Raw genomic sequence first — 143643 nt, 5'->3', positions numbered from 1 at the left:
CACACACAAGGCACAGACACACAGTACACAGCACACACAGAGCACACAGGGAAGAAAACAGTCACAGCTGCTGCCCTCCTGGACCTGGAGTGGGTCGTGTACCCGCGGTGACGTCTCACACTTTCTCTCCCACTCCTCACCCCACACATCCTGTGCTCGCCCTGTTGGGTCTGTTTCTGATGTGGTGACCTCAAGTGCCGCTCCTGAGGTCCCTGCGTGCTTCGAGGTCCCACCTCTGCTGACCGCCCTGGATGTCCCCAAGGTTGGTGACCGGACGTGAGCGTTCCAGGGAGCACCCCAGACGTCCTCTGCTCCACATGCAGCCCCCTCCCTCCACCGTGCAGTGGCACCCCAATTTCTTCTCGTAATCAGTCGGTTACCCCTTCACTCTGCTCCCGGTTCAGCGGCATGAAGACCCCCATGGGCAGGGGGGTCCCTCGTCCGGTTCCGTGGAGCTGCAATTGTGTCCTGGTGGAAGCCAGGACCTCTAGCCCAGGCGCTCAGAGGCCGAGGGGTGGTGCGATCGTGAGAGGTGCCGCTCACCTCTGTCCCTGGCCTTGGTATTCAGGTGATGCAAGGGAAAGCGAACGTGGAGTTTCTGACCCAGTGCATAGCCGCATCCCCTATGACAGAATTCTACCTATTCTCCCTATTCTCTGTGGCTGCAGGCCTGGAGGGGTTGCCCTGTAGAGATCATGGGTTTTATCAGGAATCTAGGTGGTAACACGGAGTTGTCGAGGCAAAGACATGGAGGTGAGAGCTGAGACTTGAGACAGGAGAGCTGTAGGGAGAAAGCAAACAGAGGGGCCCAGCCTATGCCTGGCCATGGCCTTGAGTGAGGGGCGGGGGAGAGGAACCAGCTGTGGGGAGGGAGGACTGGCCAGCAGTCTCCAGAAGCTTAGGGCCAATGGCGCCATGAACCCAGAGATGCCGGCTCAGAGGTCAGCCACAACTAAGTAAAAAGATTTATTTATATATTTGAAAGGCAGACTTACAGAGAAAGAGAGAGAAAGGGGGGGGGGAGAGAGAGAGAGAGAAAGAGAATGAATCTTCCATGTTCTGGTTCTCTCCCAGAATGGATGCAATGGCCTTGGTTGGGCCAGGCTGAAGCCAGGAGACTGGCACTGCATCTGGGTCTCCCACCTGGTGGCAGGGGCCCAAGGACTTGAACATCTTCTGCTGCTTTCCCAGGCACATTAGCAGGGAGCTGGATCAGAAGTGAGGCCCCTGGGATTTGCACTGGTCCCTGTTTGGGATCCTGGTGTTGCAGGCGGCGGCTTAGCCTGGACACCACGACGCAGGCTCTCGGACGGCGGCACTGCAGGCCTGGCTCTGGCTTCCTTGCTGGGGGCCGTCCCATCCCTGTGACTCCTGCACTGAGTGGCATGGACTGGCTCTCCCAATCTCTATGTAACTGCCTTTCAACTATATAAATAAATCTTTTAAAAAAAAAGTTCATTCATAATGTTGGTCGATCATCACCATCTTTTCCAGAAATTTTTTTATCATCCAAAACAGAAATTCTAACCATTCAACAATAACTCTGTCTTTTTCCTCCCCTCATTCCCTGCTAACTTCTGTTTTACTTTCTGCCTGTATAAATTTCCCATATGACATTTGTCCTTTTTCATCTGGGTTATTTCACTGGGTATCACGTTTTTAAGGTTCTAACATGATTAGCATAGCATAATTTTCTTCCTTTTTAAGGGCTGAATAATATTCATTGTGTGTGTATATATGTGTGTGTGTGTGTGTGTATATATAATGTTTTGTTTACCTGTGTATTAGTTGATGGACAGTGGAGATTTCCACCTTTGGGTCACTGTGAATAGTGCTATGAGGACTGGTGTGCAAGTATCTGGGTCCCTGCTTTCAATTCATTTGGAAATACACCCAGCAGAGGAATTGCTGGATCAAATTCTACGTTTGGGTTTTTGAAGACTCTTCTAACCACAGCAGTTACATTTCTCCCAGCATGCACAGCAGCTCAGATTTCTCCACGCCCTTGGCAACATTGACACATTTCCAGGGTCGTGTTTGTCACCATCCTAATGGATGTGAATGAAGTAGTTTTCCACTGTGGTTTTGATCTAATGACCAGTGAGGTTGAGCACCTTCTCACGGTTTGTCGATCTTGGGAGAAATGGCTACTCAGAGTATGTGTACACCTGTTGGTTGGATTGTTTGCTTTGTTGGTGAGCTGTAGCTCATTACATAACCCAGATATTGATCTCTTATTAGATATATGATGATCTGGAGATATTTTCTCCCATTCAGTAGATTCCCTTTCATTCTCTCAATTGAATGCTTTGAAGCAGAAAAGCTTCCAATTTCCAAGAAGTCCAATTTGCTTATTTTTTATTGCCTACAGTATCCAAAAAATCACTTCCGAATGCAATGTCATAAAGATTTCCCCCTATGCTTTTTTAAAAAATGCATTCTTATAGTTTTAGCTCTTAAGTTCGGGTCTTTGATCCATTTTGAGGTTTTTTTTGTTTTTTTTTTGTTTTTGTTTTTTTTGTACCTGGGATCAGGTTAAAGCCAAGTTCATTCTTCTGCCTGTGAATTTCCAGTTTTTCAGGAACTACTGGCAGATAAAAGGTCTTTTCTAAGAATGATCTTGGCACTTCTGTTAAAACTCACTCTGTTCAAATTTATTTCTGGGCTGTGTGTTTGCCTCCATCGATCTATAAGTCTCTCTGCCAATATCACGTTGTTTTGATTACTGTGGCTTTGCAGCAAGTTAGGAAATCAGTCTTCCACTCACTGTTCCATATTGTTTGGCTTTCCAGGGTCACTTGAGATTCCATATGAATTTGGGGAAGGTTTTTCTATTTCTGCAAAAAATGTCATTGGGGTTTTGGGAGGGACTTGAATGGATCTGTAGACCCCTGTGAGTATTAGGATTGTAACAATATTAAATCTAATCCAAGGACACAAAACCCTTTGCATTTATTTTGTCTCTTTCAACATGTTTTATAGCCTTCAGCGTACCTAGCTTTCATCTTGTCTGTCTGTTCAAGTTGTTCCTGCAATGGTGTACCTTTGGTTTGAAGTGGCTCCCTGGAGGCACAGCCCTCTGAATGGCAGTGCTAAGGTGGAGGCCTAGTGGAAGGTGATTGGATCAGGGGGGCTGTGGCCCCGTGCAGGGATGAGTACGGGCCCCAGAGCGGGTTGTTACACAGACAGGCCACCAACACAGCTGTCCCCCCATCATTTCCCTGCTGTGTTGTGATGCAGTCTGGAGAGGCCTCCCCCCTCAGAGGAGGAGTGGATGGAGTCCCCCCATCTTAGACTTGCAGCCCCAAAACTTCCAGGTAAGTAAACCTCTTTTCTTTCCCAAATATCTAGCCTTAGCTCTTCTCTGTAGCAATGGGAAACAGGCTAAACCAATTCCTAAGTATTTTATTCTTTCTGATGCTATTTCAATGAAATTATTTCTTTTTTAGTTTATTCATTACTAATGACTAGAAATACAGCTGATTTTTGAGTTTCTCTGTATATTGCAACTTGGCTGCATTCATTTGTTAACATGTGCATGTGTGTAATGCGTACTTTTCTATATGTAAAATGACAAGTGGGGTTGGCACTGGTGTGCAGGTTAAGCCCTGGTCTGCAGTGCCAACATCCCATATAGCGGCCAGTTTGAGTCCTGGCTGCTCCATTTCTGATCCAACTCTCTGCTATGGCCTGAGAAAGCAGCAGAAGATGGCCCAAGTCCTTGGGCCCCTGTACCCACGTGGGAGACCCAAATGAAGCACCTGGCTCCTGGCTTTGGCCTGGCCCAGCCCTGGCCACTGTGGCCATTTGGGGAGTGAACCAATGGATAAAAGATCTCTCTGTCTTTGCTTCTCTCTCTGTAACTCTGCCTTTCTACTAAACAAATAAATTTTAAAAAATAAATAAAAAATGACATCGGTGAACAGAGGTTATTTTCCTCCTTGTCCAGTCTGAATGCCTATTATTTTTATTGTCTGTGTCTACCTAGAATTTCCAGTGCTGTGTTGACTAGAAATGGTAAAAGCAGGAAACACTGTCTTGTCACTGAGCTTACGCTGCACATTTTCAATCTTTCACCACTGAGGATGCCGTCATGTGGTTTTTCATGTATTGACCCACAAAGTTTTAATTCCATGGAGCTGTGAAATCTACCAGCCTGGAACTACTGGTGCAGAGGACGGCACATCAGCTTCAGGTCAGGAGTCCAGGAGCAAATAAAAGCATCTCTTTCTAAACTCCTGGGCACTTTCTGTTATGACGGAGAAATGAGCATCAAACCTACTCTCCACCCCAAACTGTACAACCGGGTGCTACAGCTGTAGGATCAGACAACAGGCAGGCACACGGCTGTGATACCCGAAACAGGAGAAACGCAGGGGGACGGCTTCATCGCCCTCACCTCCCACGTAGGAGGCACTTTCCAAGTGACAGCACAGGCAGCCGTACCCCAGAGCACTGACCTAACCTGTATGAGAAAGCAGACACAGGAGTCTGAGGATTCCGAGCTTACCGGGTTTTCTTGGGACTCTCTTGATTCTTCGGGCGCACACTAAGTTATACACACGTGGGGAGAATTTCTGCAACATCTAGCAAAGAGCTACTGAGGAGAGGCGGGGCTTCACGGATTCCAGGGATTGCTCAGTGTTGGGAGACACTGGAGTGGAGAGAGCCTGTAGGAGTTAAATTAAAACCTCATGGGAGACGTGTCTCAGGGACAGAGCTCCTTGTCCCTCTCAGGAAGGGTTACTACAGCCGGCACTGACAAAGCCTCCGCCAAAGGTGCGCACGACCAAGCCACGCTGCAGTCGGTTAACTAGGCAGCAGATTTTGCGGATAAGGCTCTGTTAACAAAGTTTGCTATTTCCCAACAATGCAGCGTTTCCAATGCCCGTGGTGGAATGAAAAACTTTCTGGACACCATAAAGCAGCAGAAGAATCCAACCTGTAATATAACAATTACTGTGAATGCCCAGAGGTCACACTGTGACGGGTTTAGCCAAGACTTTAACCCAGCTCTAACAAATATAATGAAGGACTTTTTTTAAAAGTCAAACACATGAGGGAATGGATGAGCCATCTCAGCAGAGACAGACACAAATATTATAAAAAGGAGTTCTACAGAAATTTTAGAAGTTAAAAATATATTATTTAAAATAAAATAGTATATTTTGAATTTCAAATAGAAACTTTCCAAACTGAAACAAAGATAAATAAGATGGGAAAAAATGAACCACGCTTCAGTGATGTGAGTGAAAAAAAGTAGTCTAACGTACAGGTAATCAATCATGGAAAATCTTAAAAGTAGTCAAAGGGAAAAAAGACAGGGAACAATGAAAGAGGTCCCTGGGGCTGGCGCTGTGGTGTATTGGGTAAAGCCGCTGCCTACAGTGCCAGCATCCCATGTGGGCACCGGTTCGAGTCCTGGCTGCTTCCAATCCAGCTCTCTGCTATGGCCTGGGAAAGCAGTAGAAGATGGCCCAGGTCCTTGGGCCCCTGCACCCACGTGGGCAACCCAGAAGAAGCTTCTGGCTTCCGATCAGCCCAGCTCTGGCCATTATGGCCATTTGGGAGTGAACCAGTAGATGGAAGACCTTTCTGCCTCTCTATAATTCTGCCTTTCAAATAAATAAAAAGTTAAAAAAAAAAAAGTGGTCCCTAACTGCTCATCAGAGTCAATGTAATATAGAATTTGATGGAACAAACTGCTTAAAGTGTGTCAGTCGTAATTGCCTCCTCAACTGTTACGTGTAGGTAAAGCACCTTTGGAGAGAGAGCGAAAGACAGACATTTTCAGGCGAACAGAAGTGGAGGGAACTCTACCAGCACATCAGCACGCAGGCCATGTTAAATGAAGCCCTTCAGTTTAAGGGAAAATAACAATAGACGGAAACCAGGTCTCTCACAAAGCATGACGCGCACCAAGAATGGCAAAGGTGTGGACAAGGAGAGAAGATCACGTGCTGGCAGACAGTGGGCTGCTGTTGGGAGACCCGTGCGCCGCGGCCCCCACTGCCGGTGCCACTTTGTGTACGGAAGCCGGCTGACGAGGCTCGCCTGCCTTCCACAGCCAATGGCGAGCGTGAGGACGCAGCAGGGCGGTGACGGTGCCACTCCTGGAGGGACAGGGAGCCGGCGCTGCGGTCTCAGTGTGCATTGTCCTCCACCAGCCCATGCGTGAGAGGCCTCGTCCCCAGGGAGGCGCCCTCGGGTGGGGCTGGGATCTTCGGGAGGCAGGGCCCAGAGGGAGGCCATGCATGGGAGGCTTCTTGCAAGGGTTGTTCCCACGACAGAGCTGTGAGGACACACCCCGTCTCTCTCTGCTTGAAATACATTATTTCAAGTTTCTTACTGCCGCATATTAGAATTCCTAGAGCAGCTCTCTCCCATAGAAATAGAATGCAAATCACGAATGTCAGCCACACATGGGATTTTCAATTTTGCAGCAGCCATATAAAATAAAAGATAAAAGAAGTAGAGGAAATTAATTTTTGGTATTATATGAGTATTTTATTTAATCCAGTGTCTTTAAAATAAGAGCATTTCCACGTGTAATCACTGTCATCAGTGAGGTATTTTTACAGTCTCGTTTGTACTAACTCTTCAAAAGCCAGTGTGCCTTCTACACCATTGCACGTCTCAATGTATTGTAGCTAGATTTCAAGTGCGGATGTCGGTCACGCTAGCCTACTGGACAGCATGCCCAGTACCGCCACCAGACAAGGAGGTACGGCTCAGAAGCCATTAGGGGAGATAGTACAGAACACTGGAGACATGCTTTATCAATCCAGAAGAAGGCAAGACAGAAGGAAAAGCAAAGACGAGATGGCACACACGGCATGTCTAAGTCTGGGAGGTCAACCTCTCACTTGAACCAGCGCCCGTATGGGCTGCTGGCACTGCTGACGGCTGCCTTCCCTGCCATAGCACAGCTCTGGCCATGGAATATAATATTTCTCACCCTGCATGTGCTCCTTTTTCATACGGCTTGTCTTGGATGTTTACTCATTTGCTTAGAGCAATAGAGTACTGTAGTTAAGATATTGGATTTGGATATTAACCCTAGATCTGAATCTTGGCTCTGCCATTACAAGACCTTGAATAAGTTACTTAATAGCTCCACACTTTAGTTTCCTTATCTGTATAAAGCGTATTATACGCCACCTGCTTCAAATCCACATAAAACACAGTGCCTGACACTTCAAAAGGTCTCCAAGATAAGCTAATTACTTATTATCTTTTTTTTTTTTTTTTTTTTTTTTTTTTTTTTTTTTTTTACAGGCAGAGTGGACAGTGAGAGAGAGAGAGAGAGAGAGAGAGAGAGAGGTCTTCCTTTGCCGTTGGTTCACCCTCCAATGGCTGCCGCGGCCGGCACGCTGATCTGAAGGCAGGAGCCAGGTGCTTCTCCTGGTCTCCCATGGGGTGCAGGGCCCAAGCACTTGGGCCATCCTCCACTGCACTCCCGGGCCACAGCAGAGAGCTGGCCTGGAAGAAGGGCAACCGGGACAGAATCCGGCACCCCGACCGGGACTAGAACCCGGTGTGCCAGCACCGCTAGGCGGAGGATTAGCCTAGTGAGCCACAGCGCCGGCCACTTACTATAATTCTTGTTCGATCCACTAACCACGAGGAAGGTGAGCTATGATCCAGACACCATGTAGCACGGCAAGGACCCCAGGGTGAATGACCAGGTCCTCTTCCTCAACAGAGAAGCCAGACACAGCAGCGCCTGCCTGCTCACAAAGGCCAGCACGGGGTGGAAGTAACAACACACAGAGAAGCACGGGGTGGAAACACACACGCCAGTGCAGGCTGCGATCTGAACACAGGCCTTCCCCAGAGCTCCACGTGCTGGGGGCCAGAACAGGAGGCCACTGGGCTCTGCCTTCTCGAACGGACTCCGGCTCTCCAGCTGGTGCGACTCAGGTCTGGCAGGAGGGACTAAGTGCCCTCTTCCATGAGTTGTAACCAGAAGAGAGCCAGGTCCAGCCAGAGGGAGGAGCCTGGCCCCTCCTGCCTCTTCGCTCCCTTCTGCACGCATCCAGACCCTTTTTTGTTGCTCCACACTGACAGAGCTGGCCCGGGTGCTGGTGCCGTGTTATCTGAGCCCTCTGGGCACTAAAACAGTGAGCCAAAAAAGCCCCTTCACTGGGCACCGTACCCAGTCTCAGCTGTCTTGTTGGAACAATACAAAACAGACCAAAACAGTACACAAGGGTTACTTGGCAAAATGCACAAGCCAGGGGTCACCGCTGTGGCATAGTGGGTAAAGCTGCTACCCCGGCATCCCATCTGGGCACTGGTTCATGTCCCGACAGCTTCACTCTGATCCAGTTCCCTGCTAATGGCCTAGGAAAGCAGCAGCAGGTGCCCCAAGTGTTTGGACCCCTGCCACCCAAGTGGGAGACCCAGCCCTGGCCTTTGCAGCCATCTGGGGAGTGAACCAAGTGAAACATCGGAAATGTTTCTCTCTGTTTCTTTCCCTCTCTCTCTGTAACTCTGCCTTTCAAATAAATAAATAAATCTTTAAAAAAAAAAAAAACAGCAACCAAACAGCCTGGGAAAATCATGGATATGATTCAGACCAAGTCATTCAGCTTAAAAAAAAAAATCTGCAGGTTTTATTCTACCAGCGGTGGGGAGTGAACAGTTCTCACTGAGGGACTGATATCCTGTGCCTGTTTTTCTTCTAGAGCGTTCTTTTTCAAAAGCCCCGTGTCTGCTCTCATACGTTAACCCAGCCCCTCATCTACAGAGTGAGAGTTGCTTGCAGATGAGGGCCATGAGAGTTTTAGTGCCAAGTATGTCCTAAGCATGTTCCACCCATACTCCACCTTGTTTTGTTTTCAAAGCGGAAATGTAGGCTTACCGAGTTTACAGCGGAGACTCTGGAACTGCCCCAGGTCACAGAGAGGTCGGGAGCAGGGCCAGAGAGTGAGCACAGGTCCATCTGACTCCACCCCGCTCCTGCAGCCCCCGCCTTATGGTGCTTCCTCTGCTGGCGGGTGCTTGGGAGGAAGCAACGTCCGAGCCGTCGTAGTTCCTGCTCCTTGGACGGATCAGGAACTGAGCACACATCTGCAGTTGTCCTTACCAAACACCCAGAGCTCTCCAGGGAGACCGTACGCTCCAAGCTGCATTTCCAACAGCCCCCAAGAGTCCACACTTGGGAGTTTGCTGACAAGAGGGCAGCCAGAGCGATCCTCCTGAAGAATTCACCTTTAGCCGTGTGACTTCCATGTTAAAAAATTATCTACAGCTGTAGAGAAATTACCCACGCAAATACAAATGTCCTATATCAGGCATTATTTTCATTTTTATGCAGTAAGCACTGTATATTCTATTACATGGTCTGAACCATCCTTAAACTTAAGTCTCAGACCAATATCAAGGCAGGATTTTCTTGGCCTGCATCAAATCATGAAAACGCTTACATGAGGATAAAGAATACTTTGCAATAAGGAGGGAATGATGTTTGTTGAATTTTCATAAAGGTCTAAATTCAGCAGCCTCTTTCACTTCTTTCACTCAAATATTCAAAAGATAGGCAGTATTTGTGCACAGGAATTTGAGAAAAAATACAAATGGTCAGCGATAATAATGTGAAAAAATATTAGTGCTAAAAGAAAGGCAAATAAATATAAGGAGAAACCAATGTTTATCTACTAAATTGACAAAAACAACAAGAGAACTTTTTAAGATAGAGACAGACAGACAAGAGAGCAGAGAGCTTCCATCCACTGGTTCATTACCCAAGTGCCCACAACAGCCAAGAGTAGGCCAGGGAAGGAGCCAGGAACTCAATCAGGTCTCCCACACAGGCGGCAGGAGCCTAACTAATCGAGCTGTCACTGCTGCCTCACAGGACACGCACTGGCAAGAAGCTGGAGTCAGAAGCCAGATGGAAGGCAAGCAATCAAACTCAGGAACTCCGCTGTGGGACACAGGACATCTTATCCAGGAGGCTGAATGTCCACCCCCCAAAATATTTGTAAATAATAATTCCTAGGTACTGATGGCATTGTTTAACTGTTCCATGTATCTAGAAAACAATATGACAGCATGTATCAAAAGCCTCAAAAATTTACTTTTAGGAATTTACCCTGAGAAAAAGGACGATGGCTACATAAAAACATAACAATAAGCACAATAATAGCACTATCTCCTATTATCCATTAACAACAGCCTAGCTGTCTAGAGCATAAACTGCTTAAATCAGTCATGGACGATCCACATGGTAGAATACTACACAGTCATCCCAAGCCACGTAATGGGAGAATTTAAAATAAGCAATGGGAAGCAGTGTGGTCCCTCGTAGTGCAGGCTGTCTGCACAGTGTGACTGAGTGTGTGAGCATGTGTGTGAACACGGGCGAGTGCGTGTGAGTGGGTGGGAGAGCATGTGTGCTGTGTGAGCATGCCTGAGCGTGTAGGTGTGCATGAGCACGTGTGAATGAATGTATGTGAGAGCGTGGAGATGCGTGCACACGCGTGTGTGAGCTGGTGCACGGGAGTGTGTGCACTGGAAGTGGATCTCACAACACTGTCAGCAGTGAGCATCTCTGGTGCCGACTGTGTGGGTGGTTGCTTTTCCCCTCCCTCCAGTTTCTGCCCCACAGGGGAAGGCTGGCCTGTATATCCCAAAGTTCTTCAGTCAAAAAATATCTCTTTAAAAATAAGAAGTAAAGAGAGAGAAAGGAGAAAGTGTGGCCCACTTTCGGAAAAAGATGGTGCCACTTGGACTTCTTGGGGGCACAGAGCTGAGAGGGTGGGGAGGACCCAGCTGCCCGGCCACAGAGATAAGCTCGCGGGACATACCATCCTCGGCATTTCATCCAACTGTGTTACCAACTCCGTGGCCCCGAATTGTCCCTTCTCACCTCGAAAGAAGGCCTTGCCTTTGCTACGGCTTTTGAAGTGTGAGACTGTAGACTCCCCTTCAGAGAGTATTTCATGGGCACCCATTACGTGCTAGGCACTGGGTATACAATGATAAGGGGAAGGGAAGAAAGAAAGAGAGAGAGAGAGAGAGAGAGGGAGAGAGAGAAGCAGCATGGACGGGAAGGAGGGGAGAGGAAGAAAAGAGTCCCTGGAATATTGTGCTACCCTGGACGTTGACTACCCTAGTCCACTTCATATTGCAATAGCAGAATACCTGAGCCTGCGTAACTCAGAAAGGACCAAGGTGTACTCCTTCCCACTCTGGAGGCTGGGAAGTTCAAGGCCAAGGGCCCACTCCTGTTGAGGGTTTTCATGCCGGTGGGAACTCTGCAGGGTACCACATGCTGAGATGCAGCAAGTGTGCATCTCAGTGAGAGATGTTATGAAAGTGAGAGCTCACCCCCTCAGTAACCCACTAGTCCAAGAATGGATGGGCCCATTCCCGAGAGCTGAGCCTTCCTGACCCAACCAACTTCCAAGGGCCTCACCTCCAAAACCCTTTCACCTAGGACTTGGAGGATGAAATCCCGAGGGACCACAGCACGCCCCTTTGTCAGATGACAAGGAGGCCCCCGGGCTTCCTCCGTGAGGGTGAGTTGTTCCCCGGCCACAGCGGAGCAGCTTTCTCTAGAAGGCGAGCACCGAGCAGAGCTCTCGAGGAATGAAGGCGAGGAAGGGGTACACGCGTTCTGGGCACAGGCCAGAGAGAGGCCAGCCAGAGAGCTGGGAGGCCGCAGGGGAGGCCCCAGAGCTGGCCAGACCTCCTAGGCACACTCGAGGGACACCACTGATGGTCTCCCTCCACCGCTTCACATTCCGACCGGGAACTCCAGGTGCAGACTTGAGAGGGATGTGGGAGCCCACGGGGAGCCCAGGCTGCGTTGCATACTACGGCGCTCAGGAGCCATCCTCACTCACTCAGACTGCTTTTCTTTGGCTCTCTGATGGAGAGTCTACCGTCTCACACTTCAAAAACCATAATAAAGGCAAGGCCAGCTTTTGAGGAGAGACGGGACAACTCAGGGCCAAGGAGTTTGTAACACAATTAAATTCCAGGTGAGCCAGGCCATGGCCATGGAAAACATTCTTTTGCCTGCAAAGTACAAAGCACTTTTTTCCCCACTTTCTTCACAGATAACTTTACAATCGGAGCTGACATATCCAAGCTTCAAAGGAAAAGAAAAGAACTCAAATTCTGAATATCAAGCAGCTCACCACAAAAAGACTCCGACCCTTTGTCTCACCCTTGTCCAGTGGAGGTGGGAAGGGGCCTCTCATTAAGCTCCTCCAAGTGCTTCACCAGCCCCTTCCGCGGCCTCTCCTGGGCTCTCAAAGGCCTGTTTTCCATTGCCAGTGCACACTCGCTAGGAGGAGCTGCTTTTGGGCTCTCCTCGTCCACCCACTCAGCACAGAGTCTACGACTTGGCTGCTGACCAGAGTCTGAAACCAGCCCATAACGAAGCCTGGAAGCCTCAAGGCCTCCTCACATCTGGTTTCCTCTAAAAACAGAACAGTCACTTTTATTTAGTTACCATGTATTGATTATTATTGACCATGCATAGGAAAACATGCATATTCATGGAGTTCATGTGCCGTGTCAATATTGTAAAGTAGAGGCAAGTTTTAGCCCAGGCCCATCTGACAGCAAAGCTCGCTCCTTCTGCACACCTCCGGCTGGCAGAGCCAGACGCCTGGGCCAAGTGTCAGCAGCGGCCAAGAAGTGGGGATGATTTACTTTGATCTCACTAGAGGGGAAGACAAGCCAGTCCACAGGCACCAGAGCAAACAGGTGGCTTTCTCAGGGGTCAAGAGATTGGGCTCTGGAATCTGTCTGATCTTAGCGGCCCAGCCACGCGTGTGACCATGGACAAATGACTGATCCTGCCTCAGTTTTGCCCATGAAGAGTGAAGTTCATCCTACAAGCCCAGAATCCTTCCCTTGAAATCCTTTGGTGCAGATGTGTTTTAGAGATCAGAGTCTCCTCGGGCTGGCATTGTGGCCTACTGGGTAAATCTACCGCCTGAAACACCGGCATTCCATACAGGTCCTGGTTCGGGTCCTGGCAACACCACTTCTGGTCCAGCTCCTGCTAACGCACCTGGGAAGGCAGTGGCTGGGCCCCGCCACCCACGTGGGAGACCCAGACAAAACTCCTGGCTCGTGGCTTCAGCTCTGCCCAGCTCTGGCCATTGGCAGCCATCTGGGGAATGAACCAGTGGTTGAAAGATCTCTCTCTCTCTCTCTCTCTGACTCTTCCTCTCTCTGTGTAACTCCAACTTTCAAATAAATAAATAATTCTTAAAAAAAGAAAGAAATTGTAGTCTTTTGATGCCAGAAAGGAAATTGAGTTTATACTTCCTCACAGCTCCAAGTGTCTGGACCCATTGCTCACGTAACCAATCACACAGCTATTTTTGCAGTCAAACAAGTTAAGAATCACCTAGGTGAGATAAATTAGAACTGTAAATAGTGTCATCAGTGCAGACAAGATTTTTTGCCACCAAAAGAAAAAAAAATCAAAGGAAGGAAAGAAGGGGTAAGGAACTGCTTCTTTCAGGCTCTGGGACTGGAGAGTTTGGAGCAGGTGCACCAGGAGAGGAGCTGAATATACCTGGTAAGGCTGTGGTGAGGCGTAGTCCACAAACCCAGAGAAAACTCGCCATCTCTTGCCAGTGCAGTCTATATACCGACATCTTCAGCTGGATGGGTGAGGGAGTATGTACCCATACCGAAGGTGCTTGCAAGAGTGTGTGGCACATAACTGGGGCTCGATACTTTTGGTCTGTTCTTACTCATTCCAGAGGAGAGAGAGAGAGAAAAAAAGATGCTATTTCAAGAGTATTATTTGTATGTCCAAAGGACTGCGGGGTCAGTTTCCTACAGTTCTGCACTGGAGCCCTGCAGGAGCATTATGGAGGAGGCCAGCAGCCACCGCCAGGAGACCGAAGTCAAGACACCCGCAGGACTCTGATCCAGAGCGTGGGTAAGTTCTTGTCTTCCAAATGCCACCTGTCAGTCCAGCCAAACGTGCTCCCCAATAATTTGGTTTACACGAGGCAAGCGGAAATCCCATGATGACAGCTGTAAGTTCTAGAAGCAACTGGAGATGGACGTACGTACGTACGGAAGCCGAGCCTAGATTTCCAGTCACGTCAGCAGCTCGGGGCCCCTCACTCACACCAACAAAGGAACTCGCCCAGTTCTCTACCACACGCCGGGAGTCCTCCCCAACAGATTCCTTTGGCTTCCTAACATCACTTCAATCCTATCGGGAGGAACCTGAGAGCGTTCTCAATTGGAGAGCAGAGCTGGAGCTGCAATTGTGAACCTGACCTCTGTTGCAGAGAATTCTGCTACAACAAGCATCAGTCCCGTCAGATAGGACCTCCCCTCGCGGGACCTCGGAGCAATTTCGTCTTCCGTAGTCAGATCCGCCAGTGAGCGCCCTTTTCCTCACTGGGAAAAGGATCAGGCTGAACTACAGTGCCCACCTCTTCGCACTCCCAGCAAACAAAACTTCACTTCTGTTTGTCATACAACTTATAGACCCAGCAGACACCAAGCCCTTTGCATGCTATGTCCCCAGAATAATCCAACATTAATAATGAAAACAAATTAGAAAACAACGAGGGAATGTGGAGGTGGTGGAGTTTCAGAAGGAACTGTTTCAGTTTGTCCAATTGGTGCAAGCAGCTATTGGGGACAATCTGAGTAAATTATGAAAAACAGGTGTATTTGTAAACATGCAGCAGCCAACTGGAAATATCTCAGAAAGTCCAGTTCAATTTCCTATGTGAAACCTGAGCAACTGTTTTCCACAAGCAAAGTCTCCTTTCTTTTATTAAACAATGGTACCAAACACATTTGTTTATTATGTGTCTCCTCCTACTAGAAACTAAAGTCTGTTTTGCTAGGTACCTGGTGCTTGGGACTGTAGCTGACATGTCTGTGATGCTTAATAAATATTTACTGACTAAATCATTGAATGACTCTGAAGCTAGTAGACAAATGGATGGCTTTTCCTCCCCGTTGTATAGAGAGCAGGCAGCTGCTTTCCCTACATTTCTATCAGAGACTAAGAGACTTTCTCAGCCATCTTAGGCTTTCTTGGGCAGAGTCTTGCAGGAGGTGAGAGGCTGTGGGAAAGACTGGCACCAATTCTACAGGATATTTGTGAAGCCCACGTAACACAGGGCATGACAATAGCCAGAACATACCCTCAGCAGTCAGCCAGGAGGTTGTAAACTGGCGCTACACAGGAAACAGTGCGGATTCCTGCCTTCTACACAGCAGGGAGCACTTTTCAGGGTGCACTCCATCTAGAAGACAGAGGCAGGCTGCGAGGCTGGCGCTTGGCAGAATGGGACGCTGGCACGCATATCAGAGCGCTGGGGTGGGGTTCCAGCTGCACTTCCAATCCCAGCTTCCTGACACACATGCAGGTCCCCACCACCCACCTGGGAGAACTGGACTGAGTTCCCAGCTCCTGGCTTTGGCCTAGCGCAACTCCCTGGCATTGCAGGCATTTGGGGAAGGGGGCAATCAATGGGAGTTTCCTTCCTCTCTCTCTCTCTCTCTCTCTCTCTCTCTCTCTCTCTCTCTATCTCCATCTCTTGAAATTAAAAAAAAAGAAAAAAAAAAGATGAAATCAAACCTGTCTCACCTCCACCATAGCACGGCAGACACTCATAGACAGGCCACAGAGAAAAGGAGCAAAGGGGTGGTATCCTACAAAGGGAAATTGCTGCCCAATACAATGAATGAATGAGGCCAATCAGCGGAAAGTGACCACGGTTGAATACCAATGACAAAAAACTCGCAGTGGCCGTGGGAGACGGCGAGCACCGTACTATCAAGGCATCGCTGCGGCTGCCTGCCTCCGCCGGGAGGTGAACGCAGATCCAAGTGGCCGGGACCTCTTCCCCGTCCACACCCTGCGGGGAGTGCAATGCCCTTCCCAAGACTGAGTGCTGTTCCCACAGATGCTGGTTTCTCATGGCCCTCACCCATGCTACACAAACATGAGCGTCTTCTATCACACACACACGCACACACGCACAGCTTGTGGCTCACAGAGTGCACAGGGCTGTCCCACTGCACAACCGACAACTCACAATCTGGCCTGAAGAGAACTTGGTCAGGCCCCTGCGGACCGGCTGTGCCCCGGCACTCAGCAGCACCCTGCGCCTGCTCCCCTCTCCCCTGCACCCTCTGCGGTGCTTGCTGCTCCCCTGCCTCTCTGGAACACCTTAGTTCCTCACATGGGGAACTTCACCCTCACTTCCTCACATGGCCGACTCCTGCACCCGCAGTCTCAGCTTGCAAATCGCTCCTTGAACACAAGAGCTCTCTTCTTAAGAACACCTTTCACACCAGCATCGCGGTTGCACCACTTTTCCTCTGCAGGAAACGAAGCCTCTGTCTCCACACCGATCTCTACAAAAGAAAGTGGCGTGAGATGCAAGGAAAGGAGTTGTCGAAAAGAGAAGAGACATCCAGGAAAGAGCAGAAGCACGGCTTCTGTAGCCGTGAATTGCTAAGTGCTGAGAAGCCAGATTCCAAAGCGTACGAGAGGACTTCAAAAACTTCACAGAGAAATGGAATTCAGCATCTGAAGTCACAGGGAACTCCCTTACCCAGCAGTTAGAGGCTTGCTGGGATGCCTGGCTCTAGTTCCTGACTCCAGCTTCTTGCTAATATGCACCCTGGCAGGCAGCAGGTGGGGGATCAAGTAGCTGGGTTCCTTCATGTGGGAGAGCAGGACTGAGTTCCAGGATCCCGGTTTCAGCCAGTGAAGTCATTTGAGGAGTGAACTAGAGGATGAGCTCACTCACTTTCTCTCTCTCTCTCATGCTCTCTACCTTCCAATGTTTATTTTTTAATTTTTAAAAATAGTTTATTTATTTATTGGAGAGGTAGAGTTACAGATAGTGAGACGGAGAGAAAGAGAAAGGTCTTCCATCTGCTGGTTCACTCCCCAAATGGCCGCAACAGCCGGAGCTGTGCCAATCTGAAACCAGGAGCCAGGAGCTTCTTCTGGGTCTCCCACTTGGGTGCAGGGGACCAAGCACTTGGGCCATCCTCCACTGCCCTCCTGGGCCACAGCAGAGAGCTGGATCGGAAGAGGAGCAGCTGGGACTTGAACCAGTGCCCATATGGGATGCCAGCACCGCAGGCAGAGGATTAACCCACTGCGCCATGGCGCCAGCCCCAACCTCCCAATTTTCTAAAAAAGTAGTGTAAAAGCATGCATTGATTTGGGTACAAAAAATGTTTTTTTCATGTTATGTGGCAAATGCAATTCATTTTGTATTGTGAAAAAACTAAGCATGGATCTCCAATTCAGTTTCACATCAAAATAAACTTATACTTTTAATTCCATTTTTCATGAATTTTTTATGTATTCTTGTATTTGGTTACCACTTGCATATATAACCATATTTTAAATAACAATCACAAACTAACTCTGTGTTTTGCTCTACAGTTAGAGTACAGGACATTCTCCAAGAACTCTCTCGTTTTCTCTATAAAGCTTCTGATTGAGGAGCTCCTCAAGACGTCACATGGGTTGACTTCTGACCTAGATGGGCCACAGCCTGCAATTTCAGTAAAATCCTGAATCTCAATAAACAGAGTAAGTGGAACCCCTTTTTCTAATATGATTTTTTTAAGATTTATTTTATTTATTTGAAAGCAGATACATAGAGAGAGGAGAGAGAGGTCTTCCATCCATTTCTTCACTCCCCAAATGGTCCCAATGGCCAGGGCTGGGCCAAGACAAATCCGGGAGCCAGGAACTTCTTCTGGGTCTCTCACATGAGTGGCAGGGGCCCCAGGACTAGGGCCATCGTCCACTGCTTTCCCAGGCAGCTGGATCTGAAGTGGAGCAGCCAGGACTCAAAGTGGAGCCCATATGCGATACCAGTGCTGCAAGTGGCAGCTTAACCAGCTATGCCACAATGCCAGCCCTTCTAATATGATTGCTTTACTTCTTATATAAAATGACACTTGTCCTATCACAAAACATCTTATTAAGAAGAATGTTTAATGTTCATTACAAAACAAGCCATACCCTATAACCTAAAACAAAGGTTCTCAAAATGTGACCCTGGATTTCCGGCAAGATGGCGGAATAGGAAGGGAGCACACTGATAGTCTGGGGAGAGATAGTTTAATAAAAGTGGAGATACTGCAGGTTCAAGGAAGAGTAGGGGAGGAAACAGCAGAAGAAACTCTTCCGGAACGCGTGACTCACAGCGGACCTGTGTGGAGAGCGTGGGAGCCCACAGTTCGGGACATCAGCGGCAGACTCAACACACCAGCACTGGAACGCGAGGTGAGCCGAACCTCAATAGCCTGAGACACCGGCAGGCAAGCGGAGAGAGGAGACTAGAGGGAACGACCCCCGGGGGGGGAAGTTCACAAGGCTAACTGGAAGAGAGAGAGAGAGAGAGAGAAAAAAAAAAAAAAGGGTGACTAGTACGGACACGGGTTTCTCTCTCTCCGCTCACCTCTCAAGGGCGAGCAAGACAAAGAGCAGGCGCCATCTTGGACATACGTCATAAGCAGAGCGACCTCAGGTCTGCACCGGCCCTGAGCCTAGCAGCAAAACCTGACTCTGGGCGGGGCGAATTAACAGGAGATTAGAACCTAGTAAATTTGTGGTGCTACTGAACTGAGACTGTGAAAAAAGAGACAGTGGGGGAGAGAACTCACGGAATTCACGTGAGCACTCTCCAGAGACGCTACAATTCCGTAACTTTGGCAACCCAGTGGGAGGCTGAAGGAGAATTTGAGCCCACTCTGAGGGCCGAACAGATTCCCTGTGGGGATCTTGGGAAAGAGCTTCCAATCTCTGGCTCCTGTGGGCATATCATTTACCTGCTAACTACCTCCAACTTCGTTCAGCTGTGCGGAATTACTTCCCTTTTGAATCAAAAAAAAAAAAAAAAAAAAAAAAGAAAGAGAGAGAGATTTACCACACCTAACCTGGGAGTGTCACCTTTGGCACACCAAACAGAGCTCTCAGGCCACACCCATCTCAAGCCCTAAGGCTCCATCAAAAACAGATAGTCCACTTAATCTAGAGTCATAGTATAACAAGAAAAAGCACCACAGTGAAGAAACCAAATATCTCCAATATGCCAAATAACAAACAAAAAAACCAAGGTAATAAAAACAAGGAAGTCACCATGAAGCCCTCAAATGAAAAAGACACCCCAATTCAAGATTATGAAGATGATGACATAGAAGAAATGCAAGAAGCAGATCTCAAAAAATTGATAAGAACATTAAGAAGTTCTCAAAAACAAATTCTTGAACTACAGAAATCCTTAATGGACAAGATAGAAAATCTCTCTCGTGAAAATGAAATATTAAGGAGGAATCAAAATGAAACGAAACAACTAGTACAACAGGAAACTGTGATAGTGACTGAAGTGAAGAATTCAATAGATCAAATGAAAAACACAATAGAGAGCCTTACAAACAGAATGGGTGAAGCAGAAGAGAGAATATCGGACTTAGAAGACAGAGAACAGGAAAGGATACAGTCAGACCAAAGAAAAGAAGAGGAAATTAGAAATCTAAAACATATTGTCGGGAATCTTCAGGATACTATTAAAAAACCCAACATTCGGGTTCTAGGAGTTCCTGAAGGCATGGAGAGGGAGAAAGGATTAGAAGGCCTTTTTAGTGAGATATTAGCAGAAAATTTCCCAGGTTTGGAGAAGGACAGAGAAATCCTAGTACAGGAAGCCCACAGAACCCCTAATAAACACGACCAAAAGAGATCCTCACCACGAAACATTGTAATTAAACTCTCCACAGTGAAACATAAAGAAAAGATCCTAAAATGTGCAAGAGAGAAACGTCAGATTACTCTCAGAGGATCTCCAATCAGACTCACAGCTGACTTCTCATCAGAAACTCTAAAAGCTAGGAGGGAATGGCGAGATATAGCCCAGGTACTAAGAGAGAACAACTGCCAGCCCAGAATATTATATCCTGCAAAGCTATCATTTGTGAATGAAGGTGAAATAAAGACTTTTCATAACAAACAGAAATTGAAAGAATTTGTTGCCACTCGTCCAGCCCTGCAAAAGATGCTTAAAGATGTGTTACACACAGAAACACAGAAACACGGTCATCAGTATGAAAGAAGGTAAAGGAAGGAAACCAAGGAAGGAAACCTCACAGCAAAAGATCACAGGGAATTCAAAGCATATATTAGAACTTCTCTTTGTCAAATGGCAGGGCAAAGTTACCACTTATCATTAGTCACTTTGAACGTGAATGGCCTGAACTGTCCAGTTAAAAGACACCGATTGGCTGATTGGGTTAAGGAACAAAACCCATCTATTTGCTGCTTACAAGAAACACATCTTTCCAACAAAGATCCATACAGACTGAAAGTGAAAGGCTGGAAAAAGATATACCATGCCAACAGAAATGAAAAAAGAGCGGGCGTAGCCATCTTAATATCGGACAACATAAACTTTACCACAAAAACTGTTAAGAGAGACAAAGAGGGACACTATATCATGATTAAGGGATCAATTCAACAGGAAGATATAACAATTATCAATGTATATGCACCTAACTACAGGGCACCAGTTTATCTAAAAGATTTATTAACGGACTTAAAGGGAGACTTAGACCCCAATACAGTAGTACTGGGGGACTTCAATACTCCACTCTCAGAAATAGACAGATCATCCGGTCAGAAGATCAACAAGGATACAGTAGATTTAAACGACACTATAGCCCAAATGGATCTAACAGATATATACAGAACTTTCAATCCTACAGCTAAAGATTTTACATTCTTCTCAGCAGTACATGGAACCTTCTCTAGGATTGACCACATACTAGGCCATAAAGCAAGTCTCAGCAAATTCAAAAGAATTAGAATCATACCATGCAGCTTCTCAGACCATAAAGGAATGAAGTTGGAAATTAGCAACTCAGGAATCCCTAGAGCATACGCAAACACATGGAGATTGAACAACATGCTCCTGAATGAACAATGGGTCATAGAAGAAATCAAAAGAGAAATCAAAAACTTTCTGGAAGTAAATGAGGATAACAGCACAACATACCAAAACTTATGGGACGCAGCAAAAGCAGTGTTAAGAGGAAAGTTTATATCAATAGGTGCCTACATCAAGAAATTGGAAAGACACCAAATAGATGAGCTTTCAATTCACCTCAAGGATCTAGAAAACCTACAGCAAATCAGACCCAAATCTAGTAGGAGAAGAGAAATAATTAAAATCAGAGAAGAAATCAACAGGATTGAATCAAGAAAAACATTACAAAAAATCAGCCAAACGAAGAGCTGGTTTTTTGAAAAAATAAACAAAATTGACACCCCATTGGCCCAACTAACTAAAAAAAGAAGAGAAAAGACCCAAATCAATAAAATCAGAGATGAAAAAGGAAACGTAACAACAGACACCACAGAAATAAAAAGAATCATCAGAAATTACTACAAGGACTTGTATGCCAGCAAACAGGGAAACCTATCAGAAATGGATAGATTCCTGGACACATGCAACCTGCCTAAATTGAACCAGGAAGACATCGAAAACCTAAACAGACCCATAACTGAGACAGAAATTGAAACAGTAATAAAGGCCCTCCCAACAAAGAAAAGCCCAGGACCAGATGGATTCACTGCTGAATTCTACCAGACGTTTAAAGAAGAACTAACTCCAATTCTTCTCAAACTATTCAGAACAATCGAAGAAGAGGGAGTCCTCCCAAATTCTTTCTATGAAGCCAGCATCACCTTAATTCCTAAGCCAGAGAAAGATGCAGCACTGAAAGAGAATTACAGACCAATATCCCTGATGAACATAGATGCAAAAATCCTCAATAAAATTCTCGCCAATAGAATGCAACAACACATCAGAAAGATCATCCACCCAGACCAAGTGGGATTTATCCCTGGTATGCAGGGATGGTTTAATGTGCGCAAGACAATCAATGTGATACACCACATTAACAGACTGCAGAAGAAAAACCATATGATTATCTCAATAGATGCCGAGAAAGCATTTGATAAAATACAACACCCGTTCATGATGAAAACTCTAAGCAAACTGGGTTTGGAAGGAACATTCCTCAATACAATCAAAGCAATCTATGAAAAACCCACAGCCAACATCCTATTGAATGGGGAAAAGTTGGAAGCATTTCCACTGAGATCTGGGACCAGACAGGGATGCCCACTCTCACCACTGCTATTCAATATAGTTCTGGAGGTTCTAGCCAGAGCTATTAGGCAAGAAAAAGAAATTAAAGGGATACAAATTGGGAAGGAAGAACTCAAACTATCCCTCTTTGCAGATGACATGATTCTGTATTTAGGGGACCCAAAGAACTCTACTAAGAGACTATTGGAACTCATAGAAGAGTTTGGCAAAGTAGCAGGGTATAAAATCAATGCACAAAAATCAACAGCCTTTGTATACACAGGCAATTCCATAGCTGAGGAAGAATTTCTAAGATCAATCCCATTCACAATAGCTACAAAAACAATCAAATACCTTGGAATAAACTTAACCAAAGACGTTAAAGATCTCTACGATGAAAATTACAAAACCTTAAAGAAAGAAATAGAAGAGGATACCAAGAAATGGAAAAATCTTCCATGCTCATGGATTGGAAGAATCAATATCATCAAAATGTCCATTCTCCCAAAAGCAATTTACAGATTCAATGCAATACCAATCAAGATACCCAAGACCTTCTTCTCAGATCTGGAAAAAATGGTGCTGAAATTTATATGGAGGCACAAGAGACCTCGAATAGCTAAAGCAATCTTGTACAACATAAACAAAGCCGGAGGCATCACAATACCAGATTTCAGGACATACTACAGGGCAGTTGTAATTAAAACAGCATGGTACTGGTACAGAAACAGATGGATAGACCAATGGAACAGAATTGAAACACCAGAAATCAACCCAAACATCTACAGCCAACTTATATTTGATCAAGGATCTAAAACTAATTCCTGGAGCAAGGACAGTCTATTCAATAAATGGTGCTGGGAAAATTGGATTTCCACGTGCAGAATCATGAAGCAAGACCCCTACCTTACACCTTACACAAAAATCCACTCAACATGGATTAAAGACCTAAATCTACGACCTGACACCATCAAGTTACTAGAGAACATTGGAGAAACCCTTCAAGATATTGGCACAGGCAAAGAATTTCTGGAAAAGACCCGGGAGGCACAGGCAGTCAAAGCCAAAATCAACTATTGGGATTGCATCAAATTGAGAAGTTTCTGTACTGCAAAAGAAACAGTCAGGAGAGTGAAGAGACAACCGACAGAATGGGAAAAAATATTTGCAAACTATGCAACAGATAAAGGGTTAATAACCAGAATCTACAAAGAGATCAAGAAACTCCACAAAAACAAAACCAACAACCCACTTAAGAGATGGGCCAAGGACCTCAATAGACATTTTTCAAAAGAGGAAATCCAGATGGCCAACAGGCACATGAAAAAATGTTCAAGGTCACTAGCAATCAGGGAAATGCAAATCAAAACCACAATGAGGTTTCACCTCACCCCGGTTAGAATGGCTCACATGCAGAAATCTACCAACAACAGATGCTGGCGAGGATGTGGGGAAAAAGGGACACTAACCCACTGTTGGTGGGAATGCAAACTGGTCAAGCCACTATGGAAGTCAGTCTGGAGATTCCTCAGAAACCTGAAGATAACCCTACCGTTCGACCCAGCCATCCCACTCCTTGGAATTTACCCAAAGGAATTTAAATTGGCAAACAAAAAAGCGGTCTGCAGCCTAATGTTTATTGCAGCTCAATTCACAATAGCTAAGACCTGGAAACAACCTAAATGCCCATCAACGATAGACTGGATAAAGAAATTATGGGATATGTACTCTTTAGAATACTATACCGCAGTAAGAAACAACGAAATCCAGTCATTTGCAACAAAATGGAGGAATCTGGAACACATCATGCTGAGTGAAATAAGCCAGTCCCAAAGGGACAAATACCATATGTTCTCCCTGATCAGTGACGACTGACTGAACACCAAGAGGGAAACCTGTTGGAGTGAGGTGGACACTATGGGAAACAGTGGCTTGATCAGCATAGCCCTGACTGTTAATGAACAACTTAATACATTATCCCTCTTAGTAGTTTTTTTATCTGTTCTACTTAATATGACTGGTTTAGATCTGTAATTGATGCACAGTTATTCTTAAGTGTTGAAAATTAACTGAAATGTGATCCCTGTTGAACATGGTGGTGGGAATGGGAGAGGGAAGAGATGTATAATTTGGGACATGCTCAGGCTGACTTGCCCCAAATGGTGGAGTTGGAAGCATACCAGGGGATTCCAATTCAATCCCATCGAGGTGGCATGTACCAATGCCATCTCACTGTTCCAGGTGATCAGTTTCAGTTCACAGTTGGTCATGGTGGAGGGACTGGGAGTCAAAGGGAGCACATAGACAAGTCTAGTACCTGCTAACGCTAACTGATGGAGTAAATAAAGGGGAGAGTGATCCAACATGGGAAGTGAGATACTCAGCAGACTCATAGAATGGCAGATGTCCTAAATAGCACTCTGGCCTCAGAATCAGCCCTAAAGGCATTCGGAGCTGGCTGAAAAGCTCATGAGAGTATTTCAGGCATGGAAAGCCAAGACACTCTGGCAAAAGATCTCTGCGAGTGAGATCCCAGTGGAAAGAACAGGTCATCAAAGAAGGAGGTAGCTTTCTCTGAAGGGAGGAGAGAACCTCCACTTTGATTATGACCTTGTCTAAACAAGATAAGAGTCGGAGAACTCAGAGGGCTTCCATAGCCTTGGAAACTCATGACTGGAGCATAGGGAGATTACTGATGCCATAGACAGGAGTGTCAATTGGTAAAGTCAACAACAGGAGTCACTGTGCACTTACTCCTCATGTAGGATCTCTGTCCTTAATGTGCTGTACATTGAGATTTAATGCTATAACGAGTACTCAAACAATATATTTCACTTTGTGTTTCTATGGGGGTGCAAACTGTTGAAATCCTTACTTAATGCATACTAAACTGATCCTCTGTAAAAAAAAAAAAAAGAAAAAAGAAAAAAAAAAGAAATTATCAATTCCCAACTTGACTCTCACTGGGATTAAACATGACAATAGGTCTGCTCTGATTTCATCATCATTTAAAAAAAATCATCTATTATTTTTCACTTTATGTTTCTGTGTGGGAGCAAACTGTTGAAATCCATACTTAATGTATACTAAGCTGATCTTCTGTATATTAAGATAATCGAAAATGAATCTTGATGTGAATGGAAGGGGAGAGGGAGTGGGAAAGGGGAGGGTTGTGGGTGGGAAGCCATTGTAATCCATAAGTCGTACTTTGGAAATTTATATGCATTAAATAAAAGTTAAAAAAAAAAATGTGACCCTAACCAGCAACACCGGCCTCGCCCACGAGTGTGCTGAAACTACAAGCTTCCAGGCCCGTGAGCTTTAACAAGCCCTGCAGTGGGTGCTACTGCCCATTCAAGTCTGAAAACCACTAATATTTATTTTATTTATTTGAAAGGCAGAATGACAGAGAGAGGGAGGGAGAGATCTTCCATCCGCTGGTTCACTCCCCAGGTAACTGGAGTGGCCAGGGCTGGCCCAGGCTGAAGCCAGGAGCCCAGAACTCCATCCAGGTTCCCAACATGGGTGACCCAAGCACTAGGGCCATCTTCTGCTGCTTTCGCAGGCGCATTAGCAGGGACCTGGGACAGAAGTGGAGCAGCCAGGACTCCGATAATGGAACACCAGTGTCGCAGGCAACGGCTTAACCCACTGTGCCACCAGGCTGGTCCCTAAAAACTACTGTCCCAAGGTCACTGTGCCACCAGTGTCTGAAGTGTCCTTAGTAAATATTTCCCAACGCCAGTCTCTGGATTGTGGTGCTTTTCATTGTCAGTCCTGTCATTCACCAAAGTCTGTGACCCCGTGCTCAGGTGACAGGGATTCTGCAATGGACTGAATGCTTGTGCCTTCCAAGCTCATTTGTTGGCATCCTAACCTCAAAAGTCACGGGCTTAGGGGGTAGTGTCGTTCCCCGTCTTCGTGGAGGAACGACACAGGACCCTGCGCTGTTCTTTTGTCTGCTCGGCCCTCCCCGGGTTTGCTGCTGGTTCTTCCCGGGTTGGCTACCGACCCTTCCACCTCTGTGGAAGGGCGGTTCCCCCTGCCACATTCCCCACTTCCGCGGGGGAGCGGCACACCGCCGGCCGGCTCTCTCGGGGGCTGCTCAGGTGTTCCTTCAGATAGATGTTCCTGGTGCATGTTGTCTCTCTCCTCCTTTATAGTCCTCTTCCACCAATCCCAACTCTGCTACCCACACGCCGAGTACGCTGCTCTCCTCCAATCAGGAGCAGGTCCTGCTGTTTATTGGTTGAACTGGAGGCAGCTGTGTAGAAGCTGTTTCCTCCTCTCCCAGCGCCATATTGTGGGAGAGCAGATGCATAGAATAAGTCTTAATTCCAGTAACAGTCTAGTCCGAGTTGCTCCCCACAGGGTAGGGCCTGCAGGGATACTTGGGTCAAGGGGCTGCAGATGTCCTGTACGTTGCACCATGTGAGGACAGCAAGAGGTGCCATCCAGGAGCCAGAGAGTGAGCCCTGACAGTCCCAACCTGTATCCTCATCTTGGACTCCCCGACCTCCAGAACAGTGGAAATAAATGTCCATAACAGGACAAACTAAAGCAAGACAAACTAAGACAGCTGCCCGGAGCCAGCTCTGTGGCATAGCGGGTTAAGCCACTGTCCACAGTGCTGGCATCCCATATGGGCGCTGTTTCAAGTCCTGGCTGTTCCACTCCGATCCAGCTCACTGCTAATGTGCCTGGGAAGGCAGTGGAAAATATCGCAAGTCCTTGGTCTCCCATACCCACCTGCGAGACCTGGAAGAAGCTCCTGGCTCCTGACTTGGGCCTGGCCCAGCCCCGGCTATTGCCACCATTTGGGGAGTGGACCAGCAGATGGAAGAACTCTGTCTTGCCTGCCTCCCTCTCTCTCTCTTTCTCTCTCTCTCTCTAACTCTGACTTTCAAATAAATAAATAAATCTGTTAAAAAGAGAGAGAGACAGAGAGAGAGAGAGAGAGAGAGCGCTTCCCACAGCTCTCTGCCCTCATGCCTGGCCCTGCTCTGCACTCTTGGTCCCTCTGCTGGTGTATTGGGCACACTGTGACTTACTCTCCTCACTTCCACGTTCAGTATTCTCTCAATGACTCCTGAAGCGCCCGACTGTCCCAAAGGAGAGCTCTGGGTTCTGCCTTGGGACCTACCCATGGTTACAAATCTTCCACCGTGGCTCTCACCATAATATCAGATTCTCATCTCCTGAGGTCTCACAGCTCAGCTGGTGAGCGCCCACTCAGACCAGGTGGGGTGTGTGAGTCCTGCTCTGTTACAGCAAAATATCCGAGGCTGGATAAGCTTCGAAGAAAAGTTTTGTTTAGCTCATGGTCTAGGAGGCGGAAAGTACAGAAAGCACGGTGCGGGCTCTTGCTAGGGCTGTCCTGCTACAGCACAGCCCGGAGGATGGCATCATGGCAGAAGTGCACGCCAGAGGAGGGATTGCAAGGCCAGATGGGAGTCCGGGGAGTGGGGACAAGCAGTTGCCCTTTTACAACCTCCCTCAGTAGAAACTAACTAGGGTCCCCTGAGAACTCTGCCAACTCCTTCTTCAGGCAGAGATCTCAATGACCTAATTATTTCCCACTGGGCTCCACCTTTTAAAGGCCCCATGCCACCTCCCAACGTCACCCACCAAGTTTCCAACACATGAACCTTTGGGGGGAAAAACCCTAGCCAAGTTATAGCATGGGACTGACGTGCCTTCTCTTAGAGTGACTTGCCCATTTCTCCTGTGGGACTTGATGTTCAGCTTGGGTTTTGTAAAGCCAGTGGTTCTTAAACTTGGTCTTGGGGCCAGCGCTGTGGCATAGCGGGTAAAGCCATTGCCTATAATGCTGGCATCCCATATGGGCACCGGTTCGAGTCCCGGCGGCTCCATTTCCAATCCAGCTCTCTGCTAAGGCCTGGGAAAGCAGTAGAAGATAGCCCGTCCTTGGGCCCCTGCGCCCATGTGAGGGACCTGGAAGAAGCTCCTGGTTCCTGTCTTCAGATCGGCACAGCTCTGACCATTGTGGCCATCTGGGGAGTGAACCAGCAGATGGGAGACCTCCCTCTCCCTCTCCCTCTCCCTCTCCCTCTCCCTCTCCCCTCTCCCCTCTCTCCTCTCCCTTTCCCTCTCCCTCTCCCTCTCCCTCTCCTCCTCTCTCTGTGTAACTCTGACTTTCAAATAAATAAATAAATCTTTAAAAAAAAAACTCAGTCTTAGGTCAGACTCCTCTGAGAGATTATGGAAACAGAGCTGGGCCCCACCTGCAGAGCTTCTGATTCCGGAGTCTTGGGTGTTGCCCACAATTTGCATTTCTAATCCAAGGCTGTAAGCCCAGATCACTGATGGGTGATGTAGATGGGTATAATGAATCCAGACTCACCCCTTTCCCAAATGACTATTCCCTGTCTCCCAAGAAATCCAAATCATCCACCAATGAACTCAGTACATTGATCCATCTTCATTGTAATTCAATGTGCTGAATAAAAAACCATTTTGAGGTGACTTTAACTCTTATTTGGCCATCAGAGAAGAGTTTCTACCCCATGAGCTACGAGAAGCGCTTTTCCTCCAGGGGAAATGGTATTCTCTGTCACTCCTATGATCTGCTGTTCTTGGCACTGACTCGGGCTCTCGTACACCAAGGCGGAGGCTGGGTAGGGGGTGGAGAGTCAGGGTTGAAAAATCCTGAAGCAGGAAACAGAGGCCCAAGGGAGGAAGTGAGAGGCTAGGCTCTGAGAAGCAAGTGGGATGTGACGTTATCATTCCCACCAAGGACCGCAAGAATTCAGTGAGCCTTCAGAGGGAGACCCTGCCTTCCACCCTGGCGGCTCCGTCCACCAAGGCCGACCCAGAAACGGAACACTGCAGACTCAGGGCTCTTCTCTCATCTCGACACGGCAGCTGCTGCTCCCAAAACAAGGTCAACTGGAAATCCACTGCCAGAACCCTCACCCCAGCCGTGGAGCCACGGCGATGGGACAGAACCATGCCCAGAGGGCCAAGTCCCCCTGCCACATTCCAGGTGTCATTCTGCCATCTGCAAAACACTAACCACGCTGCCTTCTGACCCTCAGCCCTAGACTCAGACACCAGCCTCAAGCTGATGACTCAAATGCCAACAGCTCTGGCGGAATGGTGTTCAAACGCCCCCGCTCATGGTCTCTTACTCCTCCCAGTGGTTCCCCAGAGTCTAGAATCTGAGAAGTGAAACTGAACCTGCTACCCCTTTTCTTGAAGGGTGAGGAAGAACCTTTCACGACTTTATATCAGGCCTGCTATTTTTCCTTTGGTCACACACATGCCCTCGCCATGAAGGGCTTCACAGCTACCCTCCTTGTCTGCATGTTGCTTGGGGGCAGCCCTGGGGGAGCCTGGCCCACACACCTTGCCTGCAGGAGCGGTGGCTTGGAGGTGTTCTACCAGAGTTGCGGTAAGGTCTTTTCCAAATATCCATTGGCGTTGATGGGGGAAATTAAGGCCCAGACTGGAGCTGCGGAAGCATATGGTTGGGGTGGGTGAGGGTCGGGGGGAGGGACCAGCGGCTGGACTCTCTCTACCTGCAGTGGACCTGCAGAGGTTACTGAGGGCCCTTGGGAGACTGGGGTTGCAGAGAGCAGCAGAGAGCATAGTAAGACTAACATAGAGCAATTCGCTGATAATACTACAGGGCCAAAGAGCAGCGTGAGCAATGAGTCTCCTAAATCGTGACCCTCGCCAGCTGAACGTCAGGGAGAGGTCTCCAATAGCCGCACCCCCCCCCCAAGACTGTGCAGCCACCATGCCAGTGCTTCTCTGATGATAGAGATCCCAAACGCGGGTGAGACACGGTTGTTACCCAGTGGGCCGCTCCAAGGGGCCTACGGGAATTGCAAGCCAATGAACAGAATGTATGAGTGGCCTTAATCAGCCAACATCGGAAGCCACCCCCTGGGTATGGCTTAGTCGGCTAGTGTTCCCAGAGCACCAACCACTAGGGGGCGTAATCACAGAAATGTGTTGGCTCACAGTTCTGGAGGCTGGAAGTTCAAGATCAGGATGTCAACTGGGTTGGTATCTTTCTTTGTAAAACAATATTTATTTATGGGACTGGTGCTGTGGCGTAGCAGGTAAAGCCGCTGTCTGCAGTGCCAGCATCCCATATGGGCACTGGTTCGAGTCCCGGCTGCTCCACTTCCTATCCAGCTCTCTGCTATGGCCTGGGAAAGCAGCAGAAGATGGCCCAAGTCCTTGGGCCCCTGCACCTGCTCCTAGCCTTGGATTGGTGCAGCTACAGCCATTGCGGCCACTTGGGGAGTGAACCAGTGGATGCAAGATAGATCTCTCTCTGCCTCTCTGTAACTCTGCCTTTCAAATAAGTAGACAAATCTTTTTAAAAATAAATTTATGTGCAAGGCAGAGAGACAAGAGACAGAGATTATCTACCTGCTTGTTCACTCTCCAAATGCTGGCAACAGCCAGGGGTGGGCCAGGCTAAAACCAGAACCTGGACACTTAATCCAGGTGGATGGCAGGGACCCCCGTGTGTGAGCCACCACTGCCGCTTCCCAGGGTGACCTTTTAGCAGGAAGCTGGAATTGGAAGCAGAGCCAGTCCTCGAACCCAGGCACCCCAGATGTGATGTAGGCATCCCATGTGGCAAATTAACCACCACATCAAACACCAGCCACCAGTCAGGTTGGCTGCTCAGCCTCTCCTTGGCTGCGGATGGCTGCCTTCTCTCTTTGTCATCACCTGAGCTTCCATCTGTGTCTCAATCCCTTTTTGATTAAGGCCCATCTCGTGACTTCCTTTTAACTTAATCACCCTTTTGAAGACCCAATGTGCAAATACACACACACTCTGAGGTGCTGGGGAGTAGACTTCAATACAGGCATTTAGGGGGCCACAGCCCATCCCACAGCAAGGTTCCTGGGTGGGAAGAAGGGAGCTCAGGCTCGGGCTCATATCTTGAGCGGAGATGAGTGGAGCTGGCTGGTGAAAAGATTTCTGCCACTCTCAGGGGGAGGTGGGGGTATTGCTGTCTGTTCTGCAGGAGGGGAAGAGGAGCTGCCACTCAAGCATCTAAGTTGGCCATTCTATGAGCTGGAGAGTGGCACAGTACAGCTGCCACCACCAGGCTGCCTCAGAGAGGACGGCACAGAGAGCCCAGTCTCAGGCCCGCGCCTGCCCTGACCTCCTGGAAAACAGGAAGAGAGGGAGCAAGAGGAGCTGCGGAGAGGGAACAGAATATGCAAAGCAGGGAGACAGAGCCGTGAGCAGGCTGAGAGCTCAGGACACTTCAGAAGGGCTGGGAACACAGGAGGATGAGAGATGAGGTGGAAGATGTGGACCGAGCCCCAAGGAAGAGCTGCCAACCTCTGGCCTTGAGGAGGCTGAGTTTTGGAAAGACTCCTAGGGCAGGGAGTGGGAATCTAGATATGCAGCTAGAAGCTCTCTGTGGCTGGAAACAAGGTTCACAGCCAGGACAAGCAAGCATTTAGGAAAGAAACCCTAGACCCCAGGGCTAGCAGCATCTCAATAGCCTTAATTAACATTAGGGGGTATCTTCGGCGCACTGTGGGGTCAGCAGAAAGGAGAGCAGCTTGTTCCTGTAGCTCCCACCTGGCTGGGCCGTGCCTCAGCTCCTGAAGGCCGTGGCCTAGCCTTTACACTGATAGTGTTGCACACACTGCCTGCAGGAGGCTTGTCCAGTGCACACCAGGCTCCAGGGAAGGTCATCTGCCAACAGAAGGGCCACTGCGTCCCCGTCAGTGCTGAATTTGTCTCTTCTGCTTGCACTCTGTAATTTGAGTGAGCTGTGGGGTGGAGACCTGGCCAGTACAAACACCCTTGAGGCGAAAGAAGGAAGCAAGTGCAGAGTACTGAGCTCTGACCCCTGACCAGGAAGTGAGCAAAATCTGAAAAAGCAGAAGTGCCGCCTGTCCAACTGTCAGAGCTGTGGGAAAAGGGACAGCCGGAGGGGAAAAGCAAAAGCAATTCAGGGGGCCTTATCTTTTTAAATTTATTTTCCCCCAAAAGAACCTTTTATTAAAGGACTAAAGACCTCATGCATTCCATAAGTACAACTTTAGGAATATGATTTTTCCCACCATAGCTGCCCTCCACCCACACTCCCACCCCTCCTCCTCCTCCCTCTCCCATTCCTAGTCCCATTCTCCACTAAGATCTATTTTTGATTAACTTTATACACATTAGACCAACTCTCTATTAAGTAAGGAGTTCAACAATTTGCATGGAAAACAAAGCAAAACAACAACAACAAAACTTCCTCAACAGCTGAGGCAGGGCTGTTCAAAGTCATTGAATCTTGAAGTTAATTTCATTTTTTTTTAGAAATTTAATTAAATTTAAAGAAGTACCCAAGAATGATACATCTTTTGCAGGCACATAGACACAGGTCCTGCATGGGAAGTTAGTACACAGTGACTCTTGTTGTTAATTTAACAATTAACGCTCTAATGTAGGACATCAGTGATCACCGGAGGCTCTTGACATGAACTGCCTAGGCTAAGGAAGCCTTTTGAGTGCACAAATTCTGTCATTACTTAGAAAAGGCCATAGGAAAAGTGGAAGTTCTCACCTCCCTTCAGAGAAAGGTACTTCCTTGGATGACCACTTCTTTCCACTGGGGTCTCACCCACTGAAGTCCTTCATGTAGGACATTTTTTGCCACAGTGCCTTGGTTTTCAATGCCTGAAATGTTCTCATGGGCTTTTCAGCCAGATCAGAATGCCTGAAGGGTTGATTCTGAGGTCAGAGTGCTATTGAAAGCAGTTGTCATTCAGAGTCTGCTGAGTGCACTGCTTCCCATGTTGGAGAATTCATTCCTTTTTGACTCTATTTATTATTATTACCAGACCTTTAATCCTATCCATATGATCACTTTAACACTTAAGATGATATTTTTACAACCCAGCTTAAGGAGATTTGGGGTCCAATGGCAAGTTTTTAAACTGTACCCTTTGAAGTAAGTCCATAGGAATGTATGCAGAACTATACAGCTTTACAGTTACAAACTTCATACACTTCATAATTGCAACTGTAGGAACATGGTGATTCTTCCCATCCATACCTCCCACCCATACTCCTAACCCCTCCCCCTCCTCCCCCTCTTAGTCCTACTCTTATGTTTTACTGAGACCCATTTTTCAATTGACTTTATACACATATGTTTAACTCTATGTTAAGTAAAGAGTTCAACAAATACTATATAAAAAAATCCTGTTCCTCAACAGTCAAGACAAGGGCTGTCCAAGTCAGTGCTTCTCAGAGTGTCAATTTCACTTCTACAGATTGCCTTGTAGGTGCTCTACTAGTTATCACAGGTCAGGGAGAACATGTGGTACTTGTCCCTTTGGGACTGGTTTATTTCACTAAGTATGATGTTTCCCAAATTAATCCATTTTTGTTGTAAATGACCAAATTTCATTTTTTACCACTGTGTAGTATTCCATGTGTACATATCCCATAATTTCTTTATCCAGTCTTCAGTTGACCAACATTTGTGTTGATTCCATGTCTTAGCTATTGTGAACTGAGCTGCAATAAGAATGGGGGTGCAAATAACTCTTTCATATGCTGATTTAATTTCTCTTGGGTAAATTCCCAGGCGTGGGATGGCTGGGTCATATGATATAGGTCTATATTCAGATTTCTGATGTATTTCCACACTGTCTTCTATAGTGGCTGTACCAGTTTACATTCCCACCAACAGTGTATTAGGGTATATTTTTCACCACATCATTGTCAGAATTTGTTGTTTGTCGATTTTTGTATGAAAGCCATTCTAAATGGAGTGAGGTGAAACCTCATTGTGGATTTAGTTTGCATTTGCCTGACGGCTAGTGATCCTGAGCCTTTTTCGTGTGTCTGTTGGCCATTTGGATTTCCTCTTTTGAAAAATGCCTGTTTAAATAGTTTGCCCATTTCTTCACTGGGTTGTTTGTTCTGTTGTTTCTGAGTTTCTTGATCTCTTTATTATATTCTGGCTATATTATATTCTTGACTGTTTGCAAATAATTTCTCCCATTTTATCAGTTGCCTCTTCACTTTGCTGAGTTTTGGTTTTTTTGTTTTTTTTTTGTTTTTTTTTTTGTTTGTTTGTTTGTTTTGCTTTTTTTTTTTTTGCAGTACAGAAGCTTCTCAATTTGATTTAATCCCAGTTGTTAATTTTGGATTTGATTGTTTGTGCCTCTGGGGTCTTCAGCAAAAAGTCTTTGCCTATGCCAATATCTTGCAATGTTTCCCCAATGTTCTCTAATAATTTGATGGTTATCAGGTTGTAGATTTAGGTCTTTAATCCATTTGAGTGGATTTTTGTGTAAGGTGAAATAAGAGGTCTTGCTTCATACCTCTACATGTGGAAATCCAATTTTACGAGCACCATTTGTTGAAGAGACTGCCCTTGCTCCAGAGACTGATTTTAGCTACCTTGTCAAATGTAAGTTGGTTGTAGATGCTTGGATTTCTGGTGTTTCTATTCTGTTCCACTGGTCTATCTATCTGTTTTTGTACCAGTATCAGGTTGTTTTGATTATAACTGCCCTTTAGTATGTCTTGAAATCAGGTATTGTGATGCTTCCAGCTTTGTTTTTGTTGTATAAGACTGCTTTCGCTATTTGGAGGTCTCCTATGTTTCCATATGAATTTCAGCATTATTTTTATATCTGAGAAGAATGTCCTTGGTATTTTGATTGGTATCTCACTGAATCTGTAAATTGTTCACAGAAATATGGACATTTTCATTATATTGATTCTTCCAATTCATGAACATGGAAGATTTTTTCAATTTTTTGTATTTTCTTCTATTTCTTTAATATGTTGTAATTCTATTGTAGAGATCTTTGATATCGTTGGTTAAATTTATTCTAAGATACTTGATTTTTTTTTTAGCTATTATGAATGGGATTGATCTTAGAAGTTCTTTCTCAGCCATGGCATTGTTTGTATATACAAAGACTGTTGATTTTTGTGTATTGATTTTATATCTTGCTACTTTACCAAACTCTTCTATGAGTTTTAATAGTCTCTTTTGGAGTCTTTTGGATCCCCTATATATAGAATCATGTCATATCTGTAACTCTTTGATTTCTTTTTCTTGCCTAATGGCTCTGGCTAAAACTTCCAGGACTATATTGAATAGCAATGGTGAGAGTTGGCACTCTTGTCTGGTCCCAGATCTCCGTGGGAATGCTTCCAACTTTTCCCCATTCAATAGGATGCTGGCTGTGGATTTGTCATAAATTGCCTTGATTAAGTTGAGGATTGTTCCTTCTATACCCAATTTACTTAGAGTTTTCGTCATGGAGGAGTGTTGTATTTTATCAAATGCTTTCTCTGCATGTATTGAGATAATTACATGGTTTTTATTCTTCTATTTGTTAATGTGATGTATCACATTGATTGATTTGTGAATGTTGAACCATCCCTGCATACCAGGGATAAATCCGACTTGGTCCAATTAAAAGATCTTTCTGATGTGTTGTTGGATTTGATTGGCTAGTATTTTGCTGAGGTTTTTTGTGTCATCACAAAATTTTCATCAGGGAAGTTGGTCTGAAGTTCTCTTTCTCTGCTGCGTTTCTCCAGGTTTAGGAATTCACGTGATGCTGGCTTCATAGAAAATTTGAGAGGAATGCCTCCCTTTCAGTTGTTTTGATGAGCTTGAGAAGACTTGGAGTTACTTCTTCTTTAAATGTCTGGTAGAATTCAGCAGTGAAGCCATCAGCCTGGTCTTTTCTTTGTTGGGTCTTTATTACTAATTCAATTTCTGTCTTGGTTATGGGTCTGGTTAGGTTTTCTATGTCTTCATGGCTCAATTTAGGTAGGTTGTATGTGTCCAGGAATCTAACCATTTCTTCCAGGTTTCTGTCTTGGTAATGGGTTTGTTTAGGTTTTCTGTGTCTTCATGGCTCAATTTAGGTAGGTTGTATGTGTCCAGGAATCTATCATTTCCTCTAGGTTTCCCAGTTTGTTGGAAATACAGCTCTTTGTAGTAATTTCTGATGATTCTTTTTATTTCTGTGGTGTCTCTTGTTACATTTCCTTTTTCATCTCTAATTTTATTAATTTGGGTCTTTTCTCTCTCCCTTTTTTGGTTAGTTGGGCAGTGGTGTGTAAATTTTTTTTTCAAAAATCAGCTCTTCATTTTGCTGATCTTTTACAATTTTTTTTGTTTCAATTTTGTTTTCTTCTCTAATTTTAATTATTTTTTTTATCCTACTAGTTTTGGGTTTTGCTTGCTGTTGTTTTCCTAGATCCTTGAGATGCATTGATAGCTCATTTATTTGGTGCCTTTCCATTTTCTTGATGTAGGCACCAATTGCTATAAACTTTCCTCTTAACATTGCTTTTGCTATATCCCATAGGTTCAGTATGTTGTTCTGTCATCTTCATTTGTTTCTGGAAAGTTTTTGATTTCTATTTTGATTTCTTGAATGACCCACTGTTCATTCAGGAGTGTGCTGTTTAGTCTCCATGTGTTTGCGTATGTTCTAGAAATTCCCGAGTTGCTGATTTCTAGCTTCATTCCATTTGTGGTTTAAGATCCATTGTATGATTTTGATTTTTTTTTGAATTTGCCTAGACTTGCTTTATGGACTAGCATGTGGTCAATCCTAGAGAAAGTTCCATCACTGGTGAGAAGAATGTCTATTCTTCAGCTGTGGGATGAAAAGTTCTGTAGATACCTGTTAGGTCCATTTGGTCTATAGTGTTAACTCTGTTGTTTCCTTGCTGATTTTCTGTCTGGTTGATCTGTCCATTGCTGAAAGTGGGGTATTGAAGTCCCCCATAACTACTGTATTGGAGTCTATGCCTCCCTTTAGATCACTTAACATATCTTTTAAATAGCCAGGTGCCCTGTAATTAGGTGCATATACATTTATAATAGTCATATCTTCTTGTTGAATTGATCCCTTAATCATTGCATAGTGCCCTTCTTTGTCTCTTTCAACAGTTTTTGTGTTGAAGTCTATTTTGTCTGATATTATGATGGCTATACCAGCTCTGTTTGGTTTCTGTTATTATAGACTATTTTTCCCATCCTTTCACTTTCAGTCTGCATGCATCTTTGTTGGTGAGATGTGTTTCTTGTAGGCAGCAAATAGATGTGTTTTTTTTAATCCATTCAGCCTGTGTCTTTTAACTGAAGAGATGAGGCCATTTACATCCAAGGTGACTATTGATAGGCAAGGAATTTTCTCTGCCATTTTTCCATAAATATTCCTATTTTTTACTTTGGATTTCCTTTGTACTTTTACTGGGAGATTTTCTTCCTTTACCTTCTTTAATAGTGATAACAATGTTTCTGTGTTTCTGTGTGCAGCACATCCTTAAGCATCTTTTGCAAGGATGGATGGGTGATAACAAATTCTTTCAATTTCTGTTTGTTATGGAAGGTCTTTATTTCACCTTCATTTATAAATGATAGCTTTGCAGGATATAGTATTCTGGGTTAACAGTTTTTCCTCTTAAGACTTGGACTATATTTCACTATTCTCTCCTAACCTGTAGGGTTTCTGATGAGAAGTCAACTGTGAGTCTAACTGGAGATCCTCTGAAAGTAATCTGGTGTTTCTTTCATGCACATTTTAGAATCTTTTCCTTCTGTTCAACCGTGGAGAGTTTGATTACAATGTGTCATGGTGAAGATCTTTTCTGGTCACGTCTATTAGGAGTTTTATGTGCTTCCTGGAGTTGGATGTCCCTTTCTTTCTCCAAGTTATGGAAATTTTCTGTTATTATTTCACTAAAAAGGCCTTCTAATCTCTCTTTCCACACTTTCAGGAACTCCTAAAACTTGTATGTTGGGTGATTTGATATTATCCTATAGATTCCCACAGTGTATTTTAGTTTTTTTTTTTTTATTTTTTTAATTTCTTTTATTTTTGACAGGCAGAGTGGACAGTGAGAGAGAGACAGAGAGAAAGGTCTTCCTTTTGCCGTTGGTTCACCCTCCAGTGGCCGCCGCGGCCTGCGCACCACGCTGATCCGATGGCAGGAGCCAGGTACTTATCCTGGTCTCCTATGGGGTGCAGGGCCCAAGCACTTGGGCCATCCTCCACTGCACTCCCTGGCCACAGCAGAGAGCTGGCCTGGAAGAGGGGCACCGGGACAGAACCGGCGCCCCAACCGGGACTAGAACCCGGTGTGCCGGCGCCGCAAGGCGGAAGATTAGCCTAGTGAGCCGCGGCGCCGGCGTATTTTAGTTTTCTAATTTCTTTTTTTTTTTTTTTTTTGTCTGACATAATTTCCTGTGATATGTCTTCTACATCAGATAGTCTTTCTTCTGCTTCACTGATTATGTTGTTAAGGCTTTACATGCATTTTTTATTTGTTCTATTAAATTGTTCACTTCCAACATTTCTTTTTGGTTTCTTTTTAAGATCTCAATTTTGTGGGAGAAATTTTCTTTCATGTCATATATGGACTTCATTAGTTTGTGCATTTGCTTCTGATTTCTTCTAATTAATCCTATGATCAATTTTTTTGGATTCCATTTCTGGCATTTCTTCAGACTTCATCTTCACAATCTAGTACTGAAGTGTTGTATTCTTTAGGGGGCGTCATGTGGGGTTCCTATTTCTTGAATTGGCATTTGTGGAGATACTGCCGGTTTCTTTGGTTTTTTGCTGTATCTTTGGCTTTTGTCTTTGGACTATATCTGTGTGGATTAGTGGAGTGTCTGCTTTCAGGGAATATCTAGATGCCTGTGGTAGGTGTGGCCAGGGAGCTCTGTTCCACAGTCACGAGTACCCAGCCCCCTCTCAGTTCTCCCCGCCAGAGTCAGGGGTCTCTGCTTGGCTGGTTACTGGGCATGGACATGAGCTGATGTAGCTGTTATGTATGTTCAGAATGGCACCCACTCTCTATCGGCTTGTTACAGGATGCCATTGCAGGGTGATCAGGGAGAAACGTGCCCCTCCCTTTTTCTCCTCCTCTAGTTTGGCAGGTACACTGTCCCCCACAGGATTCCAAGTCAGAGTCCCTCCAGGCTTTTCCTGCAGCTTGTCGCCAGTGGCTCGGGATGCTGCAGTCTGATCTCACCTCACTCTACAAAGCATGTGTAGAGGCTCTCAGCTGCTGGGCTCCTGATTTGTGTGCGTCTACACCCTCTACATAGGTCTGCTCTGTCCCTCCAACCTGCGTGGACTTTCCTCTGCTGTTTTATTCCCTGAGACTGCACTCTCTCCACTTTTTTTGAACTATCTTCTCCTAGACTAGTGCGGTAAGCTCCCTCCTTACTCCACCATCTTAATCCCACTCAGGGTCTTTCTTTAGTGAAATCACAAGACAATGCCCAGAGCCACAAAAAGCCCAGGGACCCCCCCACACACACACACCTGCAACAAATGCCCTCCCACCAACGTGCTTGATTCTATGCTGCCTCCAGTACACCAGAAATGGAGGCAGGTCACAGAAATACATGCAGCTGGAAGAAAAACAGGCATTAACAAGAGACACAGAGTGAGAGAGGGTGGTGTGTGTCCCTCAGCACTCCAGTATTGAAACCCTCGCAGCCAAGGTGATGTCACTGGAAGGTGGGGTGTTGAGCAGTGATTGGGTCATGAGGGTGGAGCCCTCAGGGATGGGATCAGTGTCCTTGAAAGTGCAAGGCCACTCTCTCTCTGTGCCTCTCAAATTAATCATTTAATTAAAAAAAAAAAGAAAGAAAACACAAGGGGTCATTTCCTTGTCAATAAGAACAGCAAGCTCAGTAGGAGCCTTCCCGCTCATGCCCTAAGGAGGCCAGTTTCGCACACTCGACAGTCTCCTATGTAGGGTAGTTGCTGGATGCGGTGGGGGCTCGTCCCATCTCAGGCAATCTGTGGAGGACTGTGGGTGGTCTGCAGGGAAGCTGGCCCACCCCTGGGGGCATGTGTGTGCAGGTTACCATGGCACCTGCTCACCACGCTCCAAACCTGCGGTCAGCATCTGCTCTTGTCCCTGAAGGCACTGGGTCCTGTCCACATCAGCCTGAGCAGGTTTTCTGTGCTGCTGAATTTCACCTGACCTCTGAAAGGTTCCTTCGTTATAAGGTCTAAATCACAGCACATGGGTAGGAGCTCCCTCCTTGACCCGGCGGCTCTACCAGGTTGGGGTTCCTTCCTTTTCTGCCATGCCTGGTAAGGTCACCTCTCAGGCCCGTCATCCAGGTACTTTGTTCTGGGGCTCTAGAGAAACCAAACAGACCACAGAAATCTCTGGAGCCTACTAGGAACCAAATACAGTTGGCTCTCCTTATCCATAATTTCACTTCCCTTGGTTTCTGTAATCTACAGTTAGCAATGGTCTAAAAATATTAAATGGAGAATTCCAGAAATAAACAGTACGTAAGTTTTGGGTAACTTTATTTGCAGTGTGTTTTTGTAATTGTTGCTTTATTATTAACTATTGCTATGTTGGTAGACAGTAAGAGGTCCACTTGCCTGGGGTGTTGCCAAATAACCAACCTCAAGAAGGAGGGAACCTTTACTTACTTGGGACACATAAATGGAGCAGCCAGAACTGGCAGCATGAGATGTCCGCCCCCCCCCCCCCCGCCCCGTACCACATCACTGGTCCCTTAGCCACGTTTTAAGTCAAAATCCAATGTACATTCTGGAATGTGAAGCAACCTTTTGTTGGTCTAGCCTGCAGCTATTAATTGGTTAACTATGTATTCCCCCATCTCTTCCACTTCCACCCTCCAGCCTTCATCATTCAGTTTAGGGCATTTCAGGATTTTTCTTTTACCTTATGTAGATACAAACAACACAGTCTGTGCAGGGCTCAGTAGCACCCAGTTTCAGGCATCCACGTGGCGTCCTCACGTAAAGGAGAGAGTGGGAAGGTTCAGTTCCCTAAAGAAATCACTTCCCCAAGAAGGAGTTTGCAGGGGCTGGTGCTGTGCATAGTGGCGTAGGCCCTCACCTGCCATGCCTGCATCCCATATGGGTGCCAGTTCAAGGCCCGGCTGCTCCACTTCCAATTCAGCTCTCTGCTACGACCTGGGAAAGCAGTTGAGGATTGCTCAAGTACTTGGCCCCTTGCACCCAAGTGAGAGACCGAAAGAAGCTCCTGGCTCCTGGCTTTGGACTGGAGTAGCTCCAGCCGCTGCAGCCATTGGGGAGCGAACCAGCAGGTGGAAGGGCTCTCTGTCTCCACTGCTCTCTCTCTTAATTCTGCCTTCCAAATAAATAAATAAATCATAAGAGAGAGAGTGAGAGAGAGTTTGCCTTTTACAGCAAAGGTCAGAAGAGAGCCCACAATGCAACCCGGTGCTCACACAGTGTGTTCCAGAATCTAGTTCAGACTGGTCGCCTTCAGCTTTCCTTGTCCGGCCCTGCTGAGTACAAGGCTGCAAGATGAGCTTCGCTGTGGCATCCTCTGAGAAACAGGCTCCAAGGAGCAGAATGGGTTCAGGTTCTCTGCCCCTGCTCCTGTGCCCAAATCCTGCACTCTGGCTGGCACTCTCTCCTACTGTGCCTAGTTTACAAGTTAGCCTGTATCACAGGGGTGTGTGGGTATTAAAACAAAACTCCTGAGGTCAAATAATCGCTGAAATAAAAGGACTATTGAGTCCTGACAGATGCTAACCAGAAAAAGAACCAAGAACCAGGATAAGTTCCTATAACAGCCGGCATCAAAGGTAGACAACAGTTGGAAATAGGCCCCCTAGACCTGGAGCGGAGAGTATTTTTACAATGAAAAGTTGGGGAAGAAGGCATAAATTGTTTACATTGAACCTACATTGGTTATAGACAAAAGGTGGAGGACAGTATGAAGCGAGAGGGCAGGGGGGCTTTGAGCCAGGACAGACCCTAAGAAGAGGGGCCTTGCTGCTTCTGCACTGGTTGGGCCAGTCCGAAACCAGGAGCCAGGAGCTTCTTCCAGGTCTCCCATGTGGGTGGCAGGGGCCTCCAGTGCGGATGGCAGGAACTTAATCACTTACGCCATCACCACTACTTCCTAGGGTGTGCGCTAGCAGGCAGCTGGGCTCAGGCACTCTCGGAGGGGATGCACGGTCTCAGCCAGCATCCTAACGGCTAGGACAAACACCATCAGGAGCTTTAGGAGCCCATGTACAATTAGAAGGTCATCTAAAGGAGATGGTAGGTTTTGCTTGCATAAGCGAAGTTCAACTTTGCAACCGTCAGCTAAGTCAGTATCTTAGAACGTAGCGCTGAGCTGTCTTTCTACTTAAGAGATTCTGTGTGCTTACCGGGGCTGACTTGACTGGTGTCTAATTTTCACGTGGGACTGCTTGACTGACTGATCTTGTTCTTTTCTGGGGCTCTCTGACCCAGCTGCAGCCCTTGGTCTTTGTCCTGTTTACTTACAAACAGGGAAAACCACAGAGCCGTCACTGGTGTACCCGTGTGCATGGAGACACTCCGAGTCTCCAACACAAACGAGGCTCACGTTCATCCAGGGCTTGGGACATGACCTAGTTTCCTTCCTGTCTTTGCTGTCTTCCAGACCTGCTTGCTGCCTAATTCTTCCAGAATCTTGAAAGACGAGGTCTTCAAGAGCTCGATACAGCAGCCACTGCCTTCCTAGTCCCAGCCACTGCTTGGTGTGGTTAATGGCATTCACCCAAGCACAGAGGGGCACGCACTGGAGTGCCTGCTCCTGGCCCACCCTCTCTATCAAGATGCATGTAACAGGCTCCACCAGACCTGGCTGTTTCTGGTTCTGTGGCCAGTGCAGTGGGACAGGACCTTAGACTCCTGGGTCACAGTCCTCACTGGCTGCAGAGAACAGGGGTGCATGGGCCAGCAGGGGCTGAGGCCTGCGAGCAGCCTTGGATGTCGGCTTGGGGCAGAGCCACAGGGTTTTTGGGTTTTGACAGCCGGCCTGTGGCTGCTGACCGAACATGGGGGTTGGGCAGTGACACACCTGTTTCTCCACATGCCTGGTGTTCTGCAGCCTTCGGGGGAAGGGTCAGCATCCTGGCCAGTCTCCGCCCACAGACAGATTGGCAGTTATTTGCAGAACCGGAAAATGTGCAAGCCAATCCAAGCACCTCTCTGTTCAAAGAGGAACCTCTGAGCCACAGGGCAGTGAATGTGTCCTAACCACCAACCATGGTCTCAGAGCACAGCAAGAGGGGGCTCGCAGGCAGCTCCGCTTCCTCTTCAAGCACAAGGGCCTCTGTGTGCCTTGCCCAATGTCAAGTCAACGTGAACACAGAAACCAAAGCCAGGGCCCTCCCACGTCCCCAGAGAGCCAAGGATCCTCTTCCTGTGCCACTCTCCGCTAAGGCACTTTGCCCACATCCCCTCTTGCCCAAGACCCTGCAAAATAAAAAGCCTTGACCTACACAGGCGATCTATGGAGGTTCTCTTATAATACTGAGAGGGCCAGTCATTCCATAAATTTACTATGACTGCAGACTTTACGTGGAAGTGACACACCATGGCTCCTTTCAGCTGCAAGGGATATATTCTAAGATCTCTAATGGATACCTGAAACAGAAAATAGAACCAAACCCTGTACGTACCGAGTTTTCATTCATAAGTTAGTTGCAGTAAGAGATTAATCATAACTAAAACTTCCATAGAAGAATGGTAACAACATACTGTAACAACATAGCCACATCACCACTCTCGAGCTTGGGGGGAGGGGCGTCGGTAAGTACAATAAGAGTGCTTTGAACGCAAGCACTGTGATACCGCCGAGCGGATCTGACGACTGAGACGGCTGCTCGGTGCCTAACAGGGAGCTGCAGAATTGTCCATTCCACATTGCTGGACCACAGTTGACGGGTGGGTGACTGTTGAGGTGGATTCATTCTGAGAGGAGGAGTGTGGTGGGGGCAAGAGGCACGGAGTTACCACACAGACCCTGGGAGTCGGGTGAAAGCAGGCCAGAGGCGAGCAGCCCACAGACTCATTTATTTCAGTTGCTACAGCAGCTTATATAGCCGAGGCAGCCAATCTGGTCAAGGGGTGGTCTATGCCCTAACCAATCACACCCTGTTGCCGAGCAGTTTCCAAAGTAATCCAATCACAGCCTGTTGCCAGGCAGACTCTGCTGTCATGTGGTTTCCAAAACCATCCAATCATAGCCTGTTGTCAGGCAGTTTCTGTTGCCAGCGGCCATCTTGGCATGGCCTTCTCATTCCACCACAGGTGGCTGACTCTGTGGGTGAGTGGAAACTACTGTATTTTCGTAGCACGGCGAAAGCAAGTGCTTCCTTAGATCAAGGGCTACTTTCTGAGGTGCGAGCCTCACTAAGGACCCCAAGAGCCTTCTGTAGACAAGTAACCATGACAGGGGACAGCTGATGAAAACGTGACAGGTGGCATGGGCCAGGAAGTCTGAAAGCTTCATGCCACAGCCTGCTTCTTCTGGTCCTTTCTCCATGCACAGACAACCTTGCTGTGGACACCAACCTCACCCATCAGAGAGACGTCATGACCTTCCCTCCTCCGCCATGGGGATCACCTGCCCTGGGGCTGCATCAGTGGACTGAGGGTGCTCCTAAAGGGACACACCAGGACCCTCCAGTCTGCAGAGGCTAAATTCTAGCTGTTTGCAATTCAAGAGGAATGGAGAGCAGGCAGGGAGATCCTGATCCCAGAGCAAACAGGAGCTTCTCTATCTCACACTTGGCTTTGGTTTGAGTAAGTTAAAGAACCATTCGAGTGTAAATCAGCAAGGGCATGTCCAAAAACCACCTGCAAAGAACACTGCTGACTCTCGGTTTCTCTGAACCCACGGCTGAGCAGAGCACAGGATCGCCAGCAAAATGCCCAGTGTCCAACAAAAATGTTCCTGAAGTTTCGGAGCCAAAAGCTTTGCTCAAAGGAGCAAAACACTCACGAGCAAACACAGCCTGCCCTCGGGAGCTCAACGGGGCCCCCTCCTGGGGGAGCGGACCTTCAGAATTCTGCAGTGTGGCAGAAAGAACAAGATACAAAAGGCCAGAGCTACCCTCCTGCAAAACAAGTCATCCACGTCTCGCCCAGGTCACAGGAAGTCAAGCCAGAGCTCAAAATGCAAATAAAGAAAATAATTGATTTTTGTTTAAAAAAGCAAAATAGATGGTAAAAGTAAATATATACTTTATGGTAGTCAACTCAGAAGGCTTCAACTTGGGAATTTTTAACCTGCCAATGATGGGACAGCTATCCACATTATGCAGAAACTACGTGGAATGTTGAATTTGATATTCTCCCAGACTTGCACTATGCAGCCCTATCCTCTCTGGTGAGGCTGGGCAGTGGCAACCATGCAGCTCCCATGCAGCCTGACGGTCACCAGGGGGCAAAGCACTGCTGAGCCAGGGCACATGAGAGGTCAGCTGCATTCAATGCACTTTCCACTTACAAAGTTTTCTGCTTATGATGGTTTGTCTGGGAGCGCCTCATCATAAGCCAACGAGCAACTGTAATGAGTGGAGAGCATCCATGGTGATCTACAACGGGAAGTGGCAGGGACTGTGCCACTGACCTCTTCTCAAGAAGGAACTGCCCCCTACCTCCCTCAACTGCCACGTGGGATTACAGGACCAGTGATGCCCACGCTCCTAATTTTTCAAAAGAAACTAGTGTTCCGGGGCTGGCACTGTGGTGTAGTGGGTAAAGCTGCCACCTGCAATGCCTGCATCCCATATGGGCATCGGTTCAAGTCCCAGATACCCCACTTCCAATCCAGCTCTCTGTTATGACCTGGGAAAGCAGCAGAAGATGGCCCACGTGGGAGACCTGGAAGAAAACTCCTGGCTCCTGGTTCCTTGCTTTGGATCGGCGCAGCTCCAGCCATTGCAGCCATCTGGGGAGTGAACCAGTGGATGCAAGACCCCCCACCCCAACCCTGCCTCTCTGGAACTCTGCCTTTAAAATAAATAAGTAAATCTTTAAAATGAAAGGAACTAGAGTGCCTACTCTGAAGCTGCAGCCTCCCCGTGTGTAAATACGGTAACTAGCCTGGCATCTTAAACACTGCTCAGGTCAACAAAAACAAGGAGCAACACAGGGTTACCATGGCAGCCATGGCTGTGGAGAGGGAAGAGTTCAGCTGAATCAGGCCTTTTACTCCTTCCCCTCCTTGACTCAAAGCTTCGCCAGGCAACATCTTACAGCTCCGTTTTACCACCATCCTCTTCATCAAAGAGATGCCACCACATAAATCCCCAAGAATGCAAGGCAAATGGTAGCGACAAACGCACTTGTTCAGAATGGATTAGTCTCATCAGCCCACTAGTCAGGCATTCAAATCTGTCTGGTCCATGCCAGCCCCATCACCACCCAGACTCCTGGAATTGTTAGAGTTGGTGATTTGGACACAAATCTATTAAAATGCTGTCTGTTACCTACAAATGTCACTAAACTATGTTTATTTTTCTTTTTTTGAAAGATTTACTTATTTATTTAAAAGGCAGAGTTACAGAGAGGCAAAGGCAGAGAGAGAGACACAGGTCTTCTATCTGCTGGCTTACTACCCAAGTGGCCACAACAGCCACTGGCTCCAGGAGCCAGGAGCTTCTTCCTGGTCTCCCACACAAGTGCAGGAGCCTAAGGACTTGGGCCATCCTCTACTGCTTTCCCAGGCCATAGCAGAGAGCTGGACTGGAAGAGGAGCAGCTGGGACTGGAACTGGAGCCCATATGGGATGCTGGCACTACAGGTGGCGGCTTTACATGCTACGTCACAGAGCCAACCCCCTAAACTGTGTGTTTCTAAAAGTGAGTAAAAAGCAAGAGACCCAGCATATTTTATGCTGGAGAAGAAGCCACATCTGACTTCTGTTAGTGCAGGACACATAGTCCATACTCTATGTAAACTAAAGGGGTTGGCCTAAATCTGGCTTAAGTTAGTTTCCTCCGGATGGGCTCTGGCACAAGGAATCAAGAGCAATTTGTTTGAGAAATGACCCTGGGAAGCGCAAGGGGGACAGTGAACAGGTGAGACTGCGCAGCAAGGGCCAGCAATGTGGGTGCCACTGTGGGCAGCCCAGGCCCTGAGGGGACGTCGGGGAGCGCCCACGGTGTCACAGGGGGCTGGGGAGAGGCTACCCCTGCTCCAGCAGTGCCCAGCGGCTGCTGAGTGCTCGTCCCAGAGGCTTTGACTCCTGGCCCTCTGCCTTCACTGTGCATGGGATGAGCAGAGACGGTCCTGGGGGCTGCAGGAAGAAATCTTTCGTGAGCACAAAAGCCCTGTGTCTGAGTCCATTTGTGCCACTCTGATAAAACACCTTGGACTGGGACACTCACGGGCAATAGAGGCTGACGGCTCACAGGCCTGGAGCCAGCTCCGCACTGGCAGAGCCGGGGTCTGCTGAGGGCTCAGGGTGCACTTCCTAGGCGGCGCCTGCTTGCTATGCACTTGCACGGTCGGAGAGCAAACAAGCGTCTTCAGTCCTCTCTGGAATGGGCACCGATCTCATTCATGAAGGTGCCTCTCCTGATCTAATCAGCTCCTGGAGTCTCCACCTCTGATACTGTTGCAGGGATGAATGGCAACAGTGGGGGGAGTGTGTGGGGAGAGTGGGTAGTGAACAGGCATTCAGGCCACAACACCCTGCTACAGTGTCCCGGTGTGTGTGAATTGCTGGCGTACACAAACACCACAGCATCCATCAAGAGAACACTAGAGAAAGACAGAGCAAGCCAGGCCACAAAAAACTGAAGTACACACCTAGGGAAACTGTAGACTGCAGGCAGTCCCATCTATATATCATGAGGAACTGTACCGCTACAAAGTTTCTGCAAACAATGTATGAAATGTGACACAAATCTGTTCAAATGCATAGCTTGCAAGCAAGCAGGAAGAAGTCTCCAGGAGCTAAAAAAATAAAACAAAGATTAAGCTGAAAAACAGAACTGAGGAGCAACAGCTAAGCGCCAGGCTTCGGGAACAGGGTCAACCTCCGTGAACCAGGACCTGGCTTTGCAAGCTGCGCGGGAGTACGCACCAGTGACCTGTAGCACTCAAGGCTGAAAGTGTTTGCCCCAGGGAGCTACAACCTTCTAAGAGTTACGGCCACTGTGGGGGAAAAGGGATAAGAATAAAGTGCACCACTAGGCAAAGCACAAGAGGAGGGAAATTATTGAACTCTGCCTGGTCTCTAGGGAAAATAGGTCTTCCATGAAAATCAGTAGCTCCACACCCAAATCACATAGGTTGGGAGCCCAGATGTACACCTATAGCATTCTCGGCTCAGGAAATCCCATGCCTAGAAATTACAGTGGTTCAGGCCGGAAGCATCAGAGCACGCTGGCAGAAGGAAGTCACCTCTAGAGGGGCACAGACCCTCGATTCAGGTTTTACTGGACTTCTATAAAGCAACTGTGAACAAGCAGTGGAATACTTAGAGAAGAAACAAAGGAAATAAGCAAAGTGAGGGAAAGACAGCAGAAGAAACAAATAAAGTCATAGTCCCAAAGATGTTAGAAACTGGAATTATCAGATACATTTAATTTTGTTTTTTTAAAGGGGGGGACCAAAATATAAGAGAAGATATACCATAGGGAAAAGATGAGGGGCAGGCATTTGGGGTGCCTGCATCCCATGCATGGGTGCCTGGCTTTCAGTTCTAACTCTCACCCCAGATTCCAGCTTCTGGGAGGCAGCAGACGTCACTCAAGTAGTTGTGTCCTTGCCACAAGATGGGCCGTCTGGACTGAGTTCTAGGTCCCTGGGGTCAGCCTGGTCCAGTCCTGATTACTGTGAGGATTTAGGGATTGAACCAGCATATGGGAGCATTCTCTCTCTCTCTCTCGCTCTTGCTCTCTCTCTCTTTCTGCCTTTCAAATAAATAAAAACAAACACATTGTGGGGAAAATATCAGAGAGATCTGAAAAGAAAATAAAGCCCCTAAAATGAAATGTTTATTGAAACTTAATTAAACTAAAACACGGATTTTAAAATAGTCAGAGAGAGAACTGATAAACTGGATGAAGAAGTCTGGAGCTACACTTAAAATGAATCATAGAGAACTAAAGAGAAAGAGAGAAGGAAGGAAGGAAGGAAGGAAGGAAGGAAGGAAGGAAGGAAGGAAGGAAGGAAGGAAGGAAGGACAAAGAAGGAAGGAAGGAAGGAAGGAAGGAAGGAAGGAAGGAAGGAAGGAAGGAAGGACAAAGAAAGAAGGAAGGAAGGAAGGAAGGAAGGAAGGAAGGAAGGAAGGAAGGAAGGAAGGAAGGAAGGAAAGAGAAAGAAAATCCAAGTCACAGCCACAAGAGAAAATACAGAAAGCGGAGAAAAGGCATTTTCAGATGAAAAACACAGGAGAATTCCAGAACTAATGAGATGATTCTTCACGTTCATTAAACACGATTCTCACACAGAATCATAAAAGGAATTCCACAGTCAGCCCGATCAGGATAAAGCCACAAATCGCCAGCAAGTGGGGAATGATATAAGTAGGAAGAGTGACAGCAGCAGCTTGGTCAACACAGCAGCACTCAGAGGAAGTGGCAAGTCCACACGCAGCCAAATGCCACTTGAGAGTGGACTGAAGGCTGTGAACCAGTGTGGTCTGCAGCCTTTGCCACAGAGGACTCTCACTGGCAGAGCGCAAAGGCTGCTACCGAAAGAAAATGATCCCAGGAGTAGGTTTCGAGCTGCAAGTCAAAATGGTGAGCAGAGACCTGGCAGATGTCAACAAGCGAGGCCGGGAGTGGTGAGAACATCTAGTTCGGAGCAGCAGTGTGTCTGTTGTATTGCTACCTAACGAATTACGCCCAAGGGTAGCAGCTTCAAACAAAAAAAAACATTATCTTTTTTTTTTTATATATTTTTCTCTGGCAGGAATGTGGATAAGACTTAGCTGGGTGTCCCTGACACGGGGCAGCCAAGGTGGGGCCACAGGCACCCTCAGGCTCTGCCAGGGGACTGACTGCTTCCAAACCTCTATGCACGTGTCTCTATTAGCAGGATGCAGGGCCCCAATGGCTGCTGGCTGAGACAGTGGTTCCTTGCCTCTCCCCGGGGTTACACCAATGTGGCCATGTGCTTCCTCCAGGGTGAGGGTCCTGAGAGAGAGGAAGATACAGCAAGAAAGCAGGTGCCAGTTTCTCCGGAGCTTAATCTCCAAGGCAACATCCCAACACTTCGCCATGTTCGGCTTAGAAGCTGGTCCCCAGCCAGTCAAAGGGCCTGGGTTACAGGAGAGCATGGGTAGCAGGAGGAAGGGTCAGTGGAAGCAGCCTAGAGAAGCAGTCACACAGCACAGAAGCACGGAGGGCAGCAGCCTGTGCAGGAGGCGCTGGGGACTGGACAGGAAGCTTCCTGATGGCCTGTCCCTGTATTTTGCAGGAAAGAGAAAAGATAGCACCTAGTTATGCAAGGTGGAAAATGTGTAGAGCTATGTCGCCAAACTATGTTAATATGTTTTTTAAAGATTTACTGGGGCTGGCGCTGTGGCTTAGCAGATAAAGCTGCTGCTTGCAGTGCCGGCATCCCATATGGGCACCGGGTTCTAGTCCCGGTTGCTCCTCTTCCAGTCCAGCTCTCTGCTGTGGCCCGGGAAGGTAGTGAAGGATGGCCCAAGTGCTTGGGCCCCTGCACCCAAATGCAAGACCAGGAAAAAGCACCTGGCTCCTGGCTTCAGATCGGCGCAGCGCCGACCGTAGCAGCCATTTGGGGAGTGAACCAACAGAAGGAAGATCTTTCTCTCTCTCTCTCTCTCTCTCTAACTCTGTCAAATAAAAGGAAAAAAAATCAAGGATGGGGTGGGCATCTGGCCTGATGGTCTTGATGCCCACAGTCCATACTGTGGCACCTGGGTTCGATTTACAGCTCCTGCTCCTAACTCCAGCTTCCTGCTAATGCATGCCCTGGGAGGCAGTATGTGATGGCTCAAGCCATTGGATTCCTAGCTGCCAGGTCTGGCTGCTGCAGGGATCTGGGGCATGAACCAGAGGATGGGAGCTCTCTGTGTTTCTCTGCGTCTCAAATAAATAAGAAATTTCAAGAGTAACTACTACCAATCAAGTAGAAGAAGGAAAAATTTAAAACATTTGCATCAATCCAGAATGAATGCTGGAAAGGAAGGAGAAATGGGGCATTAAAGAAAAAAAAGAAAACCCAAACTGAGAAGTAACTACAAAAATAGCAGGGGCCCTAATAAATATAAATGGACTAAATTAACTTGATAGATGAACAAAGACTACCAGATTGTATTTCAAAAATCAGCCTCTGCTCTTTAAAGAAACACACCTCAAATACAAATCTGCAGTGAACATTTTATTTAACGGTGAAACCAAGAAGGAGACAAGAGTGCCCATCATTGAGTCCTGGCTGCTCCACTTCCGATCCAGCTTCCTGCTGATGTGCCTGGGAAAGCAGCACAGGTTGGCCCAAGTCCTTCGGCCCCTGCATCCACATACGAGACCTGGATGAAGCTCCTGGCTCCAGGCTTCAGAATGACCCAGCCCCATCCACTGCAGCCATTAGGGAGTGAAGCAGCAGATGGAATCACTCTCTCTCACTCTCTAACTCTGCTTTTCAAATAAATAAATACATCTTTAAAAAAGAATGTACACCACATGGGAGACCAGGGGGAGGCACCTGGCTCAGATCACAATTTGTAATTGCAAAAAAATGGAAACAATGTTGGGTGGCATCATGGTGCAGTGGGCTAAGCTGCTGGCACCCATGTTGTTGCAGTACTTTGTAGCTTAGCTTTTCTGTATAGACACATGTATCGTGTCTGGCTTCAGATCAGCACAGTGTCCACCGTAGTGGCCATTTTGGGGGTGAACCAACGGAAGGAAGACCTTTCTCTCTGTCTCTCACTAACTCTGCCTGTCAAAAAAAAAAAAAAAAAAAAAGAATGTGCATCATCACCACTCCTCCTTGATGCTGTGCTAGACTCTCACCAATGATCAGACAAGACAAAGAATATTTAAGGATTTGAAAGAAGGAGAAAAATGTTATTCTGAGTACATGATACAAGTGTCTATACAGAAAAGCTAAGCTACAAAGTACTGCAACAACATGGGTGCCAGCAACACAAGCAGCAGCTTAGCCCACTGCACCATGATGCCACCCAACATTGTTTCTATTTTTTGCAATTACCAATTGTGAATATTACGTCCCAAGTGTCAGAAAGTAGTCCCCAGCATAGGGCTTTGCCTTCTCCACTTCTCTGAAGCATAAACCACAGCAAAGGTATTTAGAATAATCATTCCAGCTGCATCCACTCTGCCTAGCAATGCTGCCATACAGACCACCAGTTTTGAAATGTTATGTTCTGAAAGCAAATAACAGAAGGCAAGGAAAAGACTGAATGACATCCAAATGGCTGCATCAGTGGTGTCCAAGAGAAGGGTGTTGTGTAGGGCCAGCCCCTCTTGCAATTTTGCTGGGAAACAGATAAATTCCTATGTTGCATTTGTGTGTGTGGAGGGGGTGTGAGCAGGGCAGGGGAGCTGTGATTATCTGACAGGTGCACTGTCTTCATTTATTCCTCTGAAGTCCGGTTTCCTATCTGATTTCTCATGGCAGCTTTCTATCCTTCAATACAAATTGTTTTTCTACTTAGCAAAAGTATTTTTTAATCTTCTGGTCAGGATGGGAACATTAGGGTGCGCTGTTCCAAGAGGCAGAGAACCAGTCCCTTCCTTGGGTGGGAATGAATTTCTCCAGCAGAGGCCAGGCCAATGGCAGCTGCCTCTTTTCTCCCAAAACAGCAGTGTGCAGGAGCTTGCAGTCCTGTGTTATTCATGCACACGGCCCCTCTTCCCGGATGGTCTGTGTTACATGAACAGAAGTGCAAATGAGTACTTCCTGCAGGAACCTCTCCCTGCTTCCCAAGCGGGCAGTCATTCAGACTCCTCGTTGATCTAGGAGACACAGGGACATGCAGCTGACTGGTTTGAGGACAAGGAACAAGACTTTTCTGTTGCAGTTCAAGAGAGACACCCTGGTAGAAATTCCTATAAGGTATCCACCTTGTCCTCTCTGGAACATTCTAAAGGATCTTTAGGAAGCCTGGGATCCCACACTGTAGAGATGCTGGGCCTCTTTTACTCTGGGGAGACCTGGTCTGTGACGCTTCTGGAGTGGAGGGCCTCTCGGTGGGGGACTCTCCTCTACTGATAAATTAGGATGGCCACGGACAGAAGCAGTCTCTCTCCAGCCCACGCGCAGCATGCTAACCTAAGAAACCGGCTCTGACCGAGGCAGTTCTGTCAACTGGATTGGTTCCAAGGAAAGGTGTAAATTGGTTTTCTTTTTCCTCTTGTGGGTCATGGAGGATTGCAGCCAGCAGTGGACAATTCATGATCACGTTAGAGAGCGGGACAGAAAAATAAGATCTCAAGCCAGGGAGCACTTGGGGATGAAACTTCATGAGCCAAGGGCCAGCGTCGTGGCACAGAGGGTTAAGTAAACGCTAGTGACACCGCCACGCCATGTGGGCGCCAGTTTGCATCCCGGCTGCTCTGCTTCTGCATCAGCTCCCTGCTAATGCACCTGGGACGCAGCAGAAGATGGCCCAAGTGCTTGGGCCCCTACACCCACATGGGAGCCCTGGATAGAGTCCCCGGCTCCTGGCTTCATCCTGACCCAGCCCTGGCCGTTGTGGCCATCTGGGGAGTGACCCAGAAGATGGACGTTCTTTCGCCCTCTCCCTCTCTTCCTGTTACTCTGCCTTCCAAATAAACAAACAAATAATGTTTTTAAAATCTCAAGAATTAGCGCTTGTTCTTTAGGCCTCTCTTTGGTGTGGCCAAGTAGTCTAAAGGGCCTTGAACTCAGCACTGGGGAGGAAGAGGAGTGGCTACCGAAGGACTCCAGCTGCCACAGCTGTGCAAGTGGCCCCCTCCTCCACACAGCATCAACGGCGCCTGTCCAGAGCTGCTTGTGCACCTGCAGCTCCTTGTGTTCTGATTGCTCCTGGGAACGTCCTTCTCACTTCATAGAGGGAGTCACGCCAGGTCCCTGAAGGCTGGGTGGGTACAAAAGTTGCCGGCCTCCCGTGGGACCACAAGGCCCCCTCTGCGTTCTCCCTGGGGAGCCAGCCTGTCCCACAGTGTCGCTGTGTGAAGAGGGCCCTCGCCTGCTGGATCTCTCCCACGTTGCTGGTAGAACATGCTAAATGCACAGCCACTCTGGAAAAGAGCAGCACAGTTTGTTGTAAAATCAAACACGCATTTTTCCACATGGCCTAGCAATCCTGCCACTCCTGGGTATTTCTCCCACGGAGATTAAAAATGACCATACAAGAACCTATTCCTGAGTGATCATGATGGCCCCAAGCTGGCCAAACATCCATCAACAAGTGAATGTTCCAGCAAACAGGCAGTCACACCCTGTGCAATGCCACCCAGCTACAAAGAGTGACTTGATACAGCCAACAGCCTGGAAGGATCTTAGGGACATTGCACTGAAAAAACCAGTCTCAAGAGGTGACCTACAGTAGGACTGCGCTTACAGAACTTTCTGGAGATGAGGGAACTGTGCTGATGGAGAACAGATGAGGGGTCTTCAGGGCTGGGGCTTGATCATCAAAGGCGGCAGGAAGGAGACCCTTCATGGGGACAGAATAGGCCTGTACCGCGATCATGGTGAGGCCTGCATGCAATAAAAGGGCATAGAACTACATGTGAGAACACAGGCGCACACAGGAGCCTGTGTAAGAATCGCAGAGATCTGGATGAGGGCTGTAGACCACACTGACGTCAACGTCTTGGTTCTGGTATTATGTAAAATAACTCAAGGGGGAGGTGGGGAAAGATGCACAAGGCTTCCCAGTCCTCTCTGTGTAACTTCCCGCACCTGTCTTTATTTTAATATAAAAAGTTAAAAAAAAAAAAAACAATAAAATGCCTCCAGCTCCTGACCCTATGGCCCTGCACCTGCTCAAAAGGGTACTACAGTCAATGCAGGCCCCAGGTCCCCAGAGTCTGGGCTCTGTTGTCTTGGCCTCCAGGGCACCCAAGAAGCCCACTGCTGGAAGGAAGTGTAAAGCTTAAAACAATGCCAGCCCCTTCCTTCCCAGGAGGGTGAGACCACCTGCCCCCTGACTTCATTTCTGAGCGAAGCAGAAGTAGCTGATGCTAAGAGCTTATCAAGATAGAGGGCCCTGAAACGGCCAAACAGGCCCAAAGCCACACCCAGGGTGGGGGCTGGACTCAGGGGAGGAGGGGCATGTGCATGCTGTGTTAAGGGCTGCAAAGGTGAACTGTTTGGTGTCAAATTGTGGGCATCATGGCTGTGCAGTGCAATTCAGTTCAGCTCCTTGTAGCGGGCAGAGGGTCAGCAGAGTCAGTAAAAGGGCAAGAACCTTGGAGCTTACTCTGCAAATTCCTCCTCTCCTCAGAAGCCACAGAGATTTGCCTTCTACCAGATTGGCCCTTCTTGAAAATATAGGGAGAAGAGGCTGGCATAGTGGTGTGGCGGATAAAGCCACCGCCTGGGACCCCAACATCCCATGTGGGTGCAGGTTCCAGTCCTAGCTGTGCCTCTTCTGATCCAACTCTCTGCTATGGCCTGGGAAAGCAACAGAAGATGGCCCAAGTTCTTGGACCCCTGCACCCACGTGGGAGACCAGGATGAAGCTCTTGGCTCCCGGATTTGACCTGGCCAGCCCTGGCTGTTGCGGCCTTTTGGGGAGTGAACCAGCAGATGGAAGACACCTCTCTCTTTCTCTCTAACTCTGGCTTTCAAATACATAAATAAATAATGTGTGCACACACACACACACAGGAACAAGACAGGTATATATCTTCCCAAAGCCACTGGAAGTGAGAGAGGAAAGGAAGCCCTTGGCTTCCCAGGATCCTTCTGGTCGTGATTCTAGGGCCTTTGAATACTTATTTACTCATTTATTTACTTATCTGAAAGGGGGAGAGAGAGGAAGAGAAATCTGCTATCCACTGGTTCAGTACCCAAAGCCCATGACAGCCAGGGCTGGGCCATGCCAAAGCCAGGAGCCAGGAACTCCATCCATCCGGGTTACCCACACGGGTGGCATGTTTCTGGATGTGGAGGAGCCCTGGTGATGTGCCAACGACTTAACCAATAGTGTGGCTGGGTGAACTGGTCCTGTCAGAAGTTCCCTGGTTCCACACGGGCCAGCATGACATCCAGCACACAACTGACCACGATGAATACGGCTGAAAGAATGAACAGTAACACTGCCAATAAGATTGTGTTTAAAACAACAAGGGCGAGGGGCCAGGCCAGGTAGCATGGAGACACTGTAAAATGTTGGCTTGTGTTGGACTGGGAAATGAGAGAATTAGAGAACACACGTATCTTTTCTGAGTCTGTTTTTAGGTAGTGTGTTATCATCATTATTTTTGGATGTAGAGGTTAGGAATCCCTTGGGATCAGAAGTATTTGGGGTTTCAAAACATGTTAATTGTATTTTGGAAGGTCTGTATATACATAATGAGGTATCTCGAGGATGAGACCCAAGACTAAATATGAAATTTATTTTCACATATGCCTTATACGCATACCCCGAGGGCAATTTTATATAATAGTCTTAATAATGTTGTGCATGAAACAAAGCTCCATGATGTGAAATGGCCACTTGTGACATCGTGTTGGTGCTCAGTTTCAGACTTTGCAGCATGGCAGTTTCTGGGCTTTTGATTAATTCAAAAAAGACGCTCGACCTGTTAGAACAAGGATGAGAGCAGAGGCACTTTCTGATTTTGCTTCCTTGTTGCTGACCAGGCCCAACCCTCTTCCTACCACATGGCAGGTACTCAGTAAAGTGAGTGAGGGAGTAGGTGCTCTTCCTGTCCTCAAGCCACTAAGACGCACTGTCTCCCACAGACAGCCTCTAGTGTGCCCTCTGTGCCATGTGGAATCCTGGAGACCCCTGGCAGCAGACAGTAAGATCATGGACCTGGTGTCCCTTGCTGATGTGTTCCCAAGACACTAAGCATCAAGTGTAACTGCCTCAAGTGGGCCATCATTTCTGTGGAGGCATTGGCAAGGCACTTTGGACAAGAGCTCGTCTTCACTGCCACTTCAGGTCACATGGTTTCTGCTGTCCCACCAACCTGTGGGGGACAACTTCCAAGACTGCCAGAAGATGCCCCAAAACAGACAGTAGCAAGTCCCACACATGCTGTGTTCTTTCCTAAACATATGTGCCTATGATAAAGTATAATGTATCAGTTACACATAGTAAGAGATTAGCAACAGTAATCAAATAGTGATTATAACAGTATATTGTAATGACGCTTATATGAATGTACACTTTCTCAAAGCATCTTACTGCACCTGCACGTGTCACTTCAAGGAAGCCCTTTCAGCTTCTCTCTGGCGTGTCTGAAGTGCTCTCGCACTTCGGGGTCATCATGAAGTAAAAGTCGGGTTATTGGAACATGAGTGCTGCCATGCACAACGGTGGATCTGATGCCCACGGTGAATGCTGGGCGATGAGCAAGCAGGTAGAGCGCCCGTGTGAGGACGCTGGACGCAGGGCAGGACAGGGGAGGTCAGTGCAGGATTTCATCGTACCCCTCCGAATGGTGTGCAATTTGAACCTGTTACCTGTTTCTTTGTGGAATTTTCCATCACCATTTTTGGCTCGTGGTTGACTGCTGGTAGCTGAAACCATGGAAAGCAAACGCAGATCAGGGGGAACTACCTATCGTGTGAGGAAGCCTGGGGCCCCAGTGCTGTCGCACGCCAACCCTCAGTTATTCTGGGGCAGTGAAATTCAGGGCTGAAGGGATCATGTAGTTTCCTTCCTCTTTGCCATCAACAGAAAGATTATCACAAGCATAGCGTCAAGAGTTCATGGGAAAATGAAATTAAAAGATAAGTTTATTTTGGTACAAACCGCTGTGAAATATATACATAACATTTGTATCATGTTTTTTCCATGAACTTTTGAAGACCTCCCATTTGTGCGGATTTCAAGTTTTCACATGAAAATTAACTTCTCGTTTAATTTCATTTTTCCATGGATGTTTTCAAATCCCCTTGTGTTAATGAACAGCCTGTCTTTTGTAGTTAAAAGCAGACAAATGTGAGAAGTAGAACTTTCAGCTCTTCAGCCCAACGGTACTTTCACACCAACAATTGCGTTTGCCAAGGTTAGCAGGCGGCCTGCAGGGTGCTGGAGTTCTTCCTCTCTCACATCACAAACAGTGGCTAGTCCATTGTGACACTGTTAATGCCATGTTTGTCGCATTTGATATCAGGGACCATGCTAAAGCATTTTTAATACACCTTCCACTTATCTAGGATGAGGAAACCAGAAACCAGACCACATGTGGGACTCTGAATGTGCGAATCAATTCCCAATGAAATGCTGACCAAAGAGATCTGAATGGGGGCAGAACTACTATTGTTTGAAATAAAGGCCCATCAGGGGGCCTTGCTGTGCCTCTCCATAGTAATTAGATTTGACAGGTGGAAAAAAGAAGAGATGGGGAAATAATAGACAAACACAGTCAGAACACATTTACCGCATTGCACGTTATTGCTTTTTCTGCAAAAGCACAGAGGGAACTGGGTGGAGGAAACGCAGCAGCATCAAGGGCAGAAAACATGAAAGGCAATTTTATGTTGGAGTGGCAACGAAGTCCAAGCACGCGCACTTCACTGAAGGTTTACACACCACTCTTTCCGGGATCTGCAATGGTCCTGGATGCTACCCATGAGCTTGTGCGTAGAAATCACAGCGCCTAGTGAAGAGACAGCCATCCAAGAAGGCACACCTTTAGATCCATGCTCTGCCAGATCTGTGTCCTGAACGCAGCCCCAGCTTGCCAAGCTGGTGGTCAGCTAAACTGAAGCACAAAATCGAAGGCGAGCTCTGTTGGAAAAGAAGTCTGACAGAGGCAGAGGAGTAGCTGCTGCCCACTCAGAAACTCCATCCACAGCACCAGAGCAGACGTTCCCATTGATGCCACCGTGGCAGAGTTAGATCACCAGCACATTCCCGAGAGCACTTCCATGTGTGAGGCTGACTCGGACATCCCTGGCGGCTTCCCAAGAAATTGCTGGCACCCAATAAAGCTGGAAATAAAAGTTGAACTTCCTAAGACCTTCTGTTATCATCGAATTACCAGATTCTTTCTCCTTTCATCTTATCCAACCAACTGCCGTTGTTAGGCATGTCCACTGTATTAGACTCTGGTTATCTGAAAGTTAATAGATGAAGTGCAGTTCCTAACAGGCAAAGCAGCAGTAACTTCCACACTGGCTGATGACACACAATGTACCACGGAGATCAGAGGAGGGACGGACAGTGGAACCCCAGCTGGCACCTGGACAGGATGTGGTTGAGTGAGGCTGTGCAGGTGCAGGAGGAAGGGGAGAGAAGCCTAAAGCTTACTTCGTGAGATACAAACTTCTCACAAGATCCTTTATTTGAAATTAACCAAATATTTTGGCTAATGAACATTTTCTTGACATTGAAGTTGCAATTAGATGGAAAACATGTTTCTGGAAAGCAGAGAATACATGTAAGAGCCATTCATCTTGCAAACACCAAGTTAGCACCTGCCATTGGAGATGCGTGTCAGACATGCTGGCAAGGGGGGAGCCATCAAGAATACAAGGGAATCTCCTGTAAATAAAGGCCCTCCTCCGAGATCTGACACTGGAGGAGGCGGGCCTTCCCTTACAATCCACCACGTCATTCAGTGCCGGCTATGTTTCATGACAAGTAACTGGTTCAGATCATAAACTCCTAGGAACAGAGAGAAAGGACCCGGTAGGAGAAGATAAGGTTCCCCAGATGTCAGGATTTGGATGGAAAGGAAGAAAATCACGGCACTCAATGCAAACACAGATCAGATCTGTCACCTTCTCCCCCCGGAGTCATCAACAGCTCCCCAAGCAGAGTCACCGGCTCACTCCTTGTACCTCCGCACAACCAGGATATCCCAATTCATAATACTCCTGAGGACTAAAACGCCTTCTTTTAACATTATATTCTAAGCACGCTGTAGAGTACCTGCTGGTGGTAGGGGCTCCATAAGTCTATCCTACAAATATACAGAGCCACTAATCCCAAGCTGACTACTGGCCATACAAGAGCAAGAAGGCTTTGCAGGCACTGTGGAAGGGGAGTTAAAGACGTGGGTGATGTCACATACAAGGTCTCCATGGTAGTGAATTGCATGTGTCACCTTGGCTTGGCTTTGGTGCCCAACTGTTTGGTCAAACACTAGTCTAGACGTGGTGGAGCCACATGTGTGGACTCCAGGCCTTAATGATATACATCCAAGCACCATGGTTGCCTGAGACCAAACCAAGCAGGAGCCCAACATGGGGCACCAACCTGTCCTGAGGAATTGTGCTTCCAGAGTCTGCACCACTGGACTTTGTTTCCTTCCTACCAATTCCAACTGAAGAACCACCACTGGCTAGAAACTGACCGAGCCAAAGCTGTCCTCCCTATGACTGCTGCCAGGGTTCAGCTCAGCCCACAAGAACACAGGCCACTAGCAGAGCATAACGCATGCAGACAGCTCTATAGCTGGGCTTCGTCAAAACCCTGCTTACTCGGCACTGAGCTTACTTACTCGACTCTAGTCTACCGCACGCATGTACAAGAAAGCTCTTCTAGAGGGATCTGGTTATGGCTGCTGGCTGGCGGCCTCCCCAAGGCTCTTCCTCACCTCCAGCGGCACTGGGCTCAGAGGCCCTGCAGGAGCCCGCCATCCAGGACACGCATGCCCAGGAGGCAGGGGCAGATTCAGGGCTGCCAGCTTCATTCACTGCAATACCAGCCTCTCCTAGGCTGACACCACAGGAGTTGACAGTATGGGAAGAGGGCAGGTATAACACAGAGGCCACAGAACGAACACTGAAACAGAGCTTCTAGTTCACAGGGAAGCTCTTACTTCTTTCCTCAACCCCTTTGCCACTCTGCAAAGAAGGACCTGGAGGAAACACTGGGCCCTGCCCCGGAAGCCCCGGGAACACAAACTCTCATTAACTTTCCTGTTCTAGGAGGTCCAAAGTCAGATGATGCCACGCGAAGGTGTTCAAAGTCAGAAAGGTCCCAGGGGGAGTCTCTCCCTTCCTCACTTGCTCATCACATCTCCTATAAGAAAAGGAAAACTACTTTAGAAGTCTAACTGACCACCCTTTTTTGTTGGGTAATTCTGAGGCATTTGCAGTCTAGATAAAGCCTGGTAATCACAAAGGTGATTCAAGCAGTGAGTGCGTCCCTCAGGGGAGCATTGACGATGTCTGAGACAATTTGGTTGTCACAGCTGGGAAAGCAGACATGGTACTGGCATCTGGTGCGCGGAGACCAGGATGCGACTGAACGTCCCATGATGCACAGAAGAGCCCCACGACAAAGCACGACCTGGAAAAAGTTTCACACTCAATCGGTTGAGAAACCCTAGTTTCAAGCGCTCAGGGAGTTTACTGCAAGTTCATTCATCAAACGATGACCTGGGACCCAGCACAGCACAACCTCCAGAGGTTACGCTCGTCCCTAACGCTGCTGAGTCTGCCTTAGTGGCACCCAACAGACAGATGAAGAAGGCACACAGATCACACGGCGCATGCTCAGGGCCTGCGTGGACAACAGAATAATGCAGGCGGGGATGTGAGTTCAGAGGGAAGGGCTGGCGGATGGCAGGAACAGAGGTCAGCTCAACCAGGAGGGCTGCAATGCCGTGTCTGTGCTCAGAGCCTGGCTGTCGCATCCGCGTCTGAACTCACTGCTCGGGGCTCATCAAGCCCCTGCGCCCTGAGAAAGCAATCAGGCTTTTCTGCTCCCACCTCCAGATCCCGAGAGAAGCCACCCCTGGCTTTGTGACTTGGCTCCTTATTGCGATCGTTTTCCCAACAGTAACGCTTCTCCACTCCCAAGGAAATGCTGTTTCCTCCTCCCACTCTCACTTTGTCTATTTATACCTTTAAAATATCGATAAACATTCAGTGTAATTCTCCTACTGCTAATTGACTAAGCAAGACTTCCCTCATCTCTTGTATTTTGCCTCAGGTAGCAACCTAAATTCACATCCAAGAAAAGTAATGACCAGATCAAAGCGTTTTGATGAAACAGTAGTGCACCTGCATTGGATCAGCAAGGCTGAAACGGTGTCATGGCTGTGGCAGATCCCCCAGGTAATCAGTGTGAATGACCAAACTGCCTGGAACACGCTGCCACCGGCAAGTGGGAGCTCACAGCCAAGCCGAGGTTTCCAATCACGAACTGGAGCTGTCGAGTGCCTGCACACAAAGCATTGCAGGCCATTCCACGAGTCACAGAACTAACACAAGCTCTGCCGTCTCCACCTCCACTTTGAGGGCATCACCAGCCCCGTACTAGACAGCATTTGCTGGTTCTGAATCTTGATACTGACACTGTCGTGCGGGATCATGGGGAAGGTAACATAAACTCTCGGAGTCTGTGAGGTGAGGAAAGGCATGCCTGTCTCTCTCTCTCTCATGGTCACTGCTCTACCAGCCTCAGTCCTGTTGGGAAAAGAGACCACACCGGCTATTTTAACAGAAATACTTTAATCTAGGGAGTTGGCTACAGAAGCCATTGGTGGGGAACAAACAGCAAAACTGCAGCAGTGAGGAAGCAGCAGCGGGCACCTGAGGGCTGGGTGAGCAAATGGAAGAGGTTGAGGGTATTGGACCCGGGATGCCTGAACGAGGAGCCCAGCAGGGCCAAGACGCAGATGCTGAGGGATGGCCATGTTACAGCAGGAGCTCGGGGACCCACGGAGCTGAGCCTCCGCTGGTTCCGGGAAGATGCAAACGAGAGCTGGGTCCTGGAGCTGCTAGGGTGATGGGCCACTGCTGGTCACACCCTGAGCAACTCGCTTCTCCAGCTCCTGCTGGCACCTCGAGTGGCAGATGGCAAAGAAGAAACAGGGCAGCAGAGGGCCCCAGCTTCCCAAGGCAGCGTCCAGAAGGCTGGGATAGGAGCTGTGAAATCTACAGCTCGATAGGCGACCTGTCCACTTACCCATCACCAAGTGCTTACTGTGTGTGGGACTGGGCGGTGCCGGGGGCCTGCAGAATTACAAGGAAAACTCTCGTAAAGTGGGCAGCTCATTCCTGCTAATGCGCACTCTGGGAGGCAGCAGGTGACGGCTCAGGAAGCTGGCTCTCTGCCACGCAGGTGGGAAACTCAATGATTAAGTTCCTGGTTCCCAGCTTGAGCCTGGCCCAGCCCCAGCTGCTATGGAGAAGAAACCAGCAGATGAGAACTTGCTATCTCTCAAATAATAATAATAATAATAATTTTTTCAATGAACATAAACATATAATCTTTAAAAATATTTCAGACAAAACTGTATTAAGATTTCAGAGATGCTAAAGAATATTTGGGGAGCTGTCAGGGAGGCCTTTGCAAATAAGATGGGAATGAGCAAGGCCTGAGTATTCAGACCAAGGCCAAAAGGGCCAAACGGCTTGAAATGGGAAACTCCACAGGAGCAATCGAACGTGGAGGGGATTCGCTGGGTGTGCGTGGCGCTACCCTGTGGGGGAGGTATTTGTGATGTGAGCTAAGGCAGGCAGGCCAGGAGAACATTTCTGAATGCTGTTCTGAGGTAGAGATGAACCATCGACCCTTTGAATGAGCAGAAAACATGTTACATGCATTAGCTTTCTACGCACACGGCACCTTGCAGACAAGGGAAGATTTGGGGAAATCTGGTTCCGTCAGATGAGATGGGATGGGACGGAGAAAATGGTCTTAACTTGAAAATCTGAATGCATCCCCTCGGTTTTAACTATCATGATGAATGATAATTAAACTTGTAAGAAATGTTCTGCACAATCCATGAGCGAACTTGAAGGACAAAAGTTCAAGAATTCAGAATCCAGGCAGTGGTAAAGCTTCTCACAAGTAAAGACGTAAACCAGCCGTGACGTCTCAGTGCCCGTTCCATGGACTGAGACGCTGCTGGAGGGTGACCGTGACGTTGCCCTGCTGTGAGAGTGACTGCTGACAGACCTTGGGAGCTGGTGGAAGTGCCCTGGGCTTCCCAAAGCAAGCACTGGGCAGCACGCTTTCGCGCATGTCTTAGTGGTTCTCACCAACAATGAATCCAGTTGGTCCGAGTGCTGGCTCTGAGCTAGCAGAGGACACAATGTTCTCACAATGGGCCTGTGCTCTTCTTGGCAGATCCCTTGCAAGACTTCGGCTTATCCATTGACGAGTGTTCCAGAGAATTAAAGCCAAATCTCAGCATTCGATTTGGACTCATTCTGAGTAAGTAAAGATTACTGCCATGAAATACAGCACTGCCCAAGCCCTTGCCAGCACACGTACCCAGCTGACTGATGGGAGCCACGACGGCGGGGTGGAACTGCTGTTCCCCCGCCACCCTTTAAATTAACTCTGTTTCCATCTCCATTTTCAAGTCTCTCTCTCGGCAACAGCCAGCTAGAGGAGAGCACTCATTAAGTGCGGAGTTTTGCACTGAAAAGACTCGAGGTGCTCATTTGGATGACATAAGCACCTGCAATCAGTATTGCCAGAAACAAACATATCTGGAGACTACAGTGATGATGTCTGCTCAGGAGGGAGCTTGGGCTTGGTGCTCGCAGCAGCTCAATCCACCGCAGGAGCCTGGTTTGTCAACTGTGCTGCTATTTCCCAAAGAGCTAATGTGAATTCTTCTTTTTTGCTGAATACATACCTTTTTTAACTTAACAGTTTATTTCTTTTTTGAGATAATGTATTTTTAATTATATTATATACAATTATATTTAATTGTAGTCCAAGGCTTAATGGCTCTACAAAATAAAGAGTTCAACAGTAAAAAGTCAAAAGCCTGTTGTCCAGCAGGAAGCCAGGCGAGGGCTGTGAATGATGATCAGGTGCAACGATGTTCGGCCTCGCTGCGTTCTTCCACACTGACACAGGCAGAGGAGCGAGCTGCCTGCTCGCTCACCCCAGTCAATGTGCCCGTGAACTTGCGGACTGCTTCATTTTTATTTGTGCCATTACAATCAGTCAACATACTTGCTCTAGCTACTGGAGCATCTACCCCTCTGAAACAGTTTCATCAAAAGCCAGAGCAGAGGGATTTAATAAATGCAGCATGAGGATTCATTCCAGAAAAAAGCTGGAGGGAACCTGCATGCATCTTTGTAGTTCCTGAAGCTTGCGCCACACGTGGACTCTCAGGAAACGCCTTGAGGAGCGAAGGAAAGGGACAGGGGAACAGGGGGAACATGATAGGGAGGAATGGAGGAAAGGGCGGGGAGACCAGGGCTTCTGGTGTGGCCCTGCGGCAGCAGCTGACCACAAGCCGTCCTAGAGGGCAGGCTGGCCACACCCATGGCTGTTACGGGGCATAACTGGAGGTCGCAGAGACGCTCTCAAGGCCAGACCTGCAGACATCTATTACGGGATATAGCTGCAGGGCAGCAGAGCCCAGCAGACGCCTTCTCTACCTCCAACAGGCAAAGCTGAGAAAGCGCACTCTGTACCGTGCCGTCAGGACCCCCTGGGCTCAGCCTAAGCACTGTTTTGCCAAGAAAGAAGACAGTCGCCCCACGCAGAGCAGACGGGTGGACTAAAGAGGCTTTTAGCCCACGCCGTTGTGAGTGCTGACCTGCAGCGTGGCGTGCGCTCAGAGTACAGCTGCTTCTCTCTTTCCTGCAGGAGAAGACATCCGACAGCTGTTTCTGGACGTAACTCTCGTCTCCAAAGGCGTGTCTGTTCTGAACTTCTCCTACCCCATCTGCGAGGAGGACTTCCCCAAGTTCTCCTTCTGTGGAAGAAGGAAAGGAGGTGAGTGTCGGTGCTGCTTCCTACACGTGGAGGCCCACTGAGAGGTGAACAGAGCTGCCCTCTCGGATCTGGACCCCCCAGACCGGAGCTGAAGCTCCACCCACCTCCACCTTTGGACAAGCTTACCCTCACTCAGCGTCCGTTAGACAAACCTAAGAGGCCCATCCCAGAAGGCATGCCCTGCAGGGCTGCTGTAGCGACCAGAGTGAAAGGATGTGTGGGAGACGCTTTCAAAGCAGAAAAGTGGGACAGGGAGTAGCAGCCCCTAGAAACAAGGGCTGGCAGCAGAACGACCGGCCAGCTCCCAACAACCCTGAGACACTCAGTGTGTCCAGGCGGCCTCTTGGCCTTTTCCACTGGGGTCCTTGATTCGTGGGGACATCAGGTAGCTGGACTCAAAGTACAGAAGCAGAAACCCATTGTCTTATCTCCCTCACCTCTAAATCATGAACTCCAACTTCTGCCATACGTACCCGAGAGTACCAGACACCCCCCACCTGCCCCTGCCTCTCCTCCCTGCCTTGTCTGCACCCACATCTTCACCAAGACCCTGACTGAGTCACTAATCTTGGTTCTGCTCTCCCTCTCCTTCCCAACACTTGTTTCTTTCCGCTGTTCTCTCTGTCCCCACAAGTCCTTTGTAACCCCACTGGCCAAGGAGGAGCCACTCGGCCCCCTTCTTCCCACAGCCCAGAAACTCCCCCTTATTGATGTCCCTGCATGCTAGGAAGCAAGCCCTTGAAAAGGCACACAGCTCTGAAATGGCCCAATTGTTCTTCTAAACAGACAACCTGGAGGAACTTGGAGTCCTCTTCCCAAAGGGATGCAGAACAGGGAGTTTCGGGGAGGGGAAGACAGAGCAGACAGAAGCTGGCGCACTTCGCGGTGGTATGGGGCAGCCTGGGGCCACTTGGATGCCTGCCTCAGCCTCTCCTGCTCCCCCAGGACGTGCTCAGAGCTCTGCTCTGGCGCAGCTGTGATCCGGGATTCTCGTGCATCACCTGCACTGGACAGTGGGATAGAATCTTTGTCTTTTGACCCCCGGCGCTGTCATCTCTCGGGATGTTCAGGGGAAGGGCTCCGGGACCCCTTGCACATACTAACAGCTGTAGATGCACAAGTCGTGCATATACAACGGCACAATATTGGCTTAGAACCCACGCACGTCCTCCTGTATACTTTAAATCATCTCTGGATGACATAAAATACCTAATACAATGCCAGTGCCACGTAAGGAGCTGCCCTGTGTATTGCTGAGGGAGTAATGACAAGGGAGAAAATCTGTCCATGTTCAGTTCAGATGCAACTTTTTTTTTTTTCAAATATTTCTTGATCTGTGGTTTTTTTTTGCATGGATGCAGAACCTGGGAATGCGGAATGTGCAGATAAGGGTCGCCATATTTCTCCCTGGGTGGGACACCCAGGGAGAGGTAAACACAGACACACACACAGGAAGTACAACAGCCAGCATCACCAAGCATTTGTTCCAGGTCGTGTTCGAACAGCTTCCCAGCCAGTGAGTCATTTGCTTCCACCCTGATCTTAGGAGTTAGTGCTATTGACACTCCAACTGCACAGGTGCAGCAGCAGAGGCAAAGAACGCTTTAGCAGCCTGCACCTGTCTGGGACAGTCACAGAGCTGATGAGGGCCCCTTGGCTCGAACCCAGGCAGGCTGACTCTCAGAGCCCCATCTCCTTTGCATGGAATGAACGAATGAGTGAACAAAAGAACAGCGGAGAAGATGAATGTGGCTTGCACCCAGGAGGTCATTGAAAACTGTCCTGTAAGAACTCTTCCTGCCTAGTGATACTGGTAGGTTTCCGATGGCGAGTTCTGTCCCTTCCTAACGAGCCTGCCTTAGATTCTGTGGCCGGTGCTCCTCTCTCAGCTGGCTGCAAAGACTTCTGATTCATCAAGGCCACTCGTGTGCTTGCCCATGAGTCTGCCCCCTCTAACCTCTCCTGCCTGCCTGGAGCTGGGCCGACCTCACACTCCTCACCCACAGCCAGCCCTCCCCTCCCCCCGCCATAGTGACTAAGTCCTACTCTGTGCCAAGTGCTTTGGGGAACCTGAAGATGCACCAGGGATGGCCCCTGACTTGAGGGACATTGTGACTGACTAGAGGACATTAGCGATGCACACAATGATGATTCCTCCAGGTTGTTGTGTGTGTTATGTATGTGACGGAGGCATGAACAATAGGCCAAGTCACCTTGAGAGACGCAAGTCATCCCCAGGGGTTTCCACCTGTTGGACAGTGAACAGTACAGGAAACTGAGTGAACGACTACTTTCCTGTTTGCCTCCAGGTTACATGAGCTTCAGCATTCTCTTCTTAAGTATAATGTGTACACAGCTGGCAGTTTACAGGAATTCCTTGCTTTATAGGATGTGTTGCAGGGACTTGATGTGTCTTGAGTTGCAGGCAGGCATTTGGCACGGCAGTGAAGATACAGCTTGGGATACTCACACCCCATATCAGAGAGCCGGGTCTGAGTGCCAGCTCTGCCTCCTAGTCCAACACCTGCTAATGCTCACCCTAGGAAGCAGCGGGTGACGGCTCAAATACTTGAGAGCCAGCAGCCATGTGAGAGACCCAGAGTGAGTTCCAGGCTCCTGGCCTCAGCCTGGCCCAACCCCAGTTGTTGTGGGCATTTGGGGAGTGAACCAACAGAGAGATGATCTCTCGTTGCTTATCTGTCTCTCGTTGTCTCCGTTTCCCTTTCAAAGAAATTGAAAATTATTTTTAATTTTAAAAAAGTATGTTGTGTTAGAAATTAAAAACCATGGGCCATCACCTACAGCCAGCATTTATAGTGCTATCTCAGACCTTCTCGTTTCTACGAGCTTTCCCAAAATCAGTGTTCTTGAGCCCAAACATGGCAGCACGCCCTGCTTCTCAACAGACAGCACACACTGGGTGGTCTGTCCTCCCACGCCCGGACCCAGTCTCCCCCTCTCTGGTTCTCTCCCCCACCTCCACTGCTGCCAGCGCAGTCTGCTCAACACAGACCCCAAATGCTGCTCCCTCACACACTTCAGGAGTCCTCACCTGTGAGAAACCAAGTTTCCGTTCTCGTACGACCGAAGTGCATCATGACTTTGGCTCAAGCCCACGTCTCCAGCCACATCTTGCCCTGGTCCCCATCTGCAGCCTCAGTACCACGGCCTTGACACACACAGAGTCGTGAAGACGGCCCCTTACCCTCCCTTACCCACTCCCCGCCACCCAGCTCTGACCCAGGGGGTCACCTCTCCTCGGAAGCCCTCCTCCAACCCAAAGGCACTGTTCCCTCTGGGTATTTCAGGAGCATTCTGTTCCTGCTTCTTGGGTAGCAGTTATCGCAGAAGGAGTTGTCTTCTGTTGCTATTGTGTATACGCAAATGTGTGGATTTTTAATATTTATCTAAAAGGCAGAGTGACAGAGAGGAAGGGAGTGACAGAGTGAGAGAGGCAGAGGCAGAGGGTTGGGGGGGGAGAGAAAGAGAGAGAGAGAGAGGTCCTCCATCCACTGATTTCTTCCCCAAATGACCACAACATCCAGGTCTGGACCCCTATCCTGGTCTCTCACGTGAGTGGCAGGGGTCCAAGCACTTGGACTATCTTCTGCTGCCTTCCTAGGCTCATTTGCACGGAGCTGGATCAGAAGTGGAGCAGCCCTGGACTCGAACCGGTACTCATTATAGTTTGCTAGCATCACTACAGTGGCAGCTTAACCCGCTGTGCCAAAATGTCCCCACCTCCATTAAACTTGGAACTCCTGCAAAGCAGAAATACATTTTATTCATGTTCATCTCTTAAGACCTGGCCAAGAGAGCTGGCACAGAGGAAAGACTCAATGAGCACTTGTCTTATTCAGTTTACGCGTAGGCATGTGATGGATTGAGCCCAGCCACACCAGTCCACCTCAAAAGTAACCACACTGATGGATATACATAGCCCAAGACACAGGCACATCAAATCCTAATCCACAGGAGATTTTCTTGTTCATCCAAGTTTAAGAAAAACTTACTGTTTTTCCCTCTGTGTACAGTTTTAATGGAATTAATAAAACAGAAGAGATACCTTTCCCTCAAATACTGCGAGGTATCCAATACAGTTTACAGCTCTGAAAGCTGGTGTTTGCCTTCCCCGAGCGCTGAGAGCCCCACAGTCGCTGATCGGCCTTATTGCTATGAGAGGATGACGGCCGCAGAGGCAGGCTGAGACGTGAGCACTTGGGGGACTGCCAGGAAATTTCATACAGTGTAAAGCGATCAGAAAAGCGCGACACAAATGCTGCACAAACAATGATTACGCACGTTACACTCATACGATCCGCAGAAACTAAAATCTTGAGTTCAGAAGCTTCCTGGGTTGTGAACTGTTTTTAACCCGCCCACAAACCCACAGCAGAAATGACACTGTTCCAAAGAAGTTATCACTACTGAGACCAGAAGGGGGTAGGGGACGGCACCAGGGAGAAGTGAAATCAAACCCAAGTCAAGCTGCGGCTGGCATACGGAGCACGCCAAGGCTCCCCCTGGGACTTGCAGAACACACGGGTATCTGTGGTGGGCAGCACATTCTGTGTCCGCTGCAGTTGAGCCGTTTGGTCTCGTGTCCACACGGCATTACCAGGCATTCTTCCACGAGCTGCAGTCTCCTCTCCCGCCACAGCCTCCATCGCCAGCTGTGAGCAGGAGGCACGTTGCATTCAGCACCACGCAATGCCCTTTTGGCATCATCTTTTATGGTCTGATTGGCAATCTGGGGGAGAGAGCTTATCCAAATACAGCGCACTGAGTAAGATCATTGTTCAGCCAAAAGCACACTGTGCTGTGACTTTAAGTGATACTGTAGGAGATTCTTAAAATATATAAATACATCCCAAAGAATACTGTTAAGTGACATGGAAGTATGCTGTAAGAGTTCTCCCTGTTGGGTCCTGTTTTTATTCAAATGTGAGTAGGCGTACACCCAAAAACCTCTGGAAGAGCACACACTCAGGGGCTAAACGTGGTTATCACTGAACGGGGGGACAACTGACCTTTACTTTGGTCTTTGTTGGAAAACTCGCTTGCCTTATGCTAGATTTGCAAGGTTACTCTAGTGGATGTTGGTCTATCATTGTAGGGAAGAACAGACAGGGTGAATCCTCTTCTCTACAGAGTAAATCTCAGAGTTCCCAAAGTGGATCGGAGCCTATGTCACAGTTCGTGGTATCTGGAACAGATACAAAGTTCTGGATCAGTGTTGCATAGAATGTCAAGGGGTCACCTAACACTCCTTCCTAGGATTCCCCGCAGCCCCTCTGCCCGGGCTCCAGCTCACTGAGAGGGAGACACAACAGACCCCAATAACTTTCTGCCACTAATACTCCCATGACCTCTCTTTCAGCCATAATGCCTTATTGGCTTTATTTGATTTCCATACCTTCCAACTGGTTGCACAGGCTCAACATCAATTTTAAGACTAAATTGAGATTAATGGAATGTCCTTAGTGACCATGGCTTCCTAACCGGAGGCAGGGAAGCTAAAATAAACCCCCTTGATACTCAAGAACAGTCCTGCCCATAGAACCCCCATGAGACTAACACAGCTTTGGCTTGGTCTGCCAACAACCACCAAGCTCCTAGCCCAGTGGACCTGAATCTTGGTTGCACAAGAGTTAGATCCGTGCCATCTTAGCCCTAACCACAGGCCACTCATGGCTACCAAGACCCTGAACACGTAGCCAGTTTGAATAGTGCCATGCTGTTAAGTGTAAAATACAAGCTTCGTTGAAAGACTGAATATGAAAAAGACTGTAACATGTCTCAGTCACGTTATCTTGGTTACGTCTGTCTTAGTCTGTTTTCCGTTGCTACAACGAGCTACCTGAGACTGAGTCAGTGATAAAGAATGGAAGTTGATTTGGCTCCTGGTTCTGGAGTTTGGGAAGCCTGAGGGCAGGTGCCTGCCTCTGGTGAGAGCCCTTGTGCTGTGTGATGCCCTGGTGCAGGGCGTCACCTGGACAGAGAAAGCCGCTAGCCTGGGATTCTCCTCTACTTATGAAGCCTCTAACTGTATCAGGGGCAGCCCATTCTCATGACTTCATCTAATCCCACATGTGTCTCAAAGACTTTGCCTCCAAATGCCATTAGTATATGATGTCAGCAATTAAGTCTCCAACATATGAAATTCAGACCATAGCAATGTCCACATGATAATAACTGGGACATATTAAGTTTATCATTAATATATTACTAATTATAGATGATAAAGCATATTACTGGCATATTATTAAAACTACTTTCACCTTTTAAAAACGGCTACTAGGAAACATAATTACACCTGTGACTCTCATGGTATTTCTGCTGCGCTTTAATCTTCCCTTAACATCTGGAAGATCCCAACACCCAGGCCATAAACCAAACCAATTAAATCGGAATCTAGAGAGCCAGAACCAAGCTGGGTGAGTCACAATCCAGCCAAGGCTGAGGAGCTCACCTTAGCCCCAGCAGATGAGTTACACAAGAACGACCGATGTGCACCAGGTGCCCACCCAAGGATGTTATGTGCGTTAACTGACATGTATTTGCATCAATCTTGTGAAGCAGGGAGTCTCCTGTTATTAGCCTCTGTGACGCTGTGATTTATAATAGGAAATGCATGTTTAGCCCCTACCCCTGGGCTCCTGGCAGCTCCTAAAACCTTTGTGATTTTCTGAGCAATAGAGGTGCTTGTAGCATCATTTGTTCTCCTGCTTGGTCTTTGGCTGAGTTTCTGACATGGAGCTATGAAGTCCCTTAGGATGCCCTGGTGAAAGGAACAATTTTTGTTCCAATAAGGTCACTCTTGGCGGACTCCTGCAAGGGGAGGGTGACCTGAAGGACCAAGCTGTGATCGGAAACTTGGAACCTTTAGCCCCACCCTTATTCTCTGCAGAGGGGTCTAGGCTGGAGGCTGAGTTAGTGTCAGTCATGTCGACATGATGAGGCCTCCACAAAATCCCTAAAGAAGTCCCTGGCCTGTGGTGCGTCCAGAGAGGGCGCAGGGGTCCTGAGCCCCTTCCCACATCCCTTGCTCAGTGCACCTCTTCGTCTGGCTGTGCATCTTTCCTGTCTTTTACAATAAACCAGAAAACGTATCAAGTGCTTCCCCGAGTTCTGTGAGCCATCCTAGCAAATTAACAAACCTGAGGAGGGGGCGTGGGAACCACTGATCGGCAGGCACATGGGACAGAAGATGCACGGGTCACCTGGGAATCTGCCACTTGTGGTTGGGGTCCAACGTGAAGTGGAAGGGCAGCCTTGTGGGACTCAGCCCTTGACATGTGGGGTCTGAAGTAACTCCAGTCAGTGTCGTAGGAGGATTGAACCAGCTGGTGTCGGAGAATCGGTTCATGTGAGGGGAAAGCCCCAGGCACTGGGTGCCGAAGGGGTTGTGTGTAGGAAAGGACAACTTGTCCTTCCCTGCATACAGCTTCATTTTCCCAGAGGAGAACACTGAGTCCCAGAGAGGGTACGCCATTGCCCTCAGGTCACACAGCCCACAGGCCACGGGGCCGGGCTTCTATCCAGGTAACACGTGATCTTCTGTGGCTGTCAAGAAAACCGCTGGAGAAGCAGTGAACTCCTCTCAGCCCTCCTCTCGGAGTGGAGATGGGAGTGAAAGGGCAGAACCAAGCTATGGGGATCCAGTGGTCATGCTGGGACATCAACGGCCATCATTGTAAGACAGTGGGTCTCAGAACGACATGAGCAGCATCTAGGACATGATTAGAAATGCAAACGTGTGGCTCCTACTCAGACGCACTGGGTCAGAAACTGCGGCACTGGGGTTCAGCAATCAGCATTTTATAAACCCTTGAGGTCACCCCCAGTAAAGCTTCGCTGGGAAGAGCAAGGCGGTAAATATTTGAGACTCTGCAGGCCATGAGACCCCTGCTGCAGCCAATCCACTCTACCTCTGCAGCGCCAGAGTCCCTGCAGGCAGGATGAAAATGAATGGTCGTGGCTGTGTGCCCACAAGGCTTTAGCTACAGACGCTACAATTTAAATTTCATGTTTTCTCTGCGTGGTAAAACAGTATTCTTTTGATTTTTTCCCTCCTACTATTTACAATCGAAAAAATAAAAACCACTTAGCTCATGAGTGCTCCAAAACAGACGTGAGGCAGAATTTGCCCGGCGGGCTGTAGCTTGCCAACTTGTGTTCCAGGCCATTCTGTTGGGGACTGCAGTTTAGGAACCACCGCTACCGAGCAAGTCAGAATTCAGGACTCTTGGCCAGTTCCTGAGCACAGGGACCCTCCAGCACTCGTTGTGCTGAAGGCTTGACCTGAGGTTCAGCTTAAACGCAATCCCTCTGCTTTAATCATGCCAATTAGGAGACTGGGGCAAAGGGGACTTAGCAGGCAGACTGGTGAGAGCGGCACCAGCAGGAGGAAGCCAGAGTGGAAATGATCCCCCCCCCCCCCCCCCGCCCGCCACCGCAGCTGCCTCTGACCGGCTGGGGATGCAGCTCCTGTTTTCAGAACGGCCACGTAGCTCCTCTGGGTTTGTTACCGCATTCCTAGCGGGGAGCTACCACAACCCCTTACAGGGAGCAATGAAGACTGAGTAAGGAAAGGAGAGCTATGCTCCTGGCACATCAGAAATCACGGCAGTGGTCTCTGGCCTTCCTTCCCTAGCTGGGGACATGAAGGCGGGACGCAGAACCTGCAAGGTTGCTCTTGCACACTCAAAGCGAGTCTCACGCAGGAAGCAACCAGAGAGGAGGGTGGCGGCTCAGCACATGGTGGCGAGTCCAGCGCATCTCCCCTTGGCCCTCCCGCTCAGGATCCGAGACTCCCTGACCTGGGCCTGAACACATCGTTTGTGATCATGCCATTGCTTTCTGTGCTTTTTTCTCACCTCCCTCTCTGCTCAGCCTTGCGGTTCTCACTTTCTGCCCATGACTTGACTTCCTTCCAGAATGAATGGCCTCTGAGTATCTACTCCCTTCGGGATAATCTGTCGTCTGCCACGGATGTCAGGTGTGGTCTCTGCCCATGGCCCCAGCAAGCCTGCTCTGGTCTGAGTAGGACCTGGCTCCCGAGCTCATGCAGGACTTTAAACACTGAAGTCATAAGTTAATGGTGCTAAAAGGGCAGAATTTACCCCAATTATGGTGTTTAGAAGGTGCCTAGTGGGAGGTCCTTAGGTGACTGGGGGCATGCCCCCGAAAGGCAGCTCTCCCGAGAGGAGGGTGTTGGGAAAGCCTGAACTGGGACAAACCTTCTCTTCTGCTTCCTGGCTCAGCATGGAATCTGCCATCAGATGCATTTCTCCATTGCCATCTCAGGGGCCAAACCAAAGGGGCTGTCTGATTTTGAATCTGAACATGCAAAACTTTGAGCCAAATAAACATTTTCTCTATAAATTTGACTCTGATAGTTTGTCACAGAGCCAAAGAGCCAACCAATACAAGAGCATCCCCAAATCATCTTTTTTTAAAGATTTATTTATTTGAAAGGCAGACTTATAAAGAGAGGGGGAGGGGGACGGGGAGGGGGAGGGAGATAGACTGAGACAGACAGAGACAGAGAGAGAGGGAGAGGGACAGGGAGAGGGAGATAGAGACAGAGACAGACAGAGAGAGACAGAGAGAGACAGGGAGAGGGAGAGACAGACAGACAGAGACAGGGAGAGGGAGAGGGAGAGAGAGAGGGAGAGGGGGATAGACAGAGACAGAGACAGACAGAGAGAGACAGGGAGAGGGAGAGAGAGAGGGAGAGGGAGCGGGACAGAGACAGAGACAGAGACAGAGGGAGAGACAGAGGGAGAGGGAGGGAGAGGGAGAGAGACAGAGACAGACAGAGACAGACAGAGAGAGACAGGGAGAGAGACAGGGAGAGGGAGAGGGACAGAGACAGAGACAGAGGGAGAGGGAGAGACAGAGGGAGAGACAGAAGGAGAGACAGAGGGAGAGGGAGAGGGAGATAGACAGAGACAGACACAGAGAGAGACAGGGAGAGGGAGAGGGAGAGGGAGTGGGAGAGGGAAAGAGAGTGAAGTCTCCCATCTGCTGGTTCACTCCCCAAATGGCCACAATGACCAGGGCTGGGGCAGGCTGAAGCCAGGAGCCAGGAGCTTCTTCTAGGTCTCCCACGTGGGTGCAGGGGCCCAAGCACTTGGGCCATCCTCTGCTGCTTTCCAAGGTGCATTAACAGGGAGCTGGATAGGAAGTCGAGCAGCTGGGACTAGAACCTGCTCCCATACAGGATGCTGGCGCTGCAGGCTGGGACTTTAACCCGCTGTGCTACAGTGCCAGCCCCACCTCAAATCATCTAACAAAGGGACTTCTCTCGAAGTCTGGGGTTGCCAGCACTAACCAAGAACACAAATGGACATCCACAGCCTGGTTAGCTTGGAACTAAGTCCAGTCCACCACAGCCGCCTTCAGTATCTCCTTTCCCTAGAGTTCAACTCAGCTTCTCAATGCCTGTTCTCAGTGTGGTTCACTTTGTTCAATGAGTTCCCTGGAGAATCCAGTCCAGGAACATGAGAGTCAGTTGATAAGTGAAATGGGTGTGGGGCCTCCTGTTGAACATGAAAGAGAAGTGTCCATGTGTGAAATAGAACAAGTCCTTCCACAACGTGCTCCACCCAAATAAGTTATGGAGAGAAATCCCTCGAAGAACAACCGTGGCTCATGTCTGAATTGTCGAGAATATTGTGAGGGGCCATGCTGAAACCTGAGTTAGCTACAGGGCGGGGCCGATGTGGTGATACAGCCAATTAAGCCACTTCCTGCGGTGCCGGCATCCCATATCAAAGTGCTGGCTCCAGTCCTGGCCGTTCCCTGCAGATGCATCTGGGAAAGCGAGGAAGATGGCTTGGACCCTTGCCACCCAATTGGGAGACCCTGAGGGAGTTCCTGTCTCCTGGCTTCAGCCTGGCATGGTCCCAGCCATTCTGGCCATTTGAGGAGTGAACCAGTTGAGGGAAGAGATCTTTCCCTCTCCCTTTCTCTCCCTCTCTCTGTCACCTCACCTTTCAAATAAATCCAAATAAAGCTTAAAGATTGTCAACTGGAAATAAATCTGGAGATTGGGGTACAGGTCCAGATTAAGGCCGTGAAACAAAGAGAATGAACCCATGCTTTTCACTCTTGTCCACTGTCAAACCTGGTTTGTCAAACTCTGTGAGTTCTGACCAGGCAAAGGGTCACTGGTTTCAAAGCACTGAATAAGTAACTGAATGTCAAATATAGTTTATTTATTGTTTCACAGATTGACTTGTGGATATCAATTATACCCAACCTACTGTCCAATCAACTGAAACTGAAAGAAAGGTTTGAGGGACTTAAAGTAATAAATCGTGTGTGTGTGTGTGTGTGTGTGTGCTGGGTATCATGATGATAAACTAGGGGATCTGTTGGCCAAAGGTTCTTTTGTTAAGATTTTATTTATTTATTTGAAAGGCAGGGAGACAGAGAGATAGAGAGGGAGATATCTTTCAATCCCAGTTCACTCCCCAAATGCTTGCAATAGCCCTAGGTGGGCCAGGCCACAGCCAGAAGGCAGGAGCTCCATATGTGTCTCCCACATGGGTGGCAGGAACCCAAACACTTGGGTCATTATCTGCTGCCTTCCTTGGTACACTAGCAGGAAGCCTGGAAGTGAGTAGCCAAGATTCAAACTGGCTAGGATATGGGTGTCCCAAGTGGTGACACAACACCCACCCCTTTTGAGATTTTTTTTTAAAGATTTATTTACTTAAATATCTCAAAGTCAGAGTCACAGAGAGAGAGACAGAGAGAGAGAGAGAGAAAGAGGGATCTTCTATCGGCTGGTTCATTCCCCAGATGGCTACAATAGCCAGGGCTGAGCCAGGCTGAAGCCTGGAGCCAGGGACTTCATCTGGGTCTCCCACATGGGTGCAGGGGCCCAAACACTAGGGCCATCTTCGGCTGCTTTCCCAGGCGCATTAGCAGGGAGCTGCATCGGAAGTGGAGTAGCTGGGGCATAAACCGGCACCCATATGGGCTGCCGTCACTGCAGGCAGCGGCTGTACCTCCTGTGCCACCTGCCGCCTCCCCTTTGGAGATTTTGACAGCTGTGACTGCCATGGTGCAGCATAAGAAGAAGCTGACAGGACTTAATGAAGCCATATTCATGTCAAGATTCTAGGGTTGTGCAGCAGACAGACGGCCCCACAAGAACTGCTGACTCGTGGTGCATCTGTTCCTGTATGAGACAGTGTTCAGTGCAAGCAAATAGTGAAATAACACACTAGAGACACAGTCACACCCCCCACCTTGTGCACTGTGTAAGCTACAGAAAAAAACAAGATTTGGGCTTGATTTGCAATGCGTTCATCTTAAATGCGTGTCATTAAGAAATATTGCAGCGACACCTTCTGCAAGATGAAGAATCGTTCAGTGTGGAAAATAATTGCTCCCTGGCTTATGTGTGGTATGAATCTTAACTTTCCTACTTTATGTGTTTGGCCAACATGGGGAGTACATAGTAATTAGATGAATTTCAATATACAACAGAGTGGATCTGCTGAGAGCCATACTTAAAACTTATAAGGTATTTCCCATAGGCACACATCCCTGACTGCAGCCAAGGGGTTTCACGCTAATAGTCCCTGGTTTTACATACACGCGTAAGTCAAAGCTGTAACCACAGTGAGCACTCAAGTCGGCTACCCTTTCTGCCTCTGCATTAGCTAGAGTGTCCCTCTTCCAGGCCTGGCTGTGGAGCACCCACCTGTCCGGATGGTTCTCCACCTCAACAATCGCACTGTTCATATCTAGTCAACATGCATCAAGTTCTATCGAGATCAGCGATTCAGATTCCATCAGCTCGGGTTCTGCTACCCTGCCTTTTCTCTCTTGATGTGCTTCTTTCCACAGGGCTACAAAAGGAGGGCATTTTGGAGGAGCAGTGGCATTGCAATCCGTTGATTTCCCAGATTTAGAAAAAAAGAAATCCGCAGACACAGTTTCTGCAAAACGCCTTGAGCTCTGCACTGCTCTGGTGGAAGTCGGGGCAAAGCCACCTTCCAGGCAGGGGCAAGCTTGAGGAGCATTAATCAGCGCTGTGGACCTGACAACCTCTATAAAGCATGCCGACGGCCCTGGCTCCTCTAATGCCGGCCTCATTATTCAGTTGCTTCGCATTCACTACACATACATTAGCAAATGCAAGCCCCAGGAATTTGGTCATCGATTTCTGCTATAACAGAGGGAAAGTAAGCAGCTTTATCTGAAACCCTATTTTAAAATAATCTCCTCTAGGGTATCACCTCTGTCCTACTTGTTTGCTCACTTCTGATTTACGGGGCCCTCAGACCACCTGCTGTGGCAGCCTCCTTCACCTGGGCTTTCTGCTCTGATGGTCCTTGTCCTCAACAGGCCCCAGTCCCACCTTCCGGTCCTGTCTTCATCAACCACTGCCAATAGCCCAGACGACAAAGTGCCTTAGAGGCTGGGAACACAAGTGGCTTGGCCCCTCCTCCCATGGATGAGTCTATGGGCTCGTGGGGAAAGCAATGATTTTCTCCCATCTGGGAAACAGCACCCTTTCTCCTGCCACCATCATCCCCAGTGTCATTTTGTAGCTGAATATAGCACAGTACCAAAACCAGTATTATTTTTGAAAGATTTTCTGCTCCCTGCCACACCAGAGCCAAGTTTCCATTGCAGAACAGGGGCTTAACCCAGACCAGTGGCTCTCAAACTTGAACATGCAGGTGCATCTGCCGCAGGACGTGGTCAGCCACAGATGGCTGGACCCACCCCCAGAACTGCTGATTCAGTGCCTCTGCAGGGAAAGCCTGAGAGTCCAGAGGCGGCTGCTGGGGCCGTTGCAGGGACCACAGTCTGAGAAGCACTAGCCCAGCACACGGGCACAGGGCTTGAAGGCAGACCCGCACGGAGCTGGACCTACACCCTCACTTACCACCCACGTGAGCTGGGGGAAGCCACTTCACCCCTCGGAGCCTGTTTTCCGCCTCTTCACAATAAGGAAAATACAGCGACCACATGGGACTGCCACAAGGATAAAGTAGGATAATATACGCAAAGCCCTTAGAATGGGGTTTGGCACACAGGAAGCATTTAATAAACCATCAGTGGCAGCTACTTTGTGCTGAGCTCTGAGGCCTCAAGTCATCATCAGTCTCGGGGTGGAAGGCACCTGAACAGGCTATGGAGCCTTAGACTCGTAGAACTTTAAGACCATTTTCCTTAGGGGTAGCGGAAGGTGACTCTGGTCCGAGTCTGAGCATCCTCCAGTGGTTGACAGTGTGGAGTCTCCCTGCCCCCTGCCCCCGCCCGGCACTCCTGTGGGGAGAGCTCTGTTTGCATTTCTCACAGAACTGCACCCCCACCCCCCCGTCTTCGGCCCTTGCTTGTCTTCATGTTTCCCTCCCTGTCTGCAGACCTTAGGCAGCCGTGGACCTCCCTCCTGTGATGACAGGACAGGCCCTGCTGCTGCAAAGTCAAGGAGAATCAGCAAAATCGATGGTTGACCTATTGCACTTGCAGAAAACCCCTACTTGGGAACTGCAAGAGATCAGAGCTGGAAACAATGTCCCCCAGAGTGAGGCCCCCAGCTCTGATCAAATAAAAGACGACAGCTTCTTGCTGGACGAAATGAAAGGGGACACATCAGCTGTTAAGGAAGCTTTTTCCTTCCGTCCTCAAATTCAAGTGCATTCGTAAATGTTCCAATAACTTGCTCAAATTGACCTTTGACATCAGTTTTAGCATCAAGAAAATTTTTTTAATATAATGGTACAAGTGAGAGTACTTGGTAATTTTGCTGATGTAATTGAACATATGTGATAAACGATAATTAAAATGTTTATTTTGGTGCCAAAAGAAATTGAAAGTCCAGGTCTTCAACGTGCTCATGAAAATGAATATTATGAGAAAAACCGCACGTGCTTCAAAATCGTTTGCACCAAAATAAACAGACTTTTGACATTTTTAAGTGCCCTCATATTGATCAAGTACAACAATTTGATGCATTCATGCAACCTGTAGCGATCACATTAAGGTAATTAGCATTTCTACCTCCTTTGTGTTGGGGACCTTTGAACACTCTCTCCTGATTCCTTAATTCACTGAATTCTTTGTGAGCTGAGCCCAGTTTATTAAAACTAATGATGACCTGGGACCAGAAGCGATTTTCATTTTCCAAGCCAATACAAGCCTCTAGCAGCATTTCACACACCTGGCTCAGTGACACGCACATTTTCATGCAAGGATCATTTAAGAAGCTGATTAATAAGCTCCCCCACCCCATCCCAGTACGAGCCCAAGGTCACTGGCATTTGCATCTGAACAAAGCAAGCATCCCAAGAGCTCTGATGTTGGACCCTGGAGCCCCCAGCCTGGGACGAGTACCCCTCTGCAGCTTCTGCTTCGCATGTCCAGTCATGCTGCTGTCCCACGGCGCCCTTGGTTCTGCCGATCAAGCCACGGTCCTCACTGCCTTTCCTCCCAGCACAGGCTCTGCCTTCCCACTCCCGAGGCTCCAATCCGTCTGTCCATTTATGTATTGCATTTTGAGTGGTCGGTTGTTTGTCCACAGAAATCCAGGACTAGGTTAGCAGAGGGGGAAGAAAGCTTCAACTTCTCTAACTCATCTTTCCTTTGCTGCCAGAAATTATGTGTCTCTCAGAGGGCACCTGGGCAGCAAAGACCAGGAGGAATGAAGGGAAGACTTCTTGTACTTCCTGGGCCCCCTTGCTCATCCATGACTTAATGCCCAGTTCAGGAGACCCGCAGTCACCTGTGACCGCTGAGCACCAAGAATCCAGTCCATGCAAAGTGAGATGTGCTCTAAAACACTCAGGGACTCCCAAAAAGTTCATGGAAAATGTGTATGATGACAAATATATGCATGAACTTCAAAAATGTTGGTACCAAGAAAATAATAAGTTAAAAGATTTTTTTTAAATTGGCACCAAAATAAGCTTGTATTTTTAATTAATTAATTTTATTTAGAAAGCGAGAGAGAGCGAGCTGCCATCTACTGGTTCACTTCCCCCAAATGTCCACAACAACCAGGGCTGGACCAGACCAATGTCAGGAGCTGCAAACTCAGTCTGGGTCTCCCACATGGGCAGCAGGGACCCAACTACTTGAGCCATCATCCACTGCCTCTCAGAGTGAAAACCAGCAGGAAGCTGGAGTCCAGAGTGGAACTGGGACTGGAACTAGGCATTCATGATATGAGATGTGGGCCTCTGAAACAGTGTCATTACCACTGGACAAGCGCCTGCCCCTAAGTTTACCTTTTAGTTCCATTTTCCACAAATTTTTTGATGTACCACCATACACAGTGGATTTGGAAAAATTCATGCATAAAAAGTCATTAAAATGTAAATATTTCATCAGTATTCTTTTGTATTGATTCCAGGCTGTGATGATAATATTCTTAATAACTGAGTTAAACAAATGCATTACTAAATTAATCTCATTTGTTTCCTTTTTATTTACTGTGATTACTAGGAAGTTTAAACTACATATGCAGCTCACATGATACTGGTATTAGACAGTACTGACCCAGAACTGCACTGTCACAAGTCACATGTGGCTATTTTGAGTTAAATTAAAATGGTAGCTTGTCGGTCACAGGGGCCACATTTCAAGCTCCCAGAAGTCACAGGTGGCTGGCGGCTGCTGTACCTGAAGGTACAGGTGCACAGCCATCTTTGTAGAGGGTTCTATGGGACAGATCTGACCTTGTAGTTTCTAGACTGTTGTGAATTATTTTTAGCAATCGGTCTTGAACTCATTTTAGGAGTCTGTTGGAAACTTCCCCCTCTGGCCCAGCGCTAAACCCAAGCATTCTCTCTTCTCAACTTCCTGATGATGTTTGTGTACCGGGTCTGAAGCACCCTTGGTGGGGGCACAAATCCATACAAGTCACCACCTTTGGGTCCTTCTGAAGCCAACCACCTGGACCTTCCTTTTTTTTTTTTTTTTTTTTTTTTTTTAGACTTTATTTGAGAGGCAGAGTTACAGAGAGAGGGGGAGACAGAGAGAAAGGTTTTCCATCTGCTGGTTCATTCCCCAAATGGCCACAACAGCCAGAGCTGTGCTGATCCGAAGCCAGGAGCTTCTTCCAGGTCTCTCACACAGGTGCAGGGGCCCAAGGACCCAGGCTATATTCTACAGCTTTTCCAGGCCATAGCAGAGAGCTGGATTGGCAGAGGAGCAGCCGGGACATGAACCTGCACCCATATGAGATGCCTAGATCACAGGCAGAGGCCCAGCCCACTGCACCACAGGGCCAGCCCCTGGACCTTCCTCTCTTAATCCAAGGCCACTGGATTGGCTTCCTATTGCTACTGTGACACACTACACCACGCCTAGCAACTTGCAACAGAGGAACTTAGTCTCTTACAGGGCAGAGGTCAGATAGCGAAGTGTCCGTGGGGCTGTGCTCCTCCCTTTCTCCATTTCTGGGGTCTCAGAACTGCATCACTCCACCGTCCGCTTCCATCTCCACATGGCCACTTTCAAGGGCTCCTGGGATCCTGTTGGGCCTGCCCAGCTAATCTCCCCATCTAAAACCCCTTTAATTTACACACGTCTGCAGAGTCCCTGTTACCATATAAGCTAGTGTATTCAGTTTCTGAATTAGCCACAGACATCTTTCTGAGGACCATTCCTGGCCTACAGAAGCCCCCACCAGGGAGCCACACATCCCATCTGACCTCTCCCTGCATACCCCGATAAGAGGCCAAATTACCATGTGTGATCTGAGCTCAGCCCATGCAAGCATTCAATGAAAATGTCTTCATAGGAATCAAACAGTTCTGAAAATGTCACAGGTGGTATCCTTGCTGGAGTGCCCGAGGCACGCTGAGTCTGTCTGTCTGATCATACCAGTGTCCGACAAGGGATTCCCTGGCTGGGTCATTACTATCCCCCCTCCCCAGGCCCACAAAGGCTGCACCTGCAGGTCCCTTATCCAGAGGGGAAACTACTGGGCTAGAAACCAGCGACACCACCCATGTGGAGGAACCATTACTGGCAGGGAAAGAGGCTAGGATGGCAACGAGTCCGTAATGGGGCTTTTTCATTGAGAGAAAATCAGCTTCCTGTTAGGAAAAACAGAGGAGGGACAATGAGCACATCTCAGTCCTTGGAGAGGCCTAGGAAGAAGACTGCAAACGAATCCCCCTGAGAGAGTTCTTACATGACAACTTCACACAGATGCAGTGCGTTTGCAAGGTCACAGTGTAAATAACATCACACTTCTCCAGGTCCTGGAAGACCGGAGAGACGACCTCACAGCCTGGCTAAACGGACAGGGAAAGACAGCTGAGTGGAGACTGCTGACGCAGAGCTGAGATCGTTCATGTGGTGGAAAAGTAACTGAACACTGCCTGTTTAGTGATGAGCTCTACAGCACAGCTGTGATTCTAAAAGGATCGCAGGAACTATTCTGAGAACACGCTGACCCCACGCACAGAGTAAGGGGCGACAAAGTGCCGGGCACCAACAGAAAACGTTTGGAAATCAACTCGGACATGTTCCCGTGGTGGGGCACCCAGCAGCAGGAGTCACGCTCCCAACAGAAGGGTTGTGTGGCCTGCCGAGACCCAAAGTTCTCAAGTCCAATTTACCATAACTCTCCTTGTGGAGCGGAGGTTATGCTGTCAGTGACAGTAAACTCCATCCAACCAAAAGAAGAAAACAGACGCAGAAAGCCTGACCATGGCCTTCCCCCTTCTCCTAATTCCTCTTTCCTAAAACTCGCTGCCTCCTTACCCGGGCCCGTTTGTCCCCTTCTGTGCATCGCTGTGGTCTTCAGCTCCCAGTCCCTTTCTCTCTCAAACTGTGTCTTCCCTCAAACTCTGAGTCACTCGAGTCTCTGGGGCCCCGGGGTGGACCCATAGCCACATGCACCCCGAAGGCAGGGGACGCTGGTGAGGGCCTGCAGCTGGCAAGCTCCCCCTTACTAGAACGAGCACCCTAAGACACAAGCTGCGTACACCATGGCGACTTAGTGTTAGCAAAGCTGCTCTGTGATCTTCAACATGGGCCAAAATAAACCTCAAGTGTTCTCACCACACAGAGAGGTGGCAACTGGGTGAGGAGATGGATGTGTTAATTAGTCACATGGGACACCTTGAGGTGTGCACTATTTAAATAGCACACTTTTGCTTATTGATTATTCTTCAAAACACTTGGGGGGGAAAAACACTCCTCCCAGAAACCCTCCACCCCACCATGGGCACAGGACATAGAGAAGAGGTTCAAAAGGCTGAGTAAATGGATAAATGACCATTTCTTTCTTAAAATTCACTATTTATTTTTTATTTGAGAGAGAGAAAGAGAGAGAGAGAGAGACTGACTTGCCATCTGCTGGTTCACTCCCCAAATGCCCCTAACAGCCAGGCCTGGGCCAGACTTAAGTCAAGAGCCTGGGACTCAATCCAGGTCTCCCACGGGGGAGGCAGGGACCCGCGTGCCTGGCCATCACTTGCCACTCCCCAGTGTGCACGTCAGCAGGCAGCTAGAATTCAAAGCAGGGCCAGGCCTGGAAAGCAGGCACTCCATCTGGGATGAGAGCACCCGGAGTGACGTGGAGCCTCTGCTGAGCAAACGCTGGCCTGGTGTCTCTGGGGTTTTCTTTGTCTACGCCATTGTCCTTCAGGCGGAGAAAAACTGCTGCTTTGTAGAGTGACAGTGACCACTGTGGTCTTGGCAAAACGGGGAAGCTTGGTTGGATAAATGGTCATTAAAAAAGAAAAAACAATTTTGTTCTGGATATACTAATTGGCCTGATCATGTCATCATAAATCTAAATGGCTTCACATTGTCAGGTTCCCTAACATTAAATATTGATGACATGTTATAATTAATTTGGAAGGCTGGACAGAAGGCCAGTAAGAGCCCAGCAGGGGCGAGCAGATGGACTGATGGCCACACGTGCAGCAGGCTCTCGCACACCAGCATCCAGACTGGTTAGAGAACCAAGAGAGGCAGAGCGAGACACAGGCCCTTGCCTCAAGTCATTTTAACCCACACCCTTTGGAGCCTTTTATTTCCACAATTTGAAAATCAGTTTCCTCTCTAAAAGACAGTGTGACCACCACATAGTCTAGGTCAAAAAAAAAAAAAAAAAAAAAGCCAATTCTCAGAAATGACTTCATTTGTCCTGACCCAGGGGGGTGAATTTCTTGAAATCAACTGCACATTAAAAACTGATAAAGAATGGTGTACACTGGCACAGTAGTTAAGATACTACTTAGGATGCCCGCATCCCAAATCAGAGTACCTGGGCTTGAGTCTTGGCTCTGCCTCTGATTGCAGCCCCCTGAAGATGCACCCTGTGGAGGGCAGCAAGTGATGGCTCAAGTCCTTGGGTCCCTGCTACCCATATGGGAGACCAGGTTGGAGTTCTGGGCTCTCGGCTTTAGCCTGGTCCAGCCCTGGCTGCTGCAGGTATTTGAGGAGTAAGCCAGCAGACAGAATTTCTCTGTTTCCCTCTGTGTCTCTTTCTCATCTCTGCTTTTCAAATAAATGAAAAATAAATAAACAAAAATTTCAAAAAACGGTTAAAGATTTCAGATGAAGGAAAGGAAGAAACACAGGTGCAAATACACTGGGGCTCTTTTTATAGTGCTGAAGTGTGAGAATGTTAATTACAGGAATCTCAGCGTCGCAGAGGATCTGAGAAAGGAAGAAGAGAGAATTTAATTTGGGATGTTGTTTCATCAAGTTAAAAAAAAAAGAAATGGCTTCATGAGTTACTTGTAGCTATTCTCAGGAATTTCATGGGCCCCAAAAAAGCTCCAGTTGCAACTGTCACGTGTAGGGCCAATGTAATGAAAATCTCCCATCCCAGGACAGAACCTGTTAATAGTGAAGACACAGATCAGAAAACCTTGGGACGTTCCAGCAGGAACAGCTAAATGTTAGATGTCATTCAAATGATATGCTTCAAAAGGCATGTCCAATTTCCAAAATGGAAACTTAAAAAAAAAAAAAAAAAAGATGCAGATAGAACATGGCCCTCGTGCACACTGGCTCAACCAAAAAAGTTCCAAAACCTGACCTGTGTACACTGGGATCCATCGAGTGAACACTCACTCCTTGCCCTTCTGCACACCCCGGAGATTAACAACACAACTCACAGCTGCTGCTGCTGCCCTTCCCGGGGACTCCTGTGCGCTATTACATACGAGCTCTCCAGGGCCTTAAAGCTCTGCCAGGACGTGTTCTACTCTAAAAGTACAGAAGCCGAGTTTCAGGAGGGTTAAGCAGGTTGCCTGCCATCACAGAGGCTACGTGAGTAGGGGGCTGAGCCTTGAACTCCAGTCTGCTGGCTTCCTGGGTCAAGTGGTTTGCACCCTGCAATTGTGGAGCAAAATCTGGAAGCACAAAGTGGGCATAAACCGTACCCTAGGGAGCACAGCCAGACCAGATGAAGACTGGCCCACGCAGTCCTCACTCTTGCTCTGTGCTGAGTCCCAAAACCAAAAGACCAGCAAGGGTGATCGTGACTGGTTCATGCCCGTCACAGTCATTTCTTTGGGTTGTAAGTGCACAAAACTCCTTCCAGCCAACAAAAGCAAAGGGGGTTGCCTAAAGGGGCATCTGGGACTCACAGAATGTGTGAGAAGGGAGAAAGCTAGGCAGCAAGTAGACAGCTCTAGAGGCTGCGGAGCTGAAATGAAACCATCTGTTACCAGATGGGCAGGGGTCTCCGACTCTGTTCTGATTGTGCCAGTTTGGGTCAAAGAAAATCCACCTGGGAAAAGACAACGTCTAAAAGAAATCACGCCCTCGTAGCTGCTCTACTGCCCTGCACACCTGCTGGGGGCACCACTGGCATAGACTGCAACACGACCAATGAGTCCTCAGGCTGTGTGCAAAGCACCGGCCCCACAAGGCAACCTCACAGAGGCCTCCTTGCACTGATTAGATACCATGCACACACCCTCAGCCATACAGCTCACTCCTGGTACGTTTAACTTTCAAATCATCTTTAAAATTTTTGTTTATTTATTTGCGAGAGAGGGCTGCCATCCTCTGGTTCACCCCCCAAATGCTTGCTGTGGCTGGGGCTGGGTCAAGGTTGAAGCTAGGAGTCACGAATGCAATCCAGGACTCCCCTGTGGGTGACAGGAACCCAGTTAGCAGGGCCATCACTGCTGCCTCCTGGGGTCTGCTTTGCCAGGAAGCTGAAGTCAGGCACTAGAGCCAGGGGTTGAATTCAGGTACTCTGACATGGGACATGGGCATCCCGGCCATTACACCAAACCCCTGCTCTAAATTCCCCCTGTTCAGCTAGTTATTGCATCTCCCCAGTTGCACCTGAAGATCGCTAAGGACAGGGTCTAGAACTGTGACATCTCCATGTTTAATCCTGCATCGTGAGGCTGGAATTTGGCAAAATCAATTGAGCCACCACCTGAGAAGCTGGCATCCTATATGAGTCCCAGACATTCTACCTCCAACCCAGCTCCCTGCCAATGCACCTGGGAAGGCAGCAGAGGACTGAGCAAGTCCTTGGGCCCCTGCACCCACGTGGGAGGCCCTGATGGAGCTCCGAGTCCCTGGATTCACCCTGGATCAGTCCCAGCCATTGCAGTCATCTGGGCACTGAACTAGTAGTTGGAATGTTTCTCTCTTTCTCCCTCTGCCTTTCAAATAAATAAATAAATATTTTAAATAACTATAATAGTGCATCATCCAAAGCAGTAGTTTCCAATAAAACTTCTGCTCATATCCAGAACCCTACACATTCACGTACCACCTAACAACCTTCAGGTCAACCACGAACCACGTATGTGACCATGCTCCTGCAAGTCCATGCTGCCTAGTGACATCATAGCCACCTCGGTTTGTGCAGGTACACTCCATGACATTCGTACAAGGGAATCAACTGATGACACACTTCTCAGAACATATCCCAATTGCTAGGTGATACATGGCCGCAGACATCTCCTTTAGAAAATGAGCAGATCAGGACGTTCATTAAGTAGGAAGGTCTCCCCCACGGCCCCCATCTTGGACGCAGGGCATGCTTGCCGGATACCAGGAACCGATCAAAGGAAGGAAGGAAGGAAGGATCGATACATTGAGGACAGGGGCAGCCTCCTAGAAGTTCATGCCTCAGATAGCCCTGGTGAGGCACTGAAGGGAAGATAATCCTCCTCCCCTAATACCATTTACTTTGGGCAGCTGCTCATGTAGCTGCCATGCTGTCCCTGGCCCAAGCCCTTTCGAAAGGGAAGAGTCTGGTCTGTTTCCAAATATTTACTAGAAGTCATGAAGAGCCAGGTGCTGGGCAAGACAGGAAAGCCCTGCATCATTAAAACAGCTCAATACCTAATGCCTTGAATAAAACCCTCAGTGTTTAGTTACCTCCCTCCTCCTCCACCTTCCTCAACCCGCCTCCCTGGACTTGTCTGCTCTCAGGGTCTCAACCCTCACTTCAGTCCCTTACGCCAGCCCAGCCAGGCCCTGAGACTCCCAACGTGTGGAGGATTACAATCGTGGGAGCAAGAATGAAGTTCACTGCAAGAATTCTTAACTCTGGTTCTGCTCATTCAGTAGCCACAGATCATGCCTCTGTGTGCTAAACACTGCATGGGAGTAGGAGACGTGCAAACGGGAAGACACAGAACAGCCCTGGAAGCCAGTGGCTACACGTCTGGGTGCCCAGTGTTTCAAACAGTTCACAACTGCTGTATCCAGTCCTGGGCATGGCTCCTGATCTGTATGAGATGGACGCTCAGTAGTGCTGACTGGCGATGACTATGTTAATGACAAACACTTAGGGAGTGCTTACCATGTGCCAGGTGCTAATGTGAGAGTTCTGTGTGTGTTAACTATCTGCATACAGCAGCCCTGTGAATGGACATTCCTATCACCCCATTCACTGAGGAGGAAACTGAAGTGCAGGAAGGTAAGGAACGTGCCCAGTCAGTTAGAAGAGTTAAGACTCAAGCTCAGATAGTCTGGCCCCAGAGTCTGTGCCTGGCCCCTGGGTTTATAATATGCTGACCATTCCTGCTGATCTCAGTGTTGACTTGGATGGTCCACCCAGCACCGCAATATCTCAGTTCCTTCCCCTTCTTGCCTCTAGCAATCATTTCCATCATTCTATCTCAGCTACCCTTCCCCGAGCCACCCTGCATGTTTTCACAGCCGGTGAAGTCGTGACACCTTTGAAATCCCAGTGTTGAGCCTCCTGCCCTATGACTTCATCCAGTGCTCCCAGCTCACCAGCACTAGGACCCTGATTACAAAAGTGGAGATTCCATTCAGCTTGCTCTACCATTGCTTTTGTGTTAATCACCCCTCCGGCTTCCATTTTCTTCATCACCCTTGGTAGACTCCATGGTCTATTACTACACTCTTCCCCTTACTCATCTGTCCTGAACAACCTTGCCTTTCTTCACTTATCACCTCATCCAGCAAAACTCGACCACAACAATACACCCTCTCCATTTCTGCACCAGAGATGCTGAAGGGTGCTAAGAAAACAGACCTCCAGGATGACTGGTGTATCTCTGAATTCACGGCCACAAACTTCAACAGCAACAACACAACACATTCCACACTCCCTAGGAATCCTATGCTTCACCAGTAAAATTTCCCCCACAGTCCATGAGGAGGGTTGCAATACTGTCTTGCGCTTTTCAGCACAGTGCAAGCCCTCACCTGCACCTCCCATGACCTGTCTGCCCTTGGCCTTCAGAGAGAAAACCCAAGTAATCGGCCAGGACCTGCGCCACTGGTCTGCTGGCCTTTCCGCAGACCTGCTACACTCGACCCTGTGCTCCTGCAGCTCTGGGACTCCTCTCAGGGGCAAATCACTTCCTTCTGAACTTCTAACCCCTCTGCTTCTTCAGGTGGTCCCTTTCTTCTGCAGCCCTTCTCGTGACAAAGATGGTATAGTATCTCCCATCCTGAATAAAGAAACAAGCTACTCATAACTCACACGCTCCTCTGGTTATCATTCATTTTTTTCTGCTTTCCTCTGCAGGAAAAACCCTTACTTCCTCATCTCCATATCACTCTTCAACTCACCCTGTTGGAGTGTTCATCCCCAGTGTTGCCAATGTTGTCCAGGTTGCCAGATGACCTCCGTGTGGTCCAGTTCTGCACATTCCTGCCTTCACCTTATTCAGACCAGCACAGTCAAGTGCACCCCCCCCCTTTGGAAAGTACTCATTGCCTGGTTCTTTGATCCCACACTTTCTGGTCACTCCCCATCCACAGCTACTCCTTAGTCTGCTTGGGCGGCTTCTCCTCTACCCAACCTCTGAATGCTGTAGGCCCTCAGGAAGGTTCTGGCCCTCTCTCCTCCCTCTCCAGCGATTCTATCTCCCTAGGGAATTTTCACCCTGTGCGTGGCTTTATTGCCCATCTACATTTCAATGACTCCAATATTCATAGTTCCATCCTTACCTCTTTCCAAAATTCCAGATTCATCCATTAAACTGCTTTCAAGGACCCAGAAATAGGACCCAGCATTGTGGCATAGCGGGTTAAGCCACTGCCTGCAATGCCAGTATCCCATGTGGATGCTGGTTTTAATCCTGGCTGCTCCACTCCACTTCCAATCCAGCTCCCTGCTAATGTGCCTGGGAAAGCAGCGGAAAATGGCCCAAATGCTTGGGTCCCTGCCACCCACACTGGAGACCCAGATGGAGCTTCTGGCTTCTGGCTTCAGCCTGAGCAAGTTCTGACTGTTGTAGCCATTTAGGGAGTGCCTGGGTGGATGGAAGATATTCTCTCTCTCTTTCTCTCTCTCTCTCCCTCCCTCTCACACACTCCCTCCCCCATGCCCTGCTAACTCTGCCTTTCAAATAGATAAAAATCAATCATTTTTAAAAGCACCTGGAAATAGAGCTCTTTAATCAACACACACACACACACACACACACACACACTTCTTCCCTAAGCCTCCTCATCTCAGATGGCGCCATTATCTTCCCAAATTCTCAAGCCAAGGCCCTCCCTGGTGGCGTCCCATGTGCTCGCTGTCCCTGTTCAGCTCACCAGCGATGCCATCTCCCAGCACCGCCATGATCTCAGCAGCATTTCTCCAGTCCACACCAGCTCCTGGCCACTGTGGAGCCTCCCCTCTTCACCTCGCCACCCCATGCTCCATACAGCACAGTGTTTCTGCAACGCACAAATGAGACGTTTTCCTAGGGCTTCTGCACACCTCTCCCACTGCCTCTGCAGTGAGGTGCCAACTTCCTGCCATGTCCCCATGGTCCTGCAACATCTGCCCCCCCTCAGTCTCTCTCAAGTCTTCACACAGTGCCTCCTGCTTGCTGTGTTTTATCAGACTCATCTGCCTCCTGCCCTTCCAACTTCCCCCACCTCTGTTCCCCGCCTCTCCATCTCAGGGCCTTTGTCCGTATTCTGTTGCTCCGAAATTCTCTTCTCCCAGCTCTTTACATGCCTGTCTCATCTCCCGCTTTAGCCCAAATGTCTCCTCTTTAGAGATGCCCTTCCTGGCCCTCCTCCTGTCAAGTCTGGCAGCTCCCAGTTCTGAGAGCAAGCACAGGCTGGCTGAGTGCTCTCCGGACAGGGAGATGTGTGCACTGCCCAGATTCACTCTGCTGATCTCCGAGGTCCACGAGGGGGCATTGTTCCTGGCCTCATCACACCCATCTTAAAAGCAAGGAGACTGGCCCAAAGAAGGAAGATCTGTTCAAGGTCAAATAAGCACAGGGCATCACAGGATTTAACCTTGTGCATCCCGGCTCCAGCCTGGCCTCATAACTGTCACACCACATCCTGTCTCACATTACCTGTGTGTCTCCTTCTAGCACCTGTTGTTGTGTAGCTATTGCCTTGTCTAGTTGTTTCCGTATTGTCAGACGCCTCATTAGAATATAAGCAAGCTGAGCACAGAGGCCTTTCTCCATCACTGGATGCCCAGGGCAGTCACATGGCAGGTGCACACCCAACACTTAGTATGTGAAAGAACAAAGAACAATGGATAGGTTGGGACCAGGAAATGGAAGCGTTGAGATGATGGCTCCTCTTATTTTAGCAGCAACAACTGTTACAATATCTGTGTGACCACAGGTGCTATGAGCAAAGCATGTTTTATTTAAATGATCGAATAACGTGATCTATGTTTCATGTATTTTTCCAGAACAGATTTACTTTGCTGGTCCTGTCAACAACCCTGCATTTGATATTCTCCAGGTAAGGTTTTAGTTTTCTGTTCTGTTTTGCCATTTAACTGCTGTATGGAACAGTTTGCTTCTTGAAGAGAGAGGAGAGAAGGAGGAGGAGGGGAAGGAGGAGGAGACCAGAAGGGGAAGAGGAGGAGAAGGAGAGAACTGACTTTTAAAACCGGGGGCTGACAGCTGGCATAGTGGTTAAGATGCTGCTTGGGACACCCATATCCCATATCAGCATGTTTGGGTTCAAGCCCAAGCTCCACTCTTGATTCCAGCTTCCTACTCACGTACACCCTGGGGGGCAGCAGGTGATGGCTAAAGTCGTTGTGTCCTCACTGCCCATGTGGATGACCTGGACTAAGGCTCACAGCTTTGATCATAAATCCTTTGATCATAAATCCTTTTCCATAGGCCATGGAAAGCAAAAAAAAAAACCTCTTTCTCAGTAAAGCAATGACCTTGAAGTGGGTGCTTAAAAATGCTTGGCCCAATGGCTTGGTCATTTTGACACGTAGGGGCTCCCACAAGAAGGACACTTGTGTCTGCGGGCTGCACGTGGCTCCAGCTGCTCGGAGCACTGGAGGCAGCTACATGCACGCTGTGGTCCTGCTCTGGTGGTGCTGGCCTTCGGAGACAGGATGCTCCACAAATCCACAAAGGCTTCGAGTGCCCCTGGCTACCCTCCTCTCACTATTACCCACACGTGACCCCCACGTACACCAAACACTCACGTCCTCAACACCCACTGACCAGGCTCACACTAAGGAGAGAATTTCCCAGAAATTCCTTTTCCCTCAAAATAATACTACTCTTAAAAAAAGAATCTCTGGCTTGGTTTCATTTCTAGGTTTGTTTTATCCCAGACTCTGGATTGGGGGTTTTTGTAAATTATTTTATTTTGTTTTTTGAAAGAGAGAGACACAGACACAGACAGAAAGCGCTCTTTCATCTGCTAGTTCTCTCTCTAAATGCCTGCAGCGACAGCCAAGGCTGGGCCGGGCCAAAGCCATGGCCCAGGATTCAGTTCAGGCACTCTCAGTGTGTGGCAGGGACCCAAGTACCTGAGCCCTCACGAATGCCTCCCAGAGTGTGCACTGGCAGGAAGCTGGACTCTCCGGTAGGAGGTGGGACTTGAACCCGGGCGCTCCAGTAGGGGGTGCAGGTATCCCGAGTGGTGCCCCCGCCTCCGGGTTTCTGAGTCAGAGGTCGTCTCCACACGCCATCTTGGATTTCCCCCAGCACTGCTTTTGCACCCAGGCAGTCTCTAGCCTTCTCCTTCTAGAAACCTCCAGAATTTTCTCCTCAGGACTTTTGGTGCAGTAGGAAAGTTTTGCCAGAAAGAAAAAAATCAACCTCATTTCACTTCTAGAATGCAGGCTCTGAATTCTCCAGGATGGGTTTTCTCTTTAACTCTTTGCAATCTGAACTCTTTTTCTTTCACCATTTTCCATCTGACACCTGCCCCCACCAAGGATGCTTCAATTTCCTAACAACCAATTTCCATTTTGCATTTTGTGTTTTTTCTTTTTTTTAAAATATTTTATTTATTTATCTGAAAGTCAGAGTTATACAGAGAGAGGAGAGGCCTTCCATCCAATGGTTCACTCCCCAGTTGGCCGCAATGGCCAGAGCTGCACCGATCTGAAGCCAGGAGCCAGGAGCTGCTTCCGGGTCACCCACGCGGGCGCAGGGGCCCAAGCACTTGGCCATCTTCTACTGCTTTCCCAGGCCACAGCAGAGAGCTGGATCAGAAGAGGAGCAGCCGGGACTAGAACCGGTGCCCGTATGGGGTGCCAGCACTTCAGGCCAGGGCGTTAACCTACTGTGCCACAGCCCCAGCCCCTTGTGTTTTTTCTTTAACCAATTAGCCTTAGCAATTGCTAAGGAATGAGGAGAAAGGAGTTAGCCAAAGAAACTTTTGGAAGAAAATTTACCAAAATTGTCAGCAGCTTTATAGAGGATCCTCAGCTTACGATGGTCTCATCCAGACAGAGCAATCACAAGTCGAAAATGTCCTGAGTGGAGAGGGCATTGGCTGCACCTGACCGCCCAGCTTCCTGGCCAGCAACGCAAGCACTGCAGAGCAGCCGGGGTTCCCGCTCCTGACAGAGCCAGGCGTGGTGCCTGAATCCTGGGGGCAGCAACGGTGCCCGAGGAGATACTGCCCACCAGGAGGGCAAACACGTGGTCAGGGCCTGGGGAAAAGGCTCCTGGCTCTGCTGAAGCTGGGCAGACCCTACTGGGAGCACAACCGGCCTGGGACACACCCAGCACGCACACATCCACCACACCCCCAGGCAGCAGGGGCACCGTAAGCTTCAGTCCCAAGTAGGCTCCCCGCACTGGCCACAGTGTGCCCAGGCTTCTGTGGCTGACAGCCCATTGTGACATCAGAGCCCTCCCTTGCCTACTAGGGGACAGACACAATCTATAGCCCTTTGGTTCTGAAAGACCTCCCCAGAAGCCCTCCCCAGCCACATCCCCCAGGGTGGGCTCTGCGCTAACAACGGTGGTCCCTGCTTGTCCAAGACATTCTCACCCAGCTCTGCATCTGGTGTCTTGGTATCATTTTCCTTTTAACACATCCAATCTCTTAGCCTAGGCTGAAGCCTTGCCTGGACTCCCCGGTCTGCCTGCTCCTGCTGTTTTCTGAATTAGAACTTACAGACCCTCTGAACTCCCAAAACACATGGGCACCGATGTATAGGTACTGCCTGAACCAGGAACCACTATGGATGCAACCTCACACTCCTAACTCGGGAATTCAACGTCCTCCTAACAGCAGAAAGACTGGGCTCTCAGCCTGTCACCCAGACTCTGACCTCCTGGCCTTCCGGCACCTACTCCCACACCGGCCCGGGTGCCCAGAGACCCCAACTCCCTAAGCCGCAGTTTGTATTTCTTGCAATTCCTAATCTAAGGCCCATCCTTTCCAATACTGCACCTTCTGTCAGGCCCATCAAGCAATTATGAAAAATTCATTTGGTTTTTAATAATCGTGTAGGGTAAGCACTAAAATACAAATAGAGTTTCAAAAAAGTAGATGATGATGATGATGGAGAAGAAGAAGAAGAAGAAGCAGGAGGAGAAACACAGTCACATATAAATCTGAGCTGGCCTTTCTCTAACTCTTAGACTGCTTTGCTAAATTCCCAACACTGCTCTTTAAATTACAGCTGCTTGATATCTGGACAAGAAGACTCCTAGGAGGCTGTAGACACGAGACTCTCAAGCTGAATGACACCTCAGGATTGCTCCCATCAGTCCTGCCACCCCAGGCGCCCCCCAGCGCCGAGCCTGGCTCTCTCCGGGGTGATGCTGAGTGCAGGAGAGTCTGCTGCCTGCTGAACCCCTGCTAGCTGCTAGAAAGCTGCTCTCATCTAGCAGCAGCCCTCCCTCGTGCAGGCAGCTTCTATCCGTGGTCTCATACATCCCTTCCCTCTGGCTTTCTGCACATCGAACCTCTCTCCTCTCACAGATGTGCCTGGAGTTTCCAGTGCTTCTTCCCACTCAGTCCCCGTGCCCCACTGGCCACTACCTCTGCCCACCCCGCAGCCCTCTCTTCCCCAGGCTGCTGAGCCTACAGAGGGTGCCACACCTGCCTGCGGGGTGCTGGGGCCTGGGCTACCGCAGCGCGGCTCAAGCCCTGGTCCATGCCACGACGCCTCACCGGGCACGGCTCTCAGGCTGTGTCTTCTAAACAAAGGAAGGCAGCCCTCCCCGGAGCGTCCCCGGCACAAGGCAGCATGTCTTTCCCGCCAGAGCACTGCGCTTCTGCGCTGCTCCGCTTGCTCCCTGACGGGGTCTGCTCTGCCTCGGCCAAGGACACTCCACCCTGCCGGCTGCTCAGGCTGGACACCTCGGAGGCATCTTTAACCCCTCTCTCTCCCCTTGGGTTTCCGCAGCAAATCTCATCAGCTCTTCTTTCAAAATCTACTCAGACTCCAAAGCCTTCTCCCCATTGCCACCAACTGCACCACGTCAGCCTCACCTCTCACCGGATGCTGCAACTGCCTCCTACCTGGTCTCCCTGCTCTACCCACCCCCACAGCCTCTTTCCAGTGGGCGCAGAATCAGACTTCAGCACGCACATCAGGCCAGGCCACTCCTCTGTGGCTCAAGTCCCTTTCAAAGCGGACGCCAAAGTCCCTACCATGGCTTGCGGGGCTATAAGGGTCTGGCCTCCCTCTCTCCTGACAGCTCCACTGGTCTCCTCACTGCTCCCCAAACATGGGGGCTCCCTCCCTACAGCTGCCTGGCCCCTCCCCCAATCTCTTTAGGGTCTCTACCTCTGGGCTACCTTCTCAGCAAGACCCTCTACTTAAACTTGCAAACCAGCACTAGCCTCATCCCGCCCAATGCTCCCAGCCACCCCCTTCCTGTGTGCATTTCCTCTCAGTGGGCCTCTGATGACCTTCCACGGCCACTTGTTGTGCGGACCATCTGTGCATCTCAGTGAGACTGGAAGCTCCACCTCCAGGCAGGGCGTCAGGGTGCCTCCTTCCTCTTTATCCCCACTGTTGGAACCATGCCACGCACACTTACATACGTGGATGCTCAAGTCCCTTAAAGGAAACGGGATAGGATTTGCGTAGAATCCGCGTACATCCTCTCATATCCTTAAATCATCTCTAAATCACCTATAACACCTCAAACAGTGGACTGTTGTGTGCGTAGTTACTGTACTGTGTTGTCTGGTGAGTAGCGACAAGCAAAAGTCTTTACGTGTTTAGTACAGATGCAATTTTTTAAAAAGCATTTTCTACCTGCAGTTGGTTGAGCCCAGGGAGGCTAAACCCATAGGTCTGGAGGGCCAGCCACTTCACAAATGGTGGACTGTGCTGAGGGTCCCATGCCTAACATGTCTTTTTATGTCTCTTGCAGGGTGAATATGAGATTTTGCTAGAACTGTACAATGAAAACCATTCCACCGTGGCCTGTGCCAATGCTACCGTCCTCTGCTCCTGACTGTGGCCGGCAGCAAAAACACAGCTCAGTCTCCTTGGAACTCCAGCTTCCCCAGACTGAGCCTGCCATGGAAGAAGAACCAAAGGACAACGGAGAAAGGCTCTATAAAGAAATCCTCCAAAGAGTGCAGCTGCTAACCTCAGCCCCAGGCTCAGCTGTCTCAACTTCCAGACTTCCCAGATGCAAGGAAGCCCCCTAAGTCACCTGTTTCCCAGGAGCCCTTGGCAGCCACCAAGAAGTCTCCAGGGTCATCCTTCCCCTCTAATTAGTCAGCGGCACAAGACTCGCCTGCATTTCAACTCCTCGGGTGCACCTGCTCACGGTGACAGGGAATAAAGAAACTGGCCTGTGACGGATCCTCTTGGTGTGCAGAAAGAATCTTAGCAGAAAGCTCTAGTTAGACAGTCATTTCCTCCAGGAGCACATGCAGGGGCTGGTGCAGCACCAGAATGGAATCGGGGGGTAAGGGTGTGGCTAACATGAGAGCACTAGGAAAACCTGCCATGGCTGCTTCTGGACACGGCCCCACGCCCCTGGACCATGGGGTCTGAGAAACTGGTGAGAGCTCACCAGCAATCGCATCAGTATCCCCCTTGTCCCAGTGCTCGCTTCCCCTTCATCACCCAAAGTGTGATGAGACCTGAGCCCAGCTCGAGATGGCGCTCGTCACAGTGCTCAGTCTGTCACTCAAGCAACAACTGCTGAACACAACACAGCAGACACTGTGCCCTAGGGGCCACACCAGGGAGTCAGACACAGGCCCTGCCTTCAGGGAGCTTGTAGTCCCCGCAATATTAAGAAGCCACAATGCCCTGCAGTGGACACAGCACTTCACAGTCAGGTGAAACGCCTCCTCCAATGGCAGGGCCATTTGGGCAACCCAGTATATCCTCTCTCTGAATGTGCCGGTGGCGTGGCGGGCCCTGCAGCCCCTGACTGTCCCCTGCGCCCTTTTCCAACTCTTCTTCCTGTGTCCCCAGGCCCTGTCTAGGCCTCGTGCTCCTGCTAAGGGACTGCGGGGGGGGGGGGGGTAGGCTGACTTTATCAGTTGCAGATCTTTTACATACATACATATGTGTATGTGTCTATATATATGTGTATATATGGAACAGGTTTCCTGTATTTTATATATACAATTTTAAGAGCATAATGATATTTCCCACCCTGCCACCCTCCCTCCTGCTTGCTTTCTTATTTTTCTTTAAATTTTTGCCATGACATACTTCCAATATATTTTATAATCATAAACTTCACCCCCCACTAAATGAAGAATTCAACCAGTAGTAAGCTGAAAAAAATATCTCATATGCCATATCCTGCCCAGGAAGCAGGATATGGTAAGCCTGCAGCCCCAAGCCATTCCTCAGGAGTATAGACCAGGGCTATAAATAATAATCCACTCTCAAAATATCCATTTTGCTAATCTACATTACATTTTTTTAATTTTTTATTTATTTATTTTTTTGACAGGCAGAGTTAGACGGTGAGAGAGAGACAGAAGGGTCTTCCTTTTTCCATTGGTTCACCCCCCAAGTGGCTGCTATGGCCGGTATGTTGCGGCCGGCGCGCTGCGCCGATCCGAAGCCAGGAGCCAGGTGCTTCTCCTGGTCTCCCATGTGGGTGCAGGGCCCAAGCACTTGGGACATCCTCCACTGCCTTCCCCAGCCACATTACATTTTTTAAGAGTTGACCTCGAAAACCAGCCGCTGAGGTTTCCTGGGTTATAGAGAAACAAACTCAGCGCAGTGTCTGTGCTTAAGCCCAGAAGTCTGGGAGAAAGGGCGTGCACAGCGGTGCCAGACTAGGGAGCAGCACGTGAACACACGCAGGCAGGATGGTTCTGTCTTGCAAGGGAAGAGCAGTTGCTAATCCTGTGCCGCTCCCTCTGGCTCGGTCATCCGCCCTTGTCTGTAAGGACCCAGCAGAGGTCCTGGGCGGATTCTGTGGCTGAAAACTCAAGCACACAGCAGTTTCACAAAGGATGTCAACTCAGAGAAAAAGAGTGCTTCTCTGGCCCCCTAAATAGGCCTTTTTTGCATCCCCTGTCTCGAGCCTCAACTGTCACGCTCAGCTTTATTCTCCCAAGTTGAGACAGATTTTCATGGTTCAGGAATCACCTACTAAAACACAAGCAGCCGTGGGAGAAGCAGCACCAGAATCACTGTCATTAGTTAACACGCTGGCAGAACATGCCAACTACTCAGGTATGAGATCAGTGGCCCAGGAAGCAGGGTATGGTAAGCTTGCAGCCCCAAGCCAAGGTCTCTTAGGCCAGACATTTGGGTGGTGTCTGGGGTAGAGTAAGGGCCCCTGACAATCGAGCAGCAAACCTAAAATCCAATCTTAGAGATATTTCCGTTTCTCTCTGTCTCTCCTCTCCCCATTGCTGTGCCTTTCAAATAATTAAATAAATCTTAGAAAGGATGCAGCTTTGTGGCACAGCAGGTTAACTCACCTCTTGCAAAGCCAGTATCCCAAATCAGGGTGTCAGTTCGATTCCCAGCTGCTCCGCTTCTGACCCAGCTCCCTGCTGACAAGCCTGGGAAGGCACTGGAGGACGGGGCATAGTATTTAGGTCTCTGCCACCATGAGAGACCCAGATGGAGTTCCTAGCTCCTGGCTTCAGCCTGACCCATCCCTGGATGTTGTGTGCATTTGGGGTGTGAACCAGCAGATGAAAGACTCTCTCTCTCTCACTCTCTCTCTCTCCTCTTCCCTCTCCCTTGTCACTCTGCCTTTCAAATAAATAAATAAGTAAATGAGATATTGCTACTGCTCCAAAAATCACTATTAAGTGGCAGGAGTTTGGTGTGGTGATTGATACCACTTAGGACGCCTATACCCCGTATCAGAGTGTCTGAGCTCTAGTCCCAGCCCCTCCTCCAACCCCACCTTCCTGCTACTGCCAATCCTGGGAGCTAACAGGTGATGGTGCCAGTACTTGGGCCGCTACCACTCACATGGGAGACGTGGATGGAGGTCTAGGCTTCTAGCATCAGCCTGGCCCAGCTCTGGCTGCTGCAGGCACTTGGAAGAGAACTAGCAGATAGGAGATCTGTGTGTGTGTGTGTGTGTTGTGATCAGGATGATGTCACGCCGTGCCCCACCCCCACACAGAACCAACGTCCCTGCGGAAATCTCCCTGCTCCAGTCACTGTGGTTCCTCCACGTCCTGCCATGGACTTCGAGGGAAACATCAGCTCCTCTAAGAAAGCAGTTTATAAAATATTTTTGAGGGAAATTCCAGCGCCCACGGGAAGCAATGCAGGCTACGACGCAGGCAGGAGGTTACACAGTGCTTTGCAATAGTGCGGTCACATCACAGGGCGCCTGGCGTGGGCACAGCCTCAATCTGGCTTCAGCGGATGGGGACGGGGCCGGTGGCTCAGGTGTACAGGGTTCACTCACCAGCCCTACAGCATCACTTCTGGGCAGCTCTGCCACAGACGCCCTGAATACCAGCTGCACCCCCAGGCAGTCTTTCCTGTGACAGCAAACCATTCTAGCCTCTGAGGTGCAGAGGACAGGACCCACCCTTAGCCCAGGGTCCTGCCATTCACTCTCACTGGGTCACAGGACCACTTCCGACCAATCACTTTGGCCCTGCCCTGATTGGTTCAGTTTCATTACCTGGGCACCCCTGCAGCTGGATCAGAGTCAGTCCCCCTGGAACCACGGGCATGCCACAGTGAAAACTTCAAGAACTGGGAAGGAGTAAATGGAGAAGGGAAAGACCGTAGGAGCCAAAAGTATGTTCTAGAAATCAGGCCAATTCCGTGTGTGTGTGCATTTAAATATTTACTTATTTATTTGAAAGGCAGAGTGATAGAGAGAGAGAATCTTCCCTCTACTGGCTCAATCCCCAGAGGCTCCAACAGCTTGGGCTTAGGCCAGGCTGAAGCCAAGAGCCAGGAATTCCACCTGGGTTCCCCACCTGAGCAGCAGGAATGCAAATGTTTGGGCCATCTTCCACAGCTTTCCCAGGGGAATTAGCAGAAAGCTGAGCAGCCAGGACTTGAACTAGCGCCCCAAAATGGGATGCCGGTGATACAGGTAATGGCCTCACCTACTACACCACAACACAGGCAGCTTTCAAGTTCTAATTCTCCCCCAGATGCTCATTGTGCCAACCATAATACCTTCCTCAAAAAGCGACTGTGAATTATATCAGGGAAAACAGATCATGTGATTATAACTATGCATTTCACTCAGTAAAAGTGAGCTATTATTTTTAATAGATTTATTTTTATTTATTTGAAAGGCGGAGTTAGAAAGAGGGAGGGAGACAGAGAGAGGTCTTCCATTTGCTAGTTCACTCCCAAAATGGCTGCAATGGCTGGGGCTGGGCCAGGCCAAAGCCAGAGGTTTGGAACTCCATCTAGCTCTCCCACACGTGTGGCAGGGACCCAAATACTTGAGCCGTTATCTACTGCTTTCCCAAGCACGTTAGCAGGGAGCCGGACTGGAAGTGGAGCAGCCATAACTCCAACTGGGGCTCCTATGGGATGCTGGCATTGCAGGTGGTGGCTTCACCCACTGCACAACTCCAGCCACACCCAGAAGTGAGTTATTACTATGTCAGGGTGAGTGTTTGCATGAGCAGCTCAAGCCCGGTTTCCTAGCTGACCTCTCTGACTGCAGAAGCCTAGCCCTGCTCCCTGAGCTCACGTTTCCCTCTGGGTCCAGAAACACTTCCTCAGCACCTTGACCTCTTCCAAGCATTGCTAATTTTATCCAGCCTTGGTCAGAGGAATGAATCATGACCTGTGTGAAGTATTTAAGGAGACATTGCCCACCCCAAGGCTGAAATACAAGTTCACCCCCAACAGAAACGCAGTCACCAGGCATAAGGGGCCAGTGGAAGAAAATGTGTGTATTTGTTAATTAAACTTGTTTCCTGCAAATAAAAAGGCACATCCAAGAAGTGAAGAACAAAATGTAACATCGGCAAATTTAACAATTACACCTGCCTTCAGGAAAAATAACCCAAAATAGCTGGTGAGACAACAGAGAGGGGCACATCCTGATCCCGACCTGGACTTGTCAGGGAGAGCTTAGCAGCTCAGCAGCTCAAGTTCAAATCCGTATCTTCTGTTCTTTTCTCAGCCAACAAAATAAGTTGCTGCCTGACTGCCCAGTCACTGTATCAGATAAGCAAGGGTCTTAAAGGAGTTGGAGAAATGCTATTTTATATTGCGTTTGTCAACACTTCCGAGTGCTTAGTTCAAAACAGAAGCCTTCTGCTGCTTCAAAGGCCTGAGCCTGGAACTGGTGTCTCCCCCTCTAGCCCAGTGTGTCGTCAGGTTTACATTGCTCCAGTGAAACCCCTGAGACACATTCCTTAGGAAGCAAAGAGGTTCACTTTGGCCCGTGGTTCTGAAGGCTCGCTGTCCGGGGGAAAATGCTTCCCTTAAATATTTTTTTTGAAGATTCATTGTATTTATCTGAAAGGCAAAGTGGCAGGTGGAGATCTCCCATCTGCTGGTTTGGCCCAGGCTGGCTCCTTCTGAAGCCAGGAACTCCCTCTGGGTCTCCCACGTGGGTGGCAGGGGCCCAAGCACATGGGCCTTCTTCCACCGCTTTCCTGAGCGCGTTAGTAGGGATCTGGATGGGAAACAGAGCAGCCAGGACTTGAACAAGGGTTTGTACGGGATGCTGGTGTCGCAGGCAGCTTCTTCATCAACTGAGCTCACTTAGAAGAAATCAAAGCACCAAGGAGTTGTTTCAGGATCTAGGAGGGAATGTGGGCTCCGAGATCTGGCAGCCCCGTGCCTTTGCCCCTGCCAAGGGCAGCCGATTTCAATGGAGGGTGCTGGGCAAAGGAGGGACCAAGGCTGAGACAGGAAGCAGCGCGTGAGGCTGGGCCTCAGTCTCGCTCTAAAACCAGCCCTCTGCTGAGAGCCACCTGCCAAGGACATGCCAGGAGCTCAGGGCCTCGGCGCTGTGACGGAATTAGACCTCCACCCTCGCGGCAGCATCAGCTCGTGACCGTGGGGCTTCCACATCTGCAAGAGTTCAGGACCAAACCACAGCGCTCAGCTTCTAGTGAATGTGTGTGACAAAACCGGATTCTTGCTTCCAACATCTCGACCTCCTCACTCCCGAGGAAGGAAATCTGTGCATCAAGGTTCCTGTAGCCGAAAGCGGTTTCTTCCTCCAGCTGGAATTTTCCTGGATTTGCCCAGAACCCACCCAAGAATAGGAAAATGGAGACCTTCCAGGCCCCTGACATCCCTACCCTGTGTGTGTGAGGCTTCCCCTCCTTTTCTTCTTGAATGAAAAAAAATGTAAGAAGGAGAAAAAAGAAAAGAAAAAGCTAACACTGATTTGAGCATTTTCTCTGTGTCAGGCATCATGCTAGATACTTCACCTGCATCTCAGTACTTCAGGACAGCCCCTAGGAGTCTGATACTACCTCCCACCTTATTAACAATGCACCTGAGATTCAGAGACGGCCGGTGAGCGGCCCAGGGCCCCTTGCCTCCTGAGGGTAGGACTCAACTCTGCCTGACTCCAAAGCCACCCTCTGTCTGACGCTGCCTTGGATGTTGGCTTAGAATATATAATAAAGGAGCATTTTATGGCTTGAGTTGTGGGCTTGCAGAATGTGTCAACTCAAGCGGCAGACATGCAGAAAGTAAAGGCAGGCTTAGAAAGGGCGACCTCATACCGCAGATGACAGCACAGCAAAAAAGAATGTACGTGTGTGTGTCACAGACGCTTAAAATATGTACTCCACTGTGCAGCTTCACAACTTGCAGAAACTCACTGATAAGGTATTTCCTAAAATTCACAGAAAATGGAATTAAAAGACAGCCAAGCATATGAGGGAAAAGTGCATATTATACAATACTGTACTTAAATTCAAAAATTTTTGTGCCAAAATAAATTCATATTTTATTTCTATTTTTTCATGAACCCCCTGAAGTACGCTTGTGTGATCTTCAACAAGCTCGCTGTCTTTCTCATGGTTTGAATTATAGATGAATGTCCTCAAAAGGCCCATGTACTGGGGGCTGGGTCCCCAAAGCTTTTTTTTTAAAGATTTATTTATTTATTTGAGAGGCAGAGTTACAGAGAGAGAGGTCTTCCATCCACTGGTTCACTCCCCAAATTGCCACAATGGCCAGAGCTGGGCTAGTCCAAAGCCAGGAGCCAGAAGCTTCTGCCACAACTCCCAGGCAGGGGCAGGGGCCCAAGTACTTAGGCCATGTTACACTGCTTTACCAGACCATAAACAGGGAACAGGATTGGAAGTGGAGCAGCCAGGACTAGAACCGGCGCCGATATGGGATGCCAGTGCTGCAGGCAGAGGCTTAGCCTACTATGCCACAGCACCGTCCCCAGTTCTCAAAATCTTATAATGAGTGATGGATTAAGGCTGGTGACTTGATGTGACTGTGGAATCTGGGATGTGAGCCCCCTGGGAGGTCATTAGGCCACTGGGGGCTCAGCCTTGGAAGCTCTCATCAAAGTGTTGGTTCAACCTAGCTTGTGGTCCTGCCTGCTGGCTCCCTCCGCACACACTGTATCTCAGCAGAAGCCAGACTAACGGGGCTGCCTGATGCTGGGCTGCTCCCTCCAGAACTGTGAGCCCCAGTAAGCCTTCTCCCTTCCTGAGAAGTCCGTCCACGGCACTCTAGTCAGTCACGACTAGCTGAGTCACAGTCACTCACTGCCAAACCAACAGCCTAGTGTGGCCCTTCCCTTCCCGCCTGCCTTTCTTCATAAAGCCGGCACTGCCTTCTCACCCAGCGTGGTACTGAAAACAATACAGGAAAAGTAAAATGAGCGATGGGTGCTACAATCCCTACTCAAAGCCAGCTCACATGTCAGAAGGGAAGACAGAAGGCCTCAAAACTGTCCTCCGATGGGGAGACCATGCTAGGTGACAAAGCTGTCCTCTGATGGGGGGACCGTGCCAGGTGACAAAGCTGTCCTCTGATGGGGAGACCGTGCTAGGTGACAAAGCTGTCCTCATGGGGAGACCGTGCTAGGTGACAAAGCTGTCCTCTGATGCAGAGACTGTGCTAGGTGACAAAGCTGTCCTCTGATGGGGAGACTGTGCTAGGTGACAAAGCTGTCCTCTGATGGGGAGACTGTGCTAGGTGACAAAGCTGTCCTCTGATAGAGACCATGCCAGATGACAAAGCTGTCCTCTGATGGGGAGACTGCTAGGTGACAAAGCTGTCCTCATGGGGAGACTGTGGTAGGTGACAAAGCAGTCCTCTGATGGGGAGATTGTGCTAGGTGACAAAGCTGTCCTCATGGGGAGACTGTGCTAGGTGACAAAGCTGTCCTCTGATGGGGAGACCGTGCTAGGTGACAAAGCTGTCCTCATGGGGAGACCGTGCTAGGTGACAAAGCTGTCCTCATGGGGAGACCATGCCAGGTGACAAAGCTGTCCTCATGGGGAGACCATGCCAGGTGACAAAGCTGTCCTCATGGGGAGACCATGCCAGGTGACAAAACTGTCCTCCGATGGGGAGACCATGCTAGGTGACAAAGCTGTCCTCTGATGGGGAGACTGTGCTAGGTGACAAAGCTGTCCTCTGATGGGGAGACCGTGCTAGGTGACAAAGCTGTCCTCTGATGGGGAGACCGTGCTAGGTGACAAAGCTGTCCTCATGGGGAGACTGTGCTAGGTGACAAAGCTGTCCTCTGATGGGGAGACTGTGCCAGGACACTAAGCTGTCCTCTGATGGGGAGACTGTGCTAGGTGACAAAGCTGTCCTCTGATGGGGAGACTGTGCTAGGTGACAAAGCTGTCCTCTGATGGGGAGACTGTGCTAGGTGACAAAGCTGTCCTCTGATAGAGACCATGCCAGATGACAAAGCTGTCCTCTGATGGGGAGACTGTGCTAGGTGACAAAGCTGTCCTCATGGGGAGACTGTGGTAGGTGACAAAGCTGTCCTCTGATGGGGAGATTGTGCTAGGTGACAAAGCTGTCCTCATGGGGAGACTGTGCTAGGTGACAAAGCTGTCCTCTGATGGGGAGACCGTGCTAGGTGACAAAGCTGTCCTCATGGGGAGACCGTGCTAGGTGACAAAGCTGTCCTCATGGGGAGACCATGCCAGGTGACAAAGCTGTCCTCATGGGGAGACCATGCCAGGTGACAAAGCTGTCCTCATGGGGAGACCATGCCAGGTGACAAAGCTGTCCTCATGGGGAGACTGTGCTAGGTGACAAAGCTGTCCTCATGGGGAGACTGTGCTAGGTGACAAAGCTGTCCTCTGATGGGGAGACCGTGCTAGGTGACAAAGCTGTCCTCTGATGGGGAGACCGTGCTAGGTGACAAAGCTGTCCTCTGATGGGGAGACCGTGCTAGGTGACAAAGCTGTCCTCATGGGGAGACTGTGCTAGGTGACAAAGCTGTCCTCTGATGGGGAGACTGTGCCAGGACACTAAGCTGTCCTCTGATGGGGAGACTGTGGTAGGTGACAAAGCAGTCCTCTGATGGGGAGACCGTGCTAGGTGACAAAGCTGTCCTCTGATGGGGAGACCGTGCCAGGTGACAAAGCTGTCCTCTGATGGGGAGACCGTGCTAGGTGACAAAGCTGTCCTCTGATGCGGAGACCGTGCCAGGTGACAAAGCTGTCCTCTGATGGGGAGACCGTGCTAGGTGACAAAGCTGTCCTCTGATGGGGAGACTGTGCCAGGTGACAAAACTGCCCTCTGATGGGGAGACCGTGCTAGGTGACAAAGCTGTCCTCTGATGGGGAGACTGTGCCAGGTGACAAAGCTGTCCTCTGATGGGGAGACTGTGCTAGGTGACAAAGCTGTCCTCTGATGGGGAGACTGTGCTAGGTGACAAAGCTGTCCTCTGATGGGGAGACCGTGCTAGGTGACAAAGCTGTCCTCATGGGGAGACTGTGCTAGGTGACAAAGCTGTCCTCTGATGGGGAGACTGTGCCAGGACACTAAGCTGTCCTCTGATGGGGAGACTGTGCTAGGTGACAAAACTGCCCTCTGATGGGGAGACCGTGCTAGGTGACAAAGCTGTCCTCTGATGGGGAGACCGTGCCAGGTGACAAAGCTGTCCTCTGATGGGGAGACCGTGCTAGGTGACAAAGCTGTCCTCTGATGGGGAGACTGTGCCAGGTGACAAAACTGCCCTCTGATGGGGAGACCGTGCTAGGTGACAAAGCTGTCCTCTGATGGGGAGACTGTGCCAGGTGACAAAGCTGTCCTCTGATGGGGAGACTGTGCTAGGTGACAAAGCTGTCCTCTGATGGGGAGACTGTGCTAGGTGACAAAGCTGTCCTCTGATGGGGAGACCGTGCTAGGTGACAAAGCTGTCCTCTGATGGGGAGACCATGCCAGGTGACAAAGCTGTCCTCTGATGGGGAGACTGTGCTAGGTGACAAAGCTGTCCTCTGATGGGGAGACTGTGCCAGGTGACAAAGCTGTCCTCTGATGGGGAGACCGTGCCAAGTGACAAAGCTGTCCTCATGGGGAGACTGTGCCAGGACACTAAGCTGTTCTCTGATGGGAAGACTGTGCTAGGTGACAAAAGGAAACAGAGCACTGTGGCCGTGAGGCAGGGGTGACTCGTGACCCAGCCACATGGAACAGCTGGGCCGTGAAGGCTGGAGGGGACCCTGGAGGCCTGGGTGCCCACAGCGGGAAGCGGTCCCCACTGTGGCCGCCTGGCCCCCACAGCGTCCTTCCTTCCTGAGCACTGGGACACACAGTATTTCTGCTCACATTAGGCAATGGGCTCAACTTTAGAGCAAAATACATGATGCAGAACTGCTCCCAAGCACAAGCTCCTCTGTGAGTGCGCGGTGGTGCTTCCTGACACCCAGCGAATGGGCACGCGTTTGCTGCCGCACCCTATGGCCACTCCTGCTCCCGCCCCTCCTGGACAGCTGCCCCTCACCTACAGCATCCTCCCCTCTTCTCACGTTTGACTCCTGCGATGGGGCGGGGATGGGGGGTGAGGGCTGACCCAGCAGGCCGGGTCCCTGGAGGGTTCCGAGAGGATGGGATAGAAGAAGGGAGGAGACTCCAGACCCTGGAGGCGGCATGGGAACCAGGAACAGAAGCTGTGTGGAGGGAGCAGAGATAGGAGAGCCAGGGGAGCGAGAGCCAGGAGCAGCTGTTCTGTGGGTGATGAACAAAAACGCTGCAGTGACCCTGGGACCTGCAGGAGGCTCCCCGTGGACCTAGGGCCAGGGAGGCCAGGCTAGGTGGAGGCCCTGCCCCCGGGGACTCCATGCTCTTCCCCTGTCTCAGAGCCTGATGGTCCATTCTGTAACACCTAACACTCAGGAGCCAAGAGGATGGCCTTATTCCTTCGCTTCCTCCATCTAGCTCACTCCCTTGTCCACGTCATTTTTGGGAATGAAATGCACTGAATGAGAAGTCACCCCAGAAATCTCCTTCCAGAAGGTCAAGTCCAACCTGGGCTGCCGCTGCCCATCGGTGAGGACTCCCCACCGGCAGGGTGACCAGGGCCACTTCTTCTAGGGTCATGACACAGAGCAAGGCACTCAGGGTTACAGTCTTCATGATCAAGTTGTTTCCCGATGACTGCCTCCCAAGTAATGACTTGTCTGTGCTGGGTTCCCACTGAGAGCTGGCTGTCGGCGGTGCTGGCGGTGGTCTACCTCTGTTTCTGTAACGGAGTGTCATCAGTCAGCACTGCATGTGCTGGCTTCGATACTCCACAGCCACAGAACCCCAGGACCAGGCAGAAGAAGGTAAGCGGAGAGCTCAGCTGCACCTGTGCTTGGTTGGTTGCAGAGAGCACGTCCCCACAGACACTTCAAGGCTGCAGAGAGCTCTAGAAACCAAATCCCTGGAAACCAGCACACGCTGTGGCAGACATCAAGTCTCACCTGAGCAGAGGCCACTGTGCCGTCTCTTCAGGACAGGCTGGGTGGGGGGAGCGGTGTGGCAGTGATGATGTAGGTGGGCTCCTGGGCACAGGAGTGAGTGGGAAGGGCAGCCTGGTGTTCTGCCTCTCTTCCTGCCCCAGCCCTGGGATTTGTGGCAGAGCCTTGAGGGCAGAGAAGCTGAAGCCAGGAGCTGACTTCACACGAGATACAAAGAAACACCAGGGCCCCTGCAATATTGGGGTGGGTGGGAGTGGGAGAGTAGGCAGGGGCAGGATGGCACAATGGCAAGAGGGTTAGACACTGCATGGCTTGTTCCACAACCGGGGGGGGGTGGGGGGCAGTAGAAACAGGGTGGGGGTGGGGTGGGGGTGGGAGGGCCAGACAAGCCAGGACACAGGCTCCACGCTGTCTTCTAGAAGTTTTCAGAGCCAGGACAGCAACCAAGGAGGGAGCCAGAGACACAGTGGGCAAGAACTGCTCTTGAGCTACATGAGAACCCCAGAGGGGACCTGAAGAGGCTGCGTAATGCGACACTGAGGGCCCCAAGTCAGTGTGCTCAGTGAAGCTCTGCATCTGAACCCACGGAGGAACGTCCAGATTCCCTAGGGAGCAGGGCTGCCCTCCCTCAGCACCGCATCAGAATGGGGGTCCTGGTCCGTTACCCAGCACTCCACCTCGGCTCCTGTGTTCCCTCCCCCACGGCCATCTGGAAGTCCATTTGCAAAGCCCGTGCCACCCCAGTACTCTGCTTCCCTCTGCTCCAAGACAGACAAGAAGCATTGCTCTTGTGGGAAGTCAAGTCCCCTCCTCACCACGCAAAGAGCATTAGTTGTATTTGCTGGATTTCAATGCCCACTCTCTCTTTGGCCAGGGCTCCCTGTGCAATCCACAACATGTACAACCTGACCCAGCAGTGCAGACCAAGGTTTGGAATCTTCTCCCGCCACATGGCACATGTTGAAGAAAAAATAGCAGGAATAATTCTGCCCCAACAAGACACACACTGGCCCCATGGCCTATCCATCTCCCTCCCTCCCACAACAAATCGGGCAGGATGGACAGCTAGAGATGCAGCAGCCCTAAACTCAACGCGGTTACAAAGTATTAGACGCCTGAGCACACAGCAAAAATGAAATCTGCAGAGAATATTGTCCTAACAACTCAGACAATAAATAACTTTCCTAGGCATTATTTAGAGTGTTAGGATTCCCTAGGTTCCACATAGACGAGATATGGGCTTGGTTTTAGGTGCACAAGCTAAAAGCCTTGTTCAGGTAAGCAAATGAAATGCGAGGGGGTCGTTCCGCCAGCAAGGAGGGATGGTGCGTTAGAGTTGTCATTGTGGCCAGACTCTCGATGATAACTAGGACTCGTGGGCAGCCTTCCAATGTGTACGATGGATTTTGTTTTAAGGAGACAATCCCTTATCCTGCACCCAGACCCAAAGACCCCTCTCAGGATTACCACCAGCATTGATGGCATCTCTGTGGGAATTAGGAAAGGGTGCCCTTTCTGGGTGGAACTGGAGTCAATGGCAAACGACTTGTGCAGAGCAAAGAGGTATTCCAAGATGCACCACGTGGGCAGGTGTATGTGCTGGATTTCAATGCCGACCCTCTTGGCCAGGGCTCCTTGTACAACCTTACCCAGCAGCTCAGTCCAAGCTCTGGAATCTTCTCAGGCCACATGGTACATGTTGAAGAAAGAGAGCTAAATACAGCAGTACTTCTGCCCCAAGGAGACAGCTTGTGGACTGAGGGTCTCTGATCTCACTATCCCCACCTGCTCCAGTCCCCCTCAGCTACTGCCCACCCCGTGCACACTTACGAAGGAAACATCCCAGGTAAGAGCTGTTCTACGGGCAAAGCTGCTCAGTGAAGCAAACGTTAGCTTCCCATCTACTCTCGCCTGACTCCATCGTTTCTCGTACTGACCTGGGGCACAGCCTGCTCCAGTACACCAGCAGAATCGGTCACCCTGCTCCCTACCTACAGCCTTCTTCTTTCCCAAAAGGAGCTGCTGCTCCATCCTTTGCTGAGTATCCCTCCTTCAAGAAGCTGCCCTTCCGAGTGTCCAGGTTGTGCTCAGGGACCCCACCCCCCCCACCCCCTGCCTGCGTGCCTGGACTGTGGCCTGCGCTAGAAACATCCTACTGTGACTCCTGGTTTATGGGACACAAGCCACAAGAGGGCAGGAATAGGACCTTGCTCACCTCTGACCAAATCCCCAGCACCTCGCATAAAAGGTGTGTAGAATGAATGGCCTACGGCAGAAGAGTACTGACTGCGCAGTGTACTCGTTTCCTGGGCCTCTGTAACACAGCACCACAAACTGAGCGGCTGAGGACGAGAGCTTGCATTGTCTCACAGTTCCGGATGCCAGACGGCCGAAATCAAGATGGCAGCAGCAGGACCGTGCTCCTCGGGAAGGCACCAGGAATGCCCCGTCCTTGCCTCTCTCCTGGCTTTGGGCGGCCCCAGGCAGCCTTGGCTCGTAGCTGCTTCTCCCCAGCCCTCCACCGTGCCTGGCATTCTCCCTGTGTAGCTTTGTGTCATCTTCCTTCTGCACCTGTCTCTTTCTGGCTCCAATTTCCCCTTTCAATAGGGCCAAGTCAGATTGGACCCGTGGCCACCTAATGACTTCATTTTAACTTTCTTACCTCTATAAAGACCCTGTGTCCAATACCATTGCACTCTGAGTACTGAGGCTTAGGATTTCAGTATATCTTTTGGAAAACAAGGGGCCAGAAAGCATGTGCCTACGGTCTAGCCAGATCTTTAAGTGGGGAAGCTTACTTAATCTTTATGGAAACCCCACAAAGTAGGAAGCACCATTCCCATTATCCATGACATTAGGAAACTGAGGCTTCAACTAGAGGGCTCAGTCGTCTCTGCTGACTCCCATGATGACACCTGGTGAAGCCAGATTTAGCACCCGCGTGTACATGATTTCAACATGAGACAACAGCGCTGTGGTGGAGACAGGCATAGACTTGGGGCCCACTTCTGCCACCTAAACACCATGGACCCCCTTTCCTCATTTATTAGACAGGGACAAGGACACAACCTGTCTCTTCACACTGTTCTGATATAAAACAATCACCATATAAGGTGTAGCACAGGGATGGAAAAGAAGTTAACAATGCCATGTCGTGATAGCACTCTAACTAGGCCTTCCCAAGAAGTGGTGCCAGGGACAGCCCCAGAATTCAGTTAGAAAAGAACCTGAGTCTCTGGCTCGTCTCTGCGGAGGGCGAGACCTGCAAAGCAAACCCAGCCATCGTCTTGCATACAAAGAAGCCCTCAGCTTCCTCCTCAGCACCCCCACCTCCAGTCACTCTGCTCAGATACGACATTCTAGCAAAGCAGGAGTGCCCAGGGGCAGCTGCCGGCCTCCTGCTGCAGTGCCCACGGCACAGCTCTCCGCATCCAGCCCTTCTCATGTGTCCTACTGTACAAGCTCACAACAAGCGAACCACTGGGCTACTTTAACACAGCCACAATCACAGAAAGATGTCAAAGGTCCTTTCAGGCAAAGGGTACTTTAAGCAGGAGAAAAGCTGACTGTTGAGTCAGGGAAAACAAAAACACTATTTTTTAGGAAATATATTCAGTAACTAGGAACCTACAGTCCCAAAGTTCCCATCTAACCCAAGCTCCTCTTCCTTTTGTTTTTTTTTTTTTTTTTTTTTTTTTTGACAGGCAGAGTGGACAGTGAGAGAGAAAGACAGAGAGAAAGGTCTTCCTTTGCCGTTGGTTCACCCTCCAATGGCTGCCGCGGCTGGCGCGCTGTGGCCAGCGCACTGCGCTGATCCGAAGGCAGGAGCCAGGTGCTTCTCCTGGTCTCCCATGGGGTGCAGGGCCCAAGCACTTGGGCCATCCTCCACTGCACTCCCGGGCCACAGCAGAGAGCTGGCCTGGAAGAGGGGCAACCAGGACAGAATCCGGTGCACCGACCAGGACTAGAACCCGGTGTGCCGGCGCCACAAGGCTTTTGGCTTTTCGTTTTTCCTTCCTTCCCTCCCTTCCTCCTTAAAATGATGTAGACTTGGGAGCATGGTGCCAATGAAAAACAGAGGGACTGTCTCACTCCCATCACTTCCTAGCTCGTGCCCTTTGTCAAGCTACTTGCTGTAGGTCTCGGCTTCCTTGTCTGTAACACGAGGTAACAATTTCTGCTTTGCAGATCATTTCGTGGAATATGTCCCCTGTTGGTATTGGCAGGCACTCAATAAACACTTGCATTTCCTCTTCTATTTCCTTCTTTTGAGTCGTTTTTAATGGCATGCGTTAAAACAAGCACATGATTTTATTTTTATTTATTTATTTGAAAGGCACAGAGAGACAGATCGACAGAGCTCCCACATGCTGGTTCACTCCCCAGATGCCAGCAATGGTTCCCAGCCGGAGCTGAATGCAGGACTGGGGGAAGTCAATGCAGGTCTCCCACATGAGTGGCAGGAACCCATCGTCCACTGCCTCCCAGTGTTAGTCTTCCCAGGAAACTGGAGTCAGGAGCCAGAGCCAGGATGCAAACCCAAGCACTCCAATGTGGATGCACACACGCAGCCCTTAGGACAAAGGCCGGCCCCAGCACATAGTTATACAGAACATTAGAATGGCTTTAAATATAATCAAGAAAATGTGCAACTTGTCTTAAAAAAACCGAAGGGTCATCTTTGGAAGATGAAAAACTTAGGAGAGGGACCCCTGTGCTCACACAGTGGTGTGCACATGCTTGGCGTCTCATGTCGCCCACATGCTTCCAGCATGTGGAAGACTTCATTGGGAAAAACACAGAAAGGAGTTTATTCTCGGTTTATTTTCCTTAAGGGACAAGGAAGAGAAAATGAATTCATGGATGTTTTAATACTTGATGTGCCTTTCCCAATAATTCCACAGTTTTTACAAAGTGTGTACTATTGCACAAGTCTGTTCAGGCTTCTTTGATCTTGAAATACTGGCAGCCAGGATGCTATACTAGAAACTTGTTCAAAGGCATTCTTTAAATTTTTCTCCAAATGCCTTGTTCTTTGTAAGGGTGACAGTCCCTTTAACTGAGGCTGGGAACAGACTCAAATCTCCTAATAGGACAGGATCCTCTTATCCGAGAAACACAAAAGAGTAGTGGGTCCTCTTGGGCATCATAATATTTTAGAAGGTTTCTCTCCTCCCTCTCTCTCTCTCTTTGTGTATGTCTTTCTCTCTCTCTCTCTCTCTCTCTCTCTCTCTCACACACACACACACACACACACACACATGCACATACACAGGGAAAGAAGAGCAGGGATTTCTGAAGTGATGAATGCAAACAAACTGGTTCAAACACCCTAGAAAGAATGACATGGGGAGAAGACAACACTTTGTTGGGAATCTATGGCCTTGAACCCATTGACCTCAGCTCTTCAATTTAAAAACCACCACTACCCTGTGAAGTAAGACTATCCCCATTTAAATGCTTCTTTATAACAAGGTTCAAAGAGGTTAAATGAATTTACCATCATTGAAACTAACATCCCTCTAAACTAATATTTAGAACAACTGAAAGTAGAGCTATTCCTAATGGAATCACGCTTTAGATAAAGTGTACAGAGACCAGGTGTGTTTGTGTGGCGTGTGTGTGTGTGGGGGAACTGTCACCAGGGGTACAGAGTGAAGTGTGTGTGTGTGTGTGTGTGGTGAGCTGTCACCAGGGGTACGGAGTGAAGTGTGTGTGTGTGTGTGGTGAGCTGTCACCAGGGGTACGGAGTGAGGTGTGTGTGTGTGTGTGGTGTGTGTGGTGTGGGGGGGGGTGAGCTGTCACCAGGGGTACAGAGTGAAGTGCGGGGGGTGTGTGTGGTGAGCTGTCACCAGGGGTACAGAGTGAAGTGTGTGGGGTGTGTGTTAGTGTGTGGTGAGCTGTCACCAGGGATACAGAGTGAAGTGTGTATGTGTGGGGAGCAACTCGGACTAGACTAAGTTACTGGAATTAAGACTTATTCTATGCATCTGCTCTCCCACAATATGGCGCTGGGAGAGGAGTAAACAGCTTCTACGCAGCTGCCTCCAGTTCAACAAATAAACTGCAGGAGCTGCTCCTGATTGGAGGAGAGCAGCGTGCTTGGCGTGTGGGTAGCAGAGTTGGGATTGGTGGAAGAGGACTATAAAGGAGGAGAGAGACAACATGCACCAGGAACATCCGGATAACATCTGAGCAGCCCCCAAGAGAGCCGGCCGGCGGTGTGCCGCTCCCCCGCGGAAGTGGGGAAAGTGGCAGGGGGAGCCGCCCCTCCACGGAGGTGGAGGGATCGGCAGCCAACCCGGGAAGGACCAGCAGCAAACCCGGGAAGGGCCGAGCAGACAAAAGAACAGCACAGGGTCTAGTGTCGTTCCTCCACGAAGAGGAGGAGCGACATGTATGGTGTGTGGTGTGTGTGGTGAGCTGTCACCAGGCGTACGGAGTGAACAAGGCTGAGGATTTGGTGTGAGCACAGTATCTGCTCTCAGGGTCTGGACTGCGGTCAAAATGTTGGCAAGAATGCCTTCCTCTGGGAGCCTCCTTGCTCTCGCAGCTGCTGTGGCCTTCAGACTCTACCGCTGGAGTGTGCATTTGGCACAGAAGTTAAGACACTCGTTGGGGGTGGCTCTGCACAGCAAGTTGTCTCTGGTATTTCTGGTGGTACCTGAGCTAACACACCACTCACGTGCCTGGCTCCCGGCCCCCTCCTCTACCTGCAAGTGATTGCATCTCTGTGGCTTTTTCCCGTAGCCACATCTTCCTGAGTCTCTCCGGCCCCGGTCCACCTTGAAGGGCCCACCTGGATAACCCAAGGTCCATCTCCACGTCTGAAGGTCCTTACATTAATCCACCTGCAGGCAGCAGATGCCGCCAGGGTCTGGGAGGTGGACGTCTTAGGGACCACTAGTCTGCCTTCCCTGCTGCTTCACTGGGGCCGCCAGAGTGCCTGACTCAGCTGAGACCCTTCCCAGATTTACAAAACAAAATGAATCCCTTGTTAGATTAAAACAGCCAAGCTCTGTGCTACCAAGAAACAGCAAATTCCAGAGAATCCTGAGTTGTGAGCTGTCAGTCACACAGAGGCAACGGCTTCATCTGCGCTAGCAGGGTCAGTGTACGAGGTCTTTGTGTAATCAGAACATTAAACACAGAATAACCATGCGATCTGGCAGTTCCACTGAGGCATGGATACACGGAAGGATCAGAATGAGGGCTGTGAACAGATGTCGGTCCAGCCATGTTCATAGCAGCACAGTTCACAGCAGCCACAAAGGAAGGGCAACCCAGCGCCCATCGTGATGAATACAGACACAAAGGCAGCACATGCATAGATGAGTTATTGTTCAGCCTTTAAAAGGAAGGAGATTCTGACACACACCACACCCTGGGTGAGCTCTGACCTGATGCTCACAGAATCAGCCAGTCACAAACGGAAAACACTGTGTGGTTCCTCTTACATGAGGTGTCCAGAGGAGTCAAAGTCACGGGGACAGGAAGTAGAGTGGAGAGTGTCAGGGCTGGAGGAGAGGGGGAAAGGCACGTTGTTTTACAATGGGTAGATCTGCCAGAAAATAAAGTTCTGGAGGTGATGGCTGCCCAACAAAATGAACATCTATACCACTGAACTGTACTTGGCGAATACGGGGAGAGGTGCCTGGCGCAGAGGTTACGAGACCACTCGGGTGCCCACACCCCATATCAGAGTGCCAGGGTTCAAGTCCCAGCTCTGCTCTCCGTACCCATTTCCTGCTAACAGGCACCCTGGGAGGCGGCAGGCATCGGATCAAGTACTTGTGTCCCAGAACCTACACACTGGGTCAAGGACTTGGACCCAGGTGGGATATCTGGATTGAATTCCTAGCTCCCACCTTAGGCCTGGCCCAGCCCCAGCTGTTTTGGGCATTTGGGGAGTGAACCAGTAGATGGAAGATTCATTCTTTCTTTCTCTTTCTCTCTCTCTCTCTCTCTCTCTCTCCACCCCCACAATATCTCTACCTCTCAAATAACTTAATTTTTAAGTGGTTAAGATGGGGATATTTTATGTTATATATATTTTACCACAATAAATGTATTTGTGGGTTTTTCTTTTTCTGTTTCCACTAAGAGAAGGCACCCACAGAGCTCCAAATCTTAAGATTCAGACCATAAACCCAGACTGTGCACCTGCCAGTCTCCATGTCAAGCATGTGCCCCCGGATGCTTGAATGTCCCTGAAACATCCCAGTTTCTTGGCTGTGCCTCTGTCCTGGCCCCTCTCCTTGTTGGAAACAAGAACACACGCCTCTCTGGGGCAGCTCACCAGACCTGCCACAAGCCAACAGACGTGCAAATCCCTGGATGAGAGTAGAGTAACAGCCGGGCTCAGCCCCAAGAGTTCCCAGGTCCTCAGCAGCCTCCATGATGCAGGTGCCCGGGGTCCCCCCCTGCAGTCAATCAGCTCCTCGGAGAGGTACAAAGGGTCGGAGAGGAGGGCAAAGACCACTGCTCCAGTCAGCATTTTGCTACTGTAAAGAAATACCTGAGGGAGGCTACCCTTGAGTGAACAGGGGGCTACGTGGACTCACTGTTCTGGAAGAACAAGGGCCAAATGGCACAGAACAGGCTTGTATGAGGGCACCCCTTGCTGCACCCTACCATGGTGGAGCATTCGTGTCTGTGTTTCTAGCTCTCTCCTTAAAAAGTCAACACAGTTCAATCATGGAGCCTCCACCGTAATGACTTCATCAAATCACAACACTTCTTAAGAGCCCTGCCTCCAATCATCATGATTAGATTAAATGTCTGCCTTTTAGTCCCATAAACAGAATTGGGAGGGGGGAGTTGTTGTGGCACAGCCAATTAAGCTGCCTCTTGCAACAATGGCACCCCACATCTGTGAGCTGGTTGGAATTTTGGCTACTCTGCTTCCAATCCAGTTTCCTGCTAAAGCAGCTGGTTATGGCCCAAGGGCTTGGCCCCTGCCACCCACATGGGAGACCAGGATGGAGTTCCAGGCTCCTGGCTTCAGCCTGGCCCAGCACTGGTTGCTTCTACTACTTGGAGAATGAACCAACAGATGGAAGATATTTCTCTTTCTCTCTCTCTCTCTCTCCCATTCCCCGCAAGTCTGCATTTCAAATAATCTTTTCAGCAATTGAATTAATACAAGCATTTGAGGGGACAAAGATTCAAACCACAGAAACCATGTTCTGAGATGGGAACCGGTAACCCTTGAAGATGGTAAGTCTGTGGCTAAAGAGATGAGCCTGTAATAGACTAAACAACACCAGGGCACACAGAGAATGATCAACAAGAGGGAGCTCCTAACCTGACCCATTGGTATTGCTACCAAATGACTTGAGATATGCTCAAATCTCATCAAAAGTGTATGCTGATGTCTAGTTTACCACTGCTATGGCAAAATACCCAGTCTGGGTATTTCACATAAACAGGTTTATTTAGCTCAAGTTTTGGAAGGTCCAAGAGCGTGACAGCAGCTTTTTCCTGACTCTGGTGAGGGCTTCATGGAGGATGACTTCACAATGGTGGGCGGAGCAAGGGTGATCACAGGACAGGACAGGATCACAAGACAAGACAGGAAGCCAGAGAGCAGGGAGGGCCAGTCTTGCTCTTTTGTCCTGGGAACGAGTCAGGGTTTCATGAGAGCTGCACTAAACCCTTCCTCGAATCGTGCCCTCAGTAACCTAATGACTTCTCCCTAAGCTCCACCTCTTCTAAGTCCCACCCCTCTCAACATCAGCTTACTGCAACCAAGCCTCCCAGGCACAAATCCCTGGGAGATACACTCAGGCCACACACAAACCAGAGCAGCTGTGCATAGCATCAAACTCAAGAATAACAGACCTCAATGAAGCCCTTTCTCACCCAAGTGGTCCTTTTCCAGGAAGTTTAGGAAAAGAGCATCAACAGGATCAAATCTATGTCTCGGGCCCACGTGAGACTTCCCATCCACCTGGCAAGTAGGATTAAACTCTTGTCCCAACACCAGGGTCTCCATCTCGAGGGCTGAATTATTTCAGGTATCTCTTTGTCGTGCTCATCCTGTAACTCCAAGCACTCCAGTCCCCTGACAGCTACATTCCTCTCAGCATCTAAATGAACTCAGGATTCTCCATCTAACAGCAGGCCTCTCCCAGATCTGTCAGATGAGCCACTTCTTCTGATTCTGCTTATTACAGGGAGAAATGATAAAAATTTAATTTCTAAATGTATCAGCCCAAGAGTAAAGTCCTCCCTGATGAAGCACCCGAGTTCTAGTCAATTCCTTAAACGTGTAAGTGCTGGCCTCTTTTTTATCTGCAAAGTAAAAATGAGGTCAAACTTTAGTTTGCAAAGAATGATTGAGTGTTGGGGGGAAAAAAACTTCATGAATTATACATTTGAGTAAACACAAGTTAGACCCTTCATTTATTTTACAAGTGTCACTGGATTTTAAATTTACACCACCAGTCAGGTAGGAAAAGAAAGTGTAGATTTTTTTAGTTTGGGTCTGTAACCGGTTCAGTCTTCCTGCTGAGCACCCATTTATCAGGTGGCAGAGGAAAGACAATAAATTCACAGAACAGTTTCAACTTTATTTAGATGCAGTCAGGTAAGCGGCCCCTTTGGTGGTCATTTTTGAGGAAATGCTACATCCACGCCCTTTGTCCATGCCCGTTCCTTCCAAGATCCTATCTCATGTGCAGGGGAGGCAGGTGCCTGCGACCTCATGGTGAGAACGTGAGGCTATGTGGGGACCCAAGGATTACCCTCAGCCCTGACTTGTCTCGGCCAGTCTGGTCCAGAGGCTGAGTTGACCTGATCCTGTCTGTTGGATCAGCCAGCCCGCTGCTGGTGCCCGCGCCTCACATACACGTGGCCATTCTCTCCCAGTGGGATCTGCTGCTGACCCCGTCTCCTCACAGCGCTCAGTGGTCAATGGGTCACTGAGTCTCAGTCCCTGTCCTGGCTCTGTGGGGCTGCCCCTCACCTTCCCACAACTGGCCTCAGAACAGACTCGGGGGCTTTCCACTCGGCATGAGTGAAAAGCAACGTAGGGACAACAGAGTTGAGTACATGCACTCTGTCCAGCCTTGCCTACCGCCATCCGTCTCAGTCCATTCTGTTTCCGTAACAGGATACCTGATGCTGACTAATGCATAAGCATATCTGTTTGGTGAGGACCCCCAGCTGCATCAGCACACGGTGGGGAAGCAGGCATGTGGAAGGGAGGGAGAGGCCACAAGGGAGCAGTGGAGGCAAGAGAGTGAGCTGAGAAAGCCACACACCCTCGCTGTGAGCAGTCCAGTCCTCAGACACCTGATGTACTCCCACAAGGCAGGCACGAATCCCTTCCGGGGGGGGTACCCCAACACCTAATCGTCTCCCACTGGGACCCACTTCCCAAAGGTTCCACCACTCTCACACCTGTACAGCGAAGACCAAGCCTCGAGCACAGAACCTCTGGGAGACAAACCATATCCAACCACAGCATCTGACCGCGGAGGGTCACTTCCCGCCGGGGGGGAGTCTGCACAGGGAGTTCTCCAGCCCTCTCTCCACCACTGCCTTCTCTTTATTGGATCTGCCCCTCAGTGTTGTGCTGGAGCCTGAATGGTGGACTCTATAATGTGTTACAGTGTTTGCCTGTTACTACAGTGTAACCATCCCACTATGTTCAGTCTGAACCCCCCAGCTATTTAGTAGTCAGATTGTAAAATCTCTTGAAATTCTAACAGTCAATTTGCAAGAACTGACACAAGTCAGCACCAACACTGCCATCTGACAGTCTCAGTCCTCACGGGATGAAGACAGACCTTGCAACGAGCTTCCCGCTGTTTACCTCTCCTGCCTCTTTCTTTCTCCCTATATTTTTTCTCATTATCTTCTAGGATGAGAATTGATGGGTTTTCCCTCTTTTTTCTACCCACACCAGTAAGCCGCAGAGCCAAGACATGCATCTTCTGCACCCGAAGGCATAAAATAGGATCTGAGCCCCATAGCTTGGTCCCTAAGAGGCTAAATAGGAATTTAAAATATGAGAAAATGTTTTCCTCTTCCAAATCCTACTGCTAGGCTGTTGGAGCTGATTTTGAATGTCCGAAGCTGAACGTGTCCTCTTACTCACGCTGAATCATTTCTACTGATCTGTCTTCACGTTTACTAGTGCTTTCCCCAGTCAAATCCATGAAGCCCACTTAGCTTTCTAAAAATTTGGTTACTGTATTTTTCACATCTAAAATTCCCATTTAGGAATGGGCATTTGGCACAGCAGTTTAGACACCATCTGAGACACCTACATCCCATATCAGGGTGCTCGGCTTTCAATCTGAATGCCCCGGGAGCTGGCAGGTGATGCTCAGGTAGCAGGTCCCCACCACCCCTGCTATGGTTTCCACTCACTGCCCTCGGCTGCTTTGCTGGGACTTCCTGTCTTTCCAGTGACTTCGAGAGGAATCGCCATGACTTCTCGGGGCTTGTTTATACTGCCCTGAGCCCTGGTCAGGTAATTTCAGCATCTGGGACACCCTGGCTCTGGTGTTTGCTCTGAGTTTCTATTTTTGGTTTTTCTTTTTCTTTTTTTTTTTTTTTTTTTTTAAATATTTTTTTTATTTATTTATTTTTTTTTATTTTTTTTATTTTTTGACAGGCAGAGTGGACAGTGAGAGAGAGAGACAGAGAGAAAGGTCTTCCTTTTGCCGTTGATTCACCCTCCAATGGCCGCCGCGGCTGGCGCGCTGCGGCCGGCACACCGCGCTGATCCGATGGCAGGAGCCAGGAGCCAGGTGCTTTTCCTGGTCTCCCATGGGGTGCAGGGCCCAAGCACCTGGGCCATCCTCCACTGCACTCCCTGGCCACAGCAGAGGGCTGGCCTGGAAGAGGGGCAACCGGGACAGAATCCGGTGCCCCGGTTTTTCTTTTTCTTTTTAACTGCACAAGTTAAGATTTTCCTGGTTCTTTGTGTGCCAACTAATTTCAAATGGTTTCTTGGATATTATATTTTTAGACTCTATTTCTTATTTAAACTCTAGGAATTGTTGATATTTTCTCTTTTAAAAAAGATGCATTTACTTATTTGAATGATAGAGAGCAAGAGGGAAGGACAAGAGAGGTATCCTCCATCTGCTGGTTCACTTCCCAGGTGTCTGCAACAGCTGAGGCTGGGCCAGGCTGCAGCCAGGAGCCTGAACTCCCTCTGGGTTTCCCATGCAGGTGGCAGGGCCCCAAGTATCTGAGTCAACGTCCACTGCCTTCCCAGACACATTAGCAGCAGCTGGATGGGAAGCTACCTGTGCTCTGATACGGGATGCCAGCATCGCAGTGGTCTAACCCGCGGTGCCACCATGCCATCCCCTACCCACGGGGCTTCAATATCAGTTCTGTTTTCAAAGCGTTTGTGCTACTCAACTGTGTTGCACACGCAAGCCACCAGCTGCAGGCCTGGGTTTATGGTTTATTTCATAGTTCTGTTCTTATAGTCTTTGATGCTCCATTTATAGTGAGAGTCACACATGTGCAGCTTGGGGAGGGGTGAACCCAGGGGTTCATAAACGGTTTTATGAGGCTGATTTTCTGAGCTCCTCCTTCTCCACAATTTCACCAGTATTTTCGGGTCCCCTGGGGCTCCCTTTCTCAGTCTTCAGCAAGAAAGCTAGGACTTTAACTACCTCACTCTGCTACACACTTGTTGTATTTGAGCCCTGTCTACTATCAAACAAGAAAAAAAAATGTTTTTAAAGTAACAGAGTTCAGCCTAGCCTCTTAGATCACAGCTCCTTCAACTGGAAGGGAAGTTTCCCTCCCTCGGAACTTTTTCAAAGATTTACTTACTTGAAAATCAGACAGAGCTCTTCCACCTGCTGCTGGTCCGGAATGCAGCCAGGAGCAGCAACTCCACTCAGTCTCCCGCATGGGCCAGCCTCCACTGCTTCCCAGGTGCGTTAGCAGGTCACCGGATCGCAAGCGGAGCAGCTGCGACTCACACCAGCACTCTGACATGGGACGGGGCATCCCGAGCAGTGGTGCAGCCCACTGCACCACGGCCTCCACTCCTGCCTCATGATTTTACATTCCTGTGAGTGCCCATTACGCCACCGTCCCTACCGCCACCTCAGAACTGCTTGGGGACTGGCATCCAAGAGGAAGAGGAGAAAGGGGACACTGGAAATGTTCCCTACTCTTTCTTGGCATCAGGAGACCTCTTCCACTCCTCAACCCTGAACCAGAAGGCTTCTCCTGGATTTTTCTCTCTGCCAATGCCCCCTTCCAGGTCTTGGCCCAGGCTGAATCCAGGAAACACTAAAGGAGGGGAAACACGACAGCTCACTACTGGCTCAGCAGGACGTACAGTCTAGTCTTCTCCCCCAACACACCTGCTGCACGTACTTCCCAGAGTCCTCCCTCAGCCACTCCATGCACCCCGCCCAGGGCTGACGGAAGACTTCAGTGGGTGGCACGGGAACAGCGCATCTGATCCATCTTATGTGGAACCAGAACCCCATGATGCAATCAAGGGAACTTCCTAAAGTATAAATCTGGTCGGGTCACTGCTCAGTCTTCACGGCTGCCCTCATCCATCGGTGCCGCCAGCCGTTCGGCGCTCCGGCCTCTCCAGCTCCCATCATCCCAGCCTTGCACTCTAGGCAGCAGCAACCCTGAGCCGGATGGGCAGCGCTCTCCCAGCCTCCATGCGGCTCCCTTGCCTCACGGGCTTCTCCCATGTTGCCCGGGTACTTTCCCCAGGTCTCAGTAGAGATGAAGCTCTCCCTGGGAAACCGTCTGTCACCCACATGAATGGCTCACTTTGCCTACTGTGAGCTCCCACTGCCTCCGATGACAGCACCTGGCCACCGCCTGCTCCCCGGTCCGTGGGCCTTTCTGCCTGCCCCACCTCCTAGGAAGGTGCCGTGCTTTGACCAAGGCGACCTGGTGTGCTTCATGCTGCAGTAACAGAGTACCTGAGCCTGAGCAATCTGTGAGGAGCCAAGGTCTGCTTCTTGGAGTTCTGGAGGACTGAGGGCCCCAACTCTGTGGAGAGCCTTTACGTCGTGTCATCCCACACCGGAAGGAAAAAGGGTGGGGGAGGACGGGGAAGAGGGGAGAGGGCCAAGTGCAGCCTCTTCTCAGCAACCTGCTCCCGTGGTAACGGACCCGCCTCCAGGACGACAGCATCCATCCTCCCGTGGACCCAGTCACCTCTCAGCACTGCTGCCTTCACGTGAACTCCGGGGGACACAGCGGAGCCACAGCAGTGTCTGGCACAGAGCGGGTTCTCCACGGCTAACTGTGGAACTGAACCCTGTGGGCACCAGCAGTGCTCCTGGGAAGATTTCCTACCTCAAAACTCCCGCCTCCTGGGTCGAGATCCCCGACAACTGCCCGTCGTTGGTTCTTGGGGGTGATGACACCTGCCCTGCCCCCAACCCTCACCGTCTGAGCCACCAGATCCCCAGCCTATCCTCTGAACCACATGGCTGAGCACTGCTCCCTGAAATGAGCGCCCTGGACCCGTCACCACCTGTGGAACTGAATGGTCTCCATGCCCACAGCACCTCCCTTGTTGGATCCACTCATAACCACAGACGCTGACAAAGTGGACCAGGATTTCACGGCTCACTTTACCTCCCTGCCAGACCTGCCAGCCTACACCAGCGCCTACCTAAAAGCCATCTAATATGCAAGCCCTAGATAAAATCTGAAAGTTTCTAGGAGCCACATTTTTAGAAAGAGAAAAAGAAAACAGTTGAAATTAATTCAACAATATATTTTAATTATAGCACAGTAGAGTAACTATTGCTGAGAGCCATTATGTACTTCAACATATCTACCATGGAGGATCTTAAATATTTCTAACACATGAAAAAATGATAAATGTTTGAAATGAGGGATACACCAATTACCCTGACCTGATCATCATACAATGTATACATGGACTGAAATCACACTGTACCCCATAAATATATACAATTATTATGTTCTTTAAAAATAATAAAAATATATTTACCTAACTTAGTTATCCAAAATATTATGACACATAATCAGCATTTTTAAAAAATGCTTAGCAAGATTTTCTACATTCTGCCATTACACATTGTAATCAACTCTCCACAATAAAATATAAAGAAAAGATTCTAAAGTGTGCATGAGAGAAACGCTACATTACATTCAGAGGATCTCCAATTAGACTCACAGCTGACTTTTCATCAGAAACCTTTCAGGTTAGGAGAGAATGGCGAGATATATTCCAAGTCTTAAGAGAAAAAAAAACTGTCAACCCAGAATACTGTACCCTGCAAATCTATCATTTATGAATGAAGGTGAAAAATAAAGACCTTCCATAACAAACAGAAATTGAAAGGATTTGTTACCACCTATCCATCCTTGCAAAAGATGCTTAAGGATGTGCTGCACACAGAAACATGGTTATCACTAAGAAAGAAGGTAAAGGAAGAAAATCTTCCAGTAAAAGTACAAAGGAAATCCAAAGTAAAAAATAGGGAGTATTTATGGAAAGATGGCAGGGCAAAGTCATTACTTATCAATAGTCACCTTGAATGTAAATGGCCACAGCTCTCCAGTTAAAAGACACAGACTGGCTGAATGGATTAAAAAACAAAACCCATTTATTTGCTGCCTACAAGAAACACATCTCAACAACAAAGATACTCAAAGACTAAAAGTGAAAGGATGGGAAAAGATTCCATGCTAGCAGAAACCAAAAAAGAGCTGGTATAGCCATCCTAATATCAGACAAAATAGACTTTAACAAAAAAACTGTTAAGAGACAAAGAAGGGCACTAAGTAATGATTAAGGGATCAATTCAACAGGAAGATATAACTATTATACATGTATATGCACCTAATTACAGGTCACCTGGATATTTTTAAAAAAGGTTAATAGATTTAAAGGGAGGCATAGACTCCAATACAGTAGTTATGGGGGACTTCAATACCCCACTTTCAGCAATGGACAGATCAACCAGACAGAAAATAAGCAAGGAAACAACAAAGTTAATCGACACTATAGACCAAACGGATCTAATGGATATCTGCAGAACTTTCCATCCTATGGTCAAAAACACATATTCTTCTCACCAATGCATGGAACTTTCTCTAGGATTGATCATATGCTAGGCCATAAAGTAAGTCTTAATCATACCATGGATCTTCTCTGACCACAATGGAATGAAGCTGGAAACCAGCAACTCAGGAATCTCTAGAACATATGCAAACACATGAATATGCTCCTGAATAAACAGTGGGTCATTCAAGAAATCAAAAGAGAAATTAAAAACGTTAGGGAAAAAATGAAGACGACAATACAACATATCAAAACATATGGGATTCAGCAAAAGCAGTGTTAAGAGGAAAGTTTATAGCAATTGGTACCTACATGAAGAAATTGGAAAGGTACCAAATAAATGAGCTATCAGCACATCTCAAGGACCCAGAAAAACAGCAAACCAAACCCAAAACTAATAGAAGAAAGAAATAATTAAATTTAGAGGAGAAATAAAACTGAATCCAAAAAAATAATATAAAAGATCAGCAAAAAAAAGAGCTGGTTTTTGAAAAAATAAACAAAATTGCCACACCATTGGCCCAACTAATCAAAAAAAGGGGAGAGAAAACCCAAATTAATAAATTAGAGATGAAAAAAGAAATGTAGCATGAGACACCACAGAAGTAAAAAGAATCATCTGAAATTACTACAAAGAGCTGTATGGCAACAAACCAGGAAACCTAGAAGAAAAGGACAGATTCCTGGACACACACGACCTACCTAAATTGCGCCATGAAGACATAGAGAACCTAAACAGGCCCATTACCAAGATGGAAGTTGAATCAGTAATAAAGACCCTCCCAAGAAAGAAAAGCCTAGGACTGGATGGCTTTACTGCTGAATTCTAGCATACATGTAAAGAACTAACTCCAGTTCCTCTTAAACTATTCAAAACAATTGAAAGGGAGGGAACCCTCACAAATTCTATGAAGCCAGCATCACCTTACTTCCTAACCTTAAAAAGATGCAACAGAGAAAGAGAATACAGACCAATTTCCCTGATGAAAATTTTATGATGACACAAAAATCCTTAACAAAATACCAGCCAAATCCAATAATACATCAGGAAGATCATTCACGTGGAATAAGTGGGATTTGTCCCTGGTATGCAGGGATGGGTCAACATTCACAAATCAATCAATGTGATACATCAAATTAACAAACAAAAGAACAAAAACCATATCATTATCGCAATAGATAGAGAAAACATTTGATTTTTTTTTTTTTGACAGGCAGAGTGGACAGTGAGAGAGAGAGAGACAGAGAGAAAGGTCATCCTTTGCCGTTTGTTCACCCTCCAATGGCTGCCGCGGCCGGCGCACCGCGCTGATCCAACAGCAGGAGCCAGGTACTTCTCCTGGTCTCCCATGGGGTGCAGGGCCCAAGCACTTGGCCCATCCTCCACTGCACTCCCTGGCCACAGCAGAGAGCTGGCCTGGAAGAGGGGCAACCGGGACAGAATCCGGCGCCCCGACCGGGACCAGAACCCGGTGTGCCAGCGCCGCAAGGTGGAGGATTAGCCTAGTGAGCCACGGCGCCGGCCAAAAGCATTTGATAAAATACAACACCCCTCCATGACGAAAACTCTAAGTAAATTGGGTATAGAAGGAACATTCCTCAACACAAGCAAAGTAATTTATGACAAATCCATGGCCAGCATCCTACTGAATGGTTGGAAAAGCTGAAAGCATTCTCACTGAGATGTGGAACCAGACAAGGATGCCCACTCTCACCATTGCTATTCAATAAAGTCCTGGTAGTTTTAGCCAGAGCCATTAGGCAAGAAAAAGAAATCAAAGGGATACAATTTGGGAAGGAGGAAGTCAAACTATCCCTATTTGCAGATGACAAGATTCTTTACTTAGGGGATCCAAAAGACTCCACTAAGAGACTACTGGAACTCATAGAAGAGTTTGGTACAATAGCAGGATATAAAACCAATACACAAAATCAACAGCCTTTGTATACACAGACAATGCCATGGCTGAGGAAGAACTTCTAAGATCAATCCCATTCACAATAGCTGCAAAAAAATATCAAATACCTTGGCATAAATTTAACCAATGATGTCAAAGATCTCTATGATGAGAATTACAAAACAATAAAGAAAGAAATAGAATATACAGAAAAATGGAAAAATCATCCATGTTCAATGGATTGGAAAATTCAATATCATCCAAGTGTCCATACTACAAAAAGCAACTAAGAGATTTAAAGTGATACCAATCAAAATACCAAGGCATTCTTCTCAGATATAGAAAAAACAATGCTGAAATTCATATGAAAATATAGGAAACCTCCAAATAGCTAAAGCAATCTTATACAACAAAAACAAAGCTGGATGCATCACAATACCAGATTTCAAGACATACTACAGGGCAGTTATAATCAAAACAGCCTGGTACTCGTAAAAACAGACAGACAGACAAATGGACAGAATAGAAAAGCCAGAAATCAATCCATGCATCTACAGCCAACCTATCTTTGACAAAGGAGCTATAATCAACCCCTGGAGCAAGGACAGTCTCCTCAACCAACAGCGCTGGGAAAATTGGATCTCTGTGTGCAGAAGTATGAAGCAAGACCCCTGCCTTACGCCTTACACCTTACACAAAAATCCACTCAAAATGGATTACAGACTTAAATCTATGATCTGATTCCATCAAATTATTAGATAACATTGGGGAAAACCTGCAAGACATTGGCATAGCCACAAAGACTTCTTGGAAAAGACCCCAGAGGCACAGGCAATCATAGCCACAATTAACAAATGTGATTATATCAACCTGAAAAGCTTCTGTACCACAAAACAAACACTCAACAAAGTGAAGAGGCAATGGACAGAATGGGAGAAATTATCTGTGAACTATGCAACTATTGAGAAAGGATTAATTACCAGAATATATAAACAGATCAAGAAATTCAACAACAAAACAAACAACCCAGTTAAGAAATGAGCAAAGGACTTAAATGGGCATTTTTCAAGAGAGGAAATCCAAATGGCCAACAGACACATGAAAAAATGCTCAGGATCACCTCACCCCAGTTAGAATGACTTTCATACAGAAATCGACAAATAACAAATGCTGGCAAAGATGCAGGGAAAAAGGTCCCCTAATCCACTGTTGGTGGGAATGTAAACTGGTACAGCCACTGTGGAAGACAGTATGGAGATACCTCAGAAATCTGAATACAGACCTACCATATGACCCAGTCATCCCACTCCTAGGAATTTACCCAAGGGAAATGCAATCAGCATATGAAAGAGTTATCTGTACCCACATGTTTATTGCAGCTCAGTTCACAATAGCTAAGATATGGAATCAACCAAAATGCCTGTCAACTGAAGCCTGGAAACAGCTTACAATTTTATTCTTTTTAGTATTTTCTTTTTCTACTTAATACCATTGGTTGAACTCTTTAATTAATGCACAATTATTCTTAGGTGTTTAAATTTAACTGAAAAAAATGATCCCTGTTAAAAATAAGAGTGTGAATAAGAGAGGGAGGAGATGTACAGTTTGGCACACACTTACTTGGACTTACCCCTAATGGTAGAGCTAGAAACATGCCATGGGACTCCAAATCGCACTAAGTTGGCATGTATCGATGCCATCTTACTAATTAAAGTGATCAGTTTAAGTTCATAACGGATCATAAAGATAAGATTAAGTGTCAAAGGGATCACATAAATAAGACCGGTGTCTGCTAATAATAATTGATAGAATTAAAAAGGAGAGAACAATCCAACATGGGAAGCAGGATACCCAGCAGACTCAGAATGGCAAATGCCCTAAACAGCACTCTGGCCTCAGAATCAGCCCTTAAGGCATTTCAGATCTGGCTAAAAAGCCCATGAGAGTTTCTCAGGCATGGAAAGCCAAGACACTGTGGCAAAAAAAAAAAAAAAAAAAAAAAAAAAAAAAACAACAAAAACCTAAATGAAAGATCTCTGTGAGATCAAGTGGGAAGAATGGGCCATCAAAAAAAGAGGTACCTTTCTCTGAAGGGAGGAGAGAACTTCCACTTTGACTATGGCCTTGTCTAAATATGATCAGAGTTTGTGAACTCAAGAGGCTTCCATAGCCTTGGCAGCTCATGACAAGAGTCTTGGGTGATTACTGACGTCATAAATAAGAGTGTCAATTGTTAAATCAACAACAAGAGTCTCTGTGCACTTACTCCCTATGTAGGATCTCTGTCCTTAAGGTGTTGTACTATGCGAATTAACTGTAAAACTAGTTTTCAAACAGTACTTTATACTTTGTGTGGGTGCAATCTGTTGAAATTTTTACTTAGTATACACTAGGTTCGTCTTCTGTATATAAAGATAATTAAAAATGAATCAATGAAGACTGGGATGGGAGAGGGAGTGGAAGATGGGATGGTTGTGTGTGGGAGGGAGCTTATGGGGGGGAAAGCCACTATAATTCAAAAGTTGTACTTTCTAAATTTATATTTATTAAATTAAAGTTTTCTAAAAAAAAACTGAAGCCTGGATAAAGAAATTATGGTATATGTACACCAATGGAAAACTACATAGTGGTAAACAAAAATCCTCTCATTTGCAACAAAATGGATGAAGCTGGAAAACATCATATTTAGTGAAATAAGCCAGCCCCAGAAAGACAAATACCACATGTTCTCCCTGACCTGTGATAACTAACAGAGCGCCTAAAAGGCAATCCACAGAGGTGAAATGTGAAATTGACACTTTGAGAAGCAATGACTTTGAACAGCCCTTGTCTCAACTGTTGAGGAAGTTTTTTTCATACTACTGTTGAACTCTTTACAACTTAGAGCTAATCCTATGTATATAAAGTTAATTAAAAATAGATCTTAGTAAAAAAAAAATAGAATGGGAATAGGAGAGGGAGGAGGAAGAAGAATAGGAGTGTGGGTGGGAGGGCAGGTACAGTGGGAGGAATCCCCATGTTCCTAAAGTTGTAACTGTGAAATATATGAAGTTTGTATTCCTAAAGAAACAGTTTCTGGGGGGAGGGAGCTATTCTACATTCTTATTTTCATACTAAGACTTCAAAATCCAGCTCGTATCTGACACTTTACAGCACAGCTCCATGTGGAGCAGCTCCATGTCAAGTGCTCAGTGTCCACACGTGGCCTGTGGGCACCACAGCGGGCAGCATGCGGCCGGAGACTGGGTACCGATACTACTAACAGTAATCACCAGCATACGGCCAGAGACTGGGTACCGACATCACTAACAGTAATCGCCAGCATGCGGCCGGAGACTGGGTACTGACATCACTAACAGTAATCGCCAGCATGCGGCCGGAGACTGGGTACCAATACTACTAACAGTAATCGCCAGCATACGGCCGGAGACTGGGTACCGACACCACTAACAGTAATCGCCAGCATGCGGCCGGAGACTGGGTACCGACACCACTAACAGTAATCGCCAGCATATGGCCGGAGACTGGGTACCGACACCACTAACAGTAATCGCCAGCATACGGCTGGAGACTGGGTACCGACACCACTAACAGTAATCGCCAGCATACGGCCAGAGACTGGGTACCGACATCACTAACAGTAATCGCCAGCATACGGCCGGAGACTGGGTACCGACATCACTAACAGTAATCGCCAGCATACGGCCGGAGACTGGGTACCGATACTACTAACAGTAATCGCCAGCATACAGCCGGAGACTGGGTACCGACACCACTAACAGTAATCGCCAGCATACGGTCGCCAGCATACGGCCGGAGACTGGGTACCGACACCACTAACAGTAATCGCCAGCATACGGCCGGAGACTGGGTACCGACACCACTAACAGTAATCGCCAGCATACGGTCGCCAGCATGCGGCCGGAGACTGGGTACCGACATCACTAACAGTAATCGCCAGCATACGGCCGGAGACTGGGTACCGACACCACTAACAGTAATCGCCAGCATACGGCCGGAGACTGGGTACCGACATCACTAACAGTAATGGCCAGCATACGGCCGGAGACTGGGTACCGATACTACTAACAGTAATCGCCAGCATGCGGCCGGAGACTGGGTACCGATACTACTAACAGTAATCGCCAGCATGCGGCCGGGACTGGGTACCGATACTACTAACAGTAATCGCCAGCATGCGGCCGGAGACTGGGTACCGACATCACTAACAGTAATCGCCAGCATACGGCCGGAGACTGGGTACCGATACTACTAACAGTAATCGCCAGCATACGGCCGGAGACTGGGTACCGACATCACTAACAGTAATCGCCAGCATGCGGCCGGAGACTGGGTACCGACATCACTAACAGTAATCGCCAACATACGGCCGGAGACTGGGTACCGACATCACTAACAGTAATCGCCAGCATACGGCCGGAGACTGGGTACCGATACTACTAACAGTAATCGCCAGCATATGGCCGGAGACTGGGTACCGACATCACTAACAGTAATCGCCAGCATGCGGCCGGAGACTGGGTACCGACATCACTAACAGTAATCGCCAGCATACGGTCGCCAGCATACGGCCGGAGACTGGGTACTGATACTACTAACAGTAATCGCCAGCTTGCGGCCGGAGACTGAGTACTGACATCACTAACAGTAATCGCCAGCACTCACGGCGTGCCCAGCACTCTCCTGAGACCCTACGTCATTCAGACTTGGTCCTCAGAGCAACCCCTGAAGCTAGGGACCGTGATGACCCCCACGCTGTAAGTAAGGAAGCACCCTCACAGGTTCCGTCACTGCCCAAGGTGACACAGCTGCCGAGCAGCAGAGCCCAGGCTGGAAGCAGACTGCACGGGTCCGGGCTGCTCCACCCTGCCCCTGACCCTGGCTAAGCTTACGAATTCACTAACCTCCAGGTGCCGCAGGTTGCAAATACATGCGTGGGCTCAAGTGCTCTGGGTAACAGGGCCCGGGCGTTCCCACGGGCAAGTCCTCGTCTGCCAGTCATCAGGCAGGGGACCGGCGTCCTCCCAGGAACCCCTTCCCTGCCCTGGCCGGAAGTCTGCCCAGGCTCAGTACAGCGGCACTGTATGGTGTTCTCGCGCTTGGAAAGCTTCAGAAGGGACTGGTGAGGGGAAAGCGAGTTTTCGGCAGATTTGACACACAATTAAAATCACGCTGCTTCCCTCCTGATTTTTTCGTTCGACAGACTGCCTCAGCCTCTGGGGCCGGCGTCCGCAGCCTGGGCCCGGGGGGTGGCTGCTGGCGGCTTTCTGGGGCACTGTTTTCAAAGCCTTCGCCAGGTGAACCTCAGGGGCTTCCTTCTGCCCTTGCTCACTGCGAGGGCCAGCGAGGGGACAGCGTCTCCAGTAACGAGCCGGGGAAGCCATCCTCCTTCCTTCCCATGACTTACTCTCTGGGAAATATTCACTCCTTTAACCTTCGGACTTCACATACGAAACACACAACGGCTTTCCAGTGAACATTCAGTTCTGTTGCAAGTAACAGGAAACCAAGCGACGCCTCACACAGCTGTCTGTCACCTGCTCGCTCGCTCGCTCGCTCTCATGAACCTGGGCAGACCAGGGCAGCTCTGCGGCCACTGTGGACCTGGATTTCCTTGACTCTGTGATTCCATTGTTCTCGGTACATGGCTTCTGCCTCATGGTCCAAAACGGCCATCTCAATCCAGTCATCGCATCGCCTTCCAGCCAGCAAGTGAAGGGAACGGGTGAGGATGTGACTGATAATTTCCTCCTTCTAAAACCCCTTCCCTGGGAGGTGGCTGCGGCATCAAAGTTAGGTAGCTGCTTGGACCCGCATCCAGGCCAAAAGACATGGGTTCAACCCCACCTCTGCTTCCTGCAAACACACACCTCGGGAGGCAACAGATGATGGTTCAAGTACTTGGGCCCCTGCTGCCCACACGGGAGACCCAGCTGGAGTTCCTGGCCCAGCCTTGCCCATTGTGGCCATCTGGGGAGTGAATCAGCAGACCAAAGCTCGCTCGCTCCCTCCCTCCCTCTCTTTTTATCATGTTCTCTCTCTCTCTCTCCCTCCCCCTCCCTCCCTCCCTCTCTTTCTGTTGCTGCACCTGAATTATTTGAATAAATGAATATTGAAAATAATAAAAAGCACGTGGTGAGTTAAAAAAGGAACAGTTCCTAGAACTTGCACGTGGAGACACAGCACATGGGGCTGGTGTTGTGGCATAGTGGGTAAAACCTGTACAGCTGCTGGTTCGAGTCCTGGCTGCTCCACTTCCAATGCAGCTCCCTGCTAATGCACCTGGGAAGGCAGGGAAGATGGCTCCAGTGCTTGGGCCCCTGCACCCATGTGGGAGATGTGATTGAAGCTTCTGGCTTCAACCTGGCCCAGCCCTGGCCATTGGGTCCAGTTGGGGAGTGAATCAGTGGATGGGAGATCTTTCTCTCTCTCTCTGCCTGTCCTCTCTGTAACTCTTTCAAATTAAATAAATCTTAAAAAAAAAAAAAAGACACCGCACACCCTGGAGGCCGCTCGTGGTTCCCTGCCACGTGGCCTTTCCAACGTGGCAGTTCCATCAAAACAACACTTACCTAGAAAGGCCAGCAAGCGACCTCCAGGGAGTACCATGCGCACCCCCTAGCCACACTCTGCACAAGAAACCAGGGACCCGGCCAGCGGCAGGGAGCTGGACCGGAAGTGGAGCAGCCGGGACTCGAACTGGTGCCCATGGGGGATGCAGGTATTGCCGGCTTTGCCACAGCGCCGGACCCCGCCCCGGTAACTTCTTTTCCCCGTTGCTTCAGATGACAAAAAGTGCACGGTGGTTTTTCTGTTCTCTCACGTGCATCGCAGTCAGAATGGAACACACCAATGAAATCTAAAAACGGCCTCTCTCCGCGTCCCTTTCGCGGAAAGCCGTGGGGGCGACAGGTGAGTTTTCCTCGTTCCCGGGGAAGCCCAGGCGCGTAGTTCGCAGGCGCGGCCAGCAGATGGCGCCAGGAGCCAAGGCCACAGCCCGCTCTCGGCCGCCCATTGTTCGGCTTCCGGGCTCTAGTCTCCTGCTTGGGAGAGAGATTTCCTGCTCTCCCAAACAGAAACCAGCCCCATCCTGCAGATAACGAACGTTTGTGCCTTACACGTGGTCGCTCTTTCCAGCGGCTGCCCGAGCTTCGGTAAATATTTTCCCCGCAGCAAACATGGAAGCTGTGCGTGTTGTCCGATGCAGCAGGCCCAGTCTGGGGGCTGGACTGATGCTCATGCTGCGCCCTCCGGGGAGGCTGAGCTGGCCCCGGCTTGAGCAGCAGACGCCCAGGAACTGCACACGGGGTTCCTCGGAGGGGGGGGAGAGAGAGAGAGAGAGAGCGAGAGAGGGGGGTTCCCACGTCCCGGCCCGCTGGGGCATCCCCGAGGGACGCTTAACCGGGCTGACCCCCTGCCACCTCCTCTGCAGAGCCCCAGCGCCTGCTCGGCCGGCCAAGAGCACTGAGGACCAGGGAGCCCCAGCACCCGCGGGCGCCGCCACCAGAGAAGTCGGACAAGGCCGGGAGGGCGAGATGCAGCCGAGGCTCGCGCTGCGCAGGTTTCCCACCCCTGCACCTCGGCCCTGGGCCGCTCCTCCCACACTCCCGCCCGTGGGTCCTAAAGAACGTGAAAGTCTCCCCTCTCGGCCGCGGAGCCCTGCGCGGCCCCGGGAGGTGAGCAGCCGCGGCCCTTCCCCGTCCCCCAGGGAGGCGGCGGCGGCGAAGGAAGTGAGACCACACCTGCAAGTACGTGCTTGATAAAGTGTGTTAGGGTCGCAGGCAGAGATTTGCCCTGGCAGATGGTCGGGAGGCAGAGCAAACTCACCAACACACGCGGGGAAGGCCCAGGCCTCCAGGTAGTGCCCAGTACCCACGCGACGCACACACGCACACAAATACGCATGCGCACGCACACATACGCATGCGCACGCACACAAGTACGCATGCGCACGTAAATACGCATGCGCACCCACGCACCAGCGCAGCAATCCCGCCTCCATCTTGCACCGCCACTAGGCCTCTGGAGCGTGTCCTGTTCGTTTCCGCTGAGATGCCCTGGAGGTGTGTCGGTACTTGTTTGCATGTGCACCCTTCAGTCCCGGGGGAGGGTCCTGCCCCTGTGCTCCATCCCATGCGGGCCCCCGCCAGGGGCGCCCCTGAGCAGAGCGCTGCGGCGTGGTGCGTTTGCTCTGAGAGCCTGTGCGGGGCTCTAGCGTGTGCTCGAACTGCGAGGAAGGGGAGGTGTGCGGCCAGGGTTGGGAAGAGGGCGGGCAGGAAGGCGGCTGCTAAACCCGGTTCACGGCCGTGCACCCCGGGGTGTCATTGCGAGGGACCGAGGCGTCCCTGGGGGCGTCCCTGGGGTGTAGGGACCCAGTTCGCGCCCTGCAGCCGCACGGGAACCTGCACTGCCAGGCCTATTCCGGGGAGCCCCGTGCACACGCAGCAGGCACGCCTGCGAGGGCCTCGTGCGCTGGCGGGGCCGAGCCAAGCTCGGGGGCGAGGGAAGGCGCAAGCAGGGCGGGCGGCTCCCGGGGAGGGTGGCTTCTGGAAGCCGCCCTGGTCCCCCGGAAGGCTGTACGTGGGCGAGCCGCCTGCCCCTGCACGGCAGAGCCAGGGCTGACGGTGACCAGGACCTCAGGGGACAGAGCGCGCGGGAGGGGGGGGGGGGCCCGGCCGCACCTGCGATGCGGCGCTTGAGGGTCTTGGCTTCCGCGCTGGGAGTGGAGGGCGCGGGTGTCTGTCCAAGAGGCCAGCGAGGCGCCGCATCCCGGCACGGAGCCCTGTGGATGCCTTGTGGAAGGCAGGTGCCTGCAGCTTCGAGGATGCGTGCGTTGGCGCGTCCTTGGGAAGGCGGTTTTCTGCAGGCCCAGAAGCTGCCATCGTCGGCGTCCGCCATGAAACGGAGAGGATGGGTCTGCTTTATGCAGGGCGTTTGTCACCTGTAGAAGCAGGACGAAACCGCGCTCCGTTGGCTTTCTTGCCGGCAGACGCTGGCTCTCTGTGCTCCGGAAGGAACTGTACGGGACTTGAAACGTGCGGGAAGCAGATGCAGGTTGAACTGTTTTTCGGGAAGCAAAGATGGTCTCCGTGATTACACCTGTGGCGCCAAGGATGCGGCTGGACACGTGCTGTGTGTTTAAGTCTCTGGCGTACCAAGGTCAAGGGGACTGGAGCGAGCAGCCAGGCTTGTGAACCAAAGTGCTGTCATAACGCCACGCCACCTTTGCACACCTGCTTCGTTCTCTAGATTGCGTATTTTCTAGGTCACTTTTTATTTTTGCTCATTTTTTTATTTTTATGTTTTTAATTTTTTGCTTTAGACATAAGCCAGGATGAACAACAACAACCAGAAAAAAAAAAAAAAAACTAACCAAAAATACAGCCAGATACATAGCCTTTTAACACTGGGGCTGCCCCCTCCCAAAAGCTGGAGAGTTTCTTGGCTAAATTGCAAAACTCTTGGCGGGCTTCCATGAGATTTCGAAAATAGTTTAATGACAAGATGGCTCACATAGTTTTCCACGAACACATTAGAAACAGATTGATGACTACCAACAGAGACAATACAGACGCTACCGTATTGCCTGGAAACTACACGTCTGTTTTTGTGAGACACACTACTCTTCAGTGTAGGGCTAAGACAGAAGAAAGGCTGGCGCGTTGCTAGGGGTGTCCCAGTGCCTGCTCAGCGGTAAGCATTCCCCTTTTCGACATGTTCAAAGAGCTCTTTTAGACCTTGTGGTTTACAGAATATTTTAATCTGGTATCGTTCTTCTGCAAACACAAGGGAAATAAATGGGTTAAGGTGCCCAGAGTGTCTTTGCATTCAGGGTCTAACTCTGTGCAACCACTCGTTGATTCTGGGTCCCCCAGACACTACTGGGAGAGTCGTGCGAGGACGTATTTCTTGTAAAAGTGCTCCACCGTTGTCTTCAGACTCTCCTTCCTCCTCTGACCTTTGATGCCCACAGCCTGGGGCAGTGGCCGCCTCTGCACACCTTGGCTTGCACTTGATCAGTCTAAGGCACAGAGAGTTCAGGGCAGTTAAAGCCTGAAAAAGTGTAGCTCTCAGAATCCATTGCGTACGGCCACCCAAATTTCACAGGGACTTCTGTTGTATTCCAAGTTTACTTCCCCCACGCCCATCCCCCAACCCCCATCCACCCTAACCAGATGTATTTATATGCAATACATATCTAAAGAGAAGCTAAAGGAAAGAAGAAACACCTGACATCTGTAGTACAAAGTAGGAAAAAACACAGCAGGGAGAACTTTGGCAGGACCATTCCAGAGTGTCTCCAGCTAGCACACAGTGTGAGTCAGCATTTTATGCATGCGGTGACTCAGCAGTTCCCGGAGCTGGACCTCAGCTGGGCTGCTAAGGACACAGCGTAGGCGTGGGATCAGGCGCAGCTGGGTGGGATGGTTTTCTCATTTATCCTGCCCAGTGACGCGCATGTCAGCTAACTCACCTCCCTTGGTGCCAGGTTGCTGTTGTCTGTTAAAAGGACAAACAGATAGCACCTGTCTCAAAGGGTTGTCTCATGGGGTAAAAAGTAACACACGTGCAAATGCCATGAGTAAGTGCCAGATACACTCTGGTGCCCTCATGTGTCCTACCATGAATATACAGCCTCGGGGTGGGGGGGGAACAGAAGCAGTTGAAGCATGCTTTAGTCTGTATTCCACTGAGATTCGTGAGTGGATACGAATTCTCTTTAAAACTCACATTATTTCATAAAAACAGGAGGGTGGGTGTTGGGGTACAGCAGGTTGAGCTGCTGCTGGATTTGTCCACAGCCTGTATCAGAGGGCGCCTGTGCTTCCCACCCAGCTTCCTGCGAATGCACAGCCCAGGAGGCAGGAGATAATGGCTCAAGTGCTGGGGCCCTGCCACCTACATGGAGACCTGGATTCCAGGCATCTGGCTTTGACTCGGCCCAGCCTTGGTATTGTGGGCATCTGGGGAGTGAACTGGTGGATAACAGAGCCCTCTCCCCCTCTCTCTCCCTTTCTCTCTCTCTCTCCCTCTCTCTCTCTCTCTCTCTCTCTCCCCCCCCCTCTCTCTCTCTCTGTAACTATTTTTTAAAAATAACAAGAGAACCGGCATTTGGTCTCAGGTTTAAGATACCAGTTAAGATACCTGCATCCCATGCTGGAGTACTTGGGTTCAATGCCTGCCTCTAGCTCCTGCTTCCAACTTCCTGCTAATGCAGACCCGGGAGGAAGTGGATAATCACTTAAGTAATTGGGTTCCTGCCTCCCACATGGAAGACTGGGATTGAGTTCTCAAGTCCTGGCTTCTGCCTGGCTCAACACACAGCCCTTGCAGGCATTTGGGAAGTGGACCAGTGGATTGGACCTTTCTCTCAATCTCTCTATCGTTGCCTGTGTGTGTCTGTCTCTCTTCCTCCAAATAAATAATTTTTAGTTTGATTTATTTATTTATTAAATAAAAGTATAAAAGATTTATTTATTTGAAAGTCAGAGTTACACAGAGAGAAGAGAGGCAGAGAGAGAGGTCTTCCTTCTGCTGCTCCACGCCCCAGGTGGCCACAACAGCCAGAGCTGCTAATCCGAAGCCAGAAGCCAGGAGTTTTTTCTGGATCTCCCACGTGAGTACAGAGGCCCAAGGACTTGGGCCATATTCTACTGCTTTCCCAGGCCATAGCAGAGAGCTGGATCAGAAGTGGAGCAGCCTGGACATGAACTGGCATCCATATGGGATACCAACACTGCAGACAGTGGCTTTACCCACTACACCATAGCACTGGTCCCAAAATAAATAAAAAAAAAATTAATAACCATTGAATATCCAGGGCCTTTTAAAATTTCTGCTACAAAGGTGATCTGTAAGGAGCAGTTTGTGAGCGTGACTCAAGGTCGTGAGGAATGAGTTCAGCCCTGCCCTATGGAGTTCCTGGAGGCAGTCGCCGGCTCTTGCACAGCACAGGCAAGTCCTGCGATGACACAGCGCAGCCCAGCTCGCAGTGCGGGCTCCCGCCTCCCCTTCACTGCCAATGGCGTGCGGGGCAGGCCTCTGCCTTCCGGGAAACTCAGCAAACCTTCTTCCCCGGGGTTAGTTTTTCCAGTAAGAGGTGGAGCTCTAACCACAGCCGGCAGGAAGCCCAGAGCGTAATCCCGGACTCAGCAAAGACGCCCTTTTACAGGCGTGGCAGATCCTCGGTTTGCCATCTCTAGAATGGGGGTAATGGGACTACAGCATCTGCACGTGTGTCACGAAGCGCGACCCTAACAAGTGCATCTCCCCTTCCCCCTTCACACTGTAACTCACAAAAGCTGACTGCCAGCCTTGTGACTTGCCCGTGACCAGTCTTGTGGCTTAAACTGCCTTAGAGTGTCAGCACCCCTGGTCTTCCCTTCATGCCTCCCCCCTCCCCAACCACGCTTCTCCTTTCAGAGTCACCCTGCCTGCTGGCAACGTGGGGACACTGGAGTCCGCCTCCCCCCCCCCCCCCCACCAGGGGCGTCGAGCAGCTTGGGCCTAGTTTTGGATTAAGAATTTGGGAAAGAGTTCTTTGCTTTCACTACCCCGGCCACAGCCCTGAGTGTGCTCTGGCTTGTCTCCGGTGTCCCCCGCTGTGGCAAGGAGAAGGACTGGTGGGATCCCAATGAGACCAATTAGATCGCCAGAGCCAACTGCTGTCAGCAGATCCGGAAGCTGCTCCAAAGATGGGCTGGTCATGCTGGAGTCTGGGACTGTCCATTCCCCTGCTCGGTGCTGGCAAAGCGCCTTGGCATGCGAAAGGGCAGGTAAGCCAGAGGGTGCAGCCAGCGCGTGAGTGCCGCAGTCGGCAGCCCGGAGCGGGTGCGGCTTCTCTGCTGGCTGCTCAGGAGATGCAGCAAAGCTAAGGTTGACTGCCACGTGTATCACAGCCTGTGCTTGGAGGTGAAGGGAGAGGTGTTCAAAAATAAGCAGATTCTCACAGGGAACTGCCAGCAGCTGAAGGTCCACGAGGTGTCTGGGGAGCTCCTGGCTGGCCGGGCTGCGGCCCGCAAGTCTACGACCAGGGAAGCAGCAAGTGCCATAAAGAGCGCCTTTGGGCCAAGAAGGAAGAGATCAGCAAGACTGTCCAAGGAGGAAGAGACCGAGATCTAAAGCTCCCCTGTCTTCTCTGTGCACAGACCTCCGGCTGCCAGGGGATCAGCCATGAAATCCGTCTTCATCTGCTAAAAAAAAAAAAAAAAAAATGCAGAATATTGGAAGAGACAGCTGTGAGCTGTGTTGTGTGCTCTGATGGGTGGATCATGGAAGGAGCACTAACACCACCATGGCATAATTGTGAGTAAACTTGCAGCTCCACCCAGAAGTAAACCATATTCCTAGCAGGCTGGTTTCTACCATTACTCAAATGTGCTGGATAATTCTATGTGCCTTCCCTGCCCCCCAAGGTCTATTCCCCCTCTTCTGTAGCAACAGCACCCCCTTCCCTCTCTCCACCAAACCCCATCCTATCCCTGTGCTATTTGGGGACTCAGGCCTGGTTGGATATAACAGACCACTCCCTCTTAGCCCAGGTTTTCTGGAGACCAGAGCCTATCATGCAAGTAGCTTATTTGGGACAAGACGATGGGGAGCAGGCATGAGAGAAAGAAAAGTCAGTACCTGGACATGTCCCCAAGGTGGTCCCCAAGGAAGACATCTGGAGAAAGATCCCACAAGGCTTTCAGAAGAAACTCGCACATGCACCATGCAGTCATCTCTGGCGGGATGAGGGGCAGAAGCACTCGCCCGCTGGCTTCTGTCTGGAGAGAGTGTGTGTGAGTCCTGGGGGCTCCAGCAGACATCCCTCACCAGGGTTGACAACTGAGGGAGGAAGCTGGGGGCAGCCCAGGCTGAGGGAGGCACTGCCAGCGAAAGTAGTTTTCAGGCATGGCTGAGATGAGACAGGAGTCCAAGAAACTGAGGGAGGGGACAAAAGCTGCCCAGTGTACGCTCCCTGTGCGACCGCTCCATCTCCATTTGTACCTGCACTACTGCACACTGGGATGTTTTCATGTGCACAGCAAAGAATCCTGCCAACTAGGGTGTGGAGGTAGCACACAGGCTGCCAGGCACATACAGATGCCTGAACAGAAGGAATTACACTGCTGGGAGCTCTTCCTTCCTTCTCCATCTGTCCCTCCCTCCCTCCATTCCTTCAGATTTCAGAGAGATAGAGTCTTCTATTCACTGGTTCACTCCCCCAAATGGCCGCAAAGGCCAGGGCTGTGCCAAACTGAAGCCAGGAGCCAAGGGCTTCTTCCAGGTGTCCCACATGGGTGCAGGGGCCCAAGCACTTGGTAGCTCTTCTTAAACTTGGGTTTGGAAGCCAATAGTTCAAACTTCAGATGATTGTGGTACCACTCCTGTAGTTACATGTAGACGCCCAGGAACTCCCAAATAAACTCTTACTTTCATAGGTATATTTAGCTGGTTCTTAGAAAAATTATGCACCTGTTTCCTACTGTGTTTGCCAGTTATATCAGCATTTTTAAAAAAAGATTTACATATGTATTTGAAAGGCAGAGTTACAGGGAGAGAGAAACAGAGGAGCTTCTATCCACTGCTTCACTCCCCAAATGGCCACAATGGCCAGGACTGGGCCAGGCCAAAGCCAGGAGTAGGAGCTGCTTCCAAGTCTCCCACATGGGTGGCTGGGGCCCATGTACCTGGGCCGTCTTCCACTGCTTCTCCCATGCACGTCAGCAGGGGGCTGGGTCAGAAGTGGAGCAGCCAGGACTGGAATGGAAGCGCCACAGGTGGCAGCTGAACCTGCTGAGCCATAAGACCACCCCCAGCCTGCAACTTCTTAAACTCTCAGTCCCCACATGTAATTCCAGAAACAGAGTAGCGCTCCAGGAAAGCTTCTGTAGAAGGCATTGGATAAGCCAAGTTGGCACACATACCTCTGGAGCAATAGATTTGAAGAGGAGGATCAGGA

At 49.2% G+C, this 143643-nt stretch overlaps 1 protein-coding gene and 2 long non-coding RNA genes across 6 annotated transcripts in view; 1 reads left to right on the top strand and 2 right to left on the bottom strand.

Moving 5' to 3' along the window:
• The window catches only part of LOC138849843 (uncharacterized), a 10963-nt gene extending 1961 nt beyond the window's left edge, over positions 1 to 9002 (bottom strand). The window contains exons 1-2 of the long non-coding RNA XR_011389064.2: positions 8867 to 9002; positions 4511 to 4670 (exon numbers count right to left, since the gene is read on the bottom strand). This is a non-coding gene — a long non-coding RNA (uncharacterized LOC138849843). The remainder of the gene's footprint in view (positions 1 to 4510; positions 4671 to 8866) is intronic.
• A 20410-nt stretch (positions 9003 to 29412) lies between these two features.
• Positions 29413 to 98232, top strand: LY86 (lymphocyte antigen 86). 2 transcript variants are annotated; one of them, XM_089334492.1, is made up of 5 exons: positions 29413 to 29550; positions 64143 to 64229; positions 65631 to 65759; positions 92883 to 92930; positions 97793 to 98232. In XM_089334492.1, exons 1-4 carry the CDS (start codon positions 29430 to 29432, stop codon positions 92918 to 92920), a joined length of 375 nt encoding a protein of 124 aa, XP_089190618.1. In that variant the 5' UTR covers positions 29413 to 29429; the 3' UTR covers positions 92921 to 92930; positions 97793 to 98232. The 2 variants fall into 2 exon arrangements, with proteins under 2 accessions (XP_089190618.1, XP_002714206.3); XM_002714160.6 differs by having other exon boundaries at positions 92878 to 92930.
• On the bottom strand, positions 65772 to 136678 carry LOC149126843 (uncharacterized). Of its 3 annotated transcripts, none has more exons than XR_016234833.1 (3): positions 136524 to 136678; positions 135815 to 136008; positions 65772 to 70965 (listed from the first exon to the last, which is right to left on the bottom strand). It is a non-coding gene; the product is annotated as an uncharacterized LOC149126843 (long non-coding RNA). The 3 variants fall into 3 exon arrangements; XR_016234832.1 differs by lacking the exon at positions 65772 to 70965 and adding an exon at positions 102456 to 104659; XR_016234834.1 differs by lacking the exon at positions 65772 to 70965 and adding an exon at positions 102456 to 104659 and having other exon boundaries at positions 136439 to 136661.
• Positions 136679 to 143643: the final 6965 nt, after the last annotated feature.

This window comes from Oryctolagus cuniculus, chromosome 5 (assembly GCF_051225735.1).
Source record: "Oryctolagus cuniculus isolate XC-2025 breed Fujian yellow rabbit chromosome 5, ASM5122573v1, whole genome shotgun sequence".
Classification (NCBI taxonomy): domain Eukaryota; kingdom Metazoa; phylum Chordata; class Mammalia; order Lagomorpha; family Leporidae; genus Oryctolagus; species Oryctolagus cuniculus.
Note: the sequence above shows the minus strand (reverse complement) of the source record. Positions and strands in the feature narration are given on the sequence as shown.

What these genes read in the sequence shown, in the direction of transcription:
- LY86 (XM_002714160.6), top strand. Translation starts at nt 29,430, where the DNA reads ATGAAGGGCTTCACAGCTACCCTCCTTGTCTGCATGTTGCTTGGGGGC. An exon ending in CTGTGGAAGAAGGAAAGGAG is followed by an intron (nt 65,760 to 92,877) that starts GTGAGTGTCGGT and finishes GTATTTTTCCAG; the next exon opens with AACAGATTTACTTTGCTGGT. An exon ending in CTGCATTTGATATTCTCCAG is followed by an intron (nt 92,931 to 97,792) that starts GTAAGGTTTTAG and finishes TGTCTCTTGCAG; the next exon opens with GGTGAATATGAGATTTTGCT.